This window comes from Engystomops pustulosus, chromosome 2 (assembly GCF_040894005.1).
Source record: "Engystomops pustulosus chromosome 2, aEngPut4.maternal, whole genome shotgun sequence".
In the NCBI taxonomy this organism is placed as follows: domain Eukaryota; kingdom Metazoa; phylum Chordata; class Amphibia; order Anura; family Leptodactylidae; genus Engystomops; species Engystomops pustulosus.
Window position 1 is genome coordinate 183,513,057 of NC_092412.1, and position 144,179 is coordinate 183,657,235.

Below are 144,179 nucleotides of genomic sequence, written 5' to 3' on the forward strand. Positions count from 1 at the left end.
CATCATAAGCTCCTATTACATTTAGGGAATTTATGATCATGGGGGTTGATTACAGGGGGTCCTTCTATTTCTGGCAGGCTGAAGGATTTCAAGTTTTCCTGAACTATCATATGCTGCATAGGTATTCAGGAATGGACCATTTGGCAAGCCATCCCAGGGGTCTCCAAGAAATAAATGCAATATAGAACATTGATTTGTGTTGGGTCTTCCAAGATTGCTCATAGAATGGGTGACCCTGGAAGTCCTAATTTGAATACAACATTGCAGGAGGATTTGCTGATCACATATGAGCAGATATATAACCCATGTTCTATGCATTCTATATTTTAGGAATATGGAATAAATGCGTTTAATGGGGGAACGACATAAAATCTTTTAAAGGTATTTATTGTAAAAAATGAAAAAAGGAAAGATCTATTAAACTGGATGTGGCCGTTTTCTGTCCTACTTTGCACTAGAAAGAATGTTTTTTGAGCTTGCACATGTAAGAAGTGTCTGCGCCAGTTTTGTGTCCCGGCCAGGGCCGGATTAAAGGAGGGGCTCCCGGGGCTCGAGCCCCGGGGCCCCCACCACTTTCACTTTTAAAGGGCCCCCACCAGTTTCCGACTGAGGCTGGCAGGTTATATACTACAGGAGCTGAAAGGCTATATACGGAGGCTGGCAGGCTGTATGACACAGGGGCTGGCTAGATACTTCCTAAAACATTGTTGGAAGGGCCCCCACCAGTTTGCGCCCAGGGGCCCTTACCAGTTTGCGCCCAGGGGCCCCCACCACCCTTGATCCGGCCCTGGTCCCGGCTGCACTGTGCCGAGAAGATAGAAAAAAAATGTGCAACTTAAGGGGCATATTAGTGCTTAGTCGGAATTTGTGACACAGTTATTACAGCATTTAGACAGAATTGTGTCGCACATTGTATGTTAAAGGTGCACCTAAAAAAAATGGTGCACACTTTCAGAGCAGTGCAGTGTGCGGCAGGCATTTAAAAACCGTGCATTAGTATTCAATCATCTGGTGGACCTTGAACACATATGTAGTGCCTCACTATTGAGAAATCTGGACCAATATGTGTAATAAGGAAGTACTTACATGTAATGACATATAAGATAACTTATCATATGTCCATGACACAAAATGCAAATACACTTTGCTAATAGGATTGGATTTGGGATGTTGGAGCAAACATGATGCTTACTTGCCTGTAAGGAAGGAACATGGACCTATAAGTTTATATTAGGAACGATCATACTGTACAATATTCCTATAATATTTCTCCAATAAAGGGGTTGGCTACAAGACCCTAATAGGGTCAAACATACAGGGGGAGATGTATCAATCTGTTTACACAAGAAAAATGAAGTAATATGTACCTGGAATCCTGTGCACCACATTTATTGAAGGTTTAAGGAAATTTTTAGGAAGTTTTCATAGTCGTCCAAAATAGGGGCATTACCTCAGTTAAAAAGGGGCATGGCCTGGTAGTAAATAACCTGTGCACCAGAAAATGTAATATTGCGATGCAGCAAACTAGACTAATTAATAGGAAGTGCAAAGTACGACACACCACTGCTCCAGATTGATCATCCTGCAGTAGATGCAATGATTAATCTGGCAGAGCAGAGTATTTTCTAGTTGTACTCTGCACTTTTCTAAAGACCGACACATTAATACATCTCCCCCATAGTACTTACCCTAGTGAAGTTTGTGCAAAGCCTCCAAGCAACACTTGGCTCACCCCTTCAACCACGGGCCCGAGAGTAGTTATGATGGAGGAAATGTGAAGACATTAAAGTCTGCATGTCCCCCTCCATTCGCCTGAGTCCTGCTGCCTGTGGGTCACATGACTTTCTGTGAGATCCCGTGTCCTGCTGCCTTCCTGCGAATGGAGGGGGAAATGCAGACATCACTATCTGCACACTCCCTTTGTCATAACCACCCTCATAGTAGTGGTTGGAGAAGCTTGCCAAGGACGTCCTCCCCTCCAACGACTGATATAAGATTGGTTATCCTAGAGGGGATTTGCATACAGTTATGACTGCTGCTGACGGGTCTCGTGACCCACCGGCTTTACGCCAACTTTACCAGGATAAATACTATATATATGACTGTACAGTATTCGGGTCCTGTACCCTGGTAAAATATTTTAATGGTGTCCAACTGCTTTAAAGCTGAACGCAATTCAGGTAACAATGGACTTGCTGTAGGCAGCCACCAGGAATTTAAATGATCTGACCTCCTGCCATAAACCAGAGTCTGCAGAGTTTGAAAAGCTCCTCTTTAGGAAGCTACTACTGTTGGCTGTAAATATCTGAACAGCCACAGTCCTATATAATGACTTTTGCTTAGAATCTATCAGGCTTGTTTTGTAACCCTTGCAATCATTTCCTTATATTGATGTTTATCATCATTTTTCTATTTTTATCTCTTTACTGCTGGGAGACATTATATCCCACTTGTTCTTTGAAGATTTATTGGTATATTTATTTGAAAAGGAAGAAGTATTCCACTTAATATTCTGTACTGTCCCATATTTATGACTGGTGCTCCAGATACTTCTTCTTTTATGTAGAATAGAATTATTATACACACTGATAAATGAGCCTCATATAGTGATGGCCTATTTGCAGAGATTTTCCCATCGGATCTTTTAGACAAAAAACTAAACCAGTGTCTGTAAAATATTCAACTCTAATAATAAAACTTTAAATATATATTTTAAATCTTTAGATAAACTTTATCGAAACATCGAGACAATAAAATAGGTTACAGCACAGAGGCTGTGTAGTTATATAGGGGATTCACATACACACATCCAAACACACACGCACACATCTGCCTCTGCACAGACAAATATATTTTATACATCAGGCTATGCAATATTTCTATCTTTCAGGCACAAATCTGGAGGAACATCATAAAATAGTGCTGGACTCCCTGTATATTTTCTACTTATTTTTTAAGGACCAGTGGCATATATCAATTGACCAATAATGGGAATAAAAATTACTAATTTGTGTGCTCACCGCACTGAGACTGGGTGTCATAGACCTCTATGGGGCTCATGGTCTCGCTGCAGATACCGTTGTGTGGGATGAAGTCATCTTTCTGACACGTTTCTGCAATGGCTATTGATTACAGCACAGAGCGATATTCTGTCAACTTTCAATTACAAACAGGTACTTGGTTGGGTATAGGAATTGGGATTCCAGCTTCTTTACCTCTACCAAACAGATTTTAATGTAGCTGATTCATGATGAAGAATTATAAGAGAACCCTATTCCTTGCTATTGAACCCTTGTTCAATAAGACACTGTGGTCCCCTGGGTAGGAAATTATGTTGCCTACCACGGGTTTATGTGATTTAGCGAACAATACTGGAAAAAACTAAACGAATCAACATTTTAGACACAATGCTCATCCCCAGTTATTCAAAAGTTTGCTCAGCATGCAGACCAAAAGAGCAAGGAATCTAGAACACGTACAAGTGTTTCTAGAAAGTGCAAAGCTCAGGTGGGAAGCATAATAGAAAGTGCTACATGAAGAGGCGACTCCCTGAACATTGAATCAAATGAAATGAAATGATGCCCCTCTTTAACAATAGGACAGCTGCTGTAAGAATGTATATGTATGCATGTATACGTACGTATGGAATGTTCACAAATAGGAAGTGGATATTCTATTAAATAAAGCATCCATTAGGCTTTGTTCACACATCCACTACATTGCATTTTAGTGGGTTTTTATTTCTTTTTGATGAATATCATAGTCTGCTCACAGGTTTCCTCCCTCTAAAAATTTATAATTTGGGTAACCCCATTACTAATCCAGGAGAAGGTCAAGGAATTAAGAAGACTCCCCCATCCACCTCTGCAGACATTGATGCTCCACTCAGGGGTTCTGGGAAATAATATGTTTTCCAGGAGGGGATAAGAAAAACATTTCATTTTGTCTACCTTGTAAGGAAGCCCCCTATAACAGTGACATGGGTATCTTCCTAACCTTGGCTATCCCAATGTAAGCCAATGGAACTAGGATCTGTTATAAAGGAAAAACATAAGCAAAAAACACCCCATCAGGATCTATCTGTGTATCTGACTAGCTGAATCTAAAGGATACAATATAACCCACTGATAATGTGAAGAATAAAGCCCAGCACATATGCTGAGTATACAGAGACTGCAATCAGTTAGTATCCGTGAAATATCATATGAGCTCATATGAAATTACGTACAAATCTTTTTCTGACGTGATGTAAACACCACAAAGATTATGTTTATTCTGGTCTCTGTAGGCCATTTAGAGGGTAAGACTGTGGTTTCCAGTTTATCCATATTACAGATAACATTTTGTAATGGGGTCTATGAGGTAGAGTCCTTTTCAATTTATTTGCATTTGTAATGTTTGTATATCCTGTTCTCCCATAGAACAAATATTACATTTGCAGTTCACCGAGTCATTTCAAGAGATTCTGAAATGTTATGTAACCTAAGATCAAGTACACTAAATGGAAGAGTTGCAGGGGCCCTGTGTAGGTGTACTGGGACATGTAGGTATTCAACCACTAGAAAAAGTTTATGGTGTGTCAAAGAATCTCTGTCTTGTAGGTAGATATTGGAACTGGAATGTACAGGAATGTAAGAGTGTAGATACTTGTGTGGTATGAATTTCTACAAGTATGTGTAAATTCGTCATGTATAATCAGTGCAAACAATTACAAATACATCTTTTTCACTACCTATATTTCCATGGGCTTAGCTAGTAATACAGACCTATACCACATAATATACATGGACTTTGCTGAACTACTAGTGCTTCTTTGGAATTGCATATATATTATACTTTATAACTTATTTGATTTTAGTCTTTTTCGGAGGCTTCAGTAGGAGATTTAAAGGGGTTGACCAATTTCAATAAATAATTGATATTGTTTGTTAAATGAAAAGTTATACAATTTTCCAATAGACTTTCTGTATTAATTTTTCATGGTTTTTCAGATCTCTGCTTACTGTACTGCTATAGAAAACTTCTGTGTCCATGGTCTTGTGATGGACATGCAGGTGTCTCACAGAAAGTAATCAGAGGCGTGTGATACTAATGGCTTGTGTACCTGCATGTCCATCACAAGACCATGGCCAGATTTCTATCCACTGGAAGTAAACATAGAAGCTTTCTATAGCAAGACAGCAAGCAGAGATGTAGAAAATGGTGAGGAATACAGAAAGTATATAAAGTATAACAGTTCCTTATACAAACCATACCAATTATTTGCTGAAAGTGGACAACCCCTTTAATCTTTTAAAATCCACAAGACACAAAGCCCACTAATGTCAGTGGGATCTCTTGGTTTCTGTTGAAGTCTCTTTTGTCACTCCTCCATACCTTTCTCAACGAGAACAAAAAAGAAATAATCGCCAATGTGAATATAGCCTCCGCTTGCTTTTATATTGAAAAGTACAATTTTTGTGGTCGTACTGTTTTTGCTGTAAACTTTATACCTATATATGTTCTAAAAAGTTGTAAAAGAGACACAGATGCTTTTTCCAGTGGCTACGAACATGAAGGTAGGTTGTGACTGTAGTTTATCAAGATGTAGAGATTGAATACACCCAGATAATATGCAGTGCCCATCCTGGAATGTAATATATTACCACTTACACTTGGAGCATACATACATGTTCTTATCCATGTACTCCTGCATACAGTAGGTGAACCAATACCTGTAAAATAACTCCTGCAGTAAAAATAATAGAAACAAATCCACCTGGACTTTCTGGAAACTTATCAGGTAATTCTATCCTTCACAAAGGGCTATGGTGCTGGTGGGATCCATAAGAGTACTAATATTTTACATGTCCTTGTACCCAGCATCGATACCAACATAATAGTACATTTGGCACAAGACTCACTGCAGACTAGTAAGTTAATGTTAATACTTATAGCTTTTTATTACTGCAGTAGTCTCTGGCAGTGGAGAATGGAGTTTATCCTGTGTGCAAGACTTGCTTTAAAATATACTCTGTCGTCTGCTCTTTCCACGACCTGCAAAAAAAATTCACATTTAATAGCTATCACATCAGGTAGTCAGCAGGTAAAAAAGTTTATTCCTATATGCCATTAATGTGCAAAAGATTCATATCTTCTCTAGAACCCACGCCTTTATAGATCTCATGAGTTAATGCAGGTACATTATATTGGATTTAATGCTGATTATTCTGTGGACACATATTATTGCCTATGAATAGCTTAAAGGGATTTCCCCAATATTAAAATATTGATGATCTATCTCTTAGGAAGGGGGTGATTCACCTCACTAACCTGCTATTGATGACTTAGTCTAAGGAGAGGTCAAGAATATCTATATTCCAGAAAACCCCTTTACTGTCCAGTATATAAGATACATTTTTAAACACCCTTTAGGGAATTCTGAATGATCCCATTTTTCACTATTATCAATTTCTCGCCACAAGTGTTATAAAGACAGCTTACTCAGATGGGCTTTTCAGCCCTCTATTACATAGGACTATCGATGGGAAAACCCTGCAATCAGCTTATGGTCATGGAACCTGTCTAAATATTGTGCATGTTCAAGATCATTATTAAAGTTTTTTTTCCACGGAACAAGTTTGGCCCTATCCACAGGATAGCACCTAAGTTGACGATTGGTGGGGTTCTCAGTGATGAGACCACCGTAGATCACGAAGCAACGATGTAACCCTGTTGGCACTCCCCAAGATAAGCAGAGCAGCTGGTCGCGCACAGCCGGGCTACCCCATTCATCTCTATCGAGCTGACGGAGATTGCCGAGTGCTGTACTTGACAATCTCCGAGGGGTCCATGGTGGTACATCACACCCCCCCCCCCGCCGTTCTCTAGATCTGTGGGGGTCTCATCATTTAGACCTATCCTATGGATAATGCCGAACTTGTTTTGTGGGAAACCCCTTTAAGACACATGTATGATCTATAAACCTATAGTAAAGTGGTGTGTTGCTGAGCATACCATGTAGAAATGTTATGTATTCATTAATAGTTTTGAAACAAATCTTGAGAAAAATGGATACCTGTCTGGTGGAAGATGGAGCCACGGTGACCAGGATCTTTCTGAAGTTGTATTTCCTTTAGAGTAAAGACTGAGGTATCTAAAAAGAGGTCAATTGTTATAATATTATGGATGATATATTATGACACGGATAACGTTGCACACATAATCCACTTACTGTCTGTAAGTGTAAACACTCTCTCTCCAAGGGTGTTGAAATATGGGTGTCGTAGAGCAGCATCTGCGGATATCCGCTTCTTATCCTCATACTGGAAGGCATCAAACAGATCATTTATTTTACAAGCAGAGAGAAATAGGAGGGGAACAAAACAAACTTCAGCCAAGTCAAATGGATTTTATTGACTTTCCTACGGCAGTTCTGCCATGTTAGACTTGGGACACATGGGGTGTAATTGTTGCGAATCAGACCCGCAGAAAAAACCCATTTACACGTTTAGACAGAAACCTGGTTATTATTGTTGTATTACATTGTTACATTGTATTATTTCAATTATGTTTTCTTACCAACAAGAGGCCATACAACAATTCAATCCCATCAGAATCCAATCTGAAAAGAGACACAGCCATTAAAAGTAATCAATAAAAATTGAATACATTTCAAATGCCTTGACGTTAACAAAATGTTGGGTATTATTACTGTAACTGGACTGTCAGGAATTTAACTTGAGTAGGTGCAGAGGGTGAGATAGCATTTAGGCAGATAAGGAGTTTCTTCTCTATATGAAGGGACTAGTACCATAAAACAATAACTTAACTTCATATTTTAACATTGACGAACTTCCTATGGTCATTTCACCAACTCAACTCAATATATAACTATATTGTTATGTCCTATATATAACTCCTTACCTAGGTGTGTGGCTTTTCAGGGGTTGTGCACGATATTGTGGGAAACCATAAGCCCTAAACTCTTTATTGGAAGATATACCAGGCCACGTCTCTTCTGTGGGAGTTCCTGGAGAAAACAGTATATATAAAAGTATTATATATTGTAGATGAGTAAAGAATGACAAAATATTCAACGGCACCATTCCATATGTTTGGATGCACAACTCCTGGACTTGATAAATTCTCAAGAAATATAAACAACGAAAAATGGTATCACACCACATACCATTTTGCTACAATTTTTGATGTTTTTACTATAGATAAGTAGATATAAAAGAAAATTCATGAGCATATATATCCAAGGAAAGAGCAGCAAAATCCAAAATATTGGGGGAAATGAGATGAAAATGTATTCCATGGGCAGTTTTATATGGCAAGTAGTATACACATGGCGGCTACAGCATCTACTAGCATCATGGATGAAAGGATTTTATAATCAGCATGTAACATGCATACAGAAAGAAACAAGATTTGAGGATCTTTGAGGGTCCAGCTACTGGGACCATAATAAATAATAAAAAAAAAGTTCTTAGTTGTAGGTCAAGGAAAATAGAAAAAAAAAATTCCAATAAATTCCCCCCCATGTGTTTTGTAGTGTGAGAGAATAGCCCCTGTGTTCACCCAGTGCAACTTACCAAGAAACCTAAAGATTAAATGCAGTTCTTCCTTCACTGTAGAACCAGGAAACATGGGTCGTCCAGTGGACATTTCATACAATATGCAACCAACTCCCCTACAAAATATAAAATAATCTTTTAGAAATCCTCCTTGCAGGTCTTTCATTGCGCTTTTATAGCTTCATTTTATATATAGCTTCATTTTCATAAAGGGGGCAGCAGCGTACCTTGACTCTACTGGGCACCAGTGCAACATCTGTATCAGGCCTTCAACTAACATGTATTGTTAAATGTACTAGTCTTTCATAAGCGAAGAGCTTGGGTGCGACAATACCATCTGCAGCACCTCAAGTTATGCCCTAGAAATAGGAAGATATACTATGCAAAATTGTAATAAAAATTATGAAAACTGACCTGCTTTTCTGTGCCTCATGTTATTATGTTTATGGCCCCCTGAATGAGAACAGGAGGGGGTCTAAAACACACAAAGGTGTACGGCTTTGTAAAATTGGGTGTTGGATTAAATAAGAAAGGGTGTACCATGAGTTCTAACAATATGCATCAAAAAGTGCTAAGAAAGACAAATAACAGGCAATATCAACTCTTAGACTAAAGAGAACCTACCACCATGAATCTACCTATAAAGGTAGATCGGGTGGTAGGTGGATGTAAGGGACGTGAGGATAGCTCTTTTTAGAGCTAATCCTCACGTCACCGCTAACTTTTGGTACACTCTATTGACCTAATATGTAAATTTCGTTATGCGGCTACTGGGGCGTGGAGTAGCCGGCACGAGGCTACACAGCGCGGCTACTCCACGCCCCAGTAGCCACATTACTCCTCCTACCCTGTTGTGTGCGGCGTGCAGCTCCTCGTAGCATGCGCAGTAGCTCCGGCCTCGGAGCTGGGACTGCTCAGCCGTCGGCCTCGGCCCCATCATGACGGACGAGGGCGCGCAGCTATGAGGAGCTGTGTGCCGCACGCAACAGGGTAAGAGGAGTAATGTGGCTACTGGGGCGAGGAGTAGCCGCGCTGTGTAGCCTCGTGCCGGCTACTCCACGCCCCAGTAACCGCATAATGAAATTTACATTTCGTTACATCTACCTTTATAGGTAGATTCGTGGTGGTAGGTTCTCTTTAGTCTAAGAGTTGATATTGCCTGTTATTAGTCTTCAGCCACTGACAATTCTCATGCATTATACAGGTAGTCGGTCAGGACCCAAAAGCCTCCTAAGCAAAAAAAGGTCTTTTAATCTCCATGAAACATACATAAGTAAGCCTGTGGTGCTTGCAGGTTTAGACTCATATTTAAACTTAATGCACATTTCAGCTACTGCAGGTTTAAACCCTTATTTACACTTAAAGGGGTATTCCCATCAGGGCATTTACATTTAATTGAATTCATTTGCCATATATAAACATTTCTTTAATTGGATGTTATTACAAATAATGTTCCTGTGTGAAGATAATTTCTCAGAAACGTAGTCATGTTGTCCCTTAGAAACGGGATCTGCTTCCTCGGATACGACCACCTCACATTTTGGCAGCAATGGCCAGATATGCGCTATTGAGCTCTGTCTGACCCCCTAGATTCAGCGATCATTACTGCAGGACGGCTGTGGGTTATGCAGTAACTCCCGGACATTTCATATACAAAAACCTTTTGTTTCTTTGTGCAATCCCTCCAGCAGAGGTGGCCGTATTCGAGGAAGCCATCTCATTTCTAAGGGACAATACGGCAACATTTATGAGAAATTATCTTCACACAGGAACATTTTTTTAATAACATCCAATTGAAGAAATGTTTACATATGGCAAATGAATTCAATTAAATGTAAATGCCCAGATGGGAATACCCCTTTAATGCAAATTTTAGCTACTGCTTAAAGACAACATCAAATCATAAAATGAATAAAACTTCCTCACAAACCTCATTATCTGAGGCACTACAACCAGCTTGATCTATTGTCCCCCTCCACATATATTTCACTGATGGCATATACTAAAGAAAAAGCCTTTGGTTAAAATCCCTATAAAATCTTTTTCACAATATAATAAAGGAAAATTTGCTAAAAGTAAAAATTGATGAAAAACAATTGATGATATTTTAAATGCAAAATATCAGCGAAAAAAGAAAGGGTTTGTATATTCTGTCACTCACCACATGTCTATAGGTGTACTATACTCTGTAGATCCCAGCAAAACATCTGGTGGTCGGTACCATAGTGTCACCACTTCATTGGAGTATGTTTTGGTTGGGACAGATTTAGCTCTGGCAAGACCTTAATATAAAAATAGTTATAAATGTATTAATTATATTGTCGCATATATGTCACATCAACAGGCAAGAATTGTAAATGAGAGCGGTTTACTATGCTCTGATCAACGAATAGCTCACAAGCATATTCATTCACACAAACAACGTTTAATAACTATTGGGGCTGTTCACACCTCGGCTATTATTTTACGTCACTAAAACAACATATTGGAAATCTAACAAATGTGTAAAAATGTTTATTGATTTAATTGGACTTTTAATGGGTTCCATAGGGTTATAATGAGGAAAAGCAACTCTCTATTAAGCTATTAAGGTAGATACGGTGGCAGGCTCCTCTCATAAATATCATCATCCCTTTAGGACTAATCCTTCAGTGTCTGCTAAGTTTTAAAATGTTTTATTACCCTAATATGCAAATATGTGAAAGAGGCTACTGAGGCGTGGAGTAGCAGGAGCTAAAGTTACAAGGCGTGGCTACTCCACACCCCAGTAGCCTCCTTCAATCCCCCTACTAGATCTGGAACCGTGCCAGTAACCAGCAAAAATATCCCCCAAAGCTCTTAACACTCAGCTGCAAATGGGACTTAAAGGGGTATTCCCATTTGGCATATTAATGTTATGGTTTGTACAATAAAAAGTTGTACAACTTTACAATATATTTTATGTATCAATTCTTCACTGTTTTCTAGATTTCTGCTTGCAGTCAATTAGTAGGAAGCCTCTATGTTTACTTACAATGGACAGAAACCTGACCATGGTCACACAGGTGCGCGGCTCGTTAGTACCATAGAGAGTAATCAGAGCTGTGTGATATAACAAGCCGGGCACATGTCTGACCATGGTCATATTTCTGTCCACTGGAACTAAACATAGAAACTAAACATAGAATGACAGCAAGCAGAGATCTCGGAAATCATGAGGATTTGATACAGAAAGTATATTGGAAACTTGAATAACTTTTCATTATACAAAAAATAACATTTATTTGCTGAAATGGGAACACCCCTTTAACTTTGCTGATGGCGGAGGAAGCCCATAGGCAAGATGCACTGCACAGGAGAGCAGAGGGGAGACTTCACTGAAGAGGATATCTGTGAGTTACATACTGGCTCCCATCCAGCCAGAAGTTCTAGATAAACTACAAGCGCCAATGAAGTGGTACAGAAAATGTACCTGTATACAGGTGGCAATGCCAAGCACCATTACGGACTCCATGTGTGGCTTGCAAGCAAAGACAAAAGCGAATGCCCCCAGAACTGGAAACTGTTCCACTGTGTGTATCGTCCCTGGAGGACGACCTATCCGGGGTGATGGCCCTAACAGCTGTCAATCACACACTATCACTGGACCATTCCCTAACTACACAAACACCAGGGACAGGTAAGCGCCCCTAACAGGCTATTACAAAATACCTGAATTATGCAGAACACATTATGAGAGCTTACAGAAAGAGAAGGTAAGCTCTCCACAGAACACAGACATGACATCCTGACGCACATTTCACGCTGACTTTCACCAGTAATGGTCTGGGCTACATATTGGTTAGCTCCCGCTAATACATAAAATTGATCATCTCGGATCATGCCTCAATAACAGTAACAATAGCTGGAAATTACACACCAAAGTCTGCCAGCTTCAGCTCTCCCTTCTCGTTGATTAACAGATTCTGTGGCTTGAGGTCTCTATGTAGGATCTTTCTACGATGACAGTAGGACAGGCCACGAAGCAGCTGAAACATGAAAATCTAAAGGAATAAAGAAAAATGAATGAAGAAATAAAATACACATATATATATTATGCTTATGTGTGGTACATGGAGAACTCATGACATAAATTCTGGTGCTTGTGACAGACCAGGAAGGGAATGGTATCCAATGAGCACAACTGATCTAAAATGTGACAAAACCTTGGGGCAATGAATGAAAAATATTGTAAATCGGGTATACAGTAGATCGTACTGGAGTACAACACTTACATTAATTTTTAATGTTGTCACCATATTGGAGAATTGGTTGTTACAGTACTGTTCATCTTTCCATATTTGACCAGCAGATGGCAATGTAAGTCTGGTTATATGGACATTTATACAATAGGGTAAATTTATCTTAGTTAGGTCTACTTACACCTTATATTTGCTGGTTTCACAATCGTCTCAGCTGCCGATTTGGGAAAACTTTTTTGTGACATTCGTCAGCCTACTCAACCTTTCACTTAAAGGGAACCTGTCATCAGAAGCCCCTTTTTCTGGCTCCCCCATGTTCCCATAGAGCAGTGATGGCGAACCTTTTGGAGACCGAGTGCCCAAGCTACAACCAAAACCCACTTATATGACGCAAAGTGCCAACATGACAATTTAAGCAGTAACTTATTGGAACCTGCTGTATCACAGGTTTTAATTGTATTGGCGTCCTGAGTTCACCAATACAACTGAAAGATGATGGAGAAATTTGGATTGTAGCTTCCCACCAGGGTCCCCTGAAGAGGAAGGATCAGGTAACCCAGAGCAGGAGCTCCAACAATAATCCATCTCTATCCACACCTTCTTGCTCCCCTGTAGTCCTGGTGCCCAAGGATGTTGCTTTAAAATAGCACAGAGCTTGGCACGTCCTGGGCTGTATTGGATCACAGTGGAAAGCCTTGAGTCCTATCTGGCAAACTCTAAATTGGGGTGAAGGCCTGGGTGCCCACAGAAAGAGCTCCGAGTGGCTTCTTCCGGCGCCTTGCCGGCGAAACCCTGGGTCGGACGGATAGAAAGCTAGCCTCCTGTTATGGGAATTTGTGATATGCGCATTTTTAATGGATTTTTGTGAGTATGATGAATTGGAATAAATTTGAACCTTATTGGAACGTACCACACCATCTGCCTGCATATTTTCTTCCAGTTACAATACAATTAAAAGAGGAGAATGAGAGTGCGATGGTGCTAGTCTGAATGGTGACATACTTTCAGCAGGAGAAATTGAAGATTGGTGCTGTTCATCGAAGTTTTAAGATAAAATAAGAGGGAGAAGAAGAATCCTTGGAGCTCCGGTCATAGTGAAAATACTTTTCTCTATTTTTGTGGACTTTTTCAAAGACTGTGTGGACCGGTCTTATACCGTGAGTAGCTCCTTAAGGGGCAAACTGTGCACCACGAACAACTGTGTTTTTGTGTTTCATCTAACTTATCTTTCTTTTGAAAAAAAACTGATTAAATATAAAATCTCTTTGACAATGTATAAAGTATTTGCTATGGGGACATGGGTAAACTAGAAAAATGCCTATTTATTTAAGCCTATTAGGCCTGATTGTTCTATATGTGCTGGACACATTTATGAAGTGCGACTTTTTGAAAAGTCGCAATTAAGGTGCAAATTCAATCCAGTTCCCTTCTAACGTAGGAAACCTTTAAAATTAGTTATGTGACTTTTGTGTGACTTTTTACCAAAAGTCTCAAATCCAATTGCAAAAATTAATCATCTCATATGCCACATGCTGTCTAAGCCACAATAATAAATCTGACATACAAAGAGTTCCTAAGTCAGCCTAAAAAACGAATTCAGAGGAAACATCTTGTTTTCAAAAAAAATCTTTACCACATAGGTGTTTAAAGGAAACCTACCAGCATGAATCTAGATCCAGTGGCATGTTCCTCTAATCCAGTGATGGCTAACCTATGGCACTGGTGCCAGAAGTGGCACTCAGAGCCCTTTCTGTGGGCACTCAGGCCATCACCAGAGATGAGTCCAGGTATCTTCCTGCAGGCCCAGACAGCCAAGGACTTGCTGTGCACAGAACTATTGTAAAGTGACAGCTCTACCTGGGACTATTTTCTGCCTTATTGGTGTCCTCAGGTGCTGGTATCAATGAAAACTGTGACAGAGAAGGGAGTATAAATCACAAATAAATTTCTGTGTTGGCACTTTGCGATAAATAAGCGGGTCTATGTTGTAGTTTGGGCACTCGGCCTCTAAAAGGTTTGCCATCACTGCTCTAATCTATAGTAGGATAGCCTTTTTAAGGACTAATCCATTAGTTGCCCAAGTCTTTTATGATTTTTTAATGCCCTTAATATGCAAATTTCCTAAAGAGGCTACTGGGACGAGGAGTAGTTGGAGCTGAGCCTACACAGTGCGGCTACTGCACGCCCCAGGAGCCTCTTGAGTTCCGCCTACCAATCCAGCTTCAGCACGCAGCTCCTCGTTCTGTGCATGCCCAGTAGCTCCAGCTTCAGCACGCAGCTCCTCGTCCACGAAGCCGAGTTCTGCGCATGCCCAGTAGCTCAAGCTTCGGAGCAGAGTGCGTGCATAGGTTTCCTTTACAGCTAACCCGTCACCAGGAATGTGATTTTTAGTTGGTGACAGGTTCCAATAGCCTATGCTACAATAATTTTAAAATGCCTTTGTCAGAATTCTGAATCATTTCAGTACTTAATAAAAGTTGAATTCACATTACTCGGCTCCCTGCCAGTGTACGGAGAAGTGGGGCAGCTGCAGCCTGTGTGTGCCTGTGTCTCCTCATGCATTGTTCCTCTCCTCCACACCATCCCTCTTTCTCCCTTGCCTGCTCAATGCACATGGCAGGAGATGGGAAGGGCTGAGTTTGGAGGGGAGGATACTGACACACACAGGTTGCAGCTGCTTCTCCCCTGGGACTCATCACATGCTGCAACGATCTGTTGCCATGAAAGACAGGAGGCCCTGTCATTTAAACCAAGTGGCATACTGTATATGGTAGGAGTAATCAGAGCCACCAGGGTTCAAGTACACTTGAGGAGGTCTAAAATTACAGTAAAAAATGTTTCAAAACAAAAAATAAGAGAAACCTAAAAGTTCAAAACATCCATTTTCACAGAACTAACATAAAAATGAAATGAATAAATTAAATCAAAAATATTAGAACCAAACAAATCTTCCACAGGGAAAATTTTATATTACTCCTTAGTATTGCTCACAATTCAGAGGACCACAAAACTGAATAATTCCCTATTAAACCTCCATATAAATGCCCTCCTAGTAATTTACACTGTCCGTGTCTTTTGTTATTTGTTTTTATATGTCCTTTTTAATGGGCTTTTTTTAAAATTGTATGTTTTGATGTATTCAATAAAAATGTGATATTGTCTTGAATAAGTTTACAAGCGTGCTCTCTTATGGAGGTTTAATAGGGAATTAAAATCAAAAATATGTTCGGTATCACCACATCTTAAAATGTCTAATCTATCAAAAAATAAAATAATTATTTCCCATATAACAGGGCACAAATGTTCAAATCGCCATTAACACCACATACAATTTTTTAACAAACATATGATCAAATGGTTGTACAGTTCCTAAAATTACAGCAATAGAAACCATCAGCTCACCGTGAGCACACAAGAATATGTTTTTTTGTCAATTTTACCGCATTCAAAATTATTTTCCAGCTTTCCCAGTACACTGTATGGAATTTTAAATACCATCATTAGAAAGTACAAATTATAGATTTTTGAAGTTGGGGAGCGAAAAATGGAAATGCAAGTGGATCCTGCTAATCAGACATGTTTTAACTATCCAGTTTTATGTCACTTTATTTATTCATAGATTTTTTTTCCCGTTTAAAAAAAGAAATAAATCTGCTGTGTTTTAAGATAAGCTAGTCAACAAATAACATTAATAAAGCATGGCACCATGTTAAAAAAGCTTTTCTGACCAGGGAAGGGAAAAAAACGTCTATTTTAATGATAACCAAGCTACCAGTGTGAATAATAATAAGCCTTGTGATACAGAATGACCTTCAGGGACACTCCATAGCATGTTAGACAGTATCTTATCTATGAAAATATTTCACCTTGCCAACAGAGGAAAGACCGAGATCAACACTTTCAGATTTGTAACTAATCTGTTTGCTTATGTGTCTGATAACTACATTGGCACAGGTCATGCCATCTCTCCTATCAGCTTATAGAAGATAACACAAACATTTATTTTACATCTACTATGGCTTTAATAATTTGCTTGATGTGAACCATCTGCTTGTCAGTTGATGTCAGCTCTCAATGTTATATCACAAGCTACACTTTAGAGGTCATGTATCTGATAAGGTATTTTAACAGGAAAAAAATTGAATCAGCCATATTCAAATACTTTTTGTCATAAAGTCATATGAACATATTTGAAAAAAATAAAAAATAAAAAATCAGGTCCCTGCAAAGTTTTAAATTTAAGTAAATACCTCAAATAAACATGTTCATTGTTTTTTTTTTTATCTGAGATTGTATTTACTTTAAGACTTTCTAAGGCCACATGTTCACTACAGTCCTTGTTTACCACCTGTTTCGCCTGATATCACTTCCTACCTCCATGTCCATAGGAAGCGAGATGCTCCATATTTCACTGTACTGGGAATATGCACAACACAAGTTGATGGGGACAGTGATCAGCTCACTGCTAAAATTTACATGTGCATGTAGCCTAAATACTATGGGGAGATTTGTCAGCGTTTTTTATAGCAGTTTGGCTAAGAAGCATTTAAATAAATGACATTTCTTAAATACTGTAAGTGGGCATGGAGTGGCGTGAGGAGCGTGGCTGCCGGTGAAGTGGGCTTGCCACGGTGGCGTTCACCACTAAATGTCCGTAGGTTATTATTACACAAAACGACACCGCCCCTCCACGGATAGATTAGGAGGTCTAAGCCACTTGATGTATCCACCGCCACAGGGGGCATGGCTTGCTTCATATGCCGGCTGAGTGTGCGTAGGTGAGCAGAGTGTGCGTAGGTGAGCAGAGTGTGCGTAGGTGAGCAGAGTGTGCATAGGTGAGCAGAGTGTGCGTAGGTGAGCAGAGTGTGCGTAGGTGAGCAGAGTGTGCGTAGGTGAGCAGAGTGTGCGTAGGTGAGCAGAGTGTGCGTAGGTGAGCAGAGTGTGCGTAGGTGAGCAGAGTGTGCGTAGGTGAGCAGAGTGTGCGTAGGTGAGCAGAGTGTGCGTAGGTGAGCAGAGTGTGCGTAGGTGAGCAGAGTGTGCGTAGGTGAGCAGAGTGTGCGTAGGTGAGCAGAGTGTGCGTAGGTGTGCTGTGTGTGTATGTGGATGGATGATGCAGAGCTGAGTGTGTAAATGTATGTCTGTGTGTGCTGTGCTTTAGTGCAACCATCAGGGATATTTTAATTGGTGTAAAATATATTTTTCCTTTTTTTGGAAGCCTAAATCTGGGGTGGGTCCTATAGTAAGAAGCGTCTTATAGTCCGAAAAATACGGTTTATTAGTATATTTTTTTCGAATGGTATGATGCACGGATTGTATTATTGTGACTTCTAAAAAAGTAAACAGTACTTCATGAGTAAAATATTCTGCATGTATTTTATATTTTCATGACCTGTCATATTTTACAGAAATTTGCTATTTCACTTGATCTCACCTTGACATTGTGCATGCACATCAGGTTGCCACAGTTGTCCAGATACTGCTTTAGGTCACTATCCTGTTTATAGCAAGAGAAAAAAAGTGAGATCAGTGAAGATAACGGCTACATTTTAACCTTTCACATAAAGTGTTAAGGGTAACACTTGTCCCAGAGTAAAAAAAAACAGCTGTCCCCCCAGAAACAGCATTGTGTGTGTATGGGTATATAGTGCAGTTTGATTATATTTTAAAGGCAATTTCAGACAACCATGAGTAGCCTTTGGTTCACGGATCATGAAGTATCCTGTTTTATGGACTAAAAACACTGGCAAGGATGGGCCTCCTTGAAACATAGTGAAATACGATGCAAGGAGTCCGCACTTTCCCTACAAAACAGCAGTGCCGAAAACATGATTATAGTATGGCACTTCTGTTTCTTGGGGAAACAGGTACTCTGTATCATATATTACTATGATGCTCCTAGTCCTGTCCCTGTTCCCTATCTACACAAACACAGGTAAGTAAAATACCTGAATTATGCAGAACACATTATGAGAGCTTGCAGAAACAGAAGGTAGCCTCTCATTATAGAAGGCGTCACAGTTCTGCTCTTTTCGGACTACTTCACAGAACACAGAATTGACATCCTGACACATTTCACACTGACTTTCACCAGTAATGGTACCACCTATTGGACTACATATTGGTTAGCTTCCCGCTAATACATACAATTTTATAATACATGCCCCATGCCTTATATTTGAAAGGATGTTGGACGAAACTTGCAGAGGGCACATTCACAACTGGGCCCAAGAGGCCTAGGGGCCCATATGGTGAACCTTTCCTATATGAGAGGACTAGTACCATAAACAATAAATTATAATTGGGAATCTGACATACATTTAGCACAGGGGCCCAACAGGTTCAAGTTACACCACTGTGGGAAACTCCTCCTCCTCCTCGTAATCCAATCCCATATTGTATTGGGACTGTGCAAAAATGGCTCTTTAGTGAAAGATCATGCCCTATGTAGGAACGCTGAAACGTAAAGTCCAGTCAAGTAAAAAACTAGTCAAGTGCTTCAAACTGACCATAGTTCTTACGTACAAACATCTTATACACAAACCTTAGAAACATGAAAGGATGCTAAAGTTTTAGAACAAAGAAAACAATTAAGCAGCTATGTGCGCTAGCCCATTTTTAGCAGTGATTAACTGTTAGCTTTATCGTAACCCTCCGATAAAGTTAGCAGGCACTGGTGCAAAGTACACTAGGAATGCCGGATTGCGCTCAAAGCAGTCCAGTGTATTCATGAGGGAGGAGGGGGGCAGGCGCTGCTTCTTCTCCGAAACGCCCCTCCCACTCCATAGGCTGGCGTTGACTTCAGAGCTTCATGCGGTAGTTACCACCTCCTAGTCCCGCCCCCTTATGTATGCTCCAGACCGCTTTGGGCTTGGTCCGGCATTCCTATTGTACTTGGCAGCAGTGTCTCTCCAAGTCAGGCACTGCCTGTATATGCCTTTAACTTTACCTCTTACACTTTACATCCAGACCAGATCACACGCTGTCCCAAATGGAGCAGAACTTTTCCCTTTTATATGAACTGGTCCAGTCCTTTTAAAAAACTGCGAAAACCTTTCTACAAACAAACTATGGAGATATTGTTCCTTTTATACCAATGTTCATAATCATCTTCTTCAGGAAAACATGATAGCTCATCAGTACATCCAATACACTACGTGGTACTTTAGGAAAACTTAGGGTGTAGAGAAATAGGGAAATCATAAATGTGGAAGGAAAAGTGAAAATGTGAAAGGTCTTAGGCTTTATTAATACCACTGAACAATCAAGTACTGGGCAGGGAGATTCAACATGCACTAGTTGTATTTGTTTATCTTTTTGTGGGTTTTGACTATATGCGCATAAGTTGCATCTAACTATTGTAATCCATACGGAAAATACTGCTCCAAAACCATCTTTAGAATGTGTTATATTCATGTCCTGCGTGGTGCATTACCTTTCTAACTGTAAAAGTATTCTGATATTGCAAATATGTTATTACTATCCCAATAAAGATTTAAAAAAAAATAAAAAAATGAAAATATATATAATATATCCTATATATGTCCTATTGTGGACCACCATTCATTTCCTGCCCTAGTAGTGTGTGTAAACATAAATATCCTATATATGTCCTTCCCTAGTAGTGTGTGTAAACATATATATCCTATATATGTCCAGCACTAGTAGTGTGTGTATATATATATATATATATATATATATATATATTATATATATATACATACATACATACATACATACATACACATACACACACACACACACACACACTACTAGGGCAGGACATGAATGGTTGTCCACAATAGGAAAGAAAAAGTCTATCTTGCGACACACCACTGACCACGACACCACAAACCTGTCCACACTGGATGAGACCGTAAACCTTTTTTTGTATTACATGTCACAAGGTAGTATTAAAGGGGTTGTCCGGGACTTTATTTAAAAACAAAGGTGGCCGGGAGGGGGCAGCTTAAAAAAATGCAGTTGCTGCATTAGACATATTTATTTTAACTTACCAGGTACTCAAATACCAACGTTAAAGAATACTCTGTGTGGATGATGTCATGTAGTGTTACAATATTAGCATGCTTCAGATTCTTCAGAAGGGATACTAGAAGAAGATATAAAGTGAAATTGTGATCCAAGAATCAACACTACATTAAGTAAGATTCTTCCCTCAGGATGTACAGCAATAGCATTTACTAACAGTGGAAAACCAAATGTAGAAGTGGCCGCAGTTTGTCCCTTATTAAATATATTTGCTGGCCCACAGCTGGTCTTTATTGCAAGAAGATGAAAGGTTGTACCATTAGCTTAGTCTCCTCAAGGGCTAAGATTTCTGCCATATTTGGGAAAGATCTTTCTACACGGTCATTGCAATGGCTCTTATTTACTAAGGGTTGCGGTTCGCACTTTCGTCGGACTGTTTGCCGTTTTCTGGATTTGCACAGCTTCGACAGGTATGTAACAAGTGTCTGCCCTGGAATTGTGCCGCACACAATCGTTTTTTGGCGCAGCGTTGCTGGCTTTGACCCAACACAAATTGGGGGGCGTGCCGTCAGATGATCCGACTGATTCGGACTGAGCACACGATTTAACTTTCAAACTGTGTTGTAAGACAATGGGGGTCATTTACTAAGGGCCCGATTCGCGGTTTCCCGACGTGTTACCCGAATATTTCCGATTTGCGACGATTTTTCCTGAATTGCCCCAGGATTTTGGCGCAACCCAAACCTGACGGATTCGGAGAAACCGCCGCATTTAAAAAAAAAAAGTGTAGCTGGACACGCGCTTACCTTCACTCAGCCCGGCTTGGTGAACTCCAGTGCACCTGGTGGATGTCGGAGGAACTGTCTTAGTGAATCGCCGGAAGACCCGAATCCACCGCAGAGAACGCGCCGCTGGATCGCGAATGGACCAGGTAAGTAAATCTGCCCCAATGCACTTACATGCACTAGGAAGAAGATGGTGAACTCTGTCATACCTGTCGGGGAAGCGACATATGCAGGATATCGGACTCAGTGCATTATCGTCGGACAATGCACTTTAGGTGAACTCCATGGACCGTGTAAGTAAATGTGCCCCAATGTGTCTGCCTCAGTGACCTCTGCACATGCACTGAACAAGCAGGGTATGCTGGAAGATCTGACATCAGCAGTCAAGAGAATCCTCAATGCAGCTGTATACAAGAATAACCCATATAAACCCATGTCAACTTATCCTCTATCTTACATACAAAAACAACAACACTTATTGTAACATATAATTAATATATTCATAAATGTGACATAATGTTACACATTTTGGGTGTGCTACATATATAATGTATGCAACAAATGTATTCTTCTAAACTGTCCTGATGCTAGAAAATATATCACTAATGTCAACAATACATAAGAGAACAACCAAAACGACTTGGGTACATCATTGGTACAGAAATTCTCTTGAAGGTCTACATACATTAGTGAGCACAACTTTTCGGTTGAGGAAATAACATGCATAAAATGTCTGTAAGTGTTTTATGGCGGTCAGTAAATGAACCAGAAACATCCTTATCTCATCCACCCGCCCCATATACCTTCTCTGATTGCAGTGCAAGGTGCTCCTTCTTCATGCTCTAGTCTGATTTCCTTAAGGGCCACTAAGTTCCCCGTAAGCTTGCTTCGTCCCTTGAACACAGTGGAATATGTTCCCTACAGGGGGGGTGGAGAGGAGTAACATATTCATGTTCTTGTGGCCCGATATTTTCTATTAATATAACATGCTACAAAAATACTGCATAACCAGAACCACATGCTAACAGAACAGTTCAAAGATTGAAAATTAAAAAACATTCAGTTAAAAAAAATGTCTGGCGGGTGATGACATATACTCAGCTTATGACATCAGAATCAAAGCAGGTCCCACTCCTCGACTCAACAACGAATAGCTATTACAAAGTGAGGTACTGACAACTATACAGGATACAAGAACTGGAAGTAAAATGCCAAAGTTGTCTACAGTACCGTATTTTTCGGACTATAAGGCGCACCTTCAATAAACGCCTGCTTAAACGTCTAGGTTCATATATAAAGGCGCACCTGATTATAAGGAGCATCTGATTATAAGGATGAATGACCAGCAGGTGGCAGAACTGCACAGCTCAAGGCAGCTGTTGTCTGTTAATGTTCATATATAAGGTACACTGGACTATAAGGCGCACCTTTGATTTCTGAGAGAATGAAAGGATTTTTTGTGTGCCTTATAGTCCGAAAAATATGGTACTCTGGCAATGTGACTATATGGTGGATGGAGCCTTCTGCTTCTGGCTCCATTGCCTGAGGGACAGACCCTAACCAACCTGATACTAATGAATTATCTTGAGTTAAGAGAGTGCCTAAAACACAGGCATCAGGAACAATAATTGTAAACCAGTGACACCCTCTGGCAGAATGTATTCTTCTTTTAGCTTCTTATGGTCAAAAACAAGGCTTAAAAAAATATGCAAATGACCCTGCAGGTCTCTATAGATGTTAATGAAGCCAGGAGCCCATCAGACTCATTTGCATAGTTGTTAAAACTTTTTTTTGGAAAAACAAGGGCATAAGAAGCTATAAAAGGTGCAGATCCTGCCACAGGGAGCGCACAACAGTATGTAAGTGAGACTGGTTTATAATCCTTGTTCCTTGTGGTAGATCTCCTTTAAAGAGGACCCGTCATGGCCATTAGGGACATTAAACCACCCACAGAATTTGTAAAAATCATGCATTTGTTATCCATGATCTACTTACTTCTAAAATCAACTTTTAAAATTATAATACTGAACCTGAAGGGCTCTGGGGGTGTTAGCAGAGATCCTCCATACTTAAGCATGCTAGGCTGTTACACTGTCTCCCCTCCCCGTGCCCCTTTACCAGTCCCTCTGCATGCTGTAACCTCACTGCAGCAGAGTAAATTTTAGCACAGAGAGGGGACGGGAGTTCTCCTTGCACAATGTAACAGCCTGTGAAGTTATAGCACTGAGTAGCCCTTCAGACTCATTAGAATAATTTTAAAAGTTGATTTTAGAAGGAGCCTATGGATAACAAATATAGGAAGATTACCAGTGTCACGGTGCATGGATACCTGGTGCTGATACTATTGCATCCAAAACATATTAGACATTTGCGTTCTATACATTTTGTGCAACAATTTTAGACCGGAACTTATGCAATGAGTTTTCTGTAGAGGACCTAAAAGTGGCCTTAACAAATTCCTGAACTCAATCCCATTGAAAACCTTGGGATACATTAGAATACCAGCTACATGCCAACAATTCTAAAACCTTGAAGGGTAAACAATTCAACAATATCAGTACCTGACCATACAAGTCAGGTTTTCCTGAATAACTACCAAAGGGGCCTTACACCAATACAGCAACGAATGGAAATACATAAAGGCTGCCTGTTTAATAGTAGCTCTTAAATCAAACATGTTTGCATGAAAGTATTTATTCACTGGAGATATTATTTAATATTAAACAGTTTTCAAGTGATCACATTTCCTATGCATGAGTGTGTGATCCCCAGCTGGATTATCTAAATGGAATAAAAACTAATCCTAAGAGAAAAGCAAGAAATAGGGGCAGTTCTTTTCATAACCAGCTTGTATCAAAAAGTTTGTGGTCCACAAATAATGATTGATGTTGCTAGATGCTTGATCCTTCACATAAGAGCAAGAGAGACATGGCAAATATATACCTCTGTGTATTGTATATCTGAACAATTCCAATTTATTCTGAGGAGACGTAAATGACATATCCTGGCAACTCAATCAAAACTTAAAAGGGTGAACAAACAGAGAGAAAATGTAAAATTTAAATACATAACATAAAAATGTTAACTTAATATTTAATAATAAATACACTGGGTTTACCTCTCCTAGTTTTTCCAGCTTCACATATGATTCCAGTTTTCCAAATCCAATATCTGACTGTAAGCAACATGCAGATTAGTAAACAGCTCAGCTAGTATCACTGAAAAGTTACATTATACAGCATTACCAGTGGATATAAGTTGTCTTATATACAGTATATTATTTAACTGGTTGGGCAATAATTTATTTTTATAAAAATATTTTTTCACATTTTTTGTAAAATCAAATGGTCAGAAATGGTGGAAAAACAATATTTATTTTTCTATAATTAAATAATAAAAATGCGTTCACATTATTATTTCTAATAGGTAAAGGCCATTAAAGGCAGAATGATTTGTATATTGTACAACCTGATCAAGATAAGCAGCCTTAACAAGGTCAATAGCAAGGGGAACAAGTCAAAGGGAGATTGTTAAGTTATCTAAGTAGTTGATGGTCTTACAGGCGCTAAAGAAAGAGCAATACAAAATCAGATTCCAATAAATTAACAAAAAATAATCTTTTACATATTCCACAATTATAAAGTATGTGGACATCATTCATATATATAATGGTTATATAATGTAACTCTGCTTGGACTAACCAATGACGCTCTTCTAGACATTCGACTTTCTTGCTTTGGAAATTCATCTGGACTATTCATCTGTAGTTTATCCAGGAGCTCAGGTGGTAACCGGAGGTCAACGGGTAAAGAGAAAGGTTTTCCCATGTGCTGCTGAGGAAATACAGGAAAATCACAAAAGAGTAAGGAAAAAGACTATAATAACTCCATATTAAGCAAGGTATACATTAAAGGAAATTAACCAGTAGGAGGAAAAAAAAAAACACTACAGAAACTCACCTACGCTCCTCTTCGTTTTACTTTTTGACTTTATTTATTTTTATGCTTTTTGTAGGGTAAAGTCAGTGCATGTTTACATGTTTATAGTTAAATAAAAACATATTTTTGAGGTCCTCTATGTGAACCCTGGAAACAAAGTACTGCAATACTTATGTTATTGTATATTGATGACAAGTCTTTGATAGGGTTCCAGCTGTTGAGGGAAGTGATCACACCCCCCCCCCCCGCAATTAAATTATGGAAGGTGGTGATTAACACCCTGACCTGTTAAGTGCTATGGGTACATTCCACCATTGCATTAAAAGGATAAACGGCCATGATCAACCATAACCAATTGTGGGGTGTGTCCGCTGTGTAATAACTAATGTGTAAATAGAGGGTTACTCTACCGACTGTTGCACAGGTGCGATTCTGAAACTTCTGTAAGTGAACACAGTCTACAATGCTTTTATAAGATTAAAATGGAAATAAAAATGTAATAATTATGCTTTCTCAGGCATGCAATAAAATCAGTTTGCTTTGTTTGAAAAAAAAAAAAAATCGGAAAAGAAAACAATGATACAGTACTTTGCTGCAAATGTAAAATGTAAGAATAATAAAAGCTCATATATTTCTATGCACTTGCAGGTGTTGCTATGACAACATATAATAATGTACAGGATGTGCATTTGTCTTAGAACTCTATTAGTAAAGTTGCTGAGATTACTGGATATAACCTTGGTTTGATTGTGAAAAATAAAACAGAGCTTAGTCACGATAGCTGTGCAAAATGGAGCCCTTTTAAATAACCCTCTCGGCAATGCCGAACATTTAGTATCTCGGACATGAACTTTAATCTGATGTTTTAGTTCTGGCAATGTTAAGGCATAAGTTTCAGAAACCCTAATTGTAGTCATATGTTCCCTTAGAAATGAAATTCAGCTGTCCTTGGATACGACCGCTGTTTTTGGAGTGATTGTACAAAGTAAAATATTTTTTGCGTATCAAATGACCGGGAGTTACTGCATGTCCCACAGCTGTTCTGAAATGAACGCTGAATCCAGGTGGTCGGGCACCTCAATAGCGCAAGACTGGTCTGCCAGGGTGCAGAGGTAGTCATATCCTAGGACAACAATCTTGTTTCTAAAAGAACAACATTGCTTTTTTTTTAATAACATACAATTGAAGAAGTGTATGTAAATGGTAGATGAATTCAATTAAATGTGAATGCCCAGATGGGAATACCCCTTTAAGTGTTGCATAGTTTCAGTAATGGGACCAGAAAAAAAACATCCTGTGTTTCTTTTGAATGGACAGAATACAGAGTTCATTTCTTCCTAGCGGTCACAGAAGCCAGATAAGTCTTTCTTCTAGCCATAATCCTGCCAGTATTTACCTGGGTTGACATGCGTGTCCCTCTGCTCCTTTAAAAGGCGCTTCTCACGGCACCCATAGCAAAAGCATGTTTGTCTAATCACATCTGGTGATAAAGTGCCCCATTCTCCCAAAGGAAGATGTCCCATGCTGCTGGTCTCCAACACAGCTTTCACATGTGGATTCCCTGCAGCTGCCCCGGGTTCTAAAGTCAGCACTATAGAGATCGCTCCGAGTAGAGACATGAGTGATCAGATTCCTCCATCTGTAGTTTCAGGATAAGTCTATATGGTGGGAAAATCAGACTAAGAGTACATTCACACAGCCGCAGACATGGGGAAAGAGAGCATGCTGTATCTTTTCCCCGTGTATGGCGCAGGTCGTTGCCACACGTGTTGCACTGTACTGCTGCCGGGCCGCCATTGCCGTCTATGGGGACGTATATGTGTCCGCCAATTTGCGGCTGCATATACATCCCCCGGATGGTCATGTGAATGAGGCCTGAAAAGGTAAAAGGAAGCAATTCAATTTGAAACCAAGTTAGGCCGAGTTATGTACTATAAGTATTTAAAAAAAAAAAAAAAAAAAGATTGCGAAAGTTAATATAATTTACCTATGACCAACATCCTCACTCCATTTGTTCAGGAATGAAGACTATCAGGTCATGCTGGACCGTCCTCTTACAGCTTGCCTCCCTCCAAAACCTGAGAGATTTTAGCTGCCACCTCTCGTCATATAGAAGGCTAACCAGACACCTTGCATAGATTATGCCTAAATATTACCCTAGCTAATAAATCAATGAATTTAGGTAACATCTCTTATTAAATGGAATTTCAATATAAAAGGACACTGGTTCCAAAAAAAAAAAAAAAAAAATGGGTGGGTAGGTGACAAATTAAACAGAACAGAGATAAAAACAGCGATCAATCTATCCGCTAGGGATCCCCAAAGAACAACAAATTCCTATCTTCCAAGTTCTACCCAAGTATGCTTTTAACATCCCTGCAGTCACCCCTGCCTGTGATGACACAAAGGAGGCTGGGAATATGGTAATTGCCTACTATGACGTAGTATGTTTAAGATACCTGTGTGTCGCAGAATCTTTACAGGCCAAAATCTTGCCACACGGGCATCCTATAAACTTGGTCTTACTTCCATCTTTTCTTTTATGATGTCCCGCACGTATACATACCAATCATGAGGACATCAGTACTAATATTTTGGGAGGTATTTAATTGCTTCCTGTTTCTGTTTCTTGTTCCTCTCTCAGTAACAGCAAAGATGAGGCTGAATTATTAGGAAAAGGTATATGGCCGATATATGAATTATGCCAAATATTTCTTTCTATTTCTTTGTATAGCGAGAGGGTTTTTTCTAGCTGTGACCTAAGAGGTAGGGTTCCATTATGTCTCCCTAGTTAATGGATGTAGAGAGAATCTCATTCACACACCATTCATTTTATGATGGGATCTCTGGTTTTGGGAAAAGACTGGTTTATTGCCCAAGCAGCCTGGTCTGGAATGGAGGAATGTCAAAGGGGAGGGGATCCTACCTGTCCTAAATTTTGAGATATTCCTACATGTTCCACCACACACACTATTGTACAGGTCTGGCAGCAAACCGCAAAAACTGGTGTGCGAGAAAGATCCTTCTGCTTCACTGCAAGAATGGAGCTTAAGATGACACCTATTAAAATCAATGGATTTTTATGCCATCCAATACTTTACAAGAATCCTCTGTGGTCCTGCAGTGCCGTGAACTATGGCTAATTAACAGCAGTAGACACAAGAAATGAGAGCCAGCGGATGGCAGAAAAGAGAGGATTATTGTGATTGCTTGCACCAAGCGACATGCTTGAGTATGGCATGGAATTCGACATTGCATATAAGCTTGGGGTCTCTAAGGGCTCTCTCTCACAAAGAAGAAATGCTGTTTTTACCACCATCAGATCATGCTAATAATGCCTAAATTATATCCTGCTACACACAGCCATCTTCTCTTGTGTATACAGACACTACATAAGTATAGTACAGAATTTGTTTTATATTGTTCCCTGAATGAGGTACCGTAATAGACGCCATAATATTACATTGCAGTGTAGCTAAGGGTATATAGAGATGGCTCTGGAGCTGAGAACTTTCCATACATGGTGGGTGTTTGCTTTATTATACAGCAGACACGTGCCACTAATAACCTCTATTAGTCCAAGCAACCAAGGGGGCAGTGATAGGTTGCTATTCAAGCGACACCCAGTAGTTTTGAAATATATTGTAAGAGGTATCAGACCTCCTTGGATATTCCAGGTTCTATAAATCTCGTAACAAATAAAAATGAAAACTACATTTATACAAGATATTTATATGTACACAAAAGTTTATATATTAGGTGATTGAATTGTATTTGTCCTCATCTCTGTCATACCAAAGAATAAAGGGCTTTTGTCAATTCAAATGCACAATGAAAACATGGAAAGAAGATGGCTAAAATCCAATTTTGTTGTCAACCAGATTTGGAATTTTTCTCCCAGTACATTGAATGGGATATTTGATAGCTTTTACTACACTCTTCTTTCCAATAGCTTTTCTTTAGCACTGACTGCTAAGCAGTGGCATAACTAGGAGTGGCAGGGCCCCATAGCAAGCTTGGGGCTTTAGCATGGGTCCCCCCTGCCCACTTGAAAATTATACATATTTGTATACTCACACATGCAAGTTACAATCACACATTTGTACACTTATGCACATATGCTCAGATAGAGCATATACACAAACATACAGTGACATTTACAAACACACAGCATATATACACACATAGAGTATATGCAGACGCCATACACTGTATACACATACAACATATACACATCACAGATGCAGCATATATACATCACATATATGTTATATACATATTATGATGTACAAAGTGCAGCATAATGATGCACATCCTCCACTCTTTAAATGTGCCAGGTCAGATTCTGGGGCCCCGACACTGTGGGCCCCAAAGCGGTTGCTATGGCTGCTGCCACTGTAGTTACACCCCTGCTGCTAAGAGCATGACTTCTCTCTTCCTGCTCACAGCACTAACAGCAAGACATAGGCAGGGAGAGTACATCACTATACGCAGCAATTCTCATAGAAGAGAGGCAAGCTGCAGAGGCTCTAAACTGTAGCCAACATGCAGCTGCAAGGCATAGTCAACCTGTATAGACACACATAATACAAGCAGAATACAGGCTTTCTTTAATAACTCTCAGAGCATTGCTAAGGAAAGCCTTTATGGTTAGCTTTAAGCAGTATGCAGACAATGTTAAGTTTTCAAAAGTTTAGAGAAATGTAAATAATTATTTGTATTTTAGCATTATCATGCTTGTATTATTGTTCATTTTATATGTTAAAACCATAGCTGTTATAACATGCATTTAGTGAAAATTGCACAATTTCTTGTTACAAATGGTTACAAAATTGTACCTCTGCACTCACATCCATGGATAGACGCCGAGGTCCTGCATTTCTGTAATGCAGCTCAGTGGGAAACATGCCTTCTCCATCTGATGGGGATAGAGCAGGATTTCCAGGGCTCAAGTGAGACAGTTGTAAGTGCGAGTGTCCAAGACCTTGAAAGAAAGTGAGAAAGATCATGAAAACACTGTTGTGTGGGATATTCCAGTAGTACAGTAAATATTTATAAGGAAGTCGGAAAAGAGAGAAATTGATAAACCTTTTTGATTAATAAATGCGAAGTAGAATGAAGTTTAATGAATTTATATATAGAGTGATTGAGTATTGGAAACTTGATAACGCACCATAACAGAATGGAAGATCTAAACATTATAATTTATCGTGTAAGCTATATTCACAAATCTGGGTTCCTCAGTTCAAGTCCCATCTAGGTAAACATCTACAAAGAGTTTGTATGTTTTCTCCGTGTGTGCGTGGATTTCCTCCAGGTCCCTCGGTTTCCTCCCACACTCCAAAACATACTGGTAGGTTGATTAGATTGTGAGCCACATTGAGGACAGGGACGTATTTGGCAAGCTCTGTGTGGTGCTGCGGAATTGTGCGCACTACATAAAGGAATTATTATTTTTATTAATTACTCTGGTCATACTGGACATAATTGCCAATTCTTTCTTCTGCCAATAGGGGATGATTATTTTTCTTTCCTCCTGACAATCACCCATCAGGACAGCAGTCGTCAGTTTCTTATCTCTTCACTGTTGTTGTGCTTTTCTCTCTGTAAATCCATGGCCTGTGCTGAGAGAAGCTGGGGAGATTACGGAGCTACTGAAAGGGATGGGTTCCCGTTTCATATTTAATCTTGTCCTCCACGGTTTCTGTTTAGTGATAATATTTTTGTCAATCCAGCGGAGGACCACCCCTGAGGAATGTAGAAAGCATAATAACATGGTTTTAGTTCCCATTATGCTACCTACATTCTTTACTATTTTAAGGGTGGTCTTGATCTGTGGCAGACAGCCTCGTCCCACCCTTCAAAAACACTATGAAACTAGCCCCCCTCTTCCAGACTCCTTTCTCAAAGGCAAGTCAGTCATTGTGTCATGTAACTGTATTGTTACCTTCTTGCTTCTAAAAATATGAATATTTATTATATTGTTAATATTTTTTTAATTCTTCTTTGGCATTCAACACTGACTGAATCGTTCAGTGCATGCTCTTCTGTATGTTCCAAATGTTGGTGCATACTGGTTGATGCACTTGGGTAAAAATGCACTTTTTTTTCCTCAACTATACCCACAAGTTGAGGTCTGGGGACTGTGTGGGCCAATCCAGCAACTGTACTGTTTTTGAACCATTTCCTCACCAGTCTTGACATATGCTTTGGGACACTGTGCTGCTGGAGCACGATGTTGTCCTTTTAATGCCGATAGTACTTGAGTTTAAAATATAAGGCTACATTTCCATTGAGGTGTGCCCGCCGTACCGTAGCACGGAGAAGAGGAGGAGGGGATGAGGGCTGCTCACAGCCGCCCCGATCCATAGAAATACAGAGCGCACAGCGCCATATTATGCCAAAAGATAGAACATGTCCTATCTTTCTACGTGCTAGCTATGTGCAGCTCCCATATGGCGCCGTGTGCCGATTGCGGTGTATGGGGGATGAATATATGTCCCCCATACGTTCATGTGAATGTAGCCTAAGGTTGTAGGATGCTCACATATAGCTCAGCACTTGGCTGTGAAACAATGCCATATCATCAGGCTTCCGCCGCTGAATTTTTCCAGGTTTTATAATAACAGTATACTGCAATACTGTAATTTAGCATAGTTTCTGACCAATTAAAATTATTTTTAAGCTTTCCTAGGGTGCTTGAACTATAGAAGGCATAAAAAAGAATGAAAGCATAAATATAATGTATAATGTTTTTATCCAAGCTTAGCAAGCTATGATGCTTCCTATGGAGCCAAAAAAAAATATTTCATAACTAACGAAGCACTAAACAACTCCAGTCAGAGAACCATATAGCTATGCCATCAGAGTGCACACACTACACTTCCACTAATGTAATTGCTAGAATATTATCATTTACTAGGATATTATCATTTGCTATGTGCCCTTTACAGTGAAAATCACAGTCTTTGCCAAAAAGACTTTTATTCTTGCCCAAGATGCAGTCAAGGAGGTGTGTTAGCTCAACCATGAAGTCAAGAAACCCCAGAACATGCAATTTTATATCAAAAGTTTATTTCAACATTGTGTAGGACATCCAAAGTTCCGAACACAGCAATCAACGCATGTCATGCATTATCATGCTCTTAATCTGGATTGTGTTTTAGCCCCCGCAGCAGGGTACTTTGTACCAGTGAAATCCCAGTATGAAAGCTTAGGTGAGTCGATTTAAAATTTTCCTCAAAGTCAAGAAAACTTGCCTCCTGCTACCTTTTAATACTGCCCACACTGCCTCCTGCCTTTTGTATGCATTGCCAAAATGGGGCAACTACTGGAATTGGATTTTTACCAGCTTCCTAATACATTGCCCAGAATACAGTATTAAATGTAGCAACTAGGAAGTACAATTTGTAAGGCTACATGCACATGTGTGCTGCTGCCCTGAGCCGCAAGCTGGGTGGAAAGAGGTAAGTGCTTTTTACCCCTCCTTTTTCTTATGGAGCCGAGTGGGCGAGACATAAAACTGGGCAGGAATAGAATCTTCGGCCACACGGCCCAATGACTCGGTGAGAAACAATGTGCATAATTCACGTGTATAGTTGCCATGAGCAAAGCTGCCGTATTTGCAGTTGGCTCATGCCCGCTATCTGCGGATATGTGCATGCTCCCTAATGTAGATAACAAGCCTCCTATGGGTCTGTAAATGCAAATTTAAAAAAGTTATGGATACAGGAAGTAAAAAAAGAAAATGCAAAAGGGTCTGATTGAAAAGGGGTTAAGACAGCTATTGTACATTGTTAAAGGTTATAAAAACATCTTATAAAAAATATGAATAAAAGACAACCACGTTACAAAAAATAATAATAGGGTGTGGAAGAGAGATAAAAAGTAAGCAAAGAAGATTAGAAAACATGATACTGTGTGTATTCTTGAGAATCCTTGATTAGAAGGGAATAGGTTTTGGGTCTTCCATACTGTGTGCTGCAGATAATGAGCATTTTCTAAATGAGAACCTTCAGTTTGCAGCTCCACCGTCTGTTTGATGATCTCTCTTTCTCTTGTTCTCCTTTCGCCCACACAACCGGCACTGCCCCCTGCAAAATCCCTCTCTAATTAAAGAGCCAACTCTCCATCCTATCCCCCGCTCTTCATGCTGAAAGCCAATTTATCAGACTTGGGCACTGGCAGCTTCTGGCATCCTGACCTCTATATCCTGCTAGATGAAAGACTGCCATACAGCAGGAAAACTTCTGGAGGTGTAAGCAGGATGGAGACCTAAATTGTGATGTCCATCCTACCAGTAAAATTACTTAATGTCACTGAAATGATATATATGTCTAAAGCGGTCTGTGAACGTCATGTAATCATAAAGGCGAATTGTGATTTACAATGGGTTAATATTGGCAGCATCAACAAAACCCTTTAATCACAGCAGTGACTTCAATGCTATTATAAAGCTCAATAGCATATGGTACCAATACCAGAGAATTAAATATGTCTAATGGAATATAGGTCACAACTCAGCTTGTGCAAGCGACCTAATAACAAGGTTAAAATGTTACTTGCACTTAGATTGAGCATTAGCTAATGACAGTGATGGCTTCTGCGTAATGTCATTCAGTGATAGTCATCTCAAGCAACCTACTGATACTGACATCTGTCACGACACTTTGAGCTGAAATTGTTCAACCTCTGATTTCCTGCAAGAGTTAAAAGGAAACCTACCATTTGATTTCATGCATTAGGAAGCAAACATACCTTGAGAATGCTGTAGCTACACGGATGCAGGATCATATCTTGGTAATTCCCTGTGCTGAGAGGTTTTGCTGATAAAACAGATATAACATTATGATAATGAAGCTCTGTCATTTCTATGGCTCCTTCAGTGTTTGTCGGAGCATGTGGGTTTTTCTCTCCATGAGAGGATGATGCAATCACTGTTCTCCCTGCCAGACAGTATAATCAATTGCTGCACCATCCCCCAGCTGCTGTGTATGAGTGATCGAGCTCAGGTTGATTAGTGCTTGACTAGTCATGCTTGTCTAACCTCCATCTAGAATTACAAGCTCAGTATCTAATGTGTTGATCTAGGAAGCCAGCCTGACCCAGCTTTCCCAAGGTCCTGAATGTTATAATTGTTTTTTCAGCAAAACCACTCAGCTCAGGGATTAACCAAGCTCTGATCCTGCATCAGTGTAGCTACAGCATTCTCAAGGTATCTTTGCTTCATAATGCATGAAAGAAAAATGGTAGGTTTCCTTTAATAAGTGACATTTGTAGCCCATACTTACTAAAAGATCTGGAAATGACATACTAACTTCACAATTTCATGATGAGAGCAAGAAAGAGGCTCTGTCGGATATATGCACTATCCTATAAAGAATGATTCTGTAGCCCATGGCCAGTGCTTGCATCTCCTTCTAAAGTATACTTCAAATGCCCATAACTGCCCTGAAGACTTGTTTTTTTTAAAGACAGCCTGTGTCTGCAGGGTACATGTTGCAGTAACTATTTAGTTAGTTTACAAAATTAAGCAGTTCATTATTATTTTATTTATAAAACATAGATGGGCAATAAACAATACCATGCTGTCTTATTGATAAGGCAAAGGGAGTATGCTATGATTAATTCTATGAATATATACATACCGTACATACTCTAGTATAAAACCCTAACACTGCTTCTACTCGAAGATTAGAAAAAAACCAAAAAACTCTGTACTCACCTTTCTGACGCCCCCCGCAGGTCCTCTTCTATCTTCAGCTTCCCCGCGGTCCCGCTCACACACTACAACATCATTGGCACACACTATGATGTCAGCATGCGGCTGACGTCATGGTGTATGTGATGGGACCGCGTGCGGAGCTGAAGACAGAAGAGGACCTGCGGGGTGCGTGGGAAAGTTGAGTACAAAGGCAGGCAATGGCTATATACTAGGGGGGCTGGCAGGCGCTGGCTACATACCGGGGGGACAGACGCTGGCAATATAATTGGGGGGGGGGCAGGTGGCTACAGTCTTTACACTAGGGGTCAGGCACTGCCTATATATTAGGGAGCAAGGGGGTAATGGCTTTATACTAGGGGTGCATTTGACCATTGCATTTCCCACCCTCGGCTTATACTTGAGTCAATAGGTTTTTCCCAATTTTTTTGGGTGGCTTATACTCAACTATATACGGGTATTTCTACTTTAGGGTTCGTCCACTTTCAGCAAATAATTGAAATTGCTTATACAGTATAATGAAAAGTTATACGAAGTTCCAATATACTTTCTGTATCAATTCCTCACAATTCTCACTTGCTTTCATTCTATTGGAATTTGTCCATCATGTGATGTCATATGGGTGCACGACTCATTATATCATACTGCTCTGATTACTCTAGAAAAGCCATGACGTATTGATAGAGAAAGCATGTTGAAATGTTGTATAACTTTTCATTATACAAACAATATCAATTATGTACTGAAAGTAGTCAAGACCGTACGGGTGAAGTTTTTGTGATCAAATGTTCATACTCCTAATATAAAAGGGCTGGTTACGAGGACTATGAGCAGACAATCTTTTTTATGTATGTTTACTATGGAATGTTTCTATAAAGTGACCATTTGTCAATACTGTGATTAGTTCCTATAGAATTGCTACAGGCGTCGAAGTCTGACAACAGAACTGATAATCATGTACAGTATATTCCTATTGATTTCTTCCCTCCACCCATAGTTACATAGTTAGTACGGTTCAAGGGAAGAGATGGGATGAGGAAGGGATGTAAGGGAACACCGTTCTAAATAATGTAGCCATCAAGGTTATTTGTTTGGAAGCAAAAAGGCATCTAGACCCTTTTTGAAGCTCCCTGTTGTCCATGATGTGACCAGATTATACCACACATTCACAGTTCTTACAGTAAAGAAGAATTTTAAAACTTCTTTGCTACAATCCCTTGTCCTAGAATAACTTTCCTCCATATTTTTTGTATGGACATGCATATTTTTAAACAAATTAATTATGTCCTTAGTTGTCCCTTTTTGAGACAAAATGAATCTAAATCGTTTAATCTTTCCTCATAACTGAGACCCTCAAACCCTTTATTATTTTTGTGGCTCTTAGTTTTTCCTTCTGTAGTAACAAGGCATCATTTTAATGGGCACTTATTTTAATCTGTAACTTGGAAAATGCAAAAAAAAATCTGAACTGCACTTTAATTTGTGTTATATGGACTGCTTAATAGTCTGTATTTTCCATATACTGTAGTTTAGTTAATTATAAGTTCCTTGTCAGATTTTATAAATCTAATTACAGCCATATCTTACAATAGCTAAGTAGTCGCTGGGCTACACAACTACAGGTCATGAACTATAAAAGCCATATTATTATAATCCTTGGTGTAATATTATTTCCCACTTTTCCACCAATCTGTGATCTCTCTGGTTCCTGTATTTTGTTTACTGCACATTATGTTGTGTTTATATTTTCAGAGGACTGTGCTGTTTATTGCTTAATATTTTGGTTGGGTGTCTTTTGAGAGTTGAAACTGGTAACATCAGACAAGAACTCTTTATCTAGTACTTTCTGTACTTTTTAGATGTTTAGATCATTTATAATGTTTTGGTGTTTACTCTCTATTCAAAACAGTCTTAAAGGAGGTATTCCCATAAAGACAAGATTCTTAAATATACTCAGGATAACACAATAATATTCTCCGATTCACTGTTATTAACAAAAATACAGCATTTCACAGATATAATAACAACCTGTCTCTATCAGTCCTGGTGTTTTTAATTTTGATTACCCCTGGATATGACCATAAATCTTCTGACAATAATCTGATTCTTCTCATGAATAGCTTCTTATGTCTGTACACTACAGTGCTCTCTGCCTCCTGCCCTTTTCCGTCTGCATTGCGAAGCCAGCACAGACACAGCCACTTCCGGCTAGCAAGCAGCATGCAGAGACTTACTACACTAGCTACAGGCAAGATAAGGTCTTTATAGCAGAGCTGACTTTATTGATTAAGTGAGTTAGCAGAACTGAGAGTGTCATTGTGTTTTATATCCATCTCATGGATTTTAGCATCTCATCTCTCTTTTTCTATGCATCAGATACTTGTAGAATGTTCAGTAGCTAAATGAAAGTGTAGATAACATGTACCCTGATAATCTAACCCCATTGTCAGCCGCCAACATTTCATAGCACTAAAGGGATCATAATATGTCTGACTAGGGAGTCCCTGCCCACACTCTGGATTCTTAACCTGACATGTCTAGGGAGTGATAGGACCAAAAATAGCAATGAAACTGACTAAAATTGTAAAGGAAAGGGGTTATAATGATCTTTATTGTGTAAGCATGTCCAGGGGATTAGAATCTGAGAACTTTTCTTTCATGGGCAAAGCCCTTTAAGTTTTTTCAAGAGAACACTAAGGATGGAAACATTAGGGCATTATAAGGTACATTATAATTTGCCTGGCTTAAAGGGGCATTCCCAGCTTTGCATTCACGTTTAATTAAATTAAATTGCCATATGTAAACATTTCTTCAATTAGATGTTAATAAAAAAAGATGTTCCTGTGCGAAGATAATTTCTTATTAATGTCGCCAAGTGTCCCTTAGAAACTAGATTGCTTCCTCGGATACAACCACCTCACACTCTGGCAGCAGTGACCAGACATGTTATATTGAGCCCTGTCTGACCACCTGGATTCAGCGTTCATTACCATAGGACGGCTGTGGGACATGTAGTAACTCTCGGACATTTCATATACAAAAATCTTTTGTTTCTTTGTGAAATCCCTCCAGCAGAGGGGGTAGTATCCAAGGATACAGTCTTGTTTCTAAAGGATCATATTAGTACATTTATGGGAAATTATCTTCACACAGGAACATTTTTTTTAAATAACATCTAATTGAAGAAATGTTTATATTTCTTCAATTATAACTGTTACACATCATTACGATGGTAACAGAGCAGGACAGTCTGTTACATCATGAGTGGGGGCAGAACATAAGAGGGAGAAGTTACTGAGAACTAAAGGGTCTTGGGGCTTGTAGTTTCCATTGGGAATCTTGGTGATAACTCTGCCTACTTTAGAGAGGCTATCAAATTTAGTGAATCATAAAATCAAAATATTAAAGCTCAATTTTGTGACTATTGACATTGAGTTGTGTTATAATTCATCTATTTATTGCATCATGGGTTTTTGTATCAGACGTTCATATTCCCAGAATACCCCTTTAAATGATTAAAAATGGACATTTTGACTCAATAGGTGTATTCATCATTCATAAAATGAAATCTACCCCCAGTATATGAGGTTTTTTAGCTAAAGGCACCTACTGGTGGGCTCTGTGCTGCTGATCAACTTGATGATATTCAAATGAAGCTCAGGTGCTACCTCCACGTCAAAGCTTACATTCAGCGGGCCACTGAATTATAATTATGCATGTCTCCTCTTTCGCTGGCCTCCTTCCCCTGGCTCTCGTCACTTCTTGCGCATGTACATTATATACTTCTCGTGCTTGTTCTCACACAGCCACTGAAAGGAACAGCCGGCCGCATGAGTGTAGTATATAATGTGAACGTGCGAGAAGTGCCGAGAGCTGGGGGTCGTCACCGGCTCTTGGAGGCAGGGGAGGAGGACAGAGAGAGAGAGGTGGTGTGCATAATTATAATTCGGCGGACCGCCAAATGTAAGCTATGACATGGTGGTAACGACGGAGCTTCATTTAAATATCTAAAGTAGATTTGACAAAAGCAACGGTTTTTGTGCCTAAATGTTCCAGGATCAGCAGCACAGAGCCCACCAATAAGTGCCTTTAACTTAAAAAACCCCATATACCGGTAGTAGATTTTCTTTAATACATACATTTTTTTCTACCCCAATAAATTTGCCTAGTTAGGGTATATGGATGTCATAACAAGAATTACAATAGAAAGTTGAATGGGCACCATGTAATACAACCAACTACAAATGTCTGCCTGGCTTCTTGGAGCTGAACACTGCAGCTCACATAGTTGCACAGAGTTTCTGATTTGTAGCTCACAGCTGGCTCATAAAAAGCAGGATATCAATCACTAACTACCCACATGACTCCTAAGCATAGTCATAGCTGGGATTAAGCTATTCAGGGTCTTAGCCATACAGGCAAACCTAACAATTGTCTCAGCATCTGATGTTGGTTTATTAGATTGCAATGAATGAATTATATTCTTACTTATGCCTCTTTAGCTAAGTTTACATCTGCATTAAGGACTTTCCATTATGGCCCTCCGTTATTTATATTGGCAAAGATAACTCTGTGGCCCACCTCAATTTTGCTGTAATAAATGATGGAAGCGTAACTGAAAGTAAACTTCTGTATATGGAACCCTAATGGCAATGGAAGGTCGAAAGAATGCCTTCCATTCACCTTTTGTCTTTAGTTTCTGTTAGGTTTTTCAGTGAATATACAACTTATACAAGCACCATACGTACACTGAAGAAACATTTGACTTGTACCTTTACATTATTTGTGGTATAAGAAGTCTGAGTAGTTGACAGGTATCCTCTTACTTCAGATCAGAAATGTGTCCAAGCAGAGACTACATCTTCCCTTTATATAGCAGCGGCAGCTTTTTGGCTCATTAAATGTAAAACTATGCCTATGTAGTTGTTTTGTGACCGAACTATTGCACAGACATATTTTGCAAAAGATAAAAAGAACATCAAAAAACAGAAAGAGCATAAAAAAACCCACTAGAACAAACTTTGCTCATGATCTATCATGGAATGATCATCATAGCTAATATTATATTCAACAATACATTAATCATTTGAAATACAACAAATTAATCATTTGTAGAGTTACCGTCGGTTATGTGAACTATCTATAGTACTTTGTAGAAGGTTCTGTATTGTGTTTTACTAATAAGTATTGGTACATTGCAATGAATGTCCTGCTTTGCATCAGTCAAAATTCATGATTATAAGATGTCCCATAGCAAAAAAGAAAATGTAGCATTCATATGTATGCACATACATAGATCGTAAACATAAAGAAGTGAGAACACTTGATATGACAGAATATAACCTTCTGATACAAATCCATACTTGGCACTGCCACCTATTTATACTATGATCAATTATCTTGCCGCATTCAATCCTTTTAGGACAAAGTCACTTACCTTCGCTGTGCCGACTGTTCTTCTGGTTGTACTGCTCGGTGAATTCTGCAATAGATTCTTCTATAGTTTCAGTTCGAGGAACAGAGAGGGAGAACCGTCGTGTGAAATTTTTCATCTTGTTCATGGTGACAAGGTAGACCTAGAGAGAGAGAGAGAAGACTGTGAATGGGAAAGATCTCATACAAGGAAAGAGGAAGGTACGCAGAACATATGAGAGAAGAATGGGAGTGAATGTAATGGAGAGAGAGGAAAGCAACAAGAGATGAAAATGGTGAGATGGAAGAAGACTGGAAACAATATCATGGAATAGTGTAATGGTAATTAAAGGTACAACTGATGGCATTAGTAGGCTGGTGAGCATCGCCAACTACAATCATGGGTACAGTAGATTAGAGAAGAAAGACATTTCACGGAGCAGGGTCAAGAATAGATCACCATAAATGTGTAACAGAGTTCCGAATGGATGAAGAAGTAAAGAAGCGAAGGCTGTCTGGGTAAGAAGAGAATGCAAGCATGTGGGAGGGCCGCATCTGCTGAATCTCTTATCACTGCCTTGTGAAGAAGATAAAGAAGCTCAGAGAATCTCCTCTGAAACAAAGCTTTACATACCTGATCATATTGGAATTAATAGACTAAAAGTCCTTCTACCTGGAAACACAACCTAGCCTTGCCCTTGAACTGCCTTATGCTGAGTAATAAGGCTGGCACAATGGTTTTATGAGGCAATAATGCAGCTCAACTTCTTCATTTGTACTCTCATTTTTTGTTCACTCAATACATGAGCCTGGTTTGTGTGCCAGGTTTTATAGACTTGACCCTGCACCTGTGCTTAAGGGATATTAGGCTCTTGGTTTCAGCTTGCAGTGAAGTGTTCCTAGCTCTAGAGGTGTTAATATTTCTTGTGTTCTTTTGACATACAGCTACTTCTGCTTTTTGTTGCTGTCAGTTTGTTCCCAGGAAATTCCCACCCTCTTGAGTAAACAAAAATATTATCTGCATCATAGGGAGAATACTTACCTGTTGCCTACCCTTATACATAGCACAACCTCATCATTACACAAGCAGTAGGAGCCTTACAGCTGCCAGGTCACCGAGTTCATGGTGCTTTAGCTTTGTACAGTATGTTCTTTGTACTAACTAATGTGCAGAGATTCAAGTAGTTAAAAGCACATTTAGGAAATAACACAAATTTCTAGGGGCAAATTCCAACTTTTAATTTAAGTCAAAACTTTCCTATGACCTGGAAACGTCCGATTTTAATGTAGAGCAAAAATGTACTGTAAAGTTTCAACTACTTATTGATCAAACTCTAAGTGCAAGAACATCTTAATTATGGAGTATGAATACAGTCAATTGGTTAATATCATCATCATCATCATCAGTTTTTTCTGGTCAAGAGGATACCAAATTTCATATGACAGGAATCATTCCTAAGAATGAGTGGGGCTTACTGCTAAAATTTGGTTACTACAAGACCAACATTTAAACGAGTTGTCTTATAATACTGCATATAGAAAGGTGTATATATAAAGACATATAAATGTTACAGAATTTGGGATTCCCCTCGGACCCTCCCCTGTAGATAAGAACAGAGTAACTTACTATAGAATGTTTTTGCCTCATTAGACCTAGGCTGCCCATATATTACATGGGTATGTATATATCTGAATGGCCTTTATACAGTATAATGCTACATTTCCCTTGTATATGTCCAATATGACAGCCCACTGCAATGACCTCTGATCCTCCTTGGTTGGAGAGACCCCATGCTGGAGTCTTCTGACAGTAACTTATCTTCAGAGAACAAATGGTCAGAGCATGTAGTGACCCTGGCCTGTAAAGTTTACTGCAGCCAGTCTTGGTACATTTCCCCAATAGATTCTATGTTGGAGATGGAGTTGGAGACCTAGCTGGTTTCACTAAAGTTTTGCTCACTGATCTACTATCTCTTCTACATAAACAATGTAATTTGGCACATTTGCCACCTTCTCTTGTATTGTTAGAAAGGAAATTGGAGATATGGTGACTACTGACCAGTTATCAATAAATAACTAAAAAATAAAACAGTAGCATAATTTATACATTTACAGGCCAATGGTCTACTTAAATAGTTTTATGGTATAAAGTTATGCCAAACTGATGAATTGAAAACCTAAAGAATGCAGAAGTAACATTCAAGAATACAACAAACAGAACTAGATTGCTTACATGTAAATCGTTACATGGTATCGCTATAATTACATTGCATGTATATAATCTTGCATTTGTCATTAAACGCCCCATTATTGTGTATATTGAAATGTGTGGTCTTCTCTTGCCACATTTCAAAGTTCTAATATAATATGCACAATGTTTACATTCTCAAACCATTGTTACCATTGAATAAATGTTTATTCTGCGAGAATATTTTATAACAATCTATATTTATATGGCGCCATCATATTTCGCCGTGCTTTACAAATCAATATTCCCACATTTGTGAATATGTTACAATGGTGTAAAAATTGTGAAAATCGACAAGTATATGTTTATCTGTGATGACGGCACCTGTTAAAGTGACTCTTCAGGAAAAACACTTTCATTCCTGCATCACTCTCTGTGTAATTTATAATCATCAGTTGCTATGATAGCCCTGGGTTAGAATGAAAGGAGCGGGGGGAGGGGGCATCACCAGACCATCACTATATTTGTTATGCATTTGTTAACATTTTAAATTATGTAAATGTGTCTGAAGGGCTCTGGGGAGTGTTACAAGAGCCCCTTGTAGCTTCATTCTCTCACTCTCCCCTTCTGATCCTCCGCAGTACTTCCCCCTCCCTCTGCATGATGTAGTCTCACACAATGGGAGGGGGGACTGCTTGTACACTGTAATAGTCTGTGAAGCTGTAGAACAAAGGCTCTCTTTAACACCCAGGGAGTCCTCATGGTTCATTAACATAATTTTAAAAGCTGATTTTAGAAGGAAGGATGCCATGGATAACAAATATAAGAAGATTACCACAGTCACAGTGCCTGGATATATGAGTAAGTGTCCCTGGTTTATCATGCTTGAATTTTGATGGTAGATTTCCTTTAATATTAGGTATTGTCAAAATAAATATTAGTTAATTAGTCCATATTCTAATATATAATGTGATTGTTTCTCTGGAACTGGAAGCAGAAGTCTCTGTCCATTGTAAAACAGTAGTGCCAAGTCTACTCTTATCTACCTTTATTTATTCTGTATTTATATATATTGACATCAAATTTTCTCTATTGGTATATACAAATCGGCTTGTGAAGATTTCTCTCTCACTCTTAAAAACAGTCTTTGGTTCACCTTCCTCTGCAGTCAGAGAAGTGACCTAGCAGTTTGCTTGCCACTGTAAGGTTTTGTTTACATACTGTTTAAAGCTCCTGATTTACTGCACAGTGGAAGGATTCCACATGTACACAAGACCTCTGGCGGAAGGCTGCACTATATCACGCAGTATAGACATATACTTCAATAAGTCACTCATAGTACCCCAGTGTAAAGAAAATATACCCATTATGCTACTCATTATGGTATAGAATGTTTAAGATGAGTCACAAGTGTAAAACTATTCCGCCAGTGCCACCTTAAAGGAAACCTACCATTTCAAATGGTAGGTTTAAGCTGTAAACACCGAGCACCAGCTCAGGGTGAGCTGGTGCCGGTGCTTAGTTTCGTTAGTGTTAAAACCGTGGTATCGCGGTTTTAACACTTTTTAAACTTTATAGCATAAACTGCTTCGGCGCTGCGTGCGCACGATCGTGCGTGCGCCTACATAGGAAATGCCGCAGGCGTTGCACGCGCACGGTCGCGCGCAGCGCCGAAGCGGCTTCTGCTATAAAGTTTAAAAAGTGTTAAAACCGCGATACCGCAGTTTTAACACTAACAAAACTAAGCACCGGCACCAGCTCACCCTGAGCTGGTGCTCGGTGTTTACAGCTTAAACCTACCATTTGAAATGGTAGGTTTCCTTTAAATTTGGGTTAGGAAGGCATTCATTCTCGTTACAGAAATGGTCTTTGTGTATTCCTTAGGCAGAATCTTTAGCGAAGCATGCATAGCCACTAAGACTCTATATGCCTGTTTAAAAAGGCAAATCACCATAAGCAGCATGGATCCCTTTCTGACCTACATATATGGCCCCTCACATAGCCAAACCACACTGTACTGAGGAGATGCAATAAAGTGGAAAACAGTCTACAGTTGGACATCTATTACTTTTGGAGACTGGTTTGGCTATGATCCTGTTGAAGTGGGATCATGGGCCAAAAAGGTTGTGCACCCCTGCTGTAAACCAAGCCCTGTCCAGCACTTGTGGAAAAAGTCGGAAATCCTTTTACCATGCACCTAACAAAGGGTACTGTATCCAAAAGGATTTATTCCATTTTCTAAATTAAAACATACAGTATATTCTAGATGTAGTGACGCAAGTCTGGTATGCAATATTATCACTTCTATCACTCAGTTATTTTCTACTCAATGACTTTAGATTGTTGATAGAGGTCAGCTTATCGCACTGAATAAACACATTGGGGAAGTTATCAAATACTTATTTTAATGAGTGTTATCACACCTGTAAAATGGCAGAATGAATGAATGACCACATAAAAGGAAAACATCACCTTCATGACTCTAGATTGTTCAAGATTTTTTAACCTTTTTTTCCATTCAAGTTTTCTAATGGAGTGCGGGAACTAAGTGCCATGGCGCTTGCATCCCCTTTTCATGCGCTTCATCATTCTACCGGTTTCTCTAACTTTAAATATATAACAGTAAATGTCTTGTGTTATACAAGACATTTGGGCCACACTGAGGGTCGTAACTTGGCAGGATACAGATGGTGAGCCCAGGAGTCCAGCAGCTTCCAGTTATATCCCTTGATACAAAGCACAGATTTGCCAATACTTGCCTTAAGTGAAATAGCTGCCATAAGCAGTCAGTCGAACTTGGATGAAATTATAAGAAAGAAAATCTTACAATAGAGAAAATTGATGCACCATCAACAGCACACACTAGCTACAGCAGAAGCTAAATGCTGTATTCAAATAGAGACCAGTGGTGATGGGTTGTGCAGCACTAGCGGAGCACTGGAAAGAGGTGAGACTAGTGCGCTTGTTATTTTTAATCAACTCCCATCCCTGGTGCCAATATAAAAAAACAGATTGTGGAAAACCCCATTAAGGCTTCAGTTTCTAAAAAAGTTTATATGCAATATACCAAGTTATATTAAGTAGTCATTAGTTTAAGTTACAGTAGTTTTGGCTGGCAGCTATCAGGCTAACATCAGACATTCAGGAACAGGCTGTGATTTACTTCTATATAAGATATATTATATTTTTACTTTCATCCACAGCTTTGCCTGATGTTGTTGTAAACTACTGATATATAGATAGATCCATTATGTCATAGCTGAGCTCCTATAAAGCAATAGGACAATTATTCCACATGTGACAATGAGAAATGTACTAAACTGACTTAAGACATGTCTTTGTTGCCCATAGCAATTGACCACAAAGTATCTCTAGTTCCTTATAGTTCTCTCAAAAATGAAAACGGAGCCGTGATCGGCTGCTAAAAGCAGGGCCGCCACTTGGAATTTTGTGGGCCCCCCTTTTCCCCATGGAAATTATTTTCCCAAATTTTTGCCACACTGCTGCAGAACCTCCTTATATACACCTCAGCTGTGGATGTCAGATCCTGACCAAACATAAAGTGTCACTTCAAAATATTGCTAATAGTTTCTGTTATCTTCCAAGAATAGCAGAAACTATATAGAAGGTCTCCATCCACCCTTCATTCTCCATTATGTTACATGTATGGGGTTTCCTTCTTGCATTCTTCTGTTATTTATAGAATGGGCTGCAGTGCATCATAATAATAATAATAATTTTTATTTATATAGCGCCATCAAATTCCGTAGCGCTTTACAAATCAGATGCAAACATGCATACACAGTAACATACCTACAGACACATACATGCATCACACACACATATCCACAGTGAAGTCTGTCATATATGCAGGAGAGCAATCTAGGTTGCAGGAAGCAATGTTGGGGCAGATAAAGGGTTAAACACCTCGCTCTGCTTCTATTTCATGTACATTGAGCCCTGCAAGATCTCTTGCTGTGCTCCGCCCCCTCCTCTCTTCTCATTGGGGGACATGCATCACTCCTATTGCGTTCTTTTTTATGTGTGTTTATTTGCAGTTTGCGATTTTTTAGGTGCAGAATTAACCAGCAAACCAAAGTTAGCTACCTCAAGGATTTAATGCAGTGCTCCGGATTTATGTTTGTAGCCCAGATGTTTGTTCAACTTGTGAAACTTTTAGGCACCGAAATTGTCCCATTCTTGGACCTAGCAAGTTGCAAAACAGAGCATGCAAGACCCAGACTACTATTTGGGACTAAAAAGTCACACACCAAAACAAAAAGTCCCAAAAGTGAGACTATACAGGAAACTCGTTACATAAATAACAAAAGGAAAAAACTTAAGATACATTGCAATAGGTAGGCAAACTTCAGGAAACTTGAAAAAGTGGCAGCTGAAAAACTATGATACATGTGCCTCAATGACTCCAACTGCTTCTGCAGTGAAAAAAGATAAGAAGAAGCGCAGGCTGGTTGTGCAGCAGAGGTTGTGCCGATACCCCCACTACTCTCTCTCGGACCTGGGCTGGATACTGGGACTCTGGAGAGCCTGGGTCCCTTTCTTGTCTGGAGCCCTGAACAGAGCCCCACTAAAACCCCCCTGATGGCAGCCTTTAAAAAAAAAAAAAAAAATTGAGCCAGGAATGAATGCAAGCAAATACTAGCTCTAATTAAATCAGATTTGTAAATGTATGTAATAAATTCATAAAGTAAAAGTGTAACAAATCTTTCAGAAATGAATAAAACAGATGAGACTAGGAAACTTTAGAATATACTTTATTAAGCAATAACTATTTACAGCCCCAGTAATCACTAGATACAGCCCCCAACAATACAGCCCCTCAGCATTAACTATTTACAGACCCCCCAGCATTACCCTTTTACAGTCCCCCCAGCATATACAGGCGGGCAGGGGCTCCCCCTTATAATCCAGCCATGATGAGTGCCCAATTTATGTGGTCAATGCAACTAGAATTTCACATAGATAACAATAATAGACATCAATATGTATCTGCACGGGATTATAGTTCATAGTCGATTGTCTGTAGAATTGCCTCCATGTACATTGTCATCCAGTTCCCTCCAACACAAAGACCCATGTAAACACTCTCATTCAACTCCAACCTACCAAGGTCCAACGTCAAAACATGATCCCTCTTCTCCATTTAGCACCCCCCCCCCCCCCGTAACATGCCACATGTAAAATTATCAGTCCTTAAGTGGTTGCTAGCAGAGTCCACATTCATATGGTTCAATATGACTGTTTGTACTCTGTAGTGTGATATCATATTTTTATATGTCCCCTATGATTTGTAGAGTGCTGCGGAATTTGATGGCACTATATAAATAAAGATTATTAGGCTTGCTCCTTCCCTCTTACACAAAATATGGTCTGTAGGTGAAGTATCCTGCGTTATAATGTCTTGGGCGTACTTGTGTTCTAAATGCAGAGAAATCTTGATTTCTATTTAACTTCACATGTATATTACATTGCACCATGGGCATAGCCAAAAGGGTCAACGGATCTTCTCTTGCCCAAGTTCACAGTAGGAGGCAGGGAACTGTCAATCAAAGCTGAGCAGTAGGCACCAGGATGTAACAGTGGTCCAAATTCTAACTAACATATAGATGAAAAGAAAGATTTCTATCCTGAACTTCTAATCAAAAGACATGTTTATGAAGCAGGACTTCACCTACATGGACATATGGTTAGTGTACATGTGACCATGGAGCTGACAAGCCCTTTAAAATGTCACTTCTGTCAGTTTGATAGGCTGTATTGTCTAAGGCCAGCATTTTACAGTTGTAGGTCTATACTCCTAGGTGTGCTGAAGGAATGCATTTTCTGTATAATTTTTCAGTCTCATAACTTTGGCCTCCACTGTATGTACAACAGCTTGTCAATCACTACTTTGAGTAGCATGGGCCGATGTGGAAACAATCTCCTCATGAATATACCAGACTCATCAACTATTCAACCAATGTATTCTCTCAGCAATTCTAGCTCCCACACAACGCAAAGGTCTTTTGTGCCTTTCCGACTAACAGTACATAACCAGCCGCTGCTATATTCTGCACTTACCTAGAATAGCATATTAATATGACAGCCCCCTTTAAATCATTTAAGATGTTTATTACCAAGCCAAAATCATTTAATCACTCTGCAAGTTCTGTAGCATTCTTTGCTTTTAGACACAAAGTAAAAACCAGCCCTAGCCCTGTGTGACCCTGTTATGCCAGCAGCATTATTCAGTAACAGGGTAGATGGCAATCTCACAGATCACTGCGCATTGTGTATGCCGCCATGTAAGCCTGCAGAACTTTGCAATCAGTGGCTTATTAAACCAAATATTACTGTGTAAATCACCACATTATTACATTTACCATACAGATATTATTCGGACAAAAAGTCTGCAGGCCTCATGACCTAGGTGGCAGAAAAGGGTGAAGAGGGCACGTCACGGACTAGATTTCATTTATCATACTGTTTTGTGATCGCACCTCGAGCTGGGAAGTGAAACTTCCTCTGTGAGATTTCTCTCACTGCCATCGCTTCTATAAATAAACCCATTCTCCCCTCCTCTGCCCTCCCACACGCCTGTGGGGAGAAGCACAGTAGACTGGTGTCTGTAGATGTACGAAACCATAAGTACCTGCTCTTTATTATCTGCTTTATATGTGCAATTATTACTGCAGTGACTTTCCCAGAGCATAACATCTGTGCACCTCTGACATAGCCTGATGGATTATTACACTATTGGCCTTTTTATGTATATGCAGGGAAGGGGCAGAGATCAAGTATCTGGATTCCAGAACCTAATCTGCACATGATTTTATCAACTTCACTGGAACCGCAAGCTCCATTGTAACATTCTTGTTTAACACTAAACATTGCTTCACATAAGAGCAGCGTCGGTGGAGATTGAGATCTAGAGTATTTATAAAATCTGCTGCTTATATTTATCTATAGAGACATTTCTGACTCACGGTACGGTGCACACTACAAAATGGCTTTGAGGGCTTTCTTTTAGAATGACAGATATATATTTTTTACTTTGCATTAAGGACAAACTTGTTTTGTTGAAACTTACAAGGGAATGTGGTTAATAATCTGCCCACAACGTCTTTGTCTGCTGTAATCCCCTGCGGACTCCTGGCAAACCTGGCAACAAGTTTCTATTTCCCAATTAAATTAACTTAGTTCATCACCTATCTCTGCTTCGTAATATGCGCCACAAATCTCACACCTGAAAAAAGATATGTCCCCAACACCTTATCATGTGCGACAGCATTCCTTCCCCTGACCAAAAAAACAGTCACAGGTCTGGGACGAGTCATTTTGGTGCCCTAGGCAGACAAGAAAAATTGTGCCCCCCCCCTCAACGTGGTCGATTATGGGACTAGGCTAATGGGAAAAATTAAATGCACAACATCCACAATAAGGCCTCCCAGCCATGAATATAGTGTAACATAGAAAAATATGTCCGTCCAGTGAAAATACCTACAATGATTACACCAAAAAGAATGTAGCAAACACATATATTCCAGCAAAATAATAAAATACTCAATTCTTAATGGAGGCATTTGGAGCAGCATGGGTGGTGATTTGTGCTTTTATGATGGTACCAAACCCCACAATGTGTACAAAGAGGAGATGGTCCTCCAAACACCCTCCTAATGTATGTTATAACCCACAAATCATAAATATTGGTCCATTGTCCCTATCATAGCAGAGTGGCATCTGAGCCTCTGGCAGTAATATCAGATAATCATATGCTAAAAACAATAGTGGTCAATTAAGTCCCCCTCATGCACCCCACTCTTCTGACAGCTTACCTCATATTCCAACATCTAATCCTTTTCTTTTTTTGAGCTGCTTTTTGGGGTAGGGTTTTTTAGATTTTTTCAAAATCCACTTCTCATATCTACATCCAACCTACCTCTGTGTGTTGTTACTCTCAACAGCGATCTTCATCTTTTTTCTTAATTGTAGTGTGTATTTTTTTATTTATTTAATTGTGCCCCTATGTCCACCGATCAATGAAATAAATTGCTAAACCAGTAATTATGCTCATTTTTTGGTACAGGTTTTATGCTGTCAGTTGCCCGCAGTTCTAGTTCCCAGGCATAAATGAGTGCCCCTTATCTACATACATGTACGGTTACCTGATCCATCAAAATAAGAATTTATAAACACCCTGAAATTAAACAAAGCTGTAAACTTTAAAATGAAATTGTCAATCTCACTGTCTCCATGGCAACTGGATGTTGCTCACATCACTGACATGGATGACAATATCTTCAGCACTATCTGCTCAATTGATAAACAGACACAGTAAACGTTGCTTTTTGCTACCAGTAATGTTGGTCACACAAGCACTTTGCTTATATTTTTCAAAAATATTGAGGAAATATGAAGAACTACCCATTTTTCTAGACAGATCGAGAGGTAGGGACACCCACACACCTAGAGTACCATGTTCTGATACATTATTCAGTAGATTAATTAATGAGTTGGGATATATGGAGAGAAAGAAACCCGGATAGGCGAGCATTTACATGCTATTCAAAAACACATGAGTCTTTTGCAAGGATAGATCTGGTTTTGGTTAATGAAATAGGTATTGACATGGTAGAAGGCATAATCTTTGGTGCAAGGGGACTGTCAGACCACTCCCCAGTCTGCCTTACATTAAAAAGGGCTAGACCAACGGGGATCACATTTTATAAAGTAAAGCCCTTCTGGTTTAGTTTGGTGAAGTATAAAAGCGATTTAAAGGGGAAAATCCAATTTTTCCTTAGTAGAAATTTAGGGGATGTGGACATCCGAGTGGTATGGGACACACTGAAGGCGTTTCTTAGGGGGCTGATTCGCGATCAGATTAGTCTGTTTAAAAGGGAAAAAAGTAGGACCCTACAATTGTTAAAAGATAAGGTCTCAGATCTAGAAGGGGAATTCATTAAGAACTCCACGGAGGAAAATAGACGGACATGGTTAGAGGCACAGGAAAGCTTTAGGCGTTATGGCTTGGAGAAAGCTACACAAGAGATTAAACGGCATTCCGGCAAGGCAATATTGGGGCAATACTCATCCATGAAACAACTAGCAAGTATAGTAAAAAAATCAGAAATCGAGTAAAAAAAATAAATGCAATCAGGGGTAGGAGCGGATCATTAGTGGTAACACAGGAAGGAATCAGGGAGGAATTTAGGTTGTTTTTTGAAAAATTATATTCCTAAGAGAGGTGAACGGGAGAAGAGGGACTGGGTGAGGTATTACATTTGGTCCCTGTTCCCCGCTTGTCTTCCGAAGAAAGAGAGATGCTGGGGAGCCCCTTGAGTCTGGAAGAATTGGGTGATGCTCTAAGAAAATTGGCTAGAGGGAAAGCTGTGGGCTCAGATGGGATCCCACCAGAGGTATATACTCAATATGGGAAATACTGCTCCCGCTATCGTTGAAGGTTTATAATCACTCATTTTCGGAAAAACTGCTGCCACACTCTATGAGAGAGGCAATTATTGTTTTAATTTTGAAAGAGGGGAAATGCCCGCAGGAATGCGACTCATATAGACCAATCTCCCTGCTGAACTCTGATTGCAAATTGTTAGCAAAAATACTTGCAACTAGACTACAAAAGGTGGTACGATCAGTGGTGCATGAAGATCAATCGGGGTTCATGCCGGGGAGATCGGTCAGAGACAACATTTCACGTATGTGGTGGTACCTATAGGTTCCTTGTGAGAAAATGGGGGCGAGGGCGGTGGTCTCACTCGACGGGGTTAAAGCCTTTGACCGCGTCGAGTGGGACTACATTTGGGAAGTCCTGGGAAAAATGGGATTTGGGAAGCAGTTTATTGCATGGATAAAACCGCTTTATAATAGAGCCTCCGCTAGAGTCAGCATAGATGGTAAAGCATCAGCAGCATGGCAGCTTTATAGGGGAACTAGGCAGGGGTGCCCTTTGTCGCCCCTACTATTTGCAGTGGCATTAGAACCATTAGCATGTTGCATCAGGGCATCCAGAGGGCTAAAGGGATTTATTTGGGGACAAATGGAAGTGAGGCTCCTGTTGATCCGCTGATGATCTGCTCTTATTCTTGGATAATGCGGAAAGAAGTTTAAAAGTAGTAATAGATTTAATAGAAACACTTGGAAAACTTTCAGGAATTAAAATAAACTGGGGGAAGTCCTCATATTTACCACATGAGACTATGTCGTCGGTAAACTGTTTAGAGAACCTTCCTGTGGTAGGAAAGAAGCGCTATCTGGGAATTATGATTAGTAAAGATCCAAAAGAATCTGTGGAGCTTAATGTTAAACTGCTAATCTCAAAAATAAGGAAAAAGATGACAACTTGGAAAAAAATGAACCTTTCGTTGGCTGCGAGGACAGTAGTTTTCAAAATGATGATTTTGCCACAAATTCTGTTTTTCCTTCAGAAATGCCCAGTGGTTCTTGACAAAAAATTTTTCGGGAAGTTGAATTCTCTTTTGTGAGATTTTATATGGAATGGCAAAGGGGCACGTATAAAGCTAGAGAAACTGTACATGCGGATAGAAAAGGGGGGACTAGCAATCCCTGACCTCTTGAGCAATGGGTAAATATTAATGATTGGATAGGGAAATAATAAATTATATAATAGGGAGTAAATATGATTTTGTTAAGGTTTATGACATACGGGGAGTATTGGTAACGGGGGTCTTTCACTTGGTAGAATTCAAAGCCCAATTTCCTAGCTGTGCTTTAATGCAGTGGGTATGGGAAATGACTAAATCAAAAATAGGGGGTAAAGGTTATTTAAGGATATCACCGTTGTGGGGATTTAAAAAGAGTATGGTAGTCCCAACGTGCAAAACGAGGGTTTTAATAGACAGAGGGTTACTATTTATGCATCAGGTTATTATACAGAGGACTTTGAAGTCTTATGATGATTTAGCTGCAGATTTCGGTTTGGAGTCAAAGGATTGTTTTTTTTAGGCTCAACTGAGGAACGCCTTCAGTGTGAATCAAAGGGGAGACTACATGGGGGGAAGCGCCACATCCAGTAGAAGCACTATGTTCTCGGCAGCTTGGGAAAAAAGGTTTAGTGTCCAAGGTATATAAGGTACTGGTAACAGATGAGAATATCCCCCCCGTAAAAAAAATGTTATGAGAAATGGAAGAAGGATGTACCGGACTTAACAGTAGCAAAGTGGGTGGATCTACTGGGAACCATTAATAAAATCACAAAAAATTTGTCCTACACTGTTTCACAATTGTATATAATACACAGAGTACACTACACACCAAAAAGATTGAACCAATTTGGGAATAAGAAGGAAGAAAAATGTCCCAGGTGTGACCTGTTCGATGCAGATCTCGTACACATGCTTTGGCATTGTCCAAAGCTGTATCGTTACTGGCTAGGAGTAGTAGACAGACTGCAGTCAATATTTAAAGGGGTATTCCCATCTGGGCATTTACATTTAATTTAATTCCTTTGCCATATGTGAACATTTCTTCAATTGGATATTAATAAAAAAAATGTCCCTGTGTGAAGATAATTTCTCATAAATGTAGTCATGTTGTCCCTTAGAAACCAGATAGCTTCCTCGGATACGACCACGTCACACTCCGGCAGCGGTGGCCAGACTTGCGCTATAGAGTCCTGCCGGACCACCAGGATTCAGCAATCATTACCTCAGGACGGTTGTGGGTCATGCAGTAACTCCCGGATATTTTATATACAATAACCTTTTGTTTCTTTGTGCAATCTCTCCAGCAGAGGTGGTCGTATCCGAGGAGTCAGTCTGGTTTCTAAGGGACAACATGACTATATTTATGAGAAATTATCTTCACACAGGAACATTTTTTTTTAATAACATCTAATTGAAGAAATGTTTACATATGGCAGATTAATGAAACTGAATGTGAGTGCCCAGACGAGAATACCCCTTTAAGTGTGACATTCCATGGAATATTCAGGTGTGTGTATTAGGCTCAAGAATGGGTATCTTGGGACCACCAGGTCATACCAATTATATATTAAAAGGTCTTTTCTTAGCAAGAAAGTTAATTCTACATTTATGGAAGAACAGGGAACCAGCCAAGGTAAAGGAGTGGGAAGCAAGGTTGGACCTTCTGTGTTATCTAGAGCGGAAGGAGGTATTGGAGAAAGGCAGCAAACCGGACAAAGTCTGGGAGGAATGGATAAAAAGACCATGCTAAACCACAGTATGTTTTTTTTTTTTAACTATTTGTTTTATTTTTTTGCTAGGTAGAAAATGATATAAAGGATAACTTGTTAACCGACAGAGGGTGGGTTTAAGGGAGGGTGGGAAAAGAAAATAGTTTAATGTGGTTTTGTATTTATGATAGAGTGATACATTATTGGAAAGACAAAATGTTTTGTATGTTTTGTAATTAATTGTCATGCTTTTTTGTTATGATAAAAGTTTATTAAAAAATATATATATATATAAATTTTACATTTTCAAAAATTAAACGAATGTGTACAAAAAAGGAAAACATTTTTTTACCATCTTCTGACGCGAATAACTTTTTCATACTTTGGCGCATGGAGCTGTGTGAGGTGTCATTTTTTGCGAAATGAGCCGGCGTTCTCATTGCTACCGTTTTGAGGACTGTGCGACATTTTGATCATTTTATTAAATTTTTTTCTAAAAAGGTGTAAAAGTCGCGTTTTGGACATTTGGGCGCCATTTGCCGTTCCGGAGGTCACCGCCGTCAATAACCGTTTTTATATTTTGATAGGTCGGGCATTTTGGGACGCGGTGATACCTAATGTGTCTGTGATTTTTACTATTTATTATATTTTATATCAGCCCATGCGCCGCCAAATTTAAAGTGCCGCCGGCAAGCACCGACCGCGGGTGATAGCGATGGGTCTTTGCTGCGATATGCAGCAAAGCCCATCTCTGTATGAAGAAGGCTCAGCCCGTGAGCCTTCTTCATACAACCTTCACAGCTCCAAGGCGGATATATCCGTCACGGAGCGTGAAGGGGTTAAGAAAATTTTGGTCATAGACATATTATATAACGCGGCTTGTGGAAAAATACCATGTATGCATGAATCTACAGTGCTAGTTACTGGTGAGGGCCCTTTAACCCCTTCCCGACATGTGACATAATAGTACGTCACATGTCGGGTCCCGGTACATGGAGAGGGCTCGCGGGCCGAGCCCTCTCCATAGCCGTTAAGTCTTTGCTGCATATTGCAGCAAAGGTTTACCGGTAACACCCGTGATCTGTGCCAGCACCGATCGCGGGTGTTTTACTGCTGATCGCCGCCGGCAAAGGTGCCAGCGGCTTCAAAAAGACGGTGGCATGTGGGCGACGCCATCTTTCCGTGGATCGTCGCTCCCCGTGACGTCATCGGGGAGCGGCGGTCCGTCGCCATGGTAGCTTCGGGTCTCACGAAGACAATAAACATCATAAACACATTAGGTATCGCCGCGTCCGAAAATGCCCGATCTATCAAAATATGATAACGGTTTTTCGCTGCGTTTAACCCCGTAACAGAAAATCGCACCCAAAGTCGAAAATAGCAATTTTTTGCCATTTAAAAATTTTTTTAAAATTCTATAAAAAGTGATCAAAAGGTCGTACAGTCCTAAAAATGATAACATTGTAAACATCATCAAAATCCGCAAAAAATGGCACCACCCACAGCTCCATACACCAAAGTATGAAAAAGTTATTAGCGACAGAAGATGGCAAAATCCCCCCCAAAAATTTTATACAGGTTTTAATTTTTTTTAATGTATGAAAACATTTTAAAACCTATACAAATTTGGTATCCCCGTAAAATTACCGACCCAAAGAATAAAGTAGACATGTCATTTGGGGTGAAATCAGTAAAAATCCAAGCCCACAAGAATACGGCACAAATGCGTTTTTTACCAATTTCACTGCATTTGGAATTTTTTTTCCCGCTTCCCAGTACAGGGCATGGAATATTAAATACCACCAGTTTGAAGTGTAATTTGTTACGCAGAAAATAAGCCATGACACAGCTCTGTACATGGAAAAATAAAAAAGTTACAGATTTTTGAATGTGGGGAGTGAAAAATGAAAACGCAAAAACGAAAAAGGGCTGCGGCGGGAAGGGGTTAAGTTTAGCAGTAGGACAATGTGGGCTTTAGACCAATAAAATTGTTTACCTAAATCCATAAATGAGAAATAAAACGGACCAACTCCATTCTGGAGTCTGTTCTGATCTATTCTATCACAACTCTCAATCCACGGCCCTGTCTGCAAAGAAGCTGTAGGTACAAAAACAAAAGTAACATTAACAAGGGTTATTTGCAAAAAAAAAAATTGACAGCAAACTCCACATACCCACAGAACACCTGGAACATAGTGACAACCATCAAGTGTGTAATTAGGCCTTCATTCACACACACCTGTGTTTTCTTCGGCAGATCCGTGTTCCATTATTGTGGTTAGTGTGTCATAGACGCGTGCTGAGGCGCCATTACCCCCCAAAATAATTGCCATGCGCAAAGTTACGCTTGGCAATTATTCCCTGTAGCGCGAAGGCTGAGCGGTTCAGCGTGCTGCAAAGGAGGGAAATGTCAGTAACGCGATCGAAGCGCGCGGTGGGCCGCTCAGCGGGACACGTGACACAGTGATCAGTGTCAGGGGCGTGCCGGAGAGACCCGGAGTGAGAGCACCGTCCCCGGGGGAGACATGTGGGCGGCGAACATGCTGCTCCCCGGCCTGCACCAGCTCTCCCTGTCCACAGCTGCCTGCGTTTATGTGATCAACGGAACCGGGTGAATGTAGTGTGTGTGTGTGCAGTGTTCTGTGAGTGTAGTGTGTGTAGTGTGTGTGTGTGTGTGCAGTGTTCTGTGAGTGTAGTGTGTGTGTAGTGTGTGTGTAGTGTGTGTGTGTGTGCAGTGTTCTGTGAGTGTAGTGTGTGTAGTGTGTGTGTGTGTGCAGTGTTCTGTGAGTGTAGTGTGTGTAGTGTGTGTGTGTGTGCAGTGTTCTGTGAGTGTAGTGTGTGTGTAGTGTGTGTGTGTGTGTGTGCAGTGTTCTGTGAGTGTAGTGTGTGTAGTGTGTGTGTGTGTGCAGTGTTCTGTGAGTGTAGTGTGTGTAGTGTGTAGTGTGTGTGCAGTGTTCTGTGAGTGTAGTGTGCGTAGTGTGTGTGTGTGTGTGTAGTGTGTGTGTGTGCAGTGTTCTGTGAGTGTAGTGTGCGTAGTGTGTGTGTGTGTGTGTAGTGTGTGTGTGTGCAGTGTTCTGTGAGTGTAGTGTGCGTAGTGTGTGTGTGTGTGTGTAGTGTGTGTGTGTGCAGTGTTCTGTGAGTGTAGTGTGCGTAGTGTGTGTGTGTGTGTGTAGTGTGTGTGTGTGCAGTGTTCTGTGAGTGTAGTGTGTGTAGTGTGTGTGTGTGTGTGTGTGTGCAGTGTTCTGTGAGTGTAGTGTGTGTAGTGTGTGTGTGTGTGTGTGTGCAGTGTTCTGTGAGTGTAGTGTGTGTGTGTGTGTGTGCAGTGTTCTGTGAGTGTAGTGTGTGTAGTGTGTGTGTGTGTGTGTGTGTGCAGTGTTCTGTGAGTGTAGTGTGTGTAGTGTGTGTGTGTGTGTGTGCAGTGTTCTGTGAGTGTAGTGTGTGTGTGTGTGTGTGTGCAGTGTTCTGTGAGTGTAGTGTGTGTGTGTGTGTGTGTGTGTGCAGTGTTCTGTGAGTGTAGTGTGTGTGTGTGTGTGTGTGTGTGTGTGCAGTGTTCTGTGAGTGTAGTGTGTGTGTAGTGTGTGTGTGTGTGCAGTGTTCTGTGAGTGTAGTGTGTGTGTAGTGTGTGTGTGTGTGCAGTGTTCTGTGAGTGTAGTGTGTGTGTGTGTGTGTGTGCAGTGTTCTGTGAGTGTAGTGTGTGTGTGTGTGTGTGTGCAGTGTTCTGTGAGTGTAGTGTGTGTGTGTGTGTGTGTGCAGTGTTCTGTGAGTGTAGTGTGTGTGTGTGTGTGTGCAGTGTTCTGTGAGTGTAGTGTGTGTGTGTGTGTGTGTGCAGTGTTCTGTGAGTGTAGTGTGTGTGTGTGTGTGTGTGCAGTGTTCTGTGAGTGTAGTGTGTGTGTGTGTGTGTGTGTGTGTGTGTGCAGTGTTCTGTGAGTGTAGTGTGTGTGTGTGTGCAGTGTTCTGTGAGTGTAGTGTGTGTGTGTGTGTGTGTGTGTGTGCAGTGTTCTGTGAGTGTAGTGTGTGTGTGTGTGTGTGTGTGTGTGTGTGTGCAGTGTTCTGTGAGTGTAGTGTGTGTGTGTGTGCAGTGTTCTGTGAGTGTAGTGTGTGTGTGTGTGTGTGTGTGCAGTGTTCTGTGAGTGTAGTGTGTGTGTGTGTGTGTGCAGTGTTCTGTGAGTGTAGTGTGTGTGTGTGTGTGTGTGTGTGTGCAGTGTTCTGTGAGTGTAGTGTGTGTGTGTGTGTGCAGTGTTCTGTGAGTGTAGTGTAGTGTGTGTGTGTGTGCAGTGTTCTGTGAGTGTAGTGTAGTGTGTGTGTGTGTGCAGTGTTCTGTGAGTGTAGTGTGTGTGTGTGTGCGCAGTGTTCTGTGAGTGTAGTGTGTGTGTGCGCAGTGTTCTGTGAGTGTAGTGTGTGTGTGTGCAGTGTTCTGTGAGTGTAGTGTGTGTGTGCGTGCGCAGTGTTCTGTGAGTGTAGTGTGTGTGTGTGTGTGCGTGCGCAGTGTTCTGTGAGTGTAGTGTGTGTGTGTGTGCAGTGTTCTGTGAGTGTAGTGTGTGTGTGTGTGTGTGCAGTGTTCTGTGAGTGTAGTGTGTGTGTGTGTGTGCGTGCGCAGTGTTCTGTGAGTGTAGTGTGTGTGTGTGTGCAGTGTTCTGTGAGTGTAGTGTGTGTGTGTGTGTGTGCAGTGTTCTGTGAGTGTAGTGTGTGTGTGTGTGTGCAGTGTTCTGTGAGTGTAGTGTGTGTGTGTGTGTGCAGTGTTCTGTGAGTGTAGTGTGTGTGTGTGTGTGCAGTGTTCTGTGAGTGTAGTGTGTGTGTGTGTGCAGTGTTCTGTGAGTGTAGTGTGTGTGTGTGTGTGTGCAGTGTTCTGTGAGTGTAGTGTGTGTGTGTGTGTGCAGTGTTCTGTGAGTGTAGTGTGTGTGTGTGTGTGCAGTGTTCTGTGAGTGTAGTGTGTGTGTGTGTGCAGTGTTCTGTGAGTGTAGTGTGTGTGTGTGTGCAGTGTTCTGTGAGTGTAGTGTGTGTGTGTGTGCAGTGTTCTGTGAGTGTAGTGTGTGTGTGTGTGCAGTGTTCTGTGAGTGTAGTGTGTGTGTGTGTGCAGTGTTCTGTGAGTGTAGTGTGTGTGTGTGTGTGCAGTGTTCTGTGAGTGTAGTGTGTGTGTGTGTGTGCAGTGTTCTGTGAGTGTAGTGTGTGTGTGTGTGTGTGCAGTGTTCTGTGAGTGTAGTGTGTGTGTGTGTGTGTGCAGTGTTCTGTGAGTGTAGTGTGTGTGTGTGTGTGCAGTGTTCTGTGAGTGTAGTGTGTGTGTGTGTGTGCGCAGTGTTCTGTGAGTGTAGTGTGTGTGTGTGTGTGTGTGTGCAGTGTTCTGTGAGTGTAGTGTGTGTGTGTGTGTGCAGTGTTCTGTGAGTGTAGTGTGTGTGTGTGTGTGTGCGCAGTGTTCTGTGAGTGTAGTGTGTGTGTGTGTGTGTGCGCAGTGTTCTGTGAGTGTAGTGTGTGTGTGTGTGTGTGCAGTGTTCTGTGAGTGTAGTGTGTGTGTGTGTGTGTGCAGTGTTCTGTGAGTGTAGTGTGTGTGTGTGTGCAGTGTTCTGTGAGTGTAGTGTGTGTGTGTGTGTGTGTGTGCAGTGTTCTGTGAGTGTAGTGTGTGTGTGTGCAGTGTTCTGTGAGTGTAGTGTGTGTGCAGTGTTCTGTGAGTGTAGTGTGTGTGTGTGTGTGCAGTGTTCTGTGAGTGTAGTGTGTGTGTATGCAGTGTTTTGTGAGTGTAGTGTGTGTGTGTGCAGTGTTCTGTGAGTGTAGTGTGTGTGTGTGTGTGCAGTGTTCTGTGAGTGTAGTGTGTGTGTGTGTGTGTGCGCAGTGTTCTGTGAGTGTAGTGTGTGTGTGTGTGTGTGCGCAGTGTTCTGTGAGTGTAGTGTGTGTGTGTGTGTGTGCAGTGTTCTGTGAGTGTAGTGTGTGTGTGTGTGTGTGCAGTGTTCTGTGAGTGTAGTGTGTGTGTGTGTGCAGTGTTCTGTGAGTGTAGTGTGTGTGTGTGTGTGTGTGTGCAGTGTTCTGTGAGTGTAGTGTGTGTGTGTGTGTGTGTGTGCAGTGTTCTGTGAGTGTAGTGTGTGTGTGTGCAGTGTTCTGTGAGTGTAGTGTGTGTGCAGTGTTCTGTGAGTGTAGTGTGTGTGTGTGTGTGCAGTGTTCTGTGAGTGTAGTGTGTGTGTATGCAGTGTTTTGTGAGTGTAGTGTGTGTGTGTGAAGTGTTCTGTGAGTGTAGTGAGTGCTGTGTGAGCGTGCGGTGAGTGTGCAGTGTGTGCTGTGCTGTGAGCGGTGAGCGTGTGAGTGTGCGGTGTATTACCGAAATTTTCATACTCCTCCTCTGGTAAAAATACTCCTCAAAAATGGTGAGAGGAGTATTTTTACCCTTCTCGAAAAATGTTAGTGCGACCTCTGCTCCCCTTGTCGAAAAATTTGTGTATAGTCTGCATGTTGGCGCAAGCTATAACAAATGTGGCAGGCCCACTCCCTGCCCACTCCACATCCAATTGGCATGAGGGTGCTATAAGGTGAAAACATTAAAAAGGAGTACAGGCCATGATAAATCTCCTCCAATGTTCTTGTGCCATAGGACTTACAAAGGACCAAAATGACAAACAAGGTGGCCCTTTTTACGACTGCACACGTGACTACAGGTGTACAAAATATTAATGCTACTTTAATACCTAGGTGTCATCATTGACTTGTTAATATGTATACAATGACCATGATATGTTTTGGTTAAGACACTACCACAAATGTTAAGGGTGTAGAAATAATTTTCATTTGATGCATATCCTACTGTCTCTGTCATTAACTTTAGAGAAGTATTTGCTACGAGTACTTTACAATGTACTACAAGCTACTTTGATCTCTCCCACACATTTCGCTTTATAGCTGATTCTTAGATATGGAAATCAGGCCTAGATATTGAAAGGTGGGAAGGTCAAATATGTACATAGTTTACAGAAAGACACAATTACAAGACATGCTGCATTGAGGAGAACATTATGCATCTATTTAGTTGCTATTTTTAATGTTATAACAGGAAGAAAAATACAAAAAAAATATTGGTTGTGTATTCTTTGATCTTTACTGCCAAAGTCTATAATGAAATGCATCCATGTTTATAAATGCATTCATGTACAGATTATACACATATAAAAGACAAAAGGGTTTTGGCAATAGATGTGTGCATTGGTGCGTTTACGGTAATTAAAATGGCATTATATGCTCTAATGGTGCATTTACGGTAATCAAGATGGGCACACATACGTAATGTACACATACAGATCCGTACCTTACTTACCTCAGTGATCACTGAAGGGTAATCTGCCTGTCATAGCCATCTAGCCATGGTCATCTGTAGGATATAGCTGTCTATAAACATTACTGAGGCCTGCAGTCTCCAGCAGCTCATCATTTCATTTTCAATGTCAAAAACTTTATTGCTGGCCCTGCAGAGTTTTAGGACACAAGCACCCCTGTGACAAGGACAGCATCAGCAAGTGTTCGCTTACTAAGAATTAAAGGCTGTCATTGTTTTTGGTAAGGGCAAGCTGTCGGTCCAATAGATCCTCAGGTCAACGGACAGGGCAGAACAACTTCACCGCCTTCTTCTCCTACTATCAAGATACTTGGATTTATTTAAAGGGAATCTGTCACCAGATCTCACCCCATCATACTACTGGTCCCTTCAAGTAGGGCATGAAATGTATTTTTTAGAATTCCCTTTCCTGGGAAATCTCACTCGTTAACCTACGAAAAATCTCCAAATCATGTAAAAATGAGCTGAGAAGAGTCCTGAGAGTTTAGAGGCTACAAGGGGTTTCACTTCAGTTGCCCTTATCTTTGGTTCCATTGTACCTATTGTACCTGTTTTTGATGTCAAAGAATTTTCATTTTCCAGGCTTGTGGTTCAGTGAGCTACAGAACCAGAGATACAGACAATTGAAAAAAAGGCAGGAATTTAAATTTTATCTCCAGCTTGCATTTCCAACTATGCCTGGAGGCTAAATTTCAGTGGTGGCAGATTCCAATGGGCACTGCTAAGTACATTCCATACAGGTTATAATCATAACTTAGTTGCCTTCCGTTTGTGCACAATAATAAAGTTTACCTGGCTCACCTGGAGGATGCCTCATTTCAAATAGTAACATTTGTTGGGTAATTAGCATACAGAATCTGCTCAGCCACCGCTTGTGAATATTGAAATTTTCCCCATTCCACATCCACCCTGTGGCCAACCCTCCATTTCCAACGTCGGCTCACCGCAAGGAAACCTCACACCTTCGTGGTGAGCCGTACACCATCTGTCACGCACAGTGAGCTGCGCGAGCTGTGCATGCGCATCATCCCTTCGTATTGCAACTAGGAAGAGCCGAGGTATGCAAACTCTCTATATAATTTGGGCAACTCAGCTCTTCATATTTGCAATGCATATGGACCGTAAGCATGTGCAGGAGAAGTGCACAGTGAAAGTTGTAAAAACTGAGCTCACAAGAAAGTGGAGCAAAAGCGAAAGAATTTATTTCTTGCTTTCCAGTACATTACATCGGATATTAAATAAACTCACTTCAAAACTTGTTACAGAGAAAACAAGTCCTCACATAGTTCTGAAAAAAATTGTAGATTTTTGAAGGTAGGGAGCGAAAAATACAAACACAAAAAGGGACAAGTTAATAAGGGGTTCAAGTTCATTTTCTGAATGATGCCACCACGCTGGGCCATGAAAAAATATGATCTGGAAGGTGTTACTTTGCTTCACAACATACTCATTTTTTGGTAAATTTCTGCTGACAGGTTCTCTTTGAGGATACAAATTAGATTAAATACAAAAACAAAATTTTAGAATATAACTTATAACATTATTAGTGTACAGGCGGTCCCTACTTAAAAACACCCAACTTACAGACAACTCCTAGTTACAAACGGTCCTCTTGATTTTGGTAATTGACTGTACTTTAGCCCAAGGCTACAATGATCAGCTGTAACAGTTATCAAAGATGGCTGCAATGAAGCTTTATTGTTAATCCTGGTTCTTATAACAATCCAACATTTTTAAAATCCAACAGTCATAGAGACCAAAACTATTCTGGCTTGGGTTACAATTATGAAGTATACAGTTCTGACTTACATTCAAATTCAACTTAAGAACAAACCTACAGAACCTATTTTGTACGTAACCCGGGAACTAACTGTATTTAACATGGCTCTTACAATAGCAGAATATTAAAGCAATAGAGCTCTACTTATTCTGAGCTTTAGACAGAACAAATCCCAATTTAGGTATTACAAGGGTACAAGCACCGTCTAAATGTTAAAGAACATTAGATAAGTTCAGCAAGGAACATCTGTGAACTTTTTAGAATTATTGTTTTGGTCAGTGTTTTACTTCAGGTCAGGATTGATAAATGAACCTCACATTTTCAATCAATTTTGTTTTAGCAGAAATCTAATTTATATGATTAAGAGAATAAGAGAGAGTTAAATCCTCTCCCATCTGTTCCACTGTCATATGCAAATAAAGCATCACTTATAAGAACAACATGTTTGGGAAAATGTCCTTCTGGCGTTCCAGCTATTCCTACTTGTGTCCTAGTAGAATACACCTGCATTCTAGGATCGGCTTTCCAGCATCCTCAACTCAGTGAACACACTATATGACAACATTTTGCATACATGAAACATGAGGTTGGTTGCCTTTTACCAACAGTGGTAACCGCGTCACCTAGTTGTAAAGTTTACATTTCAACTACAGCAAATCTTATTACTTGTATATTTAAAGGTTTCCGGTACATGTGCAACAACCCCCACCGTGGCCTAGCCTTTTCCTCGGACCTGGAGACAGCCGGGGTCGAGAATACTGGAGCAGCTGGAGGTTGCGTCCTAGAGCACTCTAGTGTCACGTGCTTGGTATGGGGACCGGAGAGCTGTCCTACAGCCTGGCAGGTCTCCAGCAGGTGGTGTGTGCAAGAAAGATGGAGGGAGAGGCTGATGTACTGGATCTCCCTGGGGCAACACCTGAGTGTCCATAATATATGTCCCTGGGTGATAGATGAGGAGCCCTTGGTGGTAAAAGCCGCATCTAGGGAACAGACAGAGGCAATGCTGTGCAAAATAACTCACGGTTCTTTATCGGAACAACTGCAGGCAAACAATTTCAGAACAGATACCGGATTACTGGAGGGGTCATGGAGAGTGTCCAGATGTGGAAGCTATGTCCAGATGTGGATGCTGCAGCTTGTCCTGGGGTTAGCTGTGTGTCTGTGTTAGTGATGCACAGACAATGTCTCCTTCTCTCAGTGTGTATTCTGGAAGATGAGCTCTCTAGGAGAGCTGGGGCCTAAGAGCTGTCATGAGTGCATGTGCTCAGAAGCAGTTTCTGGAACTGAAGAGGACTTGCCCCTTCCTGTTCAGGGGTTTTATTAGACTCTGGTCAGGTGTTGGCTCACTCTCCAATCACACTCCAGTTTACAGGCTGGAATACAATTGGATAATAATTCTAGTACAGTTAACCCTTGCCTGCAGAGGCGTATCTATCGCTGTTAACCCCCGATGACCAGGTCTAGAACCTTCCTGGAGGGTTCGCGACTCCCTCTGTCAGCTCCTAACCTTGAAACCTGTATTGGCAGGGGTGTTGCACATGTGGAAAGAACCTCTGGGGATAAGGACAGTTGTAAAACTGGGCTACCCCATTCCAGTGTCAGAGCTTTGCGTCTTGCTGATGCTCCTGGCTGGTCACATGACCATCTACAGCCAACCAATAAGCATCTTTTTCTCTGGTAATTGGTTTACTTTACTGCAAATAGATGCGCCCAACTAGTGTTACACTTTTAGTCCGAGCTATCTGTAACATCCGGCCCGAATGCTGACAACCACAACTAAGATGCTGAGTTTAGTTCCGATTGCTCAGTGTTCGAGTCAGACGTTCGGGCCAGTACATGCTACGCTATAAGGTGATGCAACATTGCAACTAGGTTTCCATTAAAAGAATTGGTTGTGACATCTGACAGGTTTCTAGCCATCATCTGCTTTTACATCAGAATCATGTCACCAACAGCTACTGTCACACCAGAATGGTGTTCACAAAAGCAGCTGTAACATCACAAGAGAGTTCCAGTCATGAAAGCAAAATGTCCATTAGAAGTGGTTTTTACTCAGATCACAAAGGAGCTTTCGTCAATTGATGTGCAGCAATATCATAACCAATCAAGTTCTGTTTTTCAAACAGCTAAAATAAAATGTGTTGGTTTAACTCCTTCAGACAAGGCCATATTTCGTTTTTCGTTTTCATTTTTCACTCTCCACCTTCAAAAATCCTTAACTTTTATTTTTCCATATAAAGAGCTGTATGAGGGCTTGTTTTCTGCATCACAAATTGCAATTCATAGTGATGGTATTCATGCCATGTACTGGGAAAAAAATTCCAAATGCAGTGAAATTGGAAATAAAATGCATTTGTGCAATTTTCTTGTGGACTTGGTTTTTGTGGCTTTCACTGTGCGCCCCAAATGACATGTCTCTGTTATTCCTTGGGTCGGTACGATCATGGGGATACCAAATTTATATAGGTTTTATAATGTTTTCATACAATTACGGTGAAACCTGTACAAAAAAACAACAACTTCATTTTGCCATTTTCTGGCGCTAATAACTTTTTCATATTTCAGCCTATGGAGCTGTGTATGGTGTAATTTTTTGTGACTTTTTATGATGTTTTGAATGCTACCATTTTAAGGACTGTACAGCCTTTTGATCACTTTTTATAGAATTTTTTTATATTTTGCAAAATGGTAAAAAAATGGCATATTCGAATTTGGGTGCTATTTTCCGTTACACTGTTAAATTCTGTGAATAACCGTTATTATATTTTGATAGATCGGACATTTGGGACATGGCGATGCTTAACATGTTTATGAATTTTTCTGTTCTAGGGAAATTTTTGTTTTTTTATTTATTTTTTTTTTACTGTTTTTAGACCCCCTAGGGTACTTTTACTTTAACCCTAGGTTGTCCGATTGATCCTGGCATATACTGCAATACTACAGAATATGGTAGGATTGTGGGTGTTAACGGTGAGTGTTTGCTGTAATATGCAGCAAACGCTCACCAGCTATAGAGGGCTCAGGCCGTGAGCCCGCTCCAAACACCCGCAGTCAACTTTTTTTTTTCTTTGCAGCCATATGGCTTGGACTCAAAATTCTGTTTACACAAAGGCCATAATAACAGCCAAGAGACCCATAGATTGTAGCCATAGAAAACAGATTGTGTGTAGCCATAGAAAACATAGATTGTGTGCAGGAAACCTCAGAGTATAAAAATACTGAAGATTTTGGACAAAGGTGCAAGGTTTGGGTACCTCATTGTGGGGCAGGGAGATCCGCAAAGATCCAATCATGTACCTGTTTCATTACGACATTAGGCAGGAAGATAAATCCCAACCCACGACAGGAGTGCTACCAAAGCTGTTCCATGTAATAAGTCTGGTGGCAAAGAGATGCCTCTTGTAGTACTGGTTAGAGCCAGGTATTGCTAAAGTACTGGACCAAATGACCCAACGTTTTCACTTAAACGGTTGGAAGCAGAAAAGGTCAAGTCCAAATTGAAGAGGAAGTTGTTTAGGAGATGCAAGGGTTTCTTGGCACATCATATCTCCCCCCGGGAGCGGGATAGTATCTTTCAGCCATTCACGCTCACACAATGGTATTTGACGGAATAATTAAAGGGCACTCTCAGAAATTGGGGGATACCTGCTCAGGGCAATGGAGAGTCTCAGCACTACTGAAGGGAAATGAGACACCCGATGGCCTAGATTTAGGGGATGTAAATAGCCAGGTCCGCTTAGTAGCAACTTCAACAGAAATATCCCTACTCATAGGAGTATGGAAAGTTAATCAATTGGATAGATGAGTTAAATATTTAGTTCAAGTGACTACTGCGGAAATATCCGGTAAAATAGACTCATAGTTCACAAACCTGTTATGCGTGTATGAAGTATATTTTGGTTCACCGTATGAACTGCGAGTCAGATACCAAATTTATGGGACTACCAAGGTCTATGTAACAAGTGGCCTGAGAGCCGTATATGTGTTATGTAAATGTTTGCATAAAAAATTTAAAAAAAATGTTAAAAAATATACTGAAGACACACTGATACTGAGAGATATGTAGGAAAAAAAAGTTTGTGTTCAGATTTTTAGTTTCAGTTTAGTTTTACTTTGACTGTGGACTCTCACCTTCCATGTCCAATGGAATAATTACCATAATAATTCCAGTGATTAAAATTATTAGCATCCTCCATGATATTCTGTACTTCTCCAAATGAAATAGGGATTGGCATTAGTTGGGATTTTCTAGATTTAGCTTGTTGCAGAGCAAGTTGTACCACATAAATCTAGTAAAAGTGTTATCTTAAAAAACATCACCGAAGCTGTCATGATGTGGTCATTCCATTATTCAAACTGTATCCATATCTGTTATTCAATAAAGTTATTTGAATGAGGAAAAAAAAAACACTCATGACCAAAATCTATTATTATTAGTTTTGAAGAAGGACAGCAATGTTTGTGTTCCTTAATTCTGGAGAGTTTTAGAAAAAATACCCTTAAAGGGGTTTTCCAAGTAACTGAAGTGAACTGAAATCCACGGGATAGGGCCTAACTTTATCAGTGGGGGTCTCAGCACCACAAATTGCGAAAACTGCAGAAATTGTGGCCGTCTGCTTTATCAGTCTGAGGAGCGGCATGGGACCCCTCGTTTTTGCGATCTGTGGGGGTCTCAGCACTGAGACCCCCACTGATTAGCAAGTTAGACCCTATCCTGTGCATAGGGCCTAACTTCAGTTAATTGGAAAACCCCTTTAATCGATAACAACATATTACAATTTGCAATAAAATTTTCAGGGACCTCCTTGTTCAGCCATGTTAACATATCCCAATGCCGGTGCACTTTGGCAGAAGTGGTGGCCAGGAAAACTATTTCCAGCTTCCCAGTGTTTTTACAGTCTTATGGTTACTCAGAAATTATAGGTTATACTTATTGACCCTCTACCTGCACACCCCCCTCCCCCCCCCCATTTACCAACACGATGCACATATCCAGGTGCAGGGCTCTGCCTGATCGCATGTGTATTTCCACTGACACGAATGTGAGAAATTAACTAGCACACAAATGGTGATGGCACACGTGGCGTTTTGAACATGTTTTTGGGCACTTTTTAAGCAGTCCGTCAAAAAAACTTTAGTTTTGGATGCGTTTAAAAACGTGACGAGAACAGCACGTGGGAAGGCGCCCTCAGGTTGCATTCAGATGTGGCGTTTACATTGTGTTTTGAAACACAGCCGAGGAAACATCACTGTTTACATTTGCTTATTATACAATGTAAATGTGTGTTAAAATGTATATTTTGTTAACACAATGCCAACGTGATTTTAATGCTTAGTTAATACATTGTGATAACATTGCGTTTTGTACAAAATGCAACGTAATTGCCATGTGTGAGCACAGGCCTTGCATTTAATGTGATGCAAACACAATCTGACTTCAATAGGTGATCGCAGGAATAATCCTGCAAAAACGCAAGGCAAACAACACTTGTGAACGTGGCCTCAATGCGCTGCAAAAATCTGACAAGCCAACATCTTATAAATAATACAGGGAACATTCAGAAACACATTCATGTGTTATCATTAGGACAATAATAAAACCTCTTTATCACCTTGAACTGTAAAGTCATATCTACTTATTTGCATTTTTTGAGGAGGAAGCAATAAAAATATTTTGAAACTGGAATAATAAATACATTATTACTGAATATCTATGGCTTTGCCCCCACCTGCTGTAGGTTAGACCCCCCCTGGGTGCCTAGGATACAGAACACAAGTATTATGTCTGCCTGTGATGCTATCAGCAGCTGCTGTGATTCGCACTTGGTTATACAGCTGCTCCTGTTAATAAGTAATGAAGGCGGCCAGAGGCAAAGAAGGTAGACAAGGTTACCCAAGACTTCAAGTTAAGTGAGGGGTTAAAGGAAGGAGCCTTCAAGTCAGTCCTTGGTCATTTAACCCTTTATCTGCAGGTAACAAATACTCATAGTCCATTATGACCTGTGATTATTAGTTTCAAATGATTTATCTGATATATCTATATCTCTTTTGTATTGTCACTACCTGCATATGTTACCATCTTCTCAATGAAACTCTATTGTTACATCCTTTGTATGTGGCTAGGGCTATTTCTGTCATTTAACATCCGCTAACTTGTCCTCCTTTGCTAAACTAGTTCTTAGGATGGGAAACACAATTTTAAAGACTTAACAATATTGCTAAATATAAATATCCTCCAGCTGAAGAGGAGTTAATTTATTACTGCACTGCAGCTAACCACAGCTAGGCATGTTACTGCCGCACACAGACCGTGCCATTCTCCAGCATGGTAATGCACTAACACCCCCATAAAGGTAATCAATGAGGAATGCGAGAGCGTATGCCAAAACATTTCAATATGGCAAGTTACTGTCAGGTCTCATGCATATAGTTCTGTTGTATGGGTCTGTAATATTGCGCTCAGTCACGTGTGTGGGACCCTACGCAGGCTATTTGGGTGAAGTTACCTATGAACCATTTATTTGCAGCATATTTAGGGCAATTTGTTACAGATCGCTTGCACTTCACTGGAAACGTAAATGTGCTTGGGCTAAGGAACGCCCCCCATTGCGCTAGGGCTGAACTTGTTAAAACAGGCCTAGCGTATGGGGACAGGCTTCTGGCCCGTCACATATACGTTCATGGAAATGCATGCGATCAGTAACCAGCCGGTGTTCTGAATTAAAACAATACCTTTACTATACTCATATGTTTTATATTTTTTGCATGGTATCAGGTTTTTGTTTTCGAAGGAAAAAATGCTGCAAAAAATAAAAGTAATATTCTAATTTCCACTGGCAATTGATGGATTTCACTTATGACAGGTGTTGGCATCAGTTTTAGACTCTAAGAAATAAATGGGATTGGTCACTGTATTTGTTTCCTGTTTTTATTCTTTGAAATTTCTGGTTTTACAAAGTACAGAGCTGCAGCAGAAATGAGTAATAATACTGTAGTAGTAAGATGTCTTGCCTCAGACTGTGGAAGGTTAATTATAGAGAACAGAAACCACTTCACGGAAGTCATTTCAACCTTTTAATGGCTGGAAAATTCTGCCAAGTTATTACGTGATCTTTATTACTTCTGATATTCTAAGAAACAATATTAGTCTTCCTTCTTTAGAACCCACTTTTTCCAACATCTTCCTGATCAAACAGAAACAAGTTCAGGAGACAATCAGTAAAAGTTTAAGGCTTTACCTACACAACTTTACTGATATTTAACAGAGTTGTCAAGTTCCACTAAATAAATGTTATGTTTAGTTATAAAAGTTATACAAGTTTCCAATATACTTTCTGTATCAATTCCACACGATTCATGGTCATGGGATGTCACACAGGTGCATGTCTTGTTAGTATCTCAGAGCTGTGCACCTGTGTGACATCACATGACCAAGATAGATTTTTTTATGTACAGGAAGCTACATTGGGAGCACGCATAGATCTAGAAAATTGTGAGGAATTGATACATAAAGTGCATCGGAAAATTGTCTACCTTTTCATCATACAAACAATGACATCTGTTTGCAGAAACTAGACAACTCCTTCAATAATTGTTCATGGACAATTTGCATCCATGTTGCATTTGTAATTTGAGTAATTCCTGACAAATTTTACCAAACCAAGGATGTATAAATTGATTCATAGACTTTTAATTATTATAAAGTAAGCAAGTGATGTCATTTAAAAATAAATGAACGGCACTTGTTTTTGCTATTCATGTGATTAAACAACACAATTACAACAGGAAAGGAAATCTTTCTTCCAATACCCTCTCACATTTCATATGAAAATGCATAAAATCTAGATCTAGAATTTGCTAACTTGTCTTCCACCATAAAGTCCTGATTCTACTAATGGTGTAAGTAGACGTCACCCCTTACCATTCTTTACCCCCAATTGTCACAGCATTGCAGTATTACAAGTAATTCCAGTTATGTCTGTACATCCTTCCTTTACTCTCAACTAAACTACTTTCCATTCTCTCTCCTTGCATCTGTCAGTTTCCCACTCCTCTCTATTGTAATCAGTCCTTGTAATGGACCATTTCATTATCCCTGACATGCTCAGTAAAGCACCCTCTATTTCTACCACCTGCATTGCTTTCTAAGGGCTCTTTCAGACCAGCATTTTTTTATTTGGGATTTTCACTGAAGCTTTTTACTGAACCATTCTTGGTTGTCTTCACAAAATTTTTGGAACCTGTCCTTTTTTTCAAGCATGCAGATTACAGAAGTTTATGTGTGAGTTTGAAAAAAAAGAAAAAAAAAACTGAAGTCCATTTTTTGCTGGGGAACCAGGTGTTAGGTTACCAATTTTAAAACTTAAAAAAAGGGTTGTTTTGCGGACATGGAAAAAATGTAACAGTGAAAATATTAATGTATGTGAAAAAAACAGATGTGGCTCAGAACAGAAACCACACGCTACACAAGCAGGGAAGCATCTGCGTAAGCTCAGTGTTTTGTGTCCATGAGGACATATCTGTGATCACCTTGGCATGGATTATTTTTATGTATAAGGCCTACTTATCAAGACATGTGCCAGGATAAAGCTTGGCCATTCCCTCTTGCATCAGTTCTGTTTATTCTCCAGTATGTTATGTCTTATATTTTTAAAGATAAGCTTCTGAATATTAAAATGCTTGATGGATCAAGAAATATCCTGACATCTGAATCCAGTTTAGCTGTCATTCTTCTAAATAATGTGTAATCCATGACCTGCTGAATGGGAAGCCCTGAAATAATCAGAACGTGTCAGGCACCACTGACATCTGTAAACATAATATCTGAGATCACCCGCAATATTAAAGGTCTTGCTGTACGTACAAACCAGAGTGTTGTATAATACTGTCACTTTCTCCATCTGACTATACAGTGACTGTAGCCCCAAGCATCTAAATATGGCAGATCATTAAAGGTGTAACTAAGACAAATGTATCCTGTCACCAATGTTTTTGGTGATCAATTTCATAAATATGAATACGTATGGTCATAGAATGGGACTTCCCTCCATGACTGGTCCTAGCTCATCCATGTATTATATAGAAGGCCAGTATTTGATCTGACACTATACAATGCTACATATCACCTACAGCTGCCCTACACCAGGGGTTTAGCTTCCCTTAAAGGGAACCTGTCAGCACAAATTGACCTAATAAACCACTACTTGTATGTTGTCAAGCAGCTGAACACCTTCCAAATCATGTTTCTTTCATGACTGGATGCCATCATCCAGAAAATCTACTTTAATGTAAATTTGAATGTAAATTGGTTGTATAAAGTCAAGGAGGAGGAGAGTTTAAGACTGAAGTCAAGGTGGGGTGCATTGAACGCCTCTTTCTCTGTGATAGAAATAATGCATCAGAATTCAGAAGATCTGGTTAGCAATGTCTCTGGATGTAGGACCATCAACTACAGTAAAGGGGGCTTTCTGAGGAAGAGAGAGCTTGACTTTCTCTCTTCCTCAGAAAGCCCCCTTTACTGTAGTTGATGGTCCTACATCCAGAGACATTGCTAACCAGATCTTCTGAATTCTGATGCATTATTTCTATCACAGAGAAAGAGGCGTTCAATGCACCCCACCTTGACTTCAGTCTTAAACTCTCCTCCTCCTTGACTTTATACAACCAATTTACAGCTCACTTTGAAGTTGGTCATGAAAGAAACAAAAACTAGATGGAGTTACACTGCTTAACAATATTCTGGTAGTGGTTTATCAGGTCAATTGCTGATGACAGGTTCCCTTTAAAAGAGACCTGTCAAGGGGATTTGGGACACTAAACCACCCATACACTTACACTTTAAAGGGTATCTACCACCAGGATGAAGGACTGTAAGCAAATGAGCCTGAGTGGCTCCAGGCTCCATTACCATTACCACCTACGGAGCCTGGGGCCCTTCAGGCTCATTTGCATACAGTCCTTCATCCTGTGGTATATTCCCTTTAAGACTTGGGTTCAAGACAAATCAATGATAAATTTGTGATGTGCACTAAGTGGAGTTTATAAAAGAGCCTTAGTAATCACATAGCATCACAAGTCACAGGGTGGTCTGCTTGCCTGGTAGTCATATACACCTGTACACCTAGTAGTGCCAAGAGATTTGGCACTTCACAGCAGAAATATGGAGATTTACAGCTGCAGATTGGATTACTGGCTACAAGGCATATATTGCATTTATTGCCTGTAGACTTGTTCATAGATACACTTATATAGATGCAGATATTTGTATACATACACAGTGATCTGTTCTACAGGTTGTTCCCTATATTCAGGACACTTTATCTTCTGTGGCTGGTTGACAAAGGGGATGACTGATGTAAACATGCAGAGGCTCTAAACATCAACCCCTCGCCCTGTACAGTGCAGCTATATATCCTCAGTCAGCTGTAATGTAATAACAATATACAGGCAGCACCTGCACAGAGCTAGCTATATACTACAGTATACATTATCCCTCTCCATGTATAGTGTATCTATATACTACAGTACACATCACCCCTCTCCCTGAATAGTGCAGTTATATATCCTCAGTCAGCTGTATTGTATAATAACAGTTTACAGGCAGCACCTGCACAGAGCTAGCTATATACTACAGTACACATCACCCCTCTCCATGTATAGTGCAGCTATATACTACAGTACACATCACCCCCTCTCCATGTACAGTGCAGCTATATACTACAGTATACATCACCCCTCTCCATGTACAGTGCAGCTATATACTACAGTATACATCACCCCTCTCCATATACAGAGCAGCTATATACTACCGTATACATTACCCCTCTTATTGTACATAGCTGTCTATATACTACAGTACACATCACCCCTCTCCATGTATAGTGCAGCTATATACTACACTACATATCACCCCTCTCTATGTACAGTGCAGCTATATACTACAGTACACATCACCCCCTCACCCTGTATAATGCAGCTATATACTACAATACACATCACCCCCTCACCCTGTGTAATGCAGCTATATACTACAGTACACATCACCCCTCTCCATGTATAGTGCAGCTATATACTACAGTACACATCACCCCTCTCCATGTATAGTGCAGCTATATACTACAGTACACATCACCCATCTCCATGTATATTGCAGCTATATACTACAGTACACATCACCCCCCACCCTGTGTAATGCAGCTATATACTACAGTACACATCACCCCTCTCCATGTATAGTGCAGCTATATACTACAGTACACATCACCCATCTCCATGTATATTGCAGCTATATACTACAGTACACATCACCCCCCACCCTGTGTAATGCAGCTATATACTACAGTACACATCACCCCTCTCCATGTATAGTGCAGCTATATACTACAGTACACATCACCCATCTCCATGTATATTGCAGCTATATACTACAGTACACATCACCCCCTCACCCTGTGTAATGCAGCTATATACTACAGTACACATCACCCCTCTCCATGTATAGTGCAGCTATATACTACAGTACACATCACCCATCTCCATGTATATTGCAGCTATATACTACAGTACACATCACCCCCCACCCTGTGTAATGCAGCTATATACTACAGTACACATCACCCCTCTCCATGTATAGTGCAGCTATATACTACAGTACACATCACCCCTCTCCATGTATAGTGCAGCTATATACTACAGTACACATCACCCCTCTCCATGTATAGTGCAGCTATATACTACAGTACACATCACCCCTCTCCATGTATAGTGCAGTTATATATCCTCAGTCAGCTGTAATGTATAATAACAACATAAATGCAGCACAGAGCTGTCTATATACTACAGTACACATGCCCCTGTGCTATAGCCATGCCCCCTATACTGATATGTGCCACTTACAGCTTCCAAGCAGTTAAAGTTAGTAAGATATAAGACAAGTAGGAGCCTGGCACACCTCTGACCACACTACAGGGCACAGGAGTGACGATACGTGCCCGCTTACCTTTGCTGTGTGTACCCTGGTGGCTGCTGTGCCTGACCTCCGGGGATGCCCTCCCTGTCCACCTCTGCCAGGACCTCACAGCAGGAGAAGGCTAGCAGCTGCCCTGTGATTGTGAGCCAGAAGCCCCGCCTCCTCCCGCTCATAGCCCGTGTATCATGGAGGCTCCGCCCAGGGAAAGGTCTCGGTGCCAGCCTGCTGCCTGAGCTCCGGGCAACAGAGGGATGTGCCAGGGTCAGGGGGAGGAGAAGGATGCCATCCAGATGCTGACGGAGATGAGAGGACACTTATATAGATGGTGGTTTAGTGCCAGGCCGTACACTGCCACCCATGCCCTCAGATACTATTCTATGGTGTAAATATCCCTCATGCACTGCTGTTTTTTTTACTGTACCAGGGCAGGATTAGTCTGAAAATTGTTAAGAGCAACAAATGTTATTATAAGCATCAATTAGTCCTGAACCTCCCCCACTATGATCAGCGTTCATGTATTCTAGAGCCGTGGTCCTCTACATTTTTTGGACAAGTGATGGTCTGCAATCTTTTCCCATGGACCAGTTTGTGATGCAGAAAATTAGGGAGACCCATGCTTAGCCACATCTACCTACTTACCTTTCCACATTCCCCTGTAGCAGTCCTGGTCACTGCCATAGTTAAAGGTGTATTGCTATTTCAGCAAATTATTGTTAATTTTATTTGTATGATAAAAACTTATACAATTTTCTGTATACAATATACTTTCTGTATCAATTCCTTAAGATCTCATATCTAGATCTCTGCTTGCTTTCATTCCATAGAAAGCTTCTAATATATAGAAGAAACAATCAGTTCATTCACCTGATCACCCATATGTCCTCCTGCCAACAATCCATGTGGCGGTGCACGCTACCAAATCCTTCACTTCCACGATCCAACATAGAAGAAAAAATAACGGTGTGCAGCACCCATGAAGACCACAGTGGTAATGTGCAGAAGAAGCTTGTCCTTGATTATCGCTGCATGGATATTACATGGATAAAAAAACGCACAAGAACGGAATCAATGGAATGAATGAAAGCAAGCAGAGATCTAGAAAACCGTGAGGAATTGATGCAGAAAGTATATTGGAAAATTGTATAACTTTTTATCATATAAACAGTGACATTAATTTGCTGTAATGGGAATACTCCTTTAAATGCAGCTCTGAAGTAGGCAGGCGTGATGCGATGTACTACTGACTACTATTACTGACAGCAGTAAATAGAACTAGGACCACAGGCTATATATGGTGATTTTTGGCTACAGTATAGGCCACCTCCATTTCCGAACTGTGTCCCCAACCACCAGGCGACATAGTCCTGTTCCACAGCTGGTATTGTGTAGTGTGATCCACATGCAGATATATATGTCCATAGTTAAAGGGAATCTACCACCAGGATGAAGGACTGTTTGCAAGTGAGCCTGAGGGGCTCCAGGCTGCATAGGTGTTAATGGACATTTGCATACTGTCTTTCATCCTAGTGATAAATGTCCTTAAAGAGTTTGCTCTAAGCTGGCTTGATTAGTCACAGCCCAATAATCTCAGCTTCCGGCAGGTATAATAACAATTTTGGGCCAGAAAAACCCTTTAAAGGGAACCTGTCACCAGGAGACCCATTTTAGCACCCCCCAGTCCCCATAGAGCAGTGATGGCAAACCTTCTAGAGACTGAGTGCCCAAACTACAACCAAAATCCACGTATTTACCATGAAGTGCCAACATGGCATTTTAAGCAGTAATTTATTGCAACTCCTCTTTCAATCGTATCTACCCCCTAAGGCCACCAACACAGTTGAAAGACGGAGGGCAAATTCATACTCGTTGTAGCTTCTCTCGAGGGTCTCTCTGTAGAAGAATGGTGGGTCCAGCAGGATGACCTACAAAGACATTGCAGTTCTGTCAACACCTTCTCACTTTCCCTGCAGTTCCAAACAGCCAGTGAAATTTCGCTTTAAAATAACGCTGAGAGCAGCATCTCTTAAGTTTCCTGGGACTTGGTAGATTTGGTCCAATTTGGTGAACTCTGTCCTGGAGTGATAGTCTGAGTACCCACAGAAATGGCTCTGAGTGCCACCTCTGGCACCCGTGCCAAAGGTTCGCCACCACTGCCATAGAGCATTGTGCATACACTGCCAAACAGTTTTTGGATATAAAAATCAGTTTTACAGAAAAAAAGTTATATTACCTTGCAATGCCATGTGCTCTTTGACCAGTCTATTCATCCCCTGAGAGTGGCTGCAGAGGTGAAACACTCCTCCGTGTGTCGGTTTTGAATTCATAATGCTGCCCCTCATACGGCATATTGGCACCCCCTGCTTTGTTCCCCTGATCATCCGCCCGCTTCACCAACTTCGGGAGCTATGCAAACTATGTAGGCCTAACAAGCGGTGCCGTAGCGGAGCAAATGTGCAGATGAACGCGCAGACCATGCAGCTGGCTCCGCTTCATCTGCTTATGTTCCGCAAGATGCTGACCTCCTCTCATCCAGCAAATTGACTCCCAATGCCTGGTCCCCCCTAAACCACCCACTGTCTATAACTACATGCAATACTTTGTACGAGGGATACAAAAGATTTTGCACATTTTACAACTTATTCTAGGTGCAATCCTTTCAGTAAACCTTCCCCAATGAATGGAGATGACTCTTCCACTTTGAACCCCTTTGGTAGGGAAATATGGACCACACATTTTGTTACTGTGAGCTGAATGGGGACCACACATATTTCAATAAAGCAATTGTCATCATGTGTAAGTTCTATTATTAATAAGTCATAAAATATCATAGTAAAAAACGTATGATAGACATAAATCAATAAGTTATATTCTGCTTTACTGGCCACCCAAGCAGAGAGCAGAACCTGTCCTCTAGAATATAGAACTCCAGTATTGTGTCTGTAATGTCAGAGTACACAGCGTAGGCCGGGCAGGGAGAATTGATTATATCAGACAGCTAATGACTACGAAAATAGACTGCTAGAAGAGAATGTCAGAAAGTGGATCCAGCAAAATAAACAGAGGCAGGTGAAAGGCTTTATTGCTAGGATATACACTGCTCAAAAAAGGGAACCCCAAAATACTACATCCTAGATCTCAACGAATTAACTATTCCAGTTGCAGTTCTTTATTCAGAACATAGTGGAATGTGTTGAGAACAATACAGCATAAAAATTATAATCAAATCAAAATTAATATCTCATTAATGTCTGGACTTAGACTGCTATTCAAAATCAAAGTGGAAAACCAAGTTTCACACTGATCCAACTTAATTGGAAATGCCTCAAGACAAGGCAAAGAGGTTCAGTATTGTGTGTGGCGGATGGGATCTCCTCCCAGACCTGGATTAAAGCATCAGGCAACCCCTGGACAGTCAATGTTGCACTGTGGCATTAGTGGATGGAACAAAACATGGGGCACATTTACCGGAGTTCACTTGAGTGCATTGTCCGTCTATAAAGCTGCGTGCGGTTATTCAATAAGATTGTGTGCCTGAAATCATGAATGTGTCACTTCCCCGCTCAGGTCCTACAGAGTTCACCATTTTTTTTGTGGTGCATATTAAACATAGGGCTTGCGACACCATTTAAAAGTTAAATCCCACGCTCAGTCCGAATCAGTCGGACCGACCAACGGCACGCCCCTAATTTGTGACGCATGGAAGCCAGAGCAGCTGTGCAACAAAAAGGGTCATGTGCGACACAATTCCAGCACACACATTTCTTATAAATACCTGTGCAAAGTGTTTTAGCCCTGACAAAGGTGCACAGTCCGACTAAAGTGCGCACTGCGACCCTTAGTAAATGAGCCCCATGATGTCTCAGATGTGCTCCACTGGATTCAGGTCTGGGGATCAGGCAAGTCCATCCATAGCAGCAATGCCTTCACCATTCATGAACTGCTGACACACTACAGCCACTGGAAGCCTAGCATTGTCATACAGCAGAAGGAACGGTCCTAAGGATCTCATTCCAGTACCTTATGACAGTCAAAGGCTGTTAAACCCGCCATGTTGTAGAATATTGCTATATCTCTGTCACATGTGCTCAGTTTGAGCCTGCTGTCATCCTTGAAGAGCATAGGGCACCAATGTTAAAGGAAATCTACCACTTTCTTTTTACGCATCTACCACAATCTACTTAATTTTTTATTCATTATGAACCAAACATACCGTACCTTGAGAATGCCGTTGCTACACTAATGCAAGCACATAATCTCTTGTTTAATCTTTGAACTGAGTGGTTTTGCTGAAAAAAAAATAACATTATGATAATGAGGCTCTCTCGCTCATTTGGCTGGCTCAGTGCTTTTCCTCACCCTAATTATGCACTGCTCCAGCCTTGTCCTACCCAACATGGGCCAAGAATACATCATCACTATGTTGTCCCTGACAGCCAGAAGTAATAAATCACTGCACCCGCCCCCCAGCTGCTGTATATGATTCATCAAGCTTAGGTTGATAACTCCTGTCTGGACAGTTCAGGAAGCTCTGTGTAATGTGGTTATGTTTGGCAGCCAGCAGCACCCAGCTTTCCCAAGGTCCTGAATTTTATAATTATTTTTTTGAGCAAAACCACTCGGATCAGGGATTAAACAAGATATTTTTCTGCATCAGTGTCGCCACAGCATTCTCAAGGTATGTTTGGTTCACAATGCATAAAAACAAATGGTAGATTTCCTTTAAATCAGTCAATCTTGGTGTTCTCTGGCAAATGCCAATCACCATGCACGGTGTTTGGCTGTAAGCACAACACCAACTTGTCGATGTCTTGCCCTCATGCCACCCTTATGAAGTCTGTTTTGAGCAGTTTGAGCAAACGCATGGATATTGGTGGCCTGCTGGAGGTCATTTTGCAGGGCTCTGACACTGCTTCTCCTGTTTCTCTTTGCACAAATGAGGAGGCAGTGGGCCTTCTGGTAAGTTGTTGTCCTCCTATGTCCCCTTCATGGTGTATTGACCTGTCTCCTCGTAGCTTTTCTATGTACTGGACACTGTGTTGCTTGCAATAGCTGGAATTGATGTGCCATCCTGGATGAGCTGCACTACCTGAGCAACTTCTGTGGATTGTAGTCTAGACACCGCCTCATGCTACCTCAACGGGTGACAGCAATGACAAAATACAAAAGTGACCAAAATAACAGCGAAAAAGGATGAGTACCAAAAAATGGTCTGTGGTTACCACCTACAGAACCATTCCTTTATAGGATATATCTATATATATGTTTATATATAGGATATATCTATATATATGTCACGCAAAACGTGACCGTTAACGCATTGTGTTGACAAATACGTGTGTTAATGCAAGGTTGACGCATGTATTAGCACTGCGTTAACGATTGTGTTTTGTAACTATAAATATGAACAGCAAATTAATTAGGCAAATCTATCTTCAGCTGTTGCATTGCATTTTCAAACACATGGGTTAAATGCACCCTCACAATCAGGGTTAATTATAACTGGACAGGTTGATTTCACAAAAGTGTTGCTTGGAGTTACATTGTGTTGTTTAATCCCTTAATATATTATGACGTACATAATATATGGCTGAGGCCATGGTGGGTGTCTGCTGCATTGTTCTCCAAACACACATCCGCTGACAACCGCAATTGGTGTTGGTACTGATTGCAGGTGTCAACAAATCTGCCAATCTGTTGGCAAAGCTGCCAGCTGCCGGAGTCACATTGGTGCCGCCATTTTAGCTAGGATCAGTGTTCCCTGTGACATCATCATGGCAGCCATTAAATAAGACTGCAGGAACTGTTATTTGGCGAGATCTATTACACTGACCTGGATGCACACTGTTATAGAGCCTTAGCATATTGTCCATTGCAGAATATGACAGAAGCAATCACAGCTGCTATGGTCAAAGTACCCTTTGGGACCCAGAAAATTGTTAAAAAAAAATAAATAAATAAACCAAAAAATGTTATAAAAACTATTATTTCCAGTGGTGAGCACTGTAGCGGAAAACAGCAACCAAAGTCAGAAACGCCATTTTTGCCACAAAAAAAATTCTAAAATGTGATTAAAAGATCCCACAGTTCCCAAAATGGCACAAATTAAAATGTCATCACATTCTGAAAAAACTACACCTCACAAAACTCCATATAATCAAGTATGAAAAAGTTATTGTAGTAAGAATAAGGCACAATTTTTAATAACAAACCTTCAATAAAAACCTTTTTAAAAACAAAAGGTTTTAATCTTTTCAATCTACTAAAACATAATAAAACCTATACAAATCCCCGTGATCGTACCGATTCATAGAATACGTAAGAGGTATCATTTGGGGTGCACAGTGAAAGTCGTAAAAACAGTGTCCACAAGAATGGGGGTCATTTACTAAGGGCCCGATTCACGTTTTTCTGACGGGTTATCCGAATATTTCCGTTTTGCGCCAATTTTCCCTGAATTGCCCCGGGGACGTGGCCGTAAAAAAACCCGCCGCATTTAAAAAAAAAAGTGTCGCACTTACCTGCACCCAGCCGAGGACGGTGAATTTCAGTGCAATCTGACGAACTTCAGCGCAGCAGCGACACCTAGTGGACATCGGGGGAACTGCCTTAGTGAATCCTGGCTGGACCCGAATCCTCCACAGAGAACACGCCGCTGGATCGCGAATGGACCGAGTAAGTAAATCTGCTCCAATATGCCACAAATGCATTTTTTTTCTACAATTCCATCACATTTGGCTTTTTGGCATTAATTTTAGGCAGTGATGTGTATGTCAGAAAAGAATAGCAAGGAAATTAGCCTTTTGCTAGTTATTACTGTGAAACATTTCCAATCTATTTTCTATTTATTGCCAATTTACAGACTTTAAACTCTGACTAGTTTTTGTGATGATTAAATAAAATTCACACAAATAGAAATCTACCTGCCAAGAGATGTGAGCACACTGCTGCAGAAGCTTACAGGCGATCCCTTCCATGTCCCTTATCTGCAGAATCTCATTAATTTCAGCTTGATAAGTATGTAAAATATTTAAAAAAATGAGGAAATGTACTGCTATTAGTACCCAGTACAATTAAGGTTCCATTGTGTGATATGAGCAGAGTTTGTTCCTTGGAGCACAGTTTAATCTGATCTTTCCTGGGGTCACGCTACAATGCCACATACAGTAAACAAGCATTTATTACATATTTGCCATACAGGACATAATTCGGTATAAAGCCCTTGGCTCCTTGTCTGTAACTGTTACGTTAATATGTCAAATCCATTCACCATTATGTTAAACATGAATATCTGTTATTATTAGACTAATATGTCTCTCTACAGTCCTAGTTTATTTTTTGATTAATTTGTCTGATCTCATTTTGTACTGTTCAATGGATTCACTTTACCTTGACCATTCTATTGTAACAGTGATGACACCTTTTGTTCTTTGCTACTATTCTTCTTGAAAACAACTATATAAAAAATATATAAATAAATTATTATTTAGGATAAAAACTGTTAAGTGCATCTCAGTTCAGGAGGTAAAGAACTTTTACTGGAAAAATGGATCATAGGAATGCGCAGAAAACAAGGCTTAGAGTTAGAGTGTACAGTGTTTTTAGGGGATGGGTGGAATGCAGGCTTCGGGAACGTACTAATGACACAGACATAAATAGTGGGCGCTGAGAATAAACCCCTTTTCCAGCTGTCTCTGCCTACTTTCCTCACTTACTCTAAAGCAGTAAGGGACAACTCTTCAACATCCCCTTCCTGTGGCAACATGCAATACACAGAGATAAGACTATACAATCACAGAAAAATGATCTCTAGAGCCGGGTGCCTGGGCAAACACAGCACAAAATCGCAAGACCAAAGGATCCAGGCAGGGAGTTGAAATACCAGAATACAGAGTCCAGTAATACAGGAGCTTAATACCAACTGAGTCTATAGCAGCCACAGAGTACTGACCAGGAAGAGCTTATGACAGCTTCATGGTCTTGATTCAAATGGTGGTTGGAGAGGAAAATTGTCAATTACTGCAGGTTAAAGGAAGCCTGTCAACATTTTCACCTAATGACAGATTCCCATAGCCTTTGAGAGAACATACAAACTCCTTGCAAATGCTGATCCTGGGACTTGAACCCAGGTCCCCAGTGCTACAAGGCTGTAATGCTAACCACTAAGCAACCGTGCAACATTACCTGGCTCCCTGCCAGCAGCATGTGGCGAGTCCCATTGGGGCTGGGGGAGCCTGCGTGTGCCTGTGTCTCCTCATGCTTTCTTCCTCTCCTCCACACCATCCCCTCTCCCCCTGAAACCTGTCACCAGCTAAAAATTATATTCATGGTGACAGCGCTTTAAGGAGTCTAATTACTTCCCTGCCATAATTGTCAATGTTAAAAAAGGTTTCTAGGGCCTTTTTGAAGCTCTCTGCTGTTCTTGCTGTTATCAGCTCCTTAGGTAGGCTATTCCATAGATTTGCAGTTTAGTTAATCAAACTAAAACAAGGGCAGCAAGGGCCTGCATCAACATTCCAATATATATATTGTGAGATAGTGACTGGTAAGGTGGAGGGAAATCGCTATATTTCCCCTAGATTTCTCTCATATGTCTTCTAGGGGACAGGAGGTGTACATCTCACCCAGGGAAAGCTGAGTGAGATGTAGAAGATCCAGGAAGACTTGATGTCCTTAGCAAGACATAGCTTGCTAAAGGATCTGGTAAATCCTATTTTCGGGCCTGGATTTTTGGAATGACTGGCAGGCTGGTAGTGGGGCTGGTCATTCCCTTCCTGTCCAGCACTGGTTTTCCTGGTTGCTTCAGGAAACCCAGGTGTTGGAGCTCAGCTCCAACTAGAGCTTTAAAAGGATTGCACTCTGTGCTTCACAAGGGGGAAAAACATGTGGAGAGGCAGAACCTGTCTCTATTCTCCTGCACTGAGGCCTGCGAGCCTAATACGGACTGTGTGTATCACGTGAGGTAAAACCCACGTTTTGTTTTGTTTCAGGTGGCTGGTAGTACGCCACCCGAGTAGTCAGGGAAGACTCTGTGTTAGTTAGAGTTCAGCCGAACAGGTGTTTATTTTAGCCTGAAGTTAAGGCTTTGTTTTATTTTGTATTTTTTCTGCTATTAAAGCCAGGCAAAGCCCTGTTTATAGCCAAAGCTCTTGTGTCACTGTCTCTGACTGCGATTCTGGACTAATTTTACCGCTTCTACCAAGCTAGTTCCCACATATGGTGGAGGATGCGGGCATAGTAACGCAGTCTTAAAGAGACATACACGTATTTTTTTTTTCCTCTCCTGGATTAAAGCTGCGAGAGCGTCCGGTATGATGGAGGACTTTGTTAAGCAGTTTGGACAAGCCATCCTACAGCAGCAGCAAATGATTATGCAGCAACAGCGAGCTTTTGCCCAGGCTGAGGAAAGGCAGCAACAAGCCCAGGCCAAGCAAGACGAGATGAATCGCCTCCTGGTGGAGAAAATGGCCTTGCTTGGTGAGACACTGTCGTCCAGCAGAACAACCTCTGGTGTGCACGGGACCCAAGGAGGGTCTACTTCTCTAAGGGCCTCAGTACATGCCTCTCTAAAAAAGATGACCGCCACAGATGACGTGGAAGCGTACCTTATGGTCTTTGAGAGAGTGGCAGAGCGTGAAAAGCTGCCAGCCGACCAGTGGGCAGATGTGGTAGCACCTTTGCTGACAGGTGAGCCACAAAAAGCTTACTATGACTTGAGTGAGCAGGACGCTAAGAACTACATAAAGCTTAAAGGTGAGATCCTTGCCCGACTTGGAGTGAACATGCATGTGCGTGCAGGGCGTGTGCACAGTTGGACTTTCTCTGAGACACTGCCACCAAGGTCACAGATGCATGATCTCATACACCTTGTAAAGAAGTGGCTGCAGCAGGAGGAAGCCACACCAGGCCAGATAATAGAGAAGGTGGTCCTGGACAAATTCATCAGATCCCTTCCTTCTAGGATCCAGCGCTGGGTCGGACAAGGAGGACCTACGACGGCTGATGAACTCGTGAGTCTCGTGGAAAGATACAGTGCAACAGAGGAGCTACTCCAAACATCTCCCGGACGTGCCAACCCCAGGGACAGCAAGTTATCCAGGTCAACTGGTAAGACTGTACCTACTGTTAAAGGGGTGAGAAATGTCTACAGGGGAGGTGGCTCAGAGGGGGAACAAGCAGCTGGGTCAAGTAGGTCTAGTGAGCCCTTAAGAACCAGACAAGGGTCTCAAAATGGTGACGGGGGCAGCATACGTTGTTGGCGCTGCCGAGAACCCGGACATGTGATTGCGACTTGTCCCCTCACGACCGAGCCCATGGACTGCAACACCGCAGGACCCGTATCTCTGTTTGCAAGACCTGTTTACTCTGCAGAGACTAAGGCAGAGCCTCAAATGTGTGCTGTGAAAATAGGAGGCTGCTCTGTGAATGCACTGCTGGACTCTGGGAGCTTAGTGACCCTGGTACATGGCTCTCTGGTAGACCCTGGATTGTGCAGCAGACAAACTGTTGGGGTACTTTGCATTCATGGAGAGACCAGATATTACCCTACAGCCGTGGTCATGTTTGAAACTCCCTGTGGTGCAGCTTCCCACAATGTGGCTGTGGTCAAGTCACTAATGCACAGTGTGATATTGGGAAGAGACTTTCCCCTTTTCTGGGACTTGTGGCGACATAAAAATGTATCAGTTGACAATGTAAGTTCCGTGGTTAGCCCTGAACCCTTTGACCCTGACAGTGAGGTTCCAGCGGTAGGGGTGACCAATAATGAAACCGAGAATTTTCCCCTAGCGGTACTAGCTGGTGATACTGAGGAACAGGAGGAAGCTCCTGATATGCCTGAGTTGGAGGTGTCCCGGGATAATTTTGGGACCGCTCAGCTAAGAGATCCCACATTGTTAAAAGCCAGGGAAAATGTGAAGGTAATAAATGGTGTGCCACAATACCCAGGGGCTGAGAAGGTATTTCCCCACATGGCGATTGATCGGGAACTGCTATATCGGGTAGACAATGTACGTGGGGAAATTGTTGAACAGCTGGTAGTACCCCAACCATTCCGCAGGGTGGTGCTGGATCTGGCCCACAAGCACGTGCTAGGCGGACATTTGGGATGTGAAAAAACCCGTGAACGTATTTTGCAGCGCTTCTTCTGGCCAGGGGTTGTTGTTGAAGTACAAAGGTATTGTGAGACCTGTCCAGAGTGTCAACTAACCGCTCCAGTGTCACATTTCAGGAGTCCTTTGGTACCCTTACCCATTATAGAGGTACCATTTGAAAGAGTGGCAATGGATCTGGTTGGTCCCCTGGTAAAATCAGCTAGAGGACATCAGTATATCCTTGTTGTTGTAGACTATGCCACACGTTATCCCGAGGCTGTGCCACTAAGAAATACTTCCTCTAAGCTAATAGCCAAGGAACTATTTCACATGTTCTCCCGTACAGGTATCCCTAAAGAGATCCTTACAGACCAGGGAACCCCCTTCATGTCTAAGGTAACTAAAGAATTGTGTAGGCTCTTGAAAATTAAACACTTGCGTACATCTGTATATCATCCGCAGACGGATGGCCTGGTTGAGAGATTCAACAAGACCCTGAAGGGCATGTTAAAAAGGGTGGTTTGTAAGGACGGTAAGGATTGGGATTGCCTGTTACCCTATCTAATGTTTGCAGTTCGTGAAGTACCGCAATCCTCCACTGGGTTTTCCCCATTTGAGCTGGTGTATGGTAGGCACCCCCGCGGCCTCCTTGACATTGCCAAGGAAACCTGGGAACAGGAACATACACCCTACAGAAGTGTAATAGAGCACATTAGTCTCATGCAAGACAGGATCGGTGCAATAATGCCTATAGTTAAAGCTCACCTAGAGCAGGCTCAAGAGGCTCAAAGGCGGGTATATAACAGGTCGGCTAAGGTCAGAACTTTTAACCCTGGTGATCGCGTTTTAGTTTTGGTACCAACCATAGAGAGTAAGTTCCTGGCTAAGTGGCAAGGGCCGTATGAAGTTTTGGAGAAGGTAGGAGAGGTGAACTACAAAGTATATCAGCCAGGGAAGAGGAAGCCAGAAGAGTTGTACCATGTAAATTTACTAAAACCCTGGAAGGACAGAGAAAATTTGTCAGCTGTAAGTTTTCCTTGTGAAGTTACTCCGCAGGTCCTTGCAGTAGAGGTAAACTCTCATGGTAACAGCATACCCGAGGTTCGTATATCCGAGTCCCTGTCCAAGGCTCAGACGCAGGAAACTAGAGAGTTCATCTTGCGAAACGCTGATGTGTTCTCAGAGACGCCAGGCCGTACCTCGCTGATAAAACATGACATTGTCACCGAGCCACAGGTACGAGTTCACCTAAAACCGTACAGAGTACCTGAAGCTCGTAGACAGGCCATTTCGGAAGAAGTCAAAAAGATGTTGGACCTAGGGGTTGTTGAGGAATCAAATAGTGAGTGGTCAAGCCCCATTGTCCTGATTCCTAAACCAGATGGTACGCTGCGTTTCTGTAATGACTTCAGAAAATTAAATGAGGTATCAAAGTTTGATGCCTATCCAATGCCAAGGGTGGACGAACTAATCGAGAGACTTGGTCATGCTAGATATTTTTCCACCCTTGACCTAACCAAAGGGTACTGGCAGGTACCGCTTACTGACAGGGCAAAGGAGAAAACTGCATTTGTCACCCCAGAGGGTCTTTTCCAGTATGTTTGTTTGCCTTTTGGGTTGCATGGGGCCCCAGCAACTTTTCAAAGGTTAATGGACGTTGTCCTTAAGCCACATCGTAGATATGCCTCGGCTTATCTTGACGATATTATCATTTTTAGTGAGGACTGGGAAAGTCACTTGGCAAAAGTCCAGGCGATACTGGATTCTCTTAGGGCTGCAGGGTTAACGGCAAACCCTAAAAAGTGTGCTCTGGGTCTTGAGGAGGCACGTTACTTGGGCTATGTCATTGGTAGAGGTGTGATAAAACCCCAAGTAAATAAAGTAGAGGCTATCCAAAACTGGCCCCGACCCTTAAACAAAAAACAGGTAAGAGCTTTTCTGGGAATTCTGGGTTATTACCGCAGATTCATACTAAACTTTGCAAGTATTGCAGCACCCTTAACCGACCTTACCAGGGGGAGTAAGTCGGTCATGGTCAAGTGGAACCCAGAGGCTGAAAGATCATTTCAGGAATTAAAATCTGCCCTTTGTAGACAGCCAGTCCTAATAACTCCTGACTTTAAAAAAATGTTTGTCGTGCAAACGGACGCCTCTGATGTAGGGTTAGGTGCAGTCCTTTCACAGGAGGTTAGGGGAGAAGAGCACCCGGTAACGTATCTAAGCAGGAAGCTTACACCGGCAGAGAGAAGTTATAGCATTGTTGAACGTGAGTGTTTGGCAATCAAATGGGCCTTGGAATCCCTGCGGTATTACTTATTGGGTCGACACTTCAGGTTGGTGACAGATCATTCCCCTCTTACGTGGATGAGCCAGGCTAAAGAGAGAAATGCAAGGGTCACAAGATGGTTTCTCACTTTACAAAACTTTAGGTTTTCAGTTGAGCACAGGTCAGGCAAACTGCAGGGAAATGCAGATGCTCTGTCCAGAACACATTGCTTGGTGGCTAAGTGTGTCCGCCCCGACAGGTTCGAACAAAGGGGGAGGGTATGTGAGATAGTGACTGGTAAGGTGGAGGGAAATCGCTATATTTCCCCTAGATTTCTCTCATATGTCTTCTAGGGGACAGGAGGTGTACATCTCACCCAGGGAAAGCTGAGTGAGATGTAGAAGATCCAGGAAGACTTGATGTCCTTAGCAAGACATAGCTTGCTAAAGGATCTGGTAAATCCTATTTTCGGGCCTGGATTTTTGGAATGACTGGCAGGCTGGTAGTGGGGCTGGTCATTCCCTTCCTGTCCAGCACTGGTTTTCCTGGTTGCTTCAGGAAACCCAGGTGTTGGAGCTCAGCTCCAACTAGAGCTTTAAAAGGATTGCACTCTGTGCTTCACAAGGGGGAAAAACATGTGGAGAGGCAGAACCTGTCTCTATTCTCCTGCACTGAGGCCTGCGAGCCTAATACGGACTGTGTGTATCACGTGAGGTAAAACCCACGTTTTGTTTTGTTTCAGGTGGCTGGTAGTACGCCACCCGAGTAGTCAGGGAAGACTCTGTGTTAGTTAGAGTTCAGCCGAACAGGTGTTTATTTTAGCCTGAAGTTAAGGCTTTGTTTTATTTTGTATTTTTTCTGCTATTAAAGCCAGGCAAAGCCCTGTTTATAGCCAAAGCTCTTGTGTCACTGTCTCTGACTGCGATTCTGGACTAATTTTACCGCTTCTACCAAGCTAGTTCCCACAATATATATATATATATATATATATATATATATATATATATATATATATATTGTATATGTATAATATATATATATATATATATATATTTTATAGTGTATATATATATATATATTTTAGGAGAAGAAAACATACCGTATATACTCGAGTATAAGCCAACCCGAGTGTAGTATAAGACAAGGCCCCTAATTTTACAACCAAAAACTAGGAAAACCTATTATCTCAAGTATAAGCCAAGGATGGGAAATGCATTGGTCACAGCCTCCCAGTATACAGCCATCCAGCCCCCTTTAGTATACAGCCACCAAACTGTTGTATACATCCAGCCAGCACCCTTTAGTAGCTAGCCATCAAGCTCACTTTAGTAGCCAGCCAGCAAGCCCCCTTTAGTAGCCAGCCCCCTTTAGTAGCCAGCCAGCCCCCTTTAGTAGCCAGCCAGCCCCCTTTATAACCAGCCAGCCAGGCCCATTTGGTAGCCAGCCCCCTTTAGTAGCCAACCAGCCAGCCCCCTTTGTCAGCCAGCCAGCCCCCTTTAGTAGCCAGCCAACCCCCAGTTTGCCCTGCACATAAAAAAATAAACTGACATGCTCACCTTCTGGCGGTCCCGATGCTCGCTGCGGCTCTCTGATTCTCCCATCTCCGCGGCCCCTTTTCTGCTTTCTGTAACAGCCGGCAGAGACGCGCCCAAGCGCTCTTCCGACCGGCACATACTGTGATGTCATCATACTATGACGCATCATAGTGTGCGCCGGCCGGCAGAGCGCATGGCTGCAGCTCTGTCGGCTATTAAAGCAGACAGAAAACAGAAGAGGAGCCGCGGTGATGGGAGCATTGCAGAGAAGACAGAAGAGGAGCCGTACCAATCATCGGGTAGCCGCGCCGAGCATCGACTGCCAGAAGGTGAATATGTAAGTTTATTTTTTATTGACTCGTTTATAAGCCGGGGTGAGGTTTTTCTGCACATTTTTTGTGCTGAAAAACATGTCTTATACACATATATATACGGTAATAACCTACAATAAAGTACAAAAATAGCATGACCAACATACACACATTATATGTGGCTTGATAAAGGTGGTTCACACCGAAACGTCGTCACTGTTTTAATAAACTTCACCCTTCAGGAATTTTTCGTAATGCTGCCTAAGAAGTCTTTACTTTTGGGGTTCCTGGCAGTAGACCAGCACCTGGTTAGGTAGGGAACCTCGATGAATAGCTTTATTTTTGCTGTTTGTTTATTTTGTTTTACTGCTGAATAAAACTGGCTGCAGTCAGTTGTACCCAAGTCGCATAGTGTGGACAGTGAACTTACTGGTGTGCTGGTGAATTGTGCCCGTCTACCCCAGGAGACGACGATCCCTGACCTAATCCCTTACAATATATATAGGATGTCCGTATCCAATAAGCCATAAATATGCTTATCAATTAGCAAATTTACAAATGATGTAACATAATTCTCAGCAATAATCATAGGACAGCAATTCAGAGAAATTATTTTAATATATATTCCCAAAATTCATACTTCAAAAATACATTACCAAACAAAAGATTCCAACAAGTCCACAGTAATAACAGAAGAAAGCAAAAAACACACAGTAATGTTATGGATACAGATACAGATCTGGGAACGAGTCCACCCCAATGCCACCTTGCCATTGTCTGGGGGTAGTGATATACCTTTTTTAATTGTTGCACCAATATCCTCTGTAATTTACTATGAAATTTTTACGATTATATTTCTTGAGAATTATTTTTTATTGGTGATTTGTAAATGAGTATATACTGCATGTTTGTATTCAGAGGCTGTCAGTGAATAACCGTGTCCCTGCTATTTAGAAGGCTGAGTTTTTTAATAATGGCAATGATAAATACTGTATACTATATTTTCCAATAATTTCCAGATTGATTGAACTCATTCAATCCCTCATCAAATTGATTTGTCAGATTTTTTAACTAAAATCTTTTAAAAATTCGGATTCCCAGACAACAAACAAGATTTAAACCTGGTTGATTGTTATTACTTACTTTGATGTTATAATTCCTCTGTCTTTATTGCTTCCACTCATTACATTGCTTTCACAATCAAAATTCATTGTCCTTAGCAACCAGATTAGAAAAAGGAAGTCCAGTTCTTAAACTGCCTCTATGGCAACATCAGCGTAGCAACCAAGTAACTGGTCCATTCTGGTACCTCTATGAGATAGAAGACTGCGGTAATGTAAAGGAGCTGACAAGCCATTTACACAGAGCAGACACTATCCATTTTATACTCAGGCATTTAAAGATATACCTGATCTGTTCTTTGCAGGTTTAATACAGTTATTTGTATGAATTGTATGATATATTCTACACTTACAGGACTCTTCATGCATGTATGGCTCTGGTGACAACTGTGTCAGAGTGATAAGGTGCCTCCACCATATCTGTGCATGTATTTATGTATATGTATGTGTGAGTATGTACAGTATGTGTATGGGTGTGTGTATTTGTTAATATAATGTATGAATGTGTTTTTGTTTGTGCACCACTGTATACAAAGGACCACAAACAGCCAAAAACTGAGGTGACTAAAACTATATAAGAACATAAAGGTTTGTCTGTAAATATGTGTGTGTGTACTACTCATTTATGGTATTATAAGTGTATGTATTATGCTTTATTTAAATAAAAATTTCCATTTAAAATAACTCAGCAGTTTACTGAGTTGTAAGTTTACTGAATATACTCAAATTTACTCCGATCTATCCAGTAAGCAGAGCCCCATTCCATTAAAAATAGAGGTCAATATGGCAATATTTCAGAAGTATATTGCTGGGTACTTTGCAGCCCCAAACAAGTTAAAATATTAGAGACCTGCATTTATGTCTAGATTATAGTACATGCAGCACTATCCCACTAAGTTATCTTATACATTATTCCCCCCAAATTAATTTTAACAAATACAGTCCCCCCCTTAATTAAAATGTACAGTGTCTTTGAAATTATAATATTGTGAATGTCATTAATTATTATAATAGCGATTTACACATACTTCACGAGAACAAAGCTAAGTACATAAATGCAGCACCAGTATGGAGTTCAATACATAAGTAAAGTACTAGAACCAAGCTTTGTACAGAAACATAGTACCAGAAACAAGTCCCGCTTGCACTGCACACTGCCCCCCCCAGTATATAGAGAGCCAACACACTGCAGTCCCCCACCCCACCACAGTATATAGAGAGCCAGCATACTTCAGTCCCCCAGTATATATGTAGCCAGCACACTGCAGCCCCCCCCACAGTATATCGGTAGTCAATACACTGCAGCCTACCCACCACAGTATATAGGGAGCCAGCACACTGCAGCGATTCCCCAGTATATTGTGAGCCAACAAACTGCAGCCAACACCCCCCCCCAGTATACAGGTATCCCCAGCACGATGCAGTCCTTCCCAGTATATAGGTAGCTCAGGACACTGCAGTTCCCCAGTAAATAAGTAGTTCCAGCACATTGAAGCTTCCCCACAGAATATAGGGAGCCAGCACAATTCAAGCCCCAGCATAATGCAGCCCCCCAGTTTATGAGCAGCGCCAGCACAATGCATTCACCCTCAAGTATATAGATAGCCCCAGCACAATGAAGCCCTCCCCCTCATATATAGGTAGTCCCTTCACAATGCAGCCACCCCCAGTGTATAGGTAGCCACAGCACAATGCAGTCCTTCCCAGTATATAGGTAGTCCCATCACAGTGCAGCCCCCCCCCCCTGTGTATTAGTAGCCCCAGCACGATGTAGTCCTTCCCAGTATATAGGTAGCCCAGGACACTGCAGTTCCCCATTAAATAAGTAGCTCCAGCACAATGCAATTTCCCCCCAGAATATACGGAACCAGCACAATTCAACCCCCAAGTATATAGGTAGCCGCAGTATATTGCAGCCCCCCAGTTTATTGGCAGTCCCAGCACAGTGTAGCCTTCCCCCAGTATATGGGTAGCCCTGCACACTGCAACCACCCCCAGTATTTAGATAACCCCAGGATAATGCAGCCTCCCAAGTTTATAGGTAGCCCCAAAACAATGTAGCAGCCAGTATATAGGTAGTCCCAAGACACTGCAGCCCCTCCAGTATATAGATAGCCCCTGGCACATTAAAATAAATAAACTAAGTGCTCATCTATCGGCTCCTCTTCTATATTCTGCAGTATTCCGACCCAGCTCCGTGCGCTTGGCCCGCACAGACATTATGACGCCTGTCATGCTTGGTCGAAGAAACGGCCTGGAACCCAGGTCCCACACTTAGCCTGCATATGGTCTCAAAATTCAACTCTCTCTTTACTAATCCCTCCTGTATAAGCAGCATTATTTTTTGTTAGTTAATTATTAATTTCCATTCCCTTATAAAGAATGGCTGGACCAATTTAGAAGTTCTTATACATCTTGTGTCACCCCTTCACGTTTAATCTGTAAGCTCTTGATAACAGGACCCTCACTTTTATTGTTTCATTTGACTATGTAATTACGCTGTAATGCCTTACTTTATTTGTATGTGTCTCCCAAAATTTGTAAAGCGGTACAGAATATGATGGCACTTTACAAACAGAGATTATTATCATTATTATGAGGATCTCCTCCTGTTACCTAATGGCAGTCAGGGTACCCCTGGCTACCACATGGAGGGCTGTGCAGCCCTCCAAAGGAATCAATTTTAAGTTACATTATGTTGTTTAAGTATTCCCTTTATTTTTTTGAACAGTGTACTTTTACTAAAGATTAGGGTAGGATTTAGGTATGATTAGTCATAAAAATTAGAAATTTGAGTCTGAAGTGTCTGAAAGTCAGAATATTTCTAGTTGCCCATGGTAACCAATAACAGCTCAGCTTTCATTTTACCAGTGCTCATGAATATTTAGGGGAGCTGTGATTGGTTGCCACGGGCAACTAGAAATAGTCTGACTTTCAGACACTTGATAAATCTGCCCCATCATTTCAAAACATCAGATTTTTAAGGGGGCAAAATAAGGGAGAATATATTTACAAATAAGGGAGAGGTCTGTCATTTTTATTGTAGGTACACTTCAGCTATGTGAGATAGAATCGGAAAAAAAATAATCCAGAAAATCAGATCGACAATTTCCGTCAGCACCATAGTGGTGAACTGTGAAGCCCGGACATGTGCGACTGACTGGCTGCTCCACTCATCTCATGGTTGCAGAGAGGGTTTAAATGGAGGTACCTCAGACCCTCCGTTTTCATGATTTGTGGCAGCCTCATCATTGAGAACCCTTCAATCCTGTGAATAGGGCCTAACCTTTTGGTGGGGGAAAATCACTTTAAGGGATTACTGCTATGAACTGACCTGGCGTTTCCCAGACCTGAATCCATTCAAGCACAACTGGGACATCCACTAGAGACTGTCCAAACACCACAGACAAGAGTTTTCTGATGTTCAGTCTGGTTCAGATTGCCCACAGAAGAATATCCACCTGGAACAACCTGAAATTTGATTTTCCTCATTAATTCTGATTACCATTCCAAATACAGACCTACAAAGCAATATAATTTAGATTTTCATTAATTTCAATTAATTTTTTTTTTAGTTTTCATTGTTCTCCAAACACAATGAATAAAGAATTGCAATTGTGTTTTAGTTACTTTTACGAGCAGTGTATTTTTGTCCCAGCAGAAATACTGGGTAGAACAGGGAGGGGTTGTTATGTTTAAAATATAAACAGAATAAAACCAAGAAGAACCCATCTCTCTATTATCTTACACTCAGGGCCGGATCATAACCGGGGCCCCCACCACTTTGCCTTCCCCCAGGGGACCCCATCAAATGCAGGTGATTTGGTCGGTCGCATAACTGCCCGAATCGCAACAGTCTATTTGGCCCCGGGCGCCGCCGCCGTTGTCCTTACTTTAGTCTATGGCAGAGCGAGGGAACAATAAGTTCTCTGCTCTGCCATAGATGATCGGGTTTGAGCAAAGATGACGGCTTCCTGCCGCTGGCGGCGCATAGTGTGACGTGGCAGCGTGTGACGTTGCACCGCCATCTTTGTTTGCATCTACCCTGACACTGCGAGGGAAGATGAGGATGGTGCGCATTGGGGGAACGATGGAAGGTGAGAACAATTTTATTATTTATACCTAGGACTGTATATAGTTATAATAAGGGGATTGTATATAGTTATTTATTATAGGGAGGCTGTATTTAGTTATTATAGGGGGCTGTATGTAGTTATAGGGGAACTGTATATAGTTATTATAGGAGGACTGTATATAGTTATTCTAGGGGGACTGTATATAGTTATTCTAGGGGGACTGTATATCGTTATTCTAGGGGGACTGTATAAAGTTATAGGGGGACTGTATAAAGTTATTATAGGTGGACTGTATATACTTATTATAGAGGGACTGTATATAGTTATAGGGGGACTGTATATCATTATTCTAGGGGGGTTGTATATAGTTAAAGCGGGACTGTATATAGTTATTAAAGGGGGACTTATATAGTTATAGGGGGACTGTATATAGTTATTATAGGGGAACTGTATCTAGTTATTATAGGGGGACTGTATATAGTGATTACTGGGAGCTGTATATAGTTACTCTAAGGGGACTGTATATAGTTATTCTAGGGGGACTGTATATAGTTATTTTAGGGGGACTGTATATAGTTATTATAAGGGACTGTATATAGTTATTATAGGTGGACTGTATATAGTTATTATAGGGAGCTGTATATAATTATTACTGGGGTCTTTATACAGTGATTGCTGGGGGACCAGTATATAGTGATTTCTGGGGGAGCTGTATATAGTGATTGCTGGGGGAGCTGTATACGGTGGTTGCTGGGGGAGCTGTATACAATGATTGCTGGGGGAGCTGTATACAGTGGTTGGTGGGGGAGCAGTATACAATGATTGCTGGGGGAGCTTTATATAGTGGTTGCTGGGGGGCTGTATATAGTGATTGCTGGGGGAGCTGTAGATACTGATTGCTGGGAGCTGTATATAGTGATTACTGGGGGAGCTGTATACAGTGATTGCTGGAGTAGCAGTATATAGTGATTGCTAGGGGAGCTGCATATAGCGATTGCTGGGGGAGCTGTATATAGTGATTGCTGGGGGAGCTGTATACAGTGGTTGCTGGGGAAGCTGTATACAGTGATTGCTGGGGGAGCTGTATTCAGTGGTTGCTGGGGTAGCTGTATACAGTGATTGCTGGGGGAGCTGTATATAGTGGTTGCTGGGGGAGCTGTATACAGTGATTGCTGGAGGAGCTGTATATAGTGATTGCTGGAGAGCTGTATATAGTGATTGCTGGGGGAGCTGTATATAGTGATTGCTTGGGGGCTGTATATAGTGATTGCTGGGGGCTGTATATAGAGAATGCTGGGGGAACTGTATACAGTGGTTGCTGGGGGAGCTGTATATAGTGATTGCAGGGGGGCGGTATATAGCAATTGCTGTTCCCTGTCTGGACTACATTCAATGGGGGCCCCCAACATGTTTTGCGCCCAGGAGCCCCCACCAACCTTAATCCGGCCCTGCTTACACTTTACCCATGTTAACCCCTATTCCTTCCCTTTATGCCCTCCACCTCTGTTGCCCCCACTATCCTTGATTTATGGCACCTATTTCTCTATGTTATTTCTATCTCTGTGACCGTACTGACCACAACAATAAAGATGATGGCGCACAGTTATTAAAGCATTTGCGCCAGTTTATTGTCTGACTTTACACTTAAAAGGATGTGCAAACTGCTTGCATATGTATGTATAAAGTGTCATTTTGATTACTGTGCGCCACTTTTGATTAGTCTGGCACACCCTGCACACTCCACAGGCAAACTGCACATAGTACAGACTGCACTAGTTTTTATAAATGTGGGCCAATGTGTCATTTGAATAACATAATGAATGCCAAAAGACAGTCCTTTAAAAGAAATTGTACAGTAATATTTTATGTCAATTAAACAGCAAATGAAACACACACACCCTTTGGCCTCCCCCTCTTCTTGGTTTGGAGGAACCTTTGCAGGAGGCCACGGTCCAAGATATTGTCCTCGGGCTCCCAAGATTCCTCTTCAGGTCGAACACCTTCCAGTCAACAAGGAAGAACAACTTACCTTTCACTGTCTTCATGTCCAGAACCTCCTTACTTCAAATACATCAGTGGACTCAGCCTCAGGAGGCGAAGGAGGAGGTTGCCGAGAGGAGAGAGACATGGAAGGAGTTGGGGATGCGCATAATGGGAGGAAGGCGGAGTTTATAAGCCACAGTATTTATGTGCTTCATCAACTTGAATGGCCCCAGAAAACATGGACCATGCTTGCAGCTGGGTATCTTCAGCCAGATATACTTGGATGATAACCACACCTTGTCACCCGGAGAGAGAACTGGAGGAGACCTGTGCTTCTGATCAGCTTGGGTCTTGGTGCGGACCGACCCCTGAAGTAGGGACTGATATGTCTGCTCCCAGATCGATTTGAGGTCCTACACCAATTCTTCCACTGCATGGACATCCACAGGAATGGACAGATGAAGAGGTGGGCATTGAATTCATCCAAAGACAATAAAGAAAGGGGCAGCGCCAGCATACTCAGAATCCAAGGAGTTGTAGGAGAACTCTTCCCACAGTAACAGAGTGGACCAGTCATCCTGACGGGCAGAGACAAAATGACGAAGCTAACAGCCCAGAGTTTGGTTGACTCTCTCTACTTGCCCGTTAGTCTGAGAATGTTATGCTGAGAAGTCCAGCTTGACCTGCAATTGATTGCAGAGGGAACGCCAGAATCTGGAAACAAACTGGACCCCATGGTCCGAGACAATGTGCAGAGGGAGTTCATGTACCCGGAAGATATGGAGGAAGAACAGATAGGCCAGACGACGAGCTGACGGCAGATCTAGCAGCGGAACAAAATGAGACATTTTGGAGACCCGGTCAGCTACCACACAGATGATGGAATTCCCAGATGGTAGATCCATAATAAAGTCCATGGCCACGTGAGTCCACAGGCAGCTAGATAACGGCAACAGGAGACCAGCAGGTTTTAGGTGAGATGGCTTGTTACGAGCACAGGAGGTGTAGGAACCCACAAATTCCTACACATCTTTGACCAGGTCTGGCCACCAATAGTAATGAGAAATGAGGGCTACTGATCTCTGCACACTAGGATGCCCAGCCACTTGAGAGCAATGTCCCCAAGTCATTGGGGCACATTTACTTACCCGGTCCTGTCGCGATCCCTGATCCGGACTGTCTGACGAGGATGAAGTCTGGCGCGATTCACCAAGAACTTGCGCTTGAGATCCTGCATGTGTCCCTTCCCCATTGAGGTCCGCCGGAGTTCACCTTCTTCTTCCCGGTGTATGTGAGTGCATGTCCTGCAACACAATTTGAGATGTTAAATCTCGCGCGTTGTCCAAATCCATCTGATATAGGCCGACATAGCCGCAGTCTCAGGCACGTAGAGTGGGTATACCTGACCTCGTGGAGGACATGTGCCCAGTAGCAGCTCTACAGGACAGTTGTAGGGCCTGTCCGGGGGCAGAGTCTCTGCCTGTTTCGTCAGCACATAAGCAAGTTCCATATAAACAGCACGAAGACCCACCAACGGCTTGGAAGACTCAAAAGAAGACCTTGCGGACACTGGTCGAAGAGCCACTAGGCAACGAGACTGGCACACAGGACTCCAGCGAAGAACCTCCCCAGTCTGCCATTTGTGGACAGGAGCGTGTAACCACGTAAGTGCCAATAGAACGGAGGATGTGTAACGGGGAAGTACATAGAAAGACAGTCTCTCTTTATGCAAGGGACCAACTTGCAGACACTGACAGACAAGATGACCAGGGACCTCTCCAGACGGACCACAGGGAAATGTTGCAGGGAGACCAGAGCAGCATCCACGAAAATCCCTGTAGAACCGTAATCCAGGAAGGCCAAGACTTGAACAGGATCACTAGTTCCAAAGCTGAGAAGAACTGGAAGATGCAGACGTGGGGAAGGTTTACTCTCGCCTAGGGATGCTAGGTGTGAATGACCTGTATGCTGAGGACGCACTGGACGTGACTGGAGGAAGTGTTCCGGGCTGGCACAGTTGATGCAGAGATTTCCCTGTCTACGTCTGGAGCACTCTTGGGGTGATAGCCGGGTTTTACCCACCTGCATGGGCTTTTCAGTAGTAAATGAGCCACAATATCTTTTTCCGTAAAGCAGGTTGGACATAAGTCTTTCCAGGAGGAAGTTGCCGCAGATCCACTGGAGCAGCAAGAATCAGTCTTTCAGGACGGATAACATGCCACAGAGCCAGTTCTCCCCCGACAACATCGGAGCCACGAGAGAGAGCATCAGCCTTAACATTCTTCTCAGCAGGGCGGAATCGATCATGAAATTGAAGCATGAAAAGAAAAGGAACCAGTGAGCCTGTTGCGGATTGAGGCGCTAAGAATTTTGGAGCTACAGAAGTTTTACTCTCGCCAGGGATGCTAGGTGTGAATGACTTACTGGATGCTGAGGACGCTCTGGACATGACCGGAGGAAGCATTCCAGGGTGGCACAGTAGATGCAGAGATTTCCCTGTTTATGTCTGGAGCGCTCCTGGGGGTGATAACCAGGTTTTACCCACCTGCATGGGCTTTTCAGTAGCAGACGTGGGAGACGGCAGAGGTGACCTCTGGAAAACTGGAGCCAGACAGGAAAAACGTTGGACTCTGGGTTGTTCTACTTCAACCCATTGCTCTTCCTTGCGTTTACAGAAGCAGATGTTTATCCGAGTGGCCAAGGAGATTATACCATTCAGGGTAGACGACAGGTCCCATGCAGTCAGGCTGTCTTTGATCTGACTAGACAGTCCCTTTTTAAATGTGGCGACCAAGGCTTCTTTCTTCTAGGAAAGTTCAGAAGCCAGAGTATGGAATTGCACTGCATAGTCACCCACAGAGGAGTCCCCTTGGCACAGGTTCAGAATGGTAGTCTCAGTAGAAGTAGCCCGGTCCATAGTTCAGCAAGGAAAGTGGTAGAGTCAGCTGTGACTGGATCTACTTTGTCCCAGAGGGGAGTGGCCCATGTCAGGGCTTTCCCAGAGAGAAGACTGAGCTTGAAAGCCACTCTCCAACGTTCAGTTACGAATTGTGTAGGCGTTAGTTCAATATGCAAGGAGCACTGGGTAATAAAGCATCTGCACAACTTCCCATCTCCATCATATTTGGAAGGCATAGAGAGCCTCGGCCTAGGTTCTGTGGAAGCTAGACAACCCAGGCTAGCACCTTGTACAGCAATCCGCTGAGTATGCCGTGCCACCATGGTGAGGAGATCAGCCAGTTCTGGTAGCAGAACCTTGACAGGATCCATGGCCGGATCTTACTGTTAGGATCTTAGGTAGTGGATCCTCTGTGCCACCACTATGGTGTAAGCTGGCACCTGACAGCGGAGTCTAAGTGGTCCCACCGCAAAGCGGGATGGACTTTCTGCGGCAGGGTACCATCAGGTCCCTTCACAGGCGCGACTTTGACCACGGTGGTGGCCAAGGCGTGGTACAAAGTCATGAGGCAGAATTGTGGTCAGGGAAGTCAAGATAGGGAAGTAGGCAACAGGAACCACAGGATGGCTCGGGAACCACAGGGACGAATCACCAGAGCTAGACACAGGAACACTGGATGCTGGACATTAGACGGCAGGATAGCAGGACCTCTGCTGGATGGCAGGACCTCAGCTGGATGGCTGGGATACCGGACTGCCACATTAATACAGGACCAACACAGGAGCACAGGACCCCCACAGGAGCATGGGAATACAGGAATTCGGAGGAACACTGAAGTACAGACACACAGAGGAAATCTGGGAATGTTGTAACACTAGGAAACACACTTCATGGAAATTACTTGAAGATCCGGTAGTGAGTGAAGAGAGGTGCCAGATTATAAGGGCAAGCCGGATTAGCCAGCGCCAATTAGGGGAACGCTGGCCCTTTAAATCCAGAAGAGACGGCGCGCGCGCGCCCTAGAGACCAGGGACGTGCTCGGCTAGAAGCACCGGGAATCAGGCTCATGGACAGGTGAGTCAGAGGACAGGGTAGGCATATAGCGGAGCAGGGGTGCACCCGCGAAACGCGACATGGATCGCGGGGGCACCCGTGACAGCTTTGCTGCTCGTTTCCAAATGCAAGCACTAAAGTCTAAATGCATCAGTGTTCACAGGGCAGAGATGGCCTGACCTGACAAGTAGTGACACCTAGGAACTATACATTGTGGGGTAGAAGATTCTTAAAGGTGTGTGGAATAGTGGTCATGGGTGTGATGGGTCAAACTTATGCTTTTTCTCCCCTGTTTGGGGGATTAAAAACTGAACATTTCCCTTGGGTCTCAGATCTTTTTACACTAAGCCCTCTTTGTCAGTCACAGGAGTTGGCACTTGATTTCATCATCATCATCATCATCATTGTAGATGTCCTGCCATGGTCCACAGTACATTAGTGACTGCTCCATGACCTGTGGCTGAGATGTCCTTGCTGTTTTGAATAGGTGTGAGGTGGAGCATTTTGAAGACAGTCGACTATTCGCAATGTAATACCAATGTCTCAATTTTATCTGGCATCTTCATTCGGAGAGCACTATTGTGGCCTACAAGCAGGGGCGCACCTGCCATGAGGCATGTTGAGACTCTCGCCTCAGGCGGCGCGCCACCTGCTGGACGAGGGGGCGGCGTCTTGCGCCCCCCCCCCCATGCTGCCACCCGTCCATGCTGCCGCCCGCCAGTCCACCTTTGCTACTACCGGAACGCCTGGCCGCCCCTGCTTCCGTCCGCCTGCAGGCCCCTGCTTCTGTCCGCCTGCAGGCCCCTGCTTCCGTCCACCTGCCGGCCCCTGCTTCCATCCGCCTGCCCGCCCCTGCTTCCGTCCGCCTCTCCGCCCCTGCTTCCATCCGCCTCCCGGCCCTTGCTTCCGTCCGCCTGCCCGCCCCTGCTTCCGTCTGCTTGATCACCCGTGCAGTCCATGCCGCCGCCCAGGCCGGCACATCACCCCTGCATGCCGGCTGACACATTCTCTTTCCCGCCAGCCGGCACATCCGTTTACCCGCCGGTGCCGGCCACCACATCCCCCTGCCCAAAGTGCAGGCTGCCCCACCTGTCCGCTCCGGGCTCGCTCTGCTCTCCGCTCCCTCCATCCCGCTCCGCTCCGTCACCCCCTCTCCTCCCCTTCCTACCCCCCTCCCCTTTTCTCTGCCCCCCCCCCTCCGACCCAGGTGCACCCCCCCTCCGATCCAGGTGCCCTCCCTCCCCCCAAGTGGAGGACAAGGCAGAAGCTTTATGAAAAAAAAAGAAAAGAATGTAAGTTTACATAGTGTATATGTATATGTATGTGATGTGTATATGTATTTGATTTGTATATGATGTGTATATGTATGTGATGTGTATGTGATGTGTATATGATGTGTATATGTATGTGACGTGTATATGATGTGTATATGATGTGTATATGTATGTGACGTGTATATGGTGTGTATATGTATGTGATGTGTATATGATGTGTATATGATGTGTATATGTATATGATGTGTATATGTCTATTTATATGTATGTGATGTGTATATGTATGTGATGTGTATATGATGTGTATATGACATTGGGCAAGGAGGTCTGTCTGTAACTAGGGGATGTCTGAAAGTTGGGTGTCCTTAAGTCGTGGACCGCCTGTATTATATCAGTGTTTTCATTATCCCTAATCTGTGACATCAGTTTATTATCCATAGAAGCACAACGTAGTAGCTAAAAAGAACAATTAAGTTTTATTTTACTTTAAAAGAATTATGTGAGCCCATTGAAATGCTTAATTTTACTGTTTTATAGTTTTTAATGTATAGTCTGGGATATCTATGAAAAGTGTTCTAAGCTGGTATATCACAGTGGGTCCACAAGAGGGCAGCATCTAACAACATCAATTTATCATTAAATTGTCAACATTTTTCACTAACACTGTAGTAGTTGCCAGAAGTGAATACAATATATAATAGATTTTTTGTATGTCATCAGTATAATATTTGAGAATCTAATTAATCTGGTAGTGTAAGGGTGCATTCACACTTAGTGGCCCGCATTTATTAAAGCCCCTGTGCCAGTTTACTGTCTGACCTTGCACATTCTTTTCAGTGCAAATTGGTGCACCTGTATTTGTCCATGACAAATCTCTGCACTGAAATGGGCCTTCTGGTGCACAGTCGAATTGTGTGCCACATTTATCTTGCAGTGTCCAACAAAATTGTATTTCACTTTCTATGTTAAGGGTGCGCCGAAAAAAGTTGGTGCATTCTGTTGGAGCAGTGCAGGGTGCGCCAGATTTATGAAGAACGTGCAACACATTTCATAAATCTGGCACAATCTGCACACTATTCGTGTGACTGAACTCAAACAAAAATGTTATACCCTAACTCAGGAAGATGAGAGTTTAGTGGTGTCCGCTCCCTTTATGTTGTGATGTGGTTGAGTAAAGGGTAGAAGGACAGTTTGTATTCTCTCTCTTCCCAAAATTAATTTTACATGGTTTCATATGCAAGAAGAGCCCCAACTAGATGCTGGTGGCACAGAACTACTACAAGCTACTGTCCAAACTACAATAAATTGCAGAAAATAGTTATGAATTGCAAGCTAGGAAGCCTCTTCTCTAGCTTTGGCTACACCACTGGACTGTTGCATTGTGATAAGAAATCTGTGTAACTGACTTACTGGGAGGATAAGTACCAGGGAACAGATTAAACTGGGCCCATGCAGTTTCAATGAAATTAAATGAGAATTTCCAAGGCATTGCACAAGGTGGTGCCTGGTGGCATTCCTAATTGGTTCGCCAAGGATCCTGAAAATTGTACTGCCTGATTTCTACGGATGCCTCAAAAAAAACTTTGTTTTCAATGGGTGTTTTCACATTGGATCTGTTGTCCGTGAAAAAATTGTGAAACATGTCCGTCGAGTTTCACTGATGAGGATCAATCATGAAAGGCAATAGAAGTCTATGGGTCCGCAAAAAAAACTGATGTAACATAATTTTTTTTTACAGATGAGGCTGGGAAACCTGGTGTTATGTTTTCAACTTTCAGGGTTTTTTTTGTGGACGTGGAGAGAAAAAACAAAACGGAGACACATCAGGGAAAAAACGCAACAAATGTGCAATGGAAGCGGAGCACACACACCCGCCTAAAAGGGAACCTGTCACCAGGAATGTCATTTTCAGATGTTGATAGGTTCTAATAGCCTATGCAAGGCTGATTTTAAAAATGCTTTTGTCAGCATTCTGAATCATTTCAATGGTTTATAATAGTTTGATTTACATAACCTAGGTTCCTGCAAGCAGCATGTGGTGCATCCTGGGGTAGGGGCGGAGAGAGGTAGCAACCTGTTTGTGTATATGTTTCCTAATGCATTTTTCCTCTCCTACACACCATCCCCCTCCCTCCCCTGTTCAATGCACATGACAGAAAGTGAGTAGGGGTGAGGGAGCTGCATGAGTTTAGAGGAGAGAAGACTGACACAGGCACACACAGGCTGCGACTGCCATCCCCTCCCCATGTAACTCACCACATGCTGCAGACAGGGAGCCAGGTAATGTGAGTTAAACTTTTATAAACTATTGAAATGATTCAAAAGGCATTTTTAAAATCAGTATAGCAGAGGCTATTGCAACCTGTCACCAACCAAATATGACATTCCTTTAAAGGGAAAAAAAGAGGGTTAGGCTGTGTTCACACATGGTGTTTATGCAATACAACAGCTCAGGAGAGGAGATTTGCCTATTTACATTGCTGTTAGCATTTGAGTTAACAAAACACTATGCAATGTAATTAGGTAAATCTCCTCTCCTCAGCTGTTATATTGTGTTTCAAAATGGAATGTAAACGCTACATGTGAATGCAGCCTCAAAGTGAAGTCTGTATGTCTGTAAGTGAGATAATAATCAATATAGAGTACAGTAAGCATTTTATATTTACACTTAAACTCACATTTTTATCTGCTCCTACCAGTTATTAACTATGTCCGTATGAACACGGTCATAAGGTAGGATGTCAGTCTTATGCTGCATTCACACACATGTATGGGGGACGTATATACGGACGATATACGTCCCCCATACACTTCTATAGGCTCACGGCATCGTACGGGCCCGGGAATAGGTAATAATTGTTTATGTTTTTTAGCATTTTTTTTCCTGGACGTTCACCATACAATAAAAATAATGTGTTATCTTTATTCTAAGGGTCATCACGATTACATCGATACCCCATTTATATAACTTTTTTAATGGTTAACTTGTTCACAAAACCAAAATGGTTAACAACTTCACAAAACCACCAGGTCGCTCCACAGGTGCGACTTTGTCCACTGTGGTGGCCAAGGCGAAGTACAGAGGCGTAGAGCAAAATCGTAGTCGGAGACAGGCAGGAGGTCAGGACCGGCAGCACGGGAACAGAGTCGGGATGTAGCAGAAGGTTAGGGCAGACAGCAAAGGAAACCGTGGTCACAACGGGAATTCACCAATCACAGAGCATAGGAACAAAATTTTCACCAAAGCACCAAAATCCGGCGGGGCATAAGGGAAGAGGCTGGTTATTTATTGGATTGCCAGATGGCCAGCGCCAATTATCGACGTGCTGGCCTTTTAAATCTCAAGTGCGTGCGGACAGGTGAGTGAGCCTGCCGCAATGCTTAGGGGGCATAAAAGGTGTGCCTGCGACCCAAGAGGGGGTTCGCAAGAATGTATGTATCTCATCATGTATTCTCCCTCTCTCCCACACCATCCCCCTGCCTGCTCAATGCACATGACAGGAAGGGGAAGCGGTGTGGGAGTTGGTTACAAGAGGAGGAGAGGAGACTAATACACAGGCTGCTGCCTCTTGAACTATCCACCCCTTTTCACTCGGGAATTACCACACACTGCTGTCAAGTAATGTAAAATAAACTACTATAAGCAACTGAAACTATTCAGACATGCTGACAAAGGCATTCTTAAAATCACCATAGCATAGGCTATTGGGAACTGTCACCAACTAAAAATTTATATTCCTGATGACAGATTTGCATATTTTTTACTGCACTGTGAGGCTGCCGGCAGAAGAACCAAAGACAGGTAAATGCTGGCTGCACCTGAGGACTGAGGTGAGTATTACCGTTTTTTTTTACTGCCCACTTAAAGTCCATAAGGGTTGAGGGGGGCCCAGGCTACATATAGTTAATCCATTGGGGTGAAGAGGGCCCAGGCTACATATAGTTAATCCTTGGGGGTGAAGGGGGCCCAGGCTACATTTAGTTAATCAATAAGGGTTGAGGGGGGGGGGGAGCTGCTTATAATCAGTTCATGGGGGTTGAGGGTGGTGCATATAACCCATGGGGGGAAAGGGTGCCTTTAATTAAGCATGAAGGGGAGGGGGTGCTTATTACTAATCCATGGGAGGCAGGGTGGCTGCATATGATCCATGGGGGGTGAGGGGTCTGCATATAATTATCCATGGGAATGTATGTAATCCATGGGGGGGAATGCCTGCATATAATCCATGGGGCGTGCTGGGTTGCATATAATTATTCCATAGGTGTGAGGCGGCTGTATATGATTAATCCATGGGGGATGGATATAATGAATCCATGGGGATGAGGAGGCTGTATATAATAAATCCATGCCGCTACGTGAGTTTACTGCAAAGGGGCCCGCTGAGGCTCTGTCGCCCAAGAGCCTATTGAAACCAGGAGCCGGCCCTGCCTCTAAAGATGGGGATTTTTCTCATTGACAACAAAGTTTTCAAATATTGAATGCTCTACATTAGAACTATTTGAACTGTGCACCTAGTTGAACCTGACAATATCCTGTTTTTTACAGCTTTTATAATAATTTGAGGCTCAAGAAGTAGAGCTTCTTCCATGATTCTTTGTTGAAGATCATTGAGTGTGGTTGGTTGTCACGGGTGCTCCCACGCTCCTCTGTGTGCCCCCGCTGCAGCCCGGTCTCCTCACCTCTCCCGTCTCTTGCTCTTCCCCAGGGCGCACGCGGCTCCTGCCTAAAATTTAAAGGGCCAGCGCACCGCTAATTGGTGCACTGGTTGAACACTTCACCTTTAAGAATCCTGCCTTTTCCTGTGTCCCCTGCCAGATCTTTGTGCCTCACAGCCTAAGAGAAAGCTTCCTGGTGATTATTCCTGCGGTCCCGTGTATTCCTGCGTTCCTGTGTATTCCTGCATTCCTGTGTGTCTCCGCTCCCAAGTCCTGTGTAGCCGTGTTACCCGAGTTCCTCCGTGTTGCTGTGTTCTGTGTGCCTGTGTTCCCGTTCCCACCTGCCTTGACCTCCCGTTGCTGACCCCGGATTTGGACTTGACCTTGCATCTCTGCCTCCTGCCCTGACCCCGAGCCTGGACCTGATTACGAGACTGTCTTCTGCTAAGGTACCTCGAATTCGGCTGCCTGGACGCGCCTGGGAACGACCTGGTGGTATCCTGCCGCAGCAAGTCCAACCCACTTTGCGGTGGGCTCTGGTGAAAACCAGGTGCCACTTGGATTCTGGTCCCAGGTGATGGCTAGTTCCATCTCCCGTGGTGGTCCAGAGGATCCACTGATCCTGACATTGGTTTTGTAGTGAGAAGTCAGGAGAACGAGCTGGTCACTCAATGTCGCCTCTTCTTCCAATCCATCGTCTAAGAAATTGTCTGTCTAAAAATTGTCAAACTGTTACAGCAAAGCGTGGTCCTGCATCTGCACAGGAGGAGGTGGAGTGTTGAATTTGGTAACATTGAATAGCCTTTAAAAAAATATTTCATACAATTTTTTATTTACAATTTGGGATCTGATATGTATTTTGGAAATATCCCCTTTTCCAACGTTTTTGTACACATTTACATTTTTTTTTCAACAATTACATCTCCTTATCCACCATGCACATGGGATTGCCAACATTGGGGCAGATTTATCAAGTGTCTGAAAGTCAGTATATTTCTAGTTGCCCATGGCAACCAATCACAGCTCCCCTTTAAAATATTCATGAGCACTGATAAAATGAGCTGAGCTGTGATTGGTTGCCATGGGCAACTAGAAATATTCTGACTTTCAGACACTTGATAAATCTGCCCCATTGAGTCTGCCAGTACATATGCTAATCAGAAGTATGGAATAACAACAACAACACTATCTGTCACAAAATTCACAAAAGACGTTGGTGCAGGGGCGGCTGTGGGTACCAGTAGATCCTCGGGCGACAGAGCCTTAGTGGGCCCCTTTGCAGTAAACTCACGTAGCGGCATGGATAAATTATATGCAACACCCGCGCCCCCATAAATTCATTATGTACAGCCTCCTCATCCCCATTGATTAATTATATACAGCCGCCTTACCTCCTCCCCATCGAATAATCATTTACAGCTCTGCCCCCCCCCATGGATAATATGCAGACATACCCCCCCCATTGATTACATGCAGCCCCATGGATTTATTGTATGCAGCCCCCTCACCCCCCATGGATTATATGCATCTCCCTCCCTCCTCCATGGATTAATTATATACTGCCCAGGCCCCCTCCACCCATAGATTAATTATAAGCAGCCCCCCCTCTCTCATATGGATTATATGCATCCTCCTCACTGCCCATTATATGCAGCCCCCCTCCCCCCATGTATTATATACAGCCCCCTCCTCACCACCCATGTATTATATGCGTCCCCCTCCTCATCCCTATTCATTATATGTGGCCCCCTCCTCACCCCCTATTCATTATATGCGGCCCCTTCCACATATAACACAATATGGACTGAACACAGACATCACGTCCGCGTTTTTTTTAAATGCGCAGCAGACACACCTGAATGAGCGTTTTTTTGGTCTTATACATTTAACTGTAGTATATACTAAATAATAATAATAATAATGTGATGAAATAAAGAGATCTCTGAAAAGATCCCTCTCTATATACTAGTACATTAAGACTGTGTCACAGTGTAACTGTGAAGCTCTTGGTTACATAAAATCCTCCCATTAATAGCCATTAAGACCATAATCTAATGGATAGAGGCTCTGTCCTGGGTCCTGGATAGGTTCTGAGTTCAAACCCTAGGCTGGCCAAAAAATTATTTAACCCCTTAACGCTGAAGCCACTTTTCACCTTCCTGACACGGCCCATTTTTTCAAATCTGCCCTGTGTCACTATAAGTGGTTATAACTTTGGAACGCTTTAACATATCCAAGTGATTTTGAAATTGTTTTCTCGTGACACATTGTACTTCATGTTAGTTACAAAATTTTGGTGGTATGTTTTGCATTTATTTATGAGAAAATCAGATATTTGGTGAAAATTTGGAAAAATTCTCAATTTTTGAAATTCAAAATGTTCTACTTTTTCCACACATGAGTCATAACACCAGAAAATTTAATAACTAACATTCACCAAATGTCTACTTTATACCTCCATGGTTTTTTATACATACTCTCATTTTTGTAAGCTGTTATGGGGCTTTGAACGTTAGGTGCAATTTTTCACATTTTCATAAAAAAGCAAAATCCTGCTATTGAGGGACCCTCTCAGGTTTGAAGTCACTTTGAGAGGCCTAAATAAAAGTAAAACCCCATAAATTACCCCATTACAGAAACTACACCCCTCAACATACATAAAATAACTTTTATGAAGTTTGTTAACCCTTTAATTGGTTTACAGGGGTTAAAACAAAATCGGATGCAATTTTGAAATTTATTTATTTTTTTTACTAAATTAATGTGTTTTTCATAAAATGTACAAATTCTCAGTGGATAAAATACCAAAACGCTCCACAAAATTTGATACCCAATCCCTCCCGTGTATAACCATACCCCATATGTGGTGGTAACCTGCTCTATGGGCACACGCCAGGGCATGGAGGGGAGCTGCGCCATTCAGAGCAGATTATGCATTGTCACTTTATAATGGCTATACAATCTTTATTTTTTTGGCAATTTGGACATATAAGGGCTTATTTTTTGCGACATGAGATGCACTTTACAAATACTTCATTTTAGTGGGCCTGTAGCTTTTTGATGAGATTTTATTAACTCTTTAATGTATGGAGGAAAAGAAAATTGTCAATTTTGGGTTCTTTTTTTTTTATATTTTGGGGGTCGTACACCGTACACAAAAAATACTATAATATTTTTATTCTCTAGATCACTACGATTACGGTGATACCTCATTTGTATAGTGTTTTATATATTTTACAGGAAAAAAACGAATATAAAGAAAATCTCATTTGTTTTTGCATCGCCATCTTTTCGGAGATATAACTTTAATATTTTTTGGTTGACAGTGCTAGTTTAGAGCTTATTTTTTACGTGTTGAGTTGTTCTTTTCAGTGGTACCATTTTGGTGCACATAACTTTTTTTTTATCACTTTTTGGAACATTTTTGTGAAGGGATTTTATGAAAATGTACATTTTTGGCGATTTTTTTGCGTTTAGTTTTTACGGCGTTCACCGTACGGGTCCAATAATGTTTCTGACTTATTGTACAGATTGTTACAGACGCGGCGATACCAAATATGTGGGGTATTTTGGTGATTTTCAGTTTTTTTCACTTTATTAGATGTGTATAGGGAATGTTTCTGTTTAGGGGACTTTAACTTTATTTAATTAATTCTTTTTATTCAAAAGTGTGTTGAATTACCGTATATACTCGAGTATAAGCCAACCCGAGTATAAGCCGAGATCCCTTATTTCAACACAAAAAACTGGGAAAACCTATTGACTCGAGTATAAGCCGAGGGTGGGAAATGCATTGGTTACAGCCTCCCAGTATATAGTCTGCAAGCCCCTGTAGCATACAGCCTGCCCAACCCCTGTAGCATACAGCCTGCCCAGCCCCTGTAGCATACAGCCTGCCCAGCCCCTGTAGCATACAGCCTGCCCAGCCCCTGTAGCATACAGCCTGCCCAGCCCCTGTAGCATACAGCCTGCCCAGCCCCTGTAGCATACAGCTTGCCCAGCCCCTGTAGCATACAGCCTGCCCAGCCCCTGTAGTAGGAAAAAAATAACACTGTACTCATCTTTCCAACGTCCCCTGTAGGTCCTCTTATGTCTCAGACTGTCTCAGACAGAAGAGGACCTACGGGTGATGTCAGAAAGGTGAATTTTGTCTTTATGTTTTAGTTGACTCGAGTATAAGCCGAGTTAGGGTTTTTGAGCACAAATTTTGTGCTGAAAAACTAGGCTTATACTCGAGTATATAAGGTCGTGTTTTTTACTTTTTTTCTTTACTTTTACAGGTTAGCTTGAACAAGTGATCCACTGATCACTTGTTCAAGCTATTCTTCACCTAATACAGTGTAATACAGATGTATTACACTGTATTATGTGACACACTGAGCATGCTGTGCATGCTCAGTGTGTCACAGCCGGGTCCTGCCAGAAGGCACGGACCCGGCTCCCGGAAGAAGAATCGCGCAGCCCCGGGCACCGGCAGTCCCGGGCTGCGATCAGAGCAGCGGACCCCCCCGGTAAGCGCCGCGGGGGGGTCCGATTCCAGCTAAATGCCCCTGACACGCAGCGGTCAGCGCGACAGCGGCGTGTTAGGGGTTAACACCCGCGATCGGAGAAATCTCCGATCGCGGGTGTTAGAGGAGGGTGTCGGCTATAATATATAGCCGACACCCGCAGCTTCTGTCGCCGGCTCCGTTCAGGAGCCTGCGCCAGAAGCTTGACGTACTATTACTGCATTTTGCGGGAACGCACCTCCCGCCATGCAGTAATAGTACGTCAAATGTCGGGAAGGGGTTAATTGAATAAAATAGAGCATTGTGTCTGGGAAAGCCCTGATGTAGAGACCATATATGGACAGATGGTGATATGAACCTGATGATGTGGTCCCTGCTCTGCCACTAACCAGACACATCTCTCAGAAGGATTCCCTTCCCGATGTCTGCTATATGGGAATCCTCTGCAGACAGATGCAAGGAGTAGAAGTACCGCAAGCTGCCTCCCATTAATCAATTATAAGCAGTGCCATGGATTAATTATACACACCACTCCCCCACATGAATTATATGGACTGATTATATGCAGCCCCCCTCAACCCCTATGGATCAACTATATGCAGTGTGGACCCCCCCTCACTCCCCATGGACTAAATGTGGCCAATAAAAAAATAAAAGAATCAGTAATACTCACCTCAGTGCTCAGGTGAAGCCAAGGCTCCTGCTCTTCTATCTTCGGGTCATCTGCCGGCACCCTGCAGCGCACAGAGCACAGTTTTACGACACCAGAACCCAGGTGCCCGTGAGTGGACCCTCCCAGCATCTTTGGGATGGTATGCCGGGTTTGTCATGGTTAGAGGGGGGGGGGGGGGGACTAAAAGAGCTATTCCAGGAATAAGCACAGAAATGTGATGGACATAGACTATAATGGAGAATTAAAATGCTACTGACCCTTTAATCAGTCCTGTGACTTTGTCTGTGTGGAGGATACACAGAACAGAAGATGGCTACTGGTCCACATAACAAGTCTTGCACCTGTCTGGACAGGTCATGTGGTCATCACTATGTTTGCGTGTAGTCAGTTGGTTGCAGTGCATCCTGCATGGCTAGGCTAGTATTGTGGGGAGACCCATCTCAGTGAGGTAATGTGCAGTGATGGCAGTTACATATCATTGCTATGGTACATAAAAAAATTTGATTCCCCCACCTCACCCTCAGGCTCAAAAATACTTTAAATCAACTTTAGTATCATTGGATGGAATTTTTTAACCCCTTAACGACCTGGCCCTTTTTTGCTTTTTCATTTCCATTTTTCACTTCATACCTTCAAAACCCCATAACTTTTTTATATTTCTATGTAAAGAGCTCAGTGATGGCTTGTTTTCTGCATAACAAATTGCACTTCATATTGACGTTATTGAATATTAAATGCCATGTACTGGGAAGCGGCAAAAAAAAAATCACATTTGCATTCAAAATGGTGAAAAAAACGCATTTGCGTCGTTTTCTTGTGGGCTTGGATTTTATGACTTTAACTATGGACCCCAAATGACATGTCTACTCTATTCTTTGGGTCGGTACGATTGCGGGGATACCAAATTTGTATTGGTTTTATAATGTTTTCATACATTTACAAAAATTAAAACCTTCTGTAGAAAAAAATTATTTTTTATTTTCTTCTGGCGCCAATGACTTTTTTATACTTCGGTGTTTGGAGCTGTGGGTGGGTTAATTTCGTGCAACTTTTGATGGTGTTTTCAATGCTATCATTTTAAGGACTGTGCAACCTTTTGATCAGTTTTTATAGATTTTTTTAATATTTTTCAAAATGTCAAAATGGTGCCATTTTTACTTTGGGTGCTATTTTCCGTTACGGGTTACATGCAGTGAAAAATGTTATTATATTTTGATAGATTGGGCATTTTTCGACCCAATGTGTTTATAATTTTTACTGTTTATTTATATTTATATCAGTTCTAGGGAAAGGGGGGTGATTTGAATTTTTCGTTTTTTAAATAATTTTTTTAAAACTTTTTTTATTTTTACTTTTACTATTTTTCAGACCACCTAGGGTACTTTAACCTTAGGCTGCCTGATCGATCCTACCATATATTGCCATACTACAGTATGGCAGTATATGGGGATTTTCGACCTCATTCATTAAAATGTGCAAATCGCACATTGTAAAGAGTGTGTTAAAACGAGACAGCCTCGGGTCTTAGGAAGATGCAAGGCTGTCATGGCGACTGATCGCTGCTCCCTCATTATGTCACGGGGAGTGACGATCTTTACCAGGATGGCAGTGCCCTGGGTGTTATCAATCAACTCGATAACACCCATGATCGGTGCTCGCACCAATCGCGGGTTTTACCGGTAAGTCTAAATATTAGACATTCAAATCTATTCTGGGTCATTATTGTCAGGATTCAGGGGTAGTGGATCCTGGTTTTCACCAGAGCCTGTCGCAAAACGAGTTGGACATGCTGCAGTGGGATACCACCGGGTCGCTCCACAGGCGAGGTACAGACTCGTAAGGCTGAGACGGAGTCGTGAGCATGCTGGAGGCTAGGACAGGCGGCAAAGGATCGGAGTAAGAAACAAGGAAGAAGGTCAGGGCTGGCAACATAGGAGCAAAGTCAGCAAGGGAATCGAGGTCACAACAGTAAATCACTATAAACGCACTGGGAACAGGAAACAAGACATCAAAAAGGCACAAATATCCGGGTCGGGGACACAGGAAGGGTCCGGCTATTTCAGAGAGCCGTTGCGCCCGTCCTTGCCTCCCAGTCTGGGGACTGCCGCTGGATTGAGGGAAGGTAGGTGAGGCTGCAGCCGGGCTCCAGGGGCAGAGGAAGGCACACAGTGCGCCTGCAACCCTGGAAATGTGTGTTTATGTGCTTTTTTTAATATACCTTAGCGGTTGACATATGAGACATGTGAGTCTGTTGATTTTTTTAAGGCTTTTTTTCTGATAATTCGCAAATGTTTAAGCACCTGCTTGCATTTGCCTTCCCTGGACCAGAACTTATTTTCACAAAAATAGCTTTTTGTCGCAATTGTGACTTTTTCAGACATCCACATGTGGATTTTTGAAGGATACCACCAGGATAAAGCATTGTAAACCAAGCACACAGACATACTGGTGTCTGCCCCCACTGGCACATTCTGCTCTTCATTTAGCTTCTAATTCCCTGATTTTTACAGGGAGGGGATCAGGTTTGTTTGCATAATTTTTAAAGCTTTTCATTCTTAAAATAAGCTTAAAGAAAAGTAGATCCTGTCAGTGAGGGCAAACACCAGTATGTCAGTGTGCTTGGATATAATCCTTGATTCTAGTGGTAGTGGATTCTTATTCCTTTAAGATGAATAAGGTGTCAGAGTTTTTCACTGTTGTGGCGGACTTTCAGGACACATAGGGGCAGATTTACTTACCTGGTCCTGTCGTGATCCCTGAGGTGCGTTCTCCGACGAGGATAGTCTGGCACGATTCTTCAAGATCGTGCATCCATTTTCCTGCATCTGTCGCTTCCCGCTGAGGTCTGCTGGAGTTCACCTTCTTCTTACCGATGTATGTGAGTGCATTGTCTTGCAACACAATTTGAATTGTAAATCCCGCGCTTAGTCCGAGTCAGTCGGGTCATCCGTCGGCCACGCCCCCGCCTTGTGTTGCATGCAAGTCGGCGCGGTTGCACCAAAATCTGATTGCGTGCACCAAAAACCCCACTTAAATACGGACCCTTAGTAAATGTGCCCCATTGAGCTAGTTGAAAAATTTGGGGTTCAAAGTGGAAAAAAGTCTTTTTTTTGTAATTTATAGTACATATGTTTTTAAACTTTCAAATTAGCTCAAAATGAACATTATGAATGAGTTCCCTATTTTGATTCGGTCGTTTTGATACAATATGTATAGTATCGGGCAAAAAAGGCGACTATGGCGATGTTTTTTGTAGTGTAGCAGGGGATTTTTTTTTTCCTAGGAGCAGTACAAAACTGCAGTGACGTCTAAAGTCAGTGGACGGTCCGAGACGAGTTAACAAGTACAAAAAGGAGAAGATGTTCTACATTGTGTAACAAATGCACCATTACAAGGTGATGTCCTCACTATATAAACATTGTATTTTTTTTAATTTCCAGACTGTACAGCAAGATGGTGAATTGTAAACACACTGACTAACAAATAATAAGTTCTAGTATTGTTTGACACCATGACCCAAAAAAATTGTAAACATAGAAAAAAGTGCAGGTTTTGTCTTGGTTTTTACATTTCTTACAAACTGAAACATGTTATTGATTAAAATAATTTCATCTTCATCAATAAAATGATTTGATGATTAGAACCCAGTCCTGTCTGTGATGTTTCTGCCATGTCCTGTAGCTCCAACCCCTTGGAGGATATAATGATATCACTGTTGTCACGGCACCTGTCATGTCTCTGAGATGGCACATTGTGATGTTACTGATCCCGGCTCTAAGATTCCATGTTTTAGCTACAAAGTTCTTTGAGGGTTTTGTAGGAGAGTGAAGAGGAGGAGAGTGAACTGCTGCATATAGAAATTTCATTATTTTGCTTATTTTTTGCAAATGGATATTTTTCATGTATGTATTCCTTTTATTTATTGTGTGTTTATCAGTTTTAGGGATAATTTATTTTTTTCCCCAATTTGATATATAATGTTTTACATTGGTTCATATTGCTGTGCAGATAATCTTTATAGATAACCAGTTGTATTAGGCTTCATTTGGTGCCACCCAAGGCCAGACCTGGTTATATCCCAAATACTGGAATATTGTCCTCCTCATGAGGGTAGGTCTTGTCCCAGGGGTTATAATTAGGTGGGAGTTAGCAGCACTATAGATATTTTATGGAATAAATCTCATCCAGTAACAAGTGATATACTGTTATTTGGTGCACGCGATCGGACTGTGGTGCATTGGTGCCGGCATGCATGCAACGGAAATTGGGGGCGTGGTCAACGGAAAAGAACCTGATGGATTCAGAAAAAACGCTGAATTTTTTTTAACAAAATGTGTCGCTTGACACGTGCTTACCTGCACCAGGAATAGGATAGTGAACTTCGGCGAACTCTGGCGGACTTCAGTGCAGCAGCGACACCTGGTGGACATCGGGCGCACTACCTTAGTGAATCGCTGGGAGACCCGAATCCTCGACGGAGAACACGCCGCTGGATCCTGACAGGACCGGGTAAGTAAATCTGATCCACTGTGTCCATCATGAAATATTGCTAAATCATGATATTATATAGATGAATAGCAATGCAAATGTTGTATGACGAACAATGAAAGCTTGGAGATGTCTAGCGGTTGGATGAGTGAGGTCCTAGGGAGCCTTATTATATGTATCTGTAACATTTAACAATTTAGGCCTATTATTCCAGGATAACAGGGTTGCAACACACTGAACATCAGAAATCAAAGAAAATCAGGTGACAAGTAATGTGTTGCCACTGCACTAGGGGCAGGAGAAGGAGGGACAGGTGAGAGCGCAGAAATGGCTCCTAGATGTCTGGGCCACAGAGTTACATTTGAGCTCTGAAGATTTTGGGGAAAAGACCACAGTGTGGCTGGTGAAAGTAACAGATGGATGCCCCCTACAGGCAGAGGTTGTACAGTACATTGAGAGTTTTCTTACCACTGCCGTCTTCTCAAGGCTGAGCAGGAAAAAGTTTGAGCCATTGAAGTACATCTCTCTTTTCTCAAGTAAAGGCTTCTCCAGCTCTGTAAAGACATGAGACTAAAATTGGCAAGAACAGGGACATCCAGGAAGGGCAGCACAAGATGGACGAGTATGAGGATACTCTGATTGGCTGCAACTGCTGTAATATCACAGGATCAGAATCCACTTTTTTAGATTAATTGGTATTTATGCTGTAATTATATGTAAACTGAAAGAAAGAAAAATTAAAAAACATTAAAAATATGATAACATAAAATCAATCAATATAACCCTACTTCGTATGGCTACCTACTAATATACTGAGATAAGGTCATCTTCGTCCTTGTGCCAAGAAGAGCAATGCTGCTGCCTCTTAGTAATGAAGCTGTCTTCCATGGTTTCCTAACATGCTGGAGACAGCCACCATCTCTGCTTTCGACAAGAACAGCATTAAAGTAAATGTATGAAGTATTGTACCAAGCACATTGGGGAAAGTGAGGATGAAGAGGCAAACCTCTTTAATGGATATGGACATGATAAATTCAATTTAAAGGGTTTCTTCATAAAAATAAAAGAATGTTATCACCATGGTGTTGTCAGTCTCGCTGATTACCTCTTAGACTACATGCACTTGGACATGAGAATTTCACAGGCCACAAACATCAGATCCGTAGACTGTCGATCCTGCTCTGAGCTTTGTGTCTTGGGCAGTCGTCTCACACACAGGATGTGGAAACCACTACATGTGCATACGGGGGAACAACATGCACCCAAGCGGGTCCCCACCCCAGGTGTTCCAGTATCCACCATACAGTGACCATATAGTGGTAGATACCGGTTCTCCTTCTGGTCTCCTTATTAATAATCATAGTATATAGTATATAGGTGACTCTTAGGAAACATCTCTGTAGTCCTACACATATCTCATTTTCACATAAAATATATACTCTTTATTAACATATTCTTAAAAATTAGATGACTGACCACAATGATAGCCACTCACAGAGACATCACATACACAATGATAGCTAAATGGGTCACCTGATATATATCTGCTCAATATAACTGCATCATGTCAAAAAGTCAGAAATATCAAATCATCACATCATATACCAGCAAAAGTATAGATAGATCAAAGGAAGGGTCATAAAGTGCAGAATGCATGTAAACAAGTATATCTAAAGCTCTACACTGTGTAAGACTCGAGGACTGTGAACACTACATATGTGATGTAAATGAAGACCTATAGTTCACATACTAACAATAATTTGTGTCCCCGGACTGCTGCAGGGGAACGAGGAAGGTGAGTATTGGATTTTTTTTCTTGACAGAAAGAGGCTGGGAAAGAGGACATTGTAAGGAGAGGGTGGGGGCAGCTAAAGGAAAGGCTACATGGGAGGGTGCATGCTGCAAGAAAGGGGACAATATGATGACATCATGGCAGGTCCTGGAAGGTCAACAGTAATACATGTATACCTCCCAACATTTCTGGAAGAGAAAGAGGGACCGCACTGCACTGCAGTTCTGCCAGCAGACAGGGAGTCCTTCCATTATATTCCCAAAAAGTCCTGATATATGAATATTTTAAAATGGATTTTTCCGTTGGCGAACCCTGCAACGGAAGATAGCACCCACATGTACGAAACCCCATTTTTTTTCCATTTTGTGACACATAAACATTTGAATATAACTTTTTTAGACCCCCAAGAGTGGATCAATGCTAGTAGGTCTGATAGCTCTTACAATACAAGTGTGTTGTAGTTAATTGTAAATGTACTGTTCTTTGGGAGGCTGTAGTGTAGGCTGATATGGAATGCAAGAATTGGGAGCCCTCTGCTTATACCCTTAAAGAGGACCTGTCACCCAATTTATCGGCACTAGGAGCTGCTTAATAAAGTAAGCAGCTCCTAGTGCTTGATCAAACGCCGCAGTGTTAGAGTGATAGCGTTACCGGAAACCTCCGGTAACGCTATCAAACACTGCGGTGGGGTACAATGTAATTGTCGGACAGCTCGCAAAGCTGTCTAACGTATTCATGAGGGGTCGGGGTGTGGCTAGGGGCAGTGACTGCCGCCTAGCGCGCGGCAGTCACTGCCGGCCTATGGCGCGAGCGGGGCGGTCCGGGGAAGAGGCAGCCCCCGTCCTTTTAAAATAGACTTTTAAAATTATGCTATTTAGCCCATGGGGTTCTTGTGCATGTTTCCAGAGCCCCTCAGTACTGCTGATTGACAGGCTATTACAATGAGCAGAGCAGGTATCCCCTCCCCCCTGATGTTTGCCTCTTCCCTTTGTAGACTATCCACAGCATGATGCGCAGGGGGTGGGGGGGGGGGACCTGCTCTGATCATTGTAATAGCCAGTGAAAAACATAACTAGTGAGAGAATCAAAGCTCCATTCACTTAAATAGAGTAGAAATGCAATACCAGATAAAAACATGTACAGGTGATGAACCCCTGCATAACCCCTTTTTATCTATACATGGAGGTTGCTGCTCTACTAATTCTATTGTACCTTCAACTATTAAAAAGAACATAAGAATTTCTTCCAATCAACAAAAATCATTGGTACCAAAGAAGTGGCCTGAGTATAGTGTCACATGAAACGTTTTCAGACTATAATAACTTTCGGTAAATGCTACAATCCTATAAAGATTTGTACAATTAGTTCTGATGGAACAGTTTTTCATCTTGTCGGAATTGATGGGTTTACTATTAATTGGTAATGATGTTAAATGTTTGAGATAATTGATGCTATTTATTACATGACCATCATGATTTCCATCTCTGAGACGGCTGAGCCAAAGGTAAGGATCTGTTTACATTGTCATTCATTGCTGTGTATGGTTATTTTTAATTGGATGCTGTTAGGAGAAAATATGGTGCTACAGATTTCAGAGGGTAATAACAATGGAAAGGTTGACTGAAATGGACTGAGTTGAGTCAAGTTTAGAGGATGCAGGTGAAGTGTCATGTTTTATCTTCATCTCATTTTTCAGATCGTATCAGGCTTGTGGTACAGGTAAATGCAGCTGTAAATCCAAGCTGCAGATAAAAATCACCTATAGCTCACAAAACCACAAGGCTGATCTGAAAGATGAGAATCTTATTTGTAATATAACAGCAGAAGCATATTTCTAAGTACCGTATAAGGCGCACAAAAAATCCTTAATTTTCTCTGAAATCAAAGGTGCGCCTTATAGTCTAGTGCGCCTTATATATGACCCTACTTACAGTCAACAGCTGCCTTGAACTGTGCACAGGTCTGCCACCTGCTGTCATTCATCCTTATAATCAGGTGCGCCTTATAATCCGATGCGCCTTATATACGAACCTAGACGTTTTAACAGACATTTATTGATGGTGTGCCTTATAATCCGGTACAGTATTAAAAAATACTGTACTACAGAACCGAACTTAGACACTCCCCCTACAACTGGTAAGATTTCCAATAAAAGGGGGAATTCTAGAAAGAATACCGAATACTCCTACCTAAGAGTGTTAAAGTTTGGTTGCGTAAAAGCTGGTGACAGGTTCCCTTTAAAATCAAGTACACAAGTTCTCTGTGGTTCAGTTTCATTGTGAATTATATGGGGCCATGCCTATCCCTTGGGTAAATAAGTATTGTTGGGGATCACACTGCTGGGAAATCATTGGTTCAAAGGACCGTATCTGACGCTCCTTTCAAAGTTTATTGGGCCAACAGAGTCAATCATATTAAAGCTCATAGACAACTAAATATATAATTGTAGGTTTTATCCCTCATAAAAGATATGGATTAATAATAATTAAAGAATAATTCAACACTTGTATGTGATTTCCCATTGGTGTTCTGGCATTCCATTGCAGATTTTGCAGACCCGGAATGAGATAGTTAATTGCTGCAAGATTCCATCCATATTGGTTTTTCTATGATATGTGGATTAAATATAAATCCCCAATTATCTTCTGCCTGGCAGAAAATCATTTCCGGAGGGGGAGAGGTAATAAATTGCTAAGGAAGGAGATGTTTGCTTGGGGTATGAAGAGGAGGAGGAACACAGTGAAAGTGATTTCAAACATTTTACTGTCACCAAGGACAAAATATTCCACTGCTTTTGACATCCATAATCATTCATTTGTCAGTGATAACAACATGAATCTGTTTCTTCTGTGGCATTATGAATACAAACTAGTTTATAGCCACTTGTCCCCTTGGATTTGATTCTCATATGTGTAATTTCATATACTGAAAAATTATACAAGCAATTTACTATTAATGTTGATGGAAAAAAAGACATAATACATTTATCAGCATATCTTTATAGCCAATTATATGTCTACTCTTCACCTTTTAATGAGTATATAGTAGTGGATCTGGCTGACTATGATAACATTCACTTGCGTTGAAGATGTGAAGTGCCATTTTGACAGTCAACAAATGTGCTTGCTCTGTATATTTGTGGCGACATATTAATATTACATGGGAATTTAGGTCTTTGTGGACATTTTTCGCAAATAAGACATGTGTCACTTTGTTGTCACTGACACTGCAATTCTTTCCAGGGCAATTGGTGGATCAATTATTTCATGTACATATGACATAAAGCACAGTCAGTAATAATAAATTATTGACTTTGTTGCAATTCATTCACATTTTAGTTGCATGAAGGATATTTTTACTAATCCTAGAAAGGGAGTGTATATGCTGGGCTTGGTACGTAGTATGGTAAGTAGGTCAAATTGGCAGAGGATTCTCTTTAGATCCCTTAGCTTAGGACATTTCTGTGGTATTTGATAAAATACACTGCTAAAATAAAACCCCAACAATGTAACCAGTTTAAGATTGGGGTGCTTTTTAAAAATGATTCTGGGGACCCACCCTAAAGCTATGTAGGAAAATGAGTGGGTAGTCCAGGACTGGAGGGGAAGACAGTGATAGTTACGCCACTGGATAGTAATCCTTTTCTCCTATCCAGTGGCGTAACTACCACTGTAGCAGCCATAGCGTGATGTCAAGTGGTCCGGGAGGCATAATTTATCCATGTCATGCCCCTTTGCCCAAACCTCAATGTCCCTGCTGCGCTGATGTTGCCCTAACTGCTATAACTCTGTGTGTCCTGGCCGTCCTCCATTCTTCCTGGTTGAGGTAATGTCATATCACACGACGCCGTATGTCAGACCACCTCTGCAATGCATCTAGCCAGACTTGTGGTGCTTTGGAGGGAGGCCCCCCTCTTGCACTGAACTCATCCAAGATAGGTGACAAATAATTATTGTAAACCCCCACAGATAGGACCGGAACCTGGGAAGACACCCCTACATACGCAATTACTTTTTGTAATTCCTTCACAGTTAAAGGGACATATACATCTACTAAAATTATGGGGATCCTATAAATAGAGCAGTATAAACACACAAAGTGGGCGTCAGAATCTATCAGGGAGTTAAAACATTCAAATGGAACCTTTTTGAAACTAGCACGCTGACCTCTTGAGTGCTTCGAGCAGGTTAATTGATGATATGTGGCTACCCACACTCTATTGAGTATCCAGCCAGTGGACCGCATCATTTGGGGATTCAAAAAAATGTGCGTCTCCAAACAAAAGCTATTACACAAAAATGCAGCATCGCGTGTGGTTAATGAAGATTGTGCAATCACCATGTAATGTCCAGAAACTGTGTCCTCCGTTTCTGGACGCCTGTGGAAAGATCTGGGAAAAAGACGGTCTTCCAATTCCCAATAGCCAGATCCTCATGATCTCTGGAATGATGCCGGATGCTGTCTCTATTCCAGTAGTGTAATAGTTTCATCAAAACTGGTCTGGGGGCTCCCCCTGGTGGGATCTATTGGGGACCCTGTGCACTTACTCAATTGCAAATAGAGGATATAAAACACCATCACCAAACTTTTCCCAGAACCAAACTTCAAAAAATTCAAATTTGTCCATAGAACATAGACACATTATTAATCACTCTCTGTAGGTCACGGGTGACTGGTGGTAGGCGGTCTTCCAGCTCACTGACCCTGCCTTCAACAGCATGTATAATGTCATAAACTTTATGGATGTTATTAACAAAAATGCAGCATTTCACAGATATAAGTCCAACCTGTCTCTATCAGTCCTGCTGTACACAATTTCAGTTTCTCCTAGACACGACCCAGTAACTTCTCACTTAGGGTCGGGTGGCGGACATCTTGGATTTCTGTATGAGATGGTGGAGCCCGGATTTTAGAGACTCTCACTGATTACATCCTGCCAGCACATGGTGAGCAGAGAGAGAGGCTGCAAAGTACAAGCTACAAGGAGATAAGTGATCAGGGGGATGGGAGAGGCAGGCGGGAGGGTGTGTTCCATCACAGAGAGCCGGAGTTTGTCACCGACACTTTATAAATGTATGTGCAAGCATCTTGCATTGAAAGTAACATGTAAAATCAGAATACCGTAAATGTGGGCCCATGTCAGTGGACAAACTTACAAAATCAGCCAGGGATAAAATAATTTTTCCCTTCACTGTATGTGTTCTTCCTAGTTGCACTCTTCTCAGTTGTACTCTGCCTGGTTTTACTAATATACGTGCACTCTGCCTGGTTGTATCCCTATAAATGCACTCCAGTTGTACACATATAATGGAACAACCAGGCTGAGTGTATATATTTATGCATGTAGAAAAAATAGGGATATTAAAAATAATGAATACATTTTAGCTTGTCATAAATAAACATTGTTTTGCAACAAAAAGTGTTAAGCAAAGATAAAAGTTAAACAATTTTAATTAAAAACCATAAACTATCCCAATGTGTACAATACACCATTATCCTTGATTGCTCATGAAACGATGAATTGCAATGGTACCTGACAACACCATCAGGCTCAGGCTTCCTTGTCTTGCATGGTACAGGGAGCATCCATGCTGGACAGTGGACTGGTGGGAGTCAGTGCTGTTCACTGGTGACAAAAAAAAGTGTTAAATGTAGATGAAAGTTATGCAAGAATCGAATCTGGACAAATAATTAAAAATCGTAAACTATGTGCACAATACACCATTATCCCGGATTGCTTACTAAATGAAATCTGTATAGAGCATGTGAATTATCATATTTGCAGTACACTTTCCACTAGAAATGTGTAATTCTCTGTTGTATTCACAATAGCCGCTACAAATGCATCTCTCACTATGGGAGATGAAGGATCTGTATGTCCATGCAATGGGCAACGTGTAATGTTCTACTTCTCCTGCAGGGAAATTAAGCACTTGCTGTAAGCTTCCTCACAGATTCCTGCTGCATACCCTTGTAAATCGAAAGATATTGGTGAAAACTGCATGCACAGGTATTTAAAATATGTCCACACAACATTTGTGTCACATGCAACTGTTTTGTGGCGCGGCTGCATTATTCTTCATGCCGCACAAATTTATGAACTGAAATAGGCTTCCTGTGCTCAGTCGGACAGTGCACCAGATTTAACATGCAAAGTCCGACCGAAGTGTGTCGCACGGCCCATGTTAAAGGTGCACCAAAAAAAACGTGGTGCACTCTGTCGGAGCAGTGCAGGGCTCCAGATTCATGCAGAACATGAAATCGTGAATCTGGTGCGCTCTTTGCTATACACAGACACTGTTCTTAGTAAATGTCTGCAATTTCGGACATAGTAGTGCACATTTACTAAGGGTCCGCACACCGCATTTCCGTTGTGTTTCCCGACAATTTCCGATTTGCGCTGCATTTAACAGGGGTTTTTGGCGCACACAATCCGATTTTGGCGCAAATGCACTGACTTTCATGCGACACAAATCGGGGGGTGTGGCCGTCAGACAACCTGACTGTTTCGGACTAAACGCGGAATTTAAAATTCAAATTCTGTCACAAGACATGCACTTACATACACCGGGAAAAAGAAGGTGAACTCCAGCGGACCTCAGCGGGGAATCTACACATGCAGGATCTCGGGCGCACGATCTTGGTGAATCGAGCCGGACTTCATCCTCGTCGGACAACGCACCTCGGGGATTGCGACAGGACCCGGTAAGTAAATGTGCCCTAGTATTCGTGTTTTTGCAGATGACCCAAATTGGAGAGAACTCACATTCATAGCCTTATAGTCCATCTCCTCTTTAGATTTACAGACCGCAAAAAAGTTATAAAAATAAATTCGTAAATTCGGTTTATCAAACATTCTACTCAACCTTCTGTGAACTGGAAAGGAACTCAAATGGAACCCATCAGACACACAATGCAGGAAGAACTGATTGATAGATAGCACCACCCCCTGACTTTTCCACATGATATGTGATATAAATGCATAAATGATATATAGATATATGAGAAAAGAATCGGTATATCAACTTGTTCAGCTCCTGCTCTATAAAATGCTGAGTGCAGATCAGACTTCAGTTTCCACGTGACAGGTTTCCTTCAAGCCAGGTACACATAGTGCCCTTGAGCTACCAACTAATGTCATTCTCCATGTTTAATTTTTATTGTACTCTTTTTGTTTCATGAACTCACTGCCTCAGATCTGCTAAAAAAAAAGAAATTGACAGACTTTCTGTACTTTTGCAGGGCTGCATCTTATTAACAAATAAACCATGTTTATGTGTTGTGTTATCTCAATGGACTGGAAACCCTTTCATGTAATTCTTATTTTTTAGCTTGCAGGGCTGTTGCATAGCAATAGAAGTTAAATTGAACTAAATGTCTCCCCTCTGTAATGAGCCCAGTAGTGAAATGGTTTCTCTGCACCAGTCATGTGCAAGCCCAAGTATGCCCAGACAACCATAGAGGATCTTGCTGGGAAATGTAGCTTCCACAATAGCCAGAGGGTTACCATTTGAACAGAACAGCTTTAAATAATATCACAAATATGCATACAAAAATGACTTGACAGGTCCAGTAAGATATGCATTATCCGTACATTGTCACACAGCAGAAGTTATTAACCTAATCTGAACGGATGTGTTTTTGATCCAATAAATCACACTACTGTATCGAGATTTAGGTATAAGTATAGTCCATTCACATCACGTAACCCGGCAAGTAAAGATATTGGGGGAGATTTATTATGCTTTATTAGGCATGCAAATCTTCCCATCCCCACCATTTCACTTCTGGGGTTTTACTTCCCCTCACGCCACATTGGCATTGTTGGCAGGGGGGCAGACAGCAGGTGTCCAGAAGCATGAATGAAGACTGCAGCAGAAATTTCTGCCAGGTCAGATCTGGTCTAAAAAGGTCCAACTTGGCAGATAGTCCAACTGGATCTAGATCTGGATGCCAGAACGTCAGTGGGGGGAATTTTAAGACTGGTACTGAAAACGTATGTCTTAATAACCACACCCCCCCACCCCCATTTTTCCTACTCTTTCTCTTACAATTATAAATGTCATTTTTCTTTGTCTCCACTGTAACCTCTAATTGTTCTGCCTGTAGCTCCAGAAGAAGTGATTAAAGAGAGGTTATCTTTCTGTACCCATTCTTCACCTGGGGAAGTCTTGCTCTCCCCCAATTTTCAAGCTTTTTTTATCATCATATGGGTTTATAGGTACATTACTCTGTATTGTATTGTTGTTTACTGCTTGCAAAAGTTGCATTATAACTCTTGATCCTCTAAGTAAGGGAAATATATGAGTTATGGAGACACCATTATCTCAGCCAAGTTGCCTTGTAAGATATCTCAGCTGATGATGGAGATCCAATGACATCACACAATGCATTTGTGGATTGTTGCTGTCACAGTGCAGGCAAATATTGTTTGGACTCAAATGATTAAAGATTGTATTATTTATGTAAGATATTGGCGAGATATTGTGTGATGGAGATATAACATTAAGCTACTATATACGGAGAGCCTGAATTGCACCTTGAAACCGGTCCTGTTCCTAGCACCCCAACTAGGCAGCAGATCCATAACCACAGTTCAGCACTCACTTCGCCCTTTATTCCTCCACATTATTTGTAATGTAGGATCTACACATGAAGTGCTCTTTTCGCTTTCTTCTACCCTTTAGCGTTTGAATTCACTAACACAATTTCTTCATGTAAATAAACATTATTTTTCTTTACAAGGTTACACTACATAAAATATTGGGGGAACTGGTCCCCATTGAGGGGATCAAGCTGATGTATGGAGAACAGTCCCTGTTTCATTTTAGCCACTCACCAGAGGCATATATAGGTGGTATATAGCAAGTGGTTTAATATTATTGGCAGTAGCTCGTCCCTCAACGCTTAGCCCCATTTACCCTGCAGAAGGCAGTTTACCTGGTGAGACAAGTAGGGGAGGGTTAAATACATTTTTAAATCAGCAGTGATTAAAAACAGAAATGCCAGAATTTCTTGGATCCACTTGTTTTCACACATTTCAAAATGGTCGACCCTTCCTACAAAAGATCACTGCTCTGTAGCCACGGTATTAAAATATTACTGGTGTTAGAATATGACAATGCACAGACATTTTTTTGCAATTTTATTTTAAATTTATTTAAGACCTAACAAAACTATGAATATTTGGTATCCACGAGATCGCACTGACCCAAGACATACAACCGACATCAGCGGAGACACCGTCGCGTGATATTGCTCGCCAGCCGGCAGATCGCGTGGACACGTATCTGCCGGCTGATACAACACAGAGAAGAGAGAAGACCGAAGACCAACCACGGGGAAGACAGAAGGGGAGCTGTCGAACATCGGGAGCCACACGGACCATCGGGCCTCTGGAGGGTGAGTGTGGAAGTTTTTTGTTTTTTATTGACTTGTGTATAAGCCGAGGGGAGGTTTTTCAGCACATTTTTTGTGCTGAAAAACTTGGCTTATACATGAGTATATACGGTATATACGACATATTGTAGACACTCCACTCCCACAGACATGCTTGCCATTCCTGCTTTCAAAATGCACTTACCAGAAGGAAATCATGTTGACAGCTTTACATTGTCTCAGTGAAATGGAAATGTGACATATTGTAGCTATGTCTTACAATCGGGCGACACTTGGATATTTGCCTAACTAAACCAGGATAAAAAAAAAACCTAAATGCAACCTTACATGTTGTAGATAACATTTAAAGCGAACCTGACACCACATTTTTCACAAATACAGCTAGTAGTAGGTTCCTATAGAGCCCTAGTAACTATATGACACCCTTCTTTTAGCTAAATATTGTTTCCCTCACATCTCGATAAAATCTGAGTTATAAACTTGCCTGGTATCTATGCCTCTTTAGAGCAAGTCAAGTTCTGTGGCCTAATGTCATATGACCAGGCTGACATCATCACAGGTTCTTTAGCCTCTTAAAATTAGCAAACTGTACCCCATGAACATATCTGACTGAATAAAAAAATAACAGCATGCCTGCATGGACTTTCACTCCTCTCCATGCAGGCTGCTGTGATTTCATGTGATACAATATGCTGTGTTATCATTAGATATGTGCTTGCTGTACAGTTTTCTAATGTTAGAAGGCTAAAGGACCTGCAATGATGTCACACTGATCATATGACATTATTGCTGCATGCAGAGATAGCAAAAGGGAGGAGCTGCTGGATTTAGCCTGAGGAGCCCACGCTCATCTCAACTCGCTATAGACATGCTTAGACACCAGGTAACATTATAAAGTTGTGTATATGGGGATCTGAGGGGAACAATTTTTAGCTAATAGAAGGGGGTCAGTTAGTTACTAGGGATCTATGGGAACCTACCACTAAGTATATTTGTGAATAATGTGGTGACAGGTTCCCTTTAATAAAATAAAAAACTAGTAATAACAAATGTTCATGGTTAATGAAAAGATGTCCTCAGTATCCCCGGGCCCTCATGACTTGGCTTTCAAAAATGTAAAATATATCTCCAAACAAACATCTGTATCAGGAGCCTGAGGACTCTGATACAGTTTCAAGCACCGGGGGGATCCTTCTTCTAACGATCCACATCTCACTCCTGGCTGCTAGAGTAATAAACCCTATGTGCATTTTTATGAGATGAGCAATATTCAGGGCTTCAATCCAATATGAACAGAAATTAATTCTTTTGTCACATCTTTGTCACATACCCGAAAATGGTATTCCAAAACATGATATGTATAGTCTTCTTTACCCATGTAAGACTAATGTTTTTAAGGCTATCTGCGGAAATTACCCAGCAATAATTCCACAGCCATTCCATGAGGAATAGAAATATGACAAAATTGGCAGTTTTTCTTGTATTCCGTGCTATAATGTTGTTGCAGAAGGAGGATTACAGAATAATGAGATTATAAATGGAATGGATACTGCATACATTTAGATTATGTTTGGACATTGCAAGTGGAAAATCTGCATATTGCAGTAGCAGCAAAATGTGATTTCTGTAGAAATCTGCATTTAAATTGACATTCAGTGCAGATAAATAATCAGTGCCATAATGGCCAGCACCCGGCTTGCCCGGGCAGGTGCCAGTGTTCTAGAGCTTCCACAAGGGATCACCACAGCACACGTTGGCCAGATGAGAAAACTCCATTACATCAGTGACAGCAACCTTGTGTCGCTGATGTTATTGGATGCGGCTCCGCAAGGATCATCAAAGAAAATTATTGCATCAGCATCGCTGATGCCATTGAGAAGCAGATCGTCTCTCACTGTGCAGGTGCTGGTCATCCCGACTTCACGGCGCATGCGTCCATGCTGCACTGAAGATTGTGGCAGAAGAGTGAAGAGGAGAGCGAGACCGAGCCCTGCACCTGGAAGTTTTTTACTGGCCACAATAAGATGCTCAATGTGTGTTTAATCTGTATATTCATTAATGGAGGCTGGAGCTTCTGTATATTCATGAATGGAGACTGTAGCCTCTGTATATTCATTAATGGAGACTTTAGCCTCTGTATATTCTTTAGTGGAGGCTGGATCCTCGGTATACTCATTAATAGAGACTGCAGCCTCTGTATATTCATTCATGGAGGCTGTAGCCTCTGGATATTCATTAATGGAGACTTTGGCCTCTGTATATTCATTAGTGGAGGCTGGATCCTCGGTATACTCATTAATAGAGACTGCAGCCTCTGTATATTCATTCATGGAGGCTGTAGCCTCTGGATATTCATTAATGGAGGCTGGAGCCACTTTATATTAATTAATAGAGACTGGAGCCTCTTTATATTAATTCATGGAGGATGGAGCCTCTGTTTATTCATTCATGGAGCCTGCATCCTCTGTAAATTCATTCATTGCGGCTGTAGCCTCTGGATATTCATTAATGGAGGCTGGAGTCTCTGGATATTCATTAAGGGAGGCTGTAGCCTCTGTATATTCATTCATGGAGACTGCATCCTCTGTCATTCATGGACGCTGGAGCCTCTGGATATTCATTAATGTAGGCTGCAGCCCCTGTATATTAATTCATGGAGCATGTTTACACAAAACTATGAGGGGCTGTATACCGTAATTTATCCTTGAAGGCTGTTATATATCCTTAAATAATGAACTGCTGTTACAGGAAAAATTATATACAAGCTTATATAGCACCTTTGGATAAATTAAAATATTAAGGGCTGTATTAGCCTGTAAATAGTTTATCCATGGGGGCTGTATGTAATTCATGTGGCTATGTACACTAATGCTGCCACATGAGTGTACGAATAAGAAGCCCACTGAGGTTCTGTCGCCCAAAGGCCTAATGAAACCTGGAGCATGCCTGGCTCACCATTTTTATTCTTTCTGTGGATTTTCCTTGAAGAAAATCCACAAAATCTATTGACTACGAAACCTATTTCTAATAAAAATGGATTTTTAAATCTTGGATTCAAATTACTAGTGAGTTACCAATGATTCTCCTGGGTAGACACACCTGCAGCAAATGGCATCCATAGTTATGTCTAATATATAATATTATCTTAACTATTCAAGGCAAAATGAAAAAAATGCTAAGTTGTCCTTCATATTTCCCAGAGGACAGGAGAGCCGAGCAGTGGGTTCCATTTATGATGTGTTTTGAGCAGGAGATGTGATGTGACATTTAAAACCAGTGACATGTAGAAATGTGTGGGAGTAAGTCTCCCTTGATAGTTCTTACTCATGGTCTTCTATCTCTGACACCTCCTTTATTCCTTTCTGTCTGTAACACCCACCACTCTCCTTTCCAGTCTCATTCACTCTTAATGTGTGTTTAATACAATAAAGACAGACTCCGGTTTGGTTAATTATGTTTCAGATAATCCCTGGTTAGAAGCACAAGCTATAGTCTGTCTTCACTTTCTCAATGAAGACTCTGGGTTATGTGATAGTGCTGCAGTTTGTATGGCTACAATAGCTTAGTACTATCATATGTTATGGCCACTTATTGTATCTGGACTATATAGGCAGCCATCCTGCTGTTTCAAATTATTATAATTTTATTATAAGATTCTTCAGGTTTAATACATACTCATTTTTTCCACAGCTTGTAGATTTCAAAAATCACCTTCCTGTAAGGTATGATCCACACAATTATTCTTACTCAAATGCTGAGGATGCCAATACAATGATAGCTGGAGCACCCTTGTTAATGGTGCCAAAGTGCATTGTTTAAATGGAAACTGTTAGGAAGCTTGTCCATCTTAAAATGGTCGCAGCATGAAGTCATAACTTATCCTATTGTGTCCCTCACAAAGCTTTGAGTTACTGAAAAGTCAGGCTGTAAGCATTTAAACTTTAGAGCAACATTTGCAAATTTAAATTAACTAGTCATATTGCATTGCATTTCAGGGGAGGGGGGAAGGTATTATTTATTATAGGTATTATTTATATTATATATATTACTAGTTTGATTAGTATTAATATATCCGACAATCCTGCACAGCTGCCGCAATTCACAAAGATCTTGCGCCCAAGATCCTGCATGTGTCGCTTCCCCGCTCAGGTCGCCGGAGTTCACCACCTTCTTTCCAGTGTATGTAAGTGCTTGGTATTGCGATCACAATTCAAATGTAGAATCCCACGAGTTGTCCGAATTGGTTGGAACGTCCGACAGCCCGCCACCCCGATTTTTGTTGCGTGAAAGGCGGCGCAACACGAAAATGCGGCCGCGGGACCTTAGTAATTACGCCCCAGTGTGTCCTCATAAACACCACCACAAGTTCATAATCTACCCTAAATGATGTAATGGACCAAAGAGACTTTGTCATTAAAGGGGTCTTCTGGGTAAAAGATATTCATGACCTTTCCTTAGGTTAGGTCATCATTTATTACCAGTATTCGGGAGGTCTTACACCAGCCCATTGAAAAGCTGTTTACAGCTACATAATCAGTGGAGTGGGGCAGGTTACTGATGCTAGGCTATCTTATACGTCTGCCAAAAAAACACCCCCTTAGCTGTGACATAATGGGGCACATTTACTAAGAGTCTGTCGGACTTATTTCCGTCGGGTTTTCCCGAATTTTTCCGTTTTGCACTGAATTGCCCCTTTTTTTTGGCACACGCTATCGGCTTTCATGTGACACAAATCGGGGGGGGGGGGAGGCGTGGCCGTTGGACAACCCGACTACTTCGGACAAACCACGGAATTTAAAAAATAAATTGTGTCGCAAGATCAGCACTCACATACACCGGGAAGAAGGTGAACTCCGGTGAACCTCAGCGGGGAAGTGACACATGCAGGAAATTGGACACACAATCTTAGTGAATCGTGGCAGCTCCGGCTCCTCGTCGGACATTCCGGATCGGGACGGCTAAGTAAATGTGCCCCAATATATCGGATTTCTGGAGAACCATTTAGTGATGTCCTTGGATGCACCAAATAAAAAGACATTAGAGGACATCTATCACCAGATAACCGGTCATAGACTCTCCACAAAATCATGCTTGTTTCCTTAGTGGGTTAATGCCACTGTCTTTTCATTGTGTCAGGGGGCCGTTATGTAGGAAAATTACTTTTTTAAAATACGTTAATGAGCTTGAGGCGCTCAGGCTGCCGACACCTGAGCGCACCATGGCTAATTATGCAGGCCCACCACCACTTATTATACACCCCTCCCAGGCCCATGCATTCACAGACAGCTGGTTACTACTGCGGCTGCAAAAGGAACAAGCGCAAGACTTGCAAGAAGCTTGCCGACGTCATCAGCTGTCTGCAAAGATATGGGGTCGAGAGATGTGAATAATAACTTACGGTGAGCCTGCATAATTAGCCATTGGCGGGGCCATGAGGCTCTTTTACATATTTGTATAAAGTCAAACCGTGGCATCAACCCACTAAGGTAATGAGCAAGATTGTGTGCGCAGTCTACCATCAGTCCTTTAAGTTAGAAAATCTTTTCCAAATACCCCAGTGTGATCTGACAGGTAGTCAACCCAGAATTTGCCTTCCATTCATTTTAATGGTAGAATAAAGGGCCACTGCAGCAAAGATAAACTGCATGATCTTTCTTGATGTGGTTTTAGCAGAAACCGCAGTGATTAACCTCTGTGGTAAGCCGCATTGTGTATTGGCCTATCCACATCTAATCCAAAACGGGGCTTTTTGAATTGGATTTTGAGGTGTGTGACCCAAAATACCCTGTGCAAACATTGCTTTTTATATACATTTTAGAACATGGAAACTAAAATGAAGAAATAGTGGCTGTAGCACATTAATATTATTGCATAGCAACTGATACAAGTCACTTGTGTCGCTTCTGATGCTTGTTCCTGATAATATCCTGCAATACTAATGTAATGCAGGGTATTAGCAGTGTCAGCCTATACACATGCATAGGCTGGCACTCTGCCAGTAAGATGATGTCACAGACGCCATCTTACTGGCAGTTATTGCAGACAACGATCGGCGGCTCGGGGGGGGGGGTGGCGATCGTGGGGGAAAGACCCCCCAAAGCCAAGTTAAATGCCACGGTCGCGCTGACTCCCACTCCGAGCGCGGGTGTTACATCGGGGTGCCGGCTATCAGTCACAGCCGGCACCCCATGTTTCCCGATGTTGAGCTGAACCAGCATCGGCTCAGCGTTATATCGGACGCTGAGCGTTAAGGGGTTAACACCTACCCGTCGCAACCCTTTTTCATTTTTGTGTTTTTATTTTTCACTCCCCACCTTCAAATCTATAACTTAAAGCTGCGTGATGGCTTGTTTTCTGTGTAACAAATTGCACTTCATATTGATGGTATTAAATATGCTATGCCGTGTACTGGGAAGCGGGAAAAAAATTCCAAATGCAGTGAAATTGGTGAAAAAACGCATTTGCACCATTTTTCTTGTGGGCTTGGATTTTACGGATTTCACTGTACACCCCAAATGACATGTTTACTTTATTCTTTGGGTCAGTACGATTATGGGGGATACCAAATTTGTATAGGTTTTATAATGTTTTCATACATTTACAAAAATTAAAACCTCCTGTACATAAACCTGCCATGTTCTGGCGCAAATAACTTTTTTATACTTTGGTGTACGGAGCTGTGGGTAGTGTCATTTTGTGACTTTTGATGACGCTTTCAATGCTACCATTTTAACCCCTTAAGGACCAGGCCCTTTTTCGTTTTTGCGTTTTCAATTTTCACTCTCAACCTTCAAAAATCTATAACTTTTTTACTGACCCAAAATACCCTGTGCAAACATTGCTTTTTATATACATTTTAGAACATGGAAACTAAAATGAAGAAATAGTGGCTGTAGCACATTAACATTATTGCATAGCAACTGATACAAGTCACAGATTCAGTTCCTTAGAGGCACTGGCATAACCACAGGGTGTGCATTGGGAGAGGTCGCATCGAGTGGCTTTGGGGCACTGTACTTTAATTGGCACATGGTGGATTGGGATGGTGCTGCTACAAATTGTGCATCAAGTAATGCCTCTTCTGAGGTAATTTAAGCTGCAAGTATGGATAAAAATAGTCATATTTACATTCACTGATGCTGAATATTTTACAGTGACGGCAGATGTCTTTAAGGTTAATGATTCAATTATGCAGAATCCCTACACATGCAGCTGTGTACCCCCCCCCCCTGGATTCCTCCCATTTACTCCTGCGCAAGGTACAAGAATTTGACAGCTAACATGCTAGATTTAATGACATTCAGGCCAGCTTCACACAGCAGCAATCTGCTATGTATTTTGCATCACTATTTGGAAGCAAAATCAGAAATTGATCCTAAAACACAGAAAATGTACACATTTTTCTATTATTTTGTATGTAGGATTGGTTTTGGCTTATGATTACTAAAGCCAATTACTGATTAGAATACCACTATGTGAAACTGACCTTACAGGATGGGATTCCCCTGATCTGTGCAGAGAGGGGGTGGAAATTGGCAATCCTGTAGTTTGGCAAGAAAGCGGAGCTCACCGTCTGTCTACTTTCATAGCTGCAGTCCCACTTTGCAGTATGTGGAAGGAAAGTTCAAAGTACAAGCACCAGCCTATAACATTATGCTGTCATATTATAGCAATTATAGGTACTCTCAATTTCCAAAGATTGGCAGCATTTTAACCCCTTAGGGATGCAGTCATTAAATAGCTTAAGGCTCAGCCCCATTTTCTGTATTCTGACTTGTGTCGCTTTTTATGGTTATAACTTTTGAACACTGTTACTTATCAAAGCGATTCTGAGAAAGTTTTTTCCCCACATGTTGTACTTCATTTTAGCGGTAAAATTTGTCTGATAAGTTTTGTGTTTATTTACAAAAAAAAAAGAAAAAATGATGCATTTTTTTGAAAAATTTGCCATTTTTGAAATTCGAAGTCATTGCGTTTTCAGGTAGATAGATTTGCCACCTAAATAAGTTGCTGAATAACATTTCCCATATGTCTACTTTACATTTTCATAATTTTTGAAATGTCTGGATAATTTATTTTGATGTCACGTGGCTTACAAATGGAATAGCAATTTTTCGGATTTTCAGAATTGACTATTTTGGGGATAAATACAGTTTTGAATGAAATTTTATATATTTAGCATTAAAACCCCTCTATATTATCAACCCATTTTCAAATATGCATCCCTCAGGCTATCAGACACAGCTTTTAGGAAAATTGTTAACCCTTTGAGATCTTCAGAGTAATTGAATCAAAATGGAGGTGAAATTTAAAATGGTCAAATTTTGTTGGTTATACGTTCATTTAGCCCTAAAATTTACACATTTCCAAAAGATAAAAAGAGAAAACCCACCTTACAATTTGTTCTACAATTTATCCTGAGTGCAGAGACCCCACACATGTGGCTTGTTTTATGGGCGCACAGCGAGGCGCAGAAGGGAAGGAGCGCCCTGCAGCTGCCAGGATTTTAGTATCCTCGTTGGCCCCTTTTGTAGGCTATAAAATGTTCGTTTTTTTGTTATTTGGGTCATGTGACGGCATTTTTTTTGCGGGATGAGATGCTTTTTCCAGTGTTACCATTTTGGGGTTGGCATCCCCCATTGTTGAAAATGTAGGAATTTTTTTTGGTGGGCAGGAGTAGAAAAGCATCAATTCGGTATCATTCTGGAGCACAAATGTTTTTTTGATCACTTTTTATTGCAATTTTTGTGGCATTGAATAGGTAAAAATCATAATTTTTGGAGGGTTTATAACAGTTTTTTTTTTTAATGACGTTTATCTCGCGGGTTCAATAATGATTTACTTTGATTCTACGGGTTGTTATGGACATGGTGATAATATATGTGTGGGGTTTGTGTTATTATTTAGACTTTTTTTGCGTTATACATCTATTTATATGTTTTGGGGCTTATGGGTATTTTTATTTATTTCTAACTTTATTTTTTATTGAATAACCTTTTTTTCCACTTTTTTACAGTTTCCACCATGGGCCATGAACAAGCAATCATCTGATGCTTGTTCCTGATAATATCCTGCAATACTAATGTAATGCAGGGTATTAGCAGTGTCAGCCTATAGGCTGGCACTCTGCCAGTAAGATGATGTCACAGACGCCATCTTACTGGCAGTTATTGCAGACAACGATCGGCGGCTCGGGGGGAGGGGGGTGGCGATCGTGGGGGAAAGACCCCCCAAAGCCAAGTTAAATGCCACGGTCGCGCTGACTCCCACTCCGAGCGCGGTTGTTACATCGGGGTGCCGGCTATCAGTCACAGCCGGCACCCCATGTTTCCCGATGTTGAGCTGAACCAGCATCGGCTCAGCGTCCGCTATATTGGACGCTGAGCGCCAGGTTACTGCGCTCAGCGTCCGATATATCGGACGCTGAGCGTTAAGGGGTTAACACCTACCCGTCGCAACCCTTTTTCATTTTTGTGTTTTATTTTTCACTCCCCACCTTCAAATCTATAACTTAAAGCTGCATGATGGCTTGTTTTCTGTGTAACAAATTGCACTTCATATTGATGGTATTAAATATGCTATGCCGTGTACTGGGAAGCGGGAAAAAAATTCCAAATGCAGTGAAATTGGTGAAAAAACGCATTTGCACCATTTTTCTTGTGGGCTTGGATTTTACGGATTTCACTGTACACCCCAAATGACATGTTTACTTCATTCTTTGGGTCAGTACGATTATGGGGGATACCAAATTTGTATAGGTTTTATAATGTTTTCATACATTTACAAAAATTAAAACCTGTACATAAACCTGCCATGTTCTGGCACAAATAACTTTTTTATACTTTGGTGTACGGAGCTGTGGGTAGTGTCATTTTGTGACTTTTGATGACGCTTTCAATGCTACCATTTTAACCCCTTAAGGACCAGGCCCTTTTTCGTTTTTGCGTTTTTAATTTTCACTCCCAACCTTAAAAAATCTATTTTTTACTTTTCCATGTACAGAGCTGTGTGATGTCTTATTTTCTGCGTAACAAATTGCACTTCGTAGTGATGGTATTAAATATTCCATGCCGTGTACTGGGAAGCGGGAAAAAAATTCTAAATGCAGTGAAAATGATGAAAAAACACATTTGCGCCATTTCTTGTGGGCTTGGCTTTTACAGCTTTCACTGTGCGCCCCAAATGACAGGTCTGTTTTATTCATTGGGTCAATACGATCACAGCGATACCAAATTTGTATAGGTTTTATAATGTTTTCATACATTTACAAAAATTAAAACCTCCTGTACAGAAAAAAAAATCTTCATTTTACAGTGTTCTTGCGCTAATAACTTTTTCATACTTTAGTGTACAGAGCTGTGGGTGGTGTAATTTTTCTGATGACGTTATCAACGCTTTTATTTGTAGGACTGTGAGACCTTTTGATCACTTTTTATAGAATTTTTTCTATTTTTCAAAATGGCTAAAAAATGCAATTTGCGACTTTGGGCGCTATTTTCTGCTACGGGGTAAAACGCATTGAAAAACGGTTATTATATTTTGATAGACTGGGCATTTTCGGACGCAGCGATACCTAATGTGTTTAGGATTTATTTATATTTATATCAGTTCTAGGGAAAGGGGGGTGATTTGAATTTTTATGTTTTTTTAATATAATTTTTTTTTTTACTTTTTTTTATTTATTTATTTTTACTATTTTTCAGACTCCCTATGGTACTTTAACCCTAGGTTGTCTGATTGATCCTACCACACACTGCCATACTACAGTATGGCAGTATATGGGGATTTTGCATACCATCTATTACAATGTGCAGATCTTTGTGTGATCCGAGGCTGTCATGACAATGGATCGCCACTCCCCGGTGACGTCACGGGGAGTGACGATCGGAGCCAAGATGGCGGCGCCCACGGCGGCGGCGATCAAAGGGTTAAGCACCGATCGTGGGTGTTAGCGGCGGGCGTTTGCTTCATTATGAAGCAAATGCCCGGTGTGTATGAAGAGGGCTCAGCCCGTGAGCCCTCTTCATAGTCCCCCATGCGCAGCAAGACGTAAGGGTACGTCTTATTGCGCTATGGGGTTAAGGACTGTACGATCTTTTGATCACTTGTGTATAGAATTTTTTAAATTTTTCGTTACGAGGTTAAACGCAGTGAAAAAACGTTATTATATTTTGATAGATCGGGCATTTTCAGACATGTAGATACCTAATGTGTTTATGATTTTTTACTGTTTATTTATATTTATATCAATTCTAGGGAAAGAGGGGGGATTTGAATTTTCAGGTTTTATTATAATTTTTTTTTAACTTTTTTTTAATTTTTATTATTTTTCAGACTCCCTAGGGTACTTTAACCCTAGGTTGTCTGATCGATCCTATCATATACTGCCATACTACAGTATGGCAGTATATGGGGATTTTCCTCCTCATTCATTAAAATGTGCTGATCGCACAATGTAGTGAAAGGGTTAAAACGAGACAGCCTCGGGTATTCAGAAGACCCGAGGCTGTCATGGTGACGGATCGCTGCTCCTCGATGATGTCACGGTGAGCAAGATGTCCATGTACCAATATGCCGCCATTTTTTTAAAGCCGCCGGCAAGCGATCAGCGGGTTAACACCTGCGATCAGTGCTAGAACCGACCGCGGCTTTACCAATAAGCCTTTTCTGCAATATGCTGGCAATATTTCTGGCTATAGAGAGGGCTCAACCATGAGCCCTCTCCATGCACCCGCACCCGGCATGTAACCTACTATTACATCACATGTCAGTAAGGGGTTAAAATAGTAAATAAATATCTTAAATATAATGTGTGTGTGTGTGTTTATGTGTGTGTGTTTATGTGTGTGTATGCCCACTAAAAGAATCTGCAGCATTTGCAATCAAGAAATTTTGCATAGCTGATTTCTGTGACTTCTGGAACGTCATAGACTATGTTTTGAGTGGATATTTTCACCCTGCACTTTCCAATTAATTGCCAAAAATATGCTTTGAAAGAGACATTGGCTGTGTGTAACTCACTAAAGAGAATTCCTAAAGAATGGGGGAATAAGGAACTTGAGAGAGATGTTGTATGTGTGTGACTCACTTAAGAGAATTCCTGAGTGAGGGGGAATGAGGAGCTTGAGAGAGACTTTGGAAGTGTGTGACTCGCTGAAGAGAATTCCTAAGGAAGGGGGGAATAAGGGACTTGAGAGAGATGTTGGCTGTGTGTAACTCACTTAAGAGAATTCCTGAGTGAGGGGGAATGAGGGGCTTGAGAGAGACTTTGGCAGTGTGTGACTCACTAAAGAGAATTCCTAAGGAAGGGGGGAATAAGGGACTTGAGAGAGATGTTGGCTGCGTGTGACTCACTGAAGATAACTTCTGAGGGAGTGGGGAATGAAGGACTTGAGGTGATCTTGGCTGTGTGTGACTCGCTGAAGAGAAACCCCATTATAAACATATTGGACTAAGCAATGAGGAAAACACAGATTGAACTCATGTAGGGTTATATGCATACATGGTGAGAAAACTTTGGGAACAGAATGTGACAGTTTATGGGTATGAGGAGGAACAATTTAAGGATGGCGGCAATGCTTTTTAATAGCAGTTTTTTAAAACTATGTTTAATTAGGGAGGATTACACTCAATGCAGGTATTGTTATCCCCTAATTTGGAGTAAAATAAATTATGTCACAGTTCATTGTTTTTTTTCCTCAATTTGCTTAAGAATGCTAGCAAAATGGAAGTCTTTGCCCCTGTCACAGAGCAGTAGGCAGGGCAATGAATTTATCATCCTTTTTGCAGCCAGATCTTGTGCAGTGAGCTCTGCAGATTTTTGTGGCCGATAACTTTAAAAAAAAGCATTAGCAAAGCGAGTGTATGAGCTTGGCAGCGAGTGTGCACTGATCCCAAGTGTGTGCAGTGTCATAAGTGTGACTTAGGTTTAAGGGAAGGAGTACGTTTTGGATCCTGCAACAAATAGATAAGTGCATCTACATTTTTATTTCCTGATATTCATTGTGTGTTTTTTATTGCAACCAAGTAGATCTAAAGGTATTTTACTTGCATAATCTGTATATTGTGTGGGGGGTATAGGGAGGCATTCACCTTGCTTATCTAGACAGTATAGTCACAGGTGCTGCCTAATTAATAGTGGGGTGTGGCTATCTAATTAGCAGCCTTTATATACTTCTGTGGTCAGTTTGTTTGGTGGTTTGCAGCCAGATCTTGTGCAGTGAGCTCTGCAGATTTTTGTGGCCGATAACTTTAAAAAAAAGCATTAGCAAAGCGAGTGTATGAGCTTGGCAGCGAGTGTGCACTGATCCCAAGTGTGTGCAGTGTCATAAGTGTGACTTAGGTTTAAGGGAAGGAGTACGTTTTGGATCCTGCAACAAATAGATAAGTGCATCTACATTTTTATTTCCTGATATTCATTGTGTGTTTTTTATTGCAACCAAGTAGATCTAAAGGTATTTTACTTGCATAATCTGTATATTGTGTGGGGGGTATAGGGAGGCATTCACCTTGCTTATCTAGACAGTATAGTCACAGGTGCTGCCTAATTAATAGTGGGGTGTGGCTATCTAATTAGCAGCCTTTATATACTTCTGTGGTCAGTTTGTTTGGTGGTTTGCAGCCAGATCTTGTGCAGTGAGCTCTGCAGATTTTTGTGGCCGATAACTTTAAAAAAAAGCATTAGCAAAGCGAGTGTATGAGCTTGGCAGCGAGTGTGCACTGATCCCAAGTGTGTGCAGTGTCATAAGTGTGACTTAGGTTTAAGGGAAGGAGTACGTTTTGGATCCTGCAACAAATAGATAAGTGCATCTACATTTTTATTTCCTGATATTCATTGTGTGTTTTTTATTGCAACCAAGTAGATCTAAAGGTATTTTACTTGCATAATCTGTATATTGTGTGGGGGGTATAGGGAGGCATTCACCTTGCTTATCTAGACAGTATAGTCACAGGTGCTGCCTAATTAATAGTGGGGTGTGGCTATCTAATTAGCAGCCTTTATATACTTCTGTGGTCAGTTTGTTTGGTGGTTTGCAGCCAGATCTTGTGCAGTGAGCTCTGCAGATTTTTGTGGCCGATAACTTTAAAAAAAAGCATTAGCAAAGCGAGTGTATGAGCTTGGCAGCGAGTGTGCACTGATCCCAAGTGTGTGCAGTGTCATAAGTGTGACTTAGGTTTAAGGGAAGGAGTACGTTTTGGATCCTGCAACAAATAGATAAGTGCATCTACATTTTTATTTCCTGATATTCATTGTGTGTTTTTTATTGCAACCAAGTAGATCTAAAGGTATTTTACTTGCATAATCTGTATATTGTGTGGGGGGTATAGGGAGGCATTCACCTTGCTTATCTAGACAGTATAGTCACAGGTGCTGCCTAATTAATAGTGGGGTGTGGCTATCTAATTAGCAGCCTTTATATACTTCTGTGGTCAGTTTGTTTGGTGGTTTGCAGCCAGATCTTGTGCAGTGAGCTCTGCAGATTTTTGTGGCCGATAACTTTAAAAAAAAGCATTAGCAAAGCGAGTGTATGAGCTTGGCAGCGAGTGTGCACTGATCCCAAGTGTGTGCAGTGTCATAAGTGTGACTTAGGTTTAAGGGAAGGAGTACGTTTTGGATCCTGCAACAAATAGATAAGTGCATCTACATTTTTATTTCCTGATATTCATTGTGTGTTTTTTATTGCAACCAAGTAGATCTAAAGGTATTTTACTTGCATAATCTGTATATTGTGTGGGGGGTATAGGGAGGCATTCACCTTGCTTATCTAGACAGTATAGTCACAGGTGCTGCCTAATTAATAGTGGGGTGTGGCTATCTAATTAGCAGCCTTTATATACTTCTGTGGTCAGTTTGTTTGGTGGTTTGCAGCCAGATCTTGTGCAGTGAGCTCTGCAGATTTTTGTGGCCGATAACTTTAAAAAAAAGCATTAGCAAAGCGAGTGTATGAGCTTGGCAGCGAGTGTGCACTGATCCCAAGTGTGTGCAGTGTCATAAGTGTGACTTAGGTTTAAGGGACTTAA

At 41.5% G+C, this 144,179-nt stretch overlaps 1 protein-coding gene across 5 annotated transcripts; it reads right to left on the reverse strand.

Moving 5' to 3' along the window:
- Positions 1-5,917: 5,917 nt before the first annotated feature.
- On the reverse strand, positions 5,918-76,222 carry CDK18 (cyclin dependent kinase 18). Of its 5 annotated transcripts, none has more exons than XM_072137511.1 (16): positions 76,065-76,222; positions 40,649-40,787; positions 30,329-30,474; positions 25,254-25,385; positions 24,671-24,727; positions 22,356-22,470; positions 20,794-20,888; positions 18,213-18,275; positions 12,460-12,583; positions 10,723-10,843; positions 8,580-8,677; positions 7,906-8,011; positions 7,561-7,603; positions 7,214-7,304; positions 7,058-7,135; positions 5,918-6,036 (listed from the first exon to the last, which is right to left on the reverse strand). In XM_072137511.1, the coding sequence occupies exons 2-16, from the start codon at positions 40,770-40,772 to the stop codon at positions 6,002-6,004; spliced, it is 1,428 nt and encodes a 475-aa protein (XP_071993612.1). In that variant the 5' UTR covers positions 40,773-40,787; positions 76,065-76,222; the 3' UTR covers positions 5,918-6,001. The 5 variants fall into 5 exon arrangements, with proteins under 5 accessions (XP_071993612.1, XP_071993611.1, XP_071993609.1 ...); XM_072137510.1 differs by lacking the exon at positions 76,065-76,222 and adding an exon at positions 41,084-41,146 and having other exon boundaries at positions 25,254-25,382; positions 30,341-30,474; XM_072137508.1 differs by lacking the exon at positions 76,065-76,222 and adding an exon at positions 41,084-41,146 and having other exon boundaries at positions 30,341-30,474.
- Between the last annotated feature and the right edge of the window lie 67,957 nt (positions 76,223-144,179).

What these genes read in the sequence shown, in the direction of transcription:
- CDK18 (XM_072137506.1), bottom strand. An exon ending in TGTCTAGAAGAGCGTCATTG is followed by an intron (nt 24,728 to 25,253) that starts GTTAGTCCAAGC and finishes TGTTGCTTACAG; the next exon opens with TCAGATATTGGATTTGGAAA. An exon ending in CTGAAAAGCCACACACCTAG is followed by an intron (nt 7,604 to 7,905) that starts GTAAGGAGTTAT and finishes GTCTCTTTTCAG; the next exon opens with ATTGGATTCTGATGGGATTG.